The sequence below is a fragment of the Notolepis coatsorum genome (assembly GCF_963971535.1).
Source record: "Notolepis coatsorum genome assembly, chromosome: 1".
Taxonomy (NCBI): domain Eukaryota; kingdom Metazoa; phylum Chordata; class Actinopteri; order Aulopiformes; family Paralepididae; genus Notolepis; species Notolepis coatsorum.
In genome coordinates, this window is record NC_140165.1 from 221,887,416 (window position 1) to 222,031,594 (window position 144,179).

At 44.0% G+C, this 144,179-nt stretch overlaps 1 protein-coding gene across 1 annotated transcript; it reads left to right on the forward strand.

Moving 5' to 3' along the window:
• Positions 1-16,403: 16,403 nt before the first annotated feature.
• LOC311227007 (programmed cell death protein 10-A-like) lies at positions 16,404-82,965 on the forward strand. The gene is made up of 8 exons (XM_084312502.1): positions 16,404-16,689; positions 18,505-18,688; positions 66,744-66,797; positions 77,533-77,650; positions 79,145-79,271; positions 80,032-80,110; positions 80,241-80,323; positions 81,915-82,965. Exons 2-8 carry the CDS (start codon positions 18,599-18,601, stop codon positions 82,009-82,011), a joined length of 648 nt encoding a protein of 215 aa, XP_084168628.1. The 5' UTR covers positions 16,404-16,689; positions 18,505-18,598; the 3' UTR covers positions 82,012-82,965.
• The last annotated feature ends 61,214 nt before the right edge of the window (positions 82,966-144,179 follow it).

Genomic DNA, 144,179 nt, shown 5'->3' on the forward strand with positions numbered 1-144,179 from the left:
GGGGAGATGTAATGTCCAAAAATACTATCTAAGTGAGAACAAAAACAGAGTGGGAGATGAAATGTCCAAACTACTAACAAAGTGAGAACTAACGGAGGCAATACGCTGGGTGAGTGACATCACAATCAAAACTCACCCAGGCGTATGCGTAATGGTACAGGAACAGCAGCGGGAACGGGGGCAAGAGGCATTACGCTGGGTGAGTGACATCACAATCAAAACTCACCCAGGCGTATGCGTAATGGTACAGGAAACAGCAGCGGGAACGGGGGCAAGAGGCATTACGCTGGGTGAGTGACATCACAATCAAAACTCACCCAGGCGTATGCGTAATGGTACAGGAAACAGCAGCGGGAACGGGGGCAAGAGGCATTACGCTGGGTGAGTGACATCACAATCAAAACTCACCCAGGCGTATGCGTAATGGTACAGGAAACAGCAGCGGGAACGGGGGCAAGAGGCATTACGCTGGGTGAGTGACATCACAATCAAAACTCACCCAGGCGTATGCGTAATGGTACAGGGACAGCAGCGGGAACGGGGGCAAGAGGCATTACGCTGGGTGAGTGACATCACAATCAAAACTCACCCAGGCGTATGCGTAATGGTACAGGGACAGCAGCGGGGCGAGGGCATCGCCACCGGGTGGCTGGCTGTCCGAGCCGAGGAACAGAGTGCTGGAACAGTGGCGGTGGCGAGGGTGTCGTCCACCGGGTAGCCGACTGTCGGAGCCGAGGAACAGAGTGCTGGAACAGTGGCGGTGGCGAGGGTGTCGTCCACCGGGTAGCCGCTGTCGGAGCCGAGGAACAGAGTGCTGGAACAGTGGCGGTGGCGAGGGTGTCGTCCACCGGGTAGCCGCTGTCGGAGCCGAGGAACAGAGTGGCGCGCCACACCTTGGTGTGCGCGTCGGAACCGAGAGACGCATCGGGGTGCGTCTGCGAGGAGGAGTGTGCCAAGCACGAAGGTCTAGAAGATGCGCGTTGCGCGCTGGTCTGGAGAGCGTGCCAAGCTCGAAGGTCTAGGAGATGCGCGTCTGCGCGCTGGTCGGGAGAGCGTGCCAAGCTCGAAGGTCTAGGAGATGCGCGTCTGCGCGCTGGTCGGGAGAGCGTGCCAAGCTCGAAGGTCTAGGAGATACGCGTCTGCGCGCTGGTCGGGAGAGCGTGCCAAGCTCGAAGGTCTAGGAGATGCGCGTCTGCGCGCTGGTCGGGAGAGCGTGCCAAGCTCGAAGGTCTAGGAGATGCGCGTCTGCGCGCTGGTCGGGAGAGCGTGCCAAGCTCGAAGGTCTAGGAGATGCGCGTCTGCGCGCTGGTCGGGAGAGCGTGCCAAGCTCGAAGGTCTGAAGTGGAACACTGGAATACCTCCCGTAGAGGATTAGAGAGCGCAGTACAGTGTCTCCCTCCAGGCAAACGGCGACAGGTGGCGAAGGCTTGAGCGCATCTGGCGCGCTGGTCTGGAGTGGAACACTGGAATACCTCCCGTAGAGGATTAGAGAGCGCAGTACAATGTCTCCCTCCAGGCAAACGGCGACAGGTGGCCAAGGCTTGCACCTCGTCTCACGCCGGGCGCTGGTCTGGATGTGCGTCAGGACGACAGCTGCGCGGGGGGTCTGAAGTGGATGACTGGGATGCCTCCCGTGGAAGTCTAGGGAGCGCAGACCAGTCCCACTCTCAGGCAACGGCGACAGCAGGCGAAGGCTGGAGCATACATCTCTACGCCGGAGAATCAATACAGCATAGGCAGAACAGAGGACCTCCCGAAAGAGTCTAGATGTTTGAGAATATGATACGGCATGTTTACAACACGACCCCACGCCGAAACGAGGGGAAGAGCCCTGGTATTTAAAGCCCACAGGGGAACTAATTAGCCTGCCACCACAGGTGCGAGAGGTAATTGATAATAGTCCAGGTGTGGCCACTGAGAGTAAACGAGAGTAAAGAACGAGAGGGTGGGGGCTAGAGAGAGTGAGTGAGTAGGGAAACTAACAGTATAGGCTTAAAGAAACAGAGAAAAGGTGGTGAGCAGCGGGCAAAACCTCACAGTACCCCCCCCTCAACGGGAGCCACCCGGCGACCCAAAACAAATACAGACAGAGTGGCAGGGGGCAAAACAAGAGGTACTGGCCAAGCCAGCAGGGGAAGCCACCACAAGAGTGGGGCTAGCAAAAGAAACAGGGTCGCCGAGGGGTAACTAGGGTAGCAGAGGGGCAACTGGGGGAACTGGTCTAGAGGAACTGGGTCTAGAGAACTAGTCTAGCGAACTGGGCAAGAGAACTGGTCTAGATAACTGGTTTAGAGAACTGGTCTAGAGAACTGGTCTAGAGAACTGGTCTAGAGGAACTGGTCTAGAGGAACTGAGGGGCAAGCAGGGTAGCTAAGGGGTAACCATGGTAGCACCGGGAAAGGGCTAGCAGAGGGAAGGTTAGCTGCCAGGGCACTGATAGCTACAGGGCCTATGCTAGCTGTACTGCTACATCAACATAGAGGCTGCGCAAGCTGCCGAGCTAGGCTAGCAGAGGGAAAGGGTAGCTGCCAAGGCACTGATAGCTACAGGGCCTATGCTAGCTGTACTGCTACATCAACATAGAGGCTGCGCTAGCTGCCGAGCTAGGCTAGCAGGGGGAAAGGGTAGCTGCCAAGGCACTGATAGCTACAGGGCCTATGCCAGCTGTACTGCTACATTAACATAGAGGCTGCGCTAGCTGCCGGAGCTAGGCTGGCAGACAGGGCTGGACCAGCATGAGAGAACAAGCTAGCTGGAAGGACAGTCCTAGCTGTGTGAGAAAAACTGACCTTGCTAGCTGAAAGGGCAGTCCTAGCAGTGAGAATACTGACCTTGCCAGCTGAAAGGGCAGTCCTAGCAGTGGGATAAACTGACCTTGCTAGCTGAAAAGGCAGTCCTAGCAGTGGGAGCAAACTGACCATGCTAGCTGAAGGGGCAGTCCTAGCAGTGGGAGAGAAACTGACCTTGCTAGCTGAAAGGGCAGTCCTAGCAGTGGGAGATAAACTGACCTTGCTAGCTGAAAGGGCAGTCCTAGCAGTGGGGATAAACTGACCATGCTAGCTGAAAGGGCAGTCCTAGCAGTGGGAGAAAACTGACCCTGCTAGCTGAAGGGGCAGTCCTAGCAGTGTGAGATGCTACACAAAAAAGTGGAGGCCATGCAGAGGGACCGGGTTAGCTGCTTGGGCCTGGCTAGCTACAGGGCCCATGCCAGCAGCAAGGGCTGCATAAACATAGAGGCTGTGCTAGCAGCCGGGGCTAAGCTAGCAGACTGGGGCTCTGCTGAGGGACTGGGTTAGCTGCCAGGGCATGGCTAGCTACAGGGCCTATGCCAGCAGTAAGGGCTGCATTAACATAGAGGCTGTGCTAGCCGCCGAGGCAAAGCTAGCAGACAGGGCCATGCTGGTAGTAGAGGCCTAACAAGCTGCAGGGGGGTCAAACAGGGCTAAGAGGGGAGCTAAACAGGGCTAACAGGGAAGCAAATGGGGGAGTCAACAGGCTAACAGGGGAGCCAGAGGGAACAAGAAAAAAAAAGGCAAACTCAACATACACCGTCTGTGCTGGCTGGGGTCGTCGATTTGGTGGGGTCGTACTGTTATGGTTTGTAACCGACCCCAATCGCACAACACAAGACAGGTATGATGGTTTGCCAAGAAACAGATATTTATTGAGAACAGGGAAAAAGGGCACTGTCCCTTTAAGGGAGAACACAAATACAGGAATATAACAAGAGGGGAAAAACTAGGTGCCTTTAAGAGGCGGGCAGGAAAAGGGAACACTAAGGGAAGGTTAATGAACAGAGGAACTAGAGACTAGGAGAAGTCGGGACAAGGAGAGCTAGGGAACAGGAGAACTGGGGACTAGGAGAACTAGGGACAAGGAACTAGGTGGAACTAGAAGGGGAGAACTTGGGACCGAGGGGACTGAGGCCCGCGGAGGCGGGCTGGGGACAGGGAGGAACTGGGGACTGGTGGGAAAACATCTGGGCCGCTCTGCAGAACAGAGGAGAGGGTTAATATTCAAAAGGGAACAAACAGAGCAGATGCAGAACAGTCCAAATAAACAAAGAAAACAAAGTAATAATATCTTCGTGTGACAAACACACAGGGGGAGATGTAATGTCCAAAAATACTATCTAAGTGAGAACAAAAACAGAGTGGGAGATGAAATGTCCAAACTACTAACAAAGTGAGAACTAACAGAGGCAATACGCTGGGTGAGTGACATCACAATCAAAACTCACCCAGGCGTATGCGTAATGGTACAGGAACAGCAGCGGGAACGGGGGCAAGAGGCATTACGCTGGGTGAGTGACATCACAATCAAAACTCACCCAGGCGTATGCGTAATGGTACAGGAAACAGCAGCGGGAACGGGGGCAAGAGGCATTACGCTGGGTGAGTGACATCACAATCAAAACTCACCCAGGCGTATGCGTAATGGTACAGGAAACAGCAGCGGGAACGGGGGCAAGAGGCATTACGCTGGGTGAGTGACATCACAATCAAAACTCACCCAGGCGTATGCGTAATGGTACAGGAAACAGCAGCGGGAACGGGGGCAAGAGGCATTACGCTGGGTGAGTGACATCACAATCAAAACTCACCCAGGCGTATGCGTAATGGTACAGGGACAGCAGCGGGAACGGGGGCAAGAGGCATTACGCTGGGTGAGTGACATCACAATCAAAACTCACCCAGGCGTATGCGTAATGGTACAGGGACAGCAGCGGGGCGAGGGCATCGCCACCGGGTGGCTGGCTGTCCGAGCCGAGGAACAGAGTGCTGGAACAGTGGCGGTGGCGAGGGTGTCGTCCACCGGGTAGCCGACTGTCGGAGCCGAGGAACAGAGTGCTGGAACAGTGGCGGTGGCGAGGGTGTCGTCCACCGGGTAGCCGCTGTCGGAGCCGAGGAACAGAGTGCTGGAACAGTGGCGGTGGCGAGGGTGTCGTCCACCGGGTAGCCGCTGTCGGAGCCGAGGAACAGAGTGGCGCGCCACACCTTGGTGTGCGCGTCGGAACCGAGAGACGCATCGGGGTGCGTCTGCGAGGAGGAGTGTGCCAAGCACGAAGGTCTAGAAGATGCGCGTTGCGCGCTGGTCTGGAGAGCGTGCCAAGCTCGAAGGTCTAGGAGATGCGCGTCTGCGCGCTGGTCGGGAGAGCGTGCCAAGCTCGAAGGTCTAGGAGATGCGCGTCTGCGCGCTGGTCGGGAGAGCGTGCCAAGCTCGAAGGTCTAGGAGATGCGCGTCTGCGCGCTGGTCGGGAGAGCGTGCCAAGCTCGAAGGTCTAGGAGATGCGCGTCTGCGCGCTGGTCGGGAGAGCGTGCCAAGCTCGAAGGTCTAGGAGATGCGCGTCTGCGCGCTGGTCGGGAGAGCGTGCCAAGCTCGAAGGTCTAGGAGATGCGCGTCTGCGCGCTGGTCGGGAGAGCGTGCCAAGCTCGAAGGTCTGAAGTGGAACACTGGAATACCTCCCGTAGAGGATTAGAGAGCGCAGTACAGTGTCTCCCTCCAGGCAAACGGCGACAGGTGGCGAAGGCTTGAGCGCATCTGGCGCGCTGGTCTGGAGTGGAACACTGGAATACCTCCCGTAGAGGATTAGAGAGCGCAGTACAATGTCTCCCTCCAGGCAAACGGCGACAGGTGGCCAAGGCTTGCACCTCGTCTCACGCCGGGCGCTGGTCTGGATGTGCGTCAGGACGACAGCTGCGCGGGGGGTCTGAAGTGGATGACTGGGATGCCTCCCGTGGAAGTCTAGGGAGCGCAGACCAGTCCCACTCTCAGGCAACGGCGACAGCAGGCGAAGGCTGGAGCATACATCTCTACGCCGGAGAATCAATACAGCATAGGCAGAACAGAGGACCTCCCGAAAGAGTCTAGATGTTTGAGAATATGATACGGCATGTTTACAACACGACCCCACGCCGAAACGAGGGGAAGAGCCCTGGTATTTAAAGCCCACAGGGGAACTAATTAGCCTGCCACCACAGGTGCGAGAGGTAATTGATAATAGTCCAGGTGTGGCCACTGAGAGTAAACGAGAGTAAAGAACGAGAGGGTGGGGGCTAGAGAGAGTGAGTGAGTAGGGAAACTAACAGTATAGGCTTAAAGAAACAGAGAAAAGGTGGTGAGCAGCGGGCAAAACCTCACACAAACAGACATTTCTTTGGGAAAGAAATTTTTTGAGGTGCTCTGAACTAAACGTAAGCCTAGGAGATGAGTACTAAATAAACATGTTTGTAAACTAGTTACAAAGTGAAAGGGAGCATTGGTCAGGTAGCTTCCTGGCTTCAAACAGTGTTCCCGGGACATCTGGTTTACAGTTATGAAAATAGACCATAGAATGTTCTTCTCAAAACGACATGGTGTGCATTTAATTTCTTGTGTCTCATCATTATTATCTATTCACAATGTATGTTTTCCTCACTGTCTCTCTCTCTCTCTCTCTCTCTCTCTCTCTCTCTCTCTCTCTCTCTCTCTCTCTCTCTCTCTCTCTCTCTCTCTCTGTCTTTCTTGCTCTTTCTCTCTCCAACACACACACACACACACACACACACACACACACACACACACACACACACACACACACACACACACACACACATGCACACAACTCTTTCCACAGCGACTCATACTTCTTGCGTCACGCCCGGCCTCCTGCTCGGTCTCCCTAGGCTCCGCTCCTCGCCTAAACCAAGCAGAGTGAAGATGAGAACACTGCGGCCTGCTGCAGGTGTGAGAGAGCAGCTCCAGGTGGTGATCACACCGGATTCTCTGGCCGTTGTCCAGAGTTAATTTGTGAAAGATGCTTCAGAGACACAGGTCAGGAGTCAGGTCAGGACGTCAGAGAGGCTCTCTCTCTTTCTCTCTCGTTCTCCCTCCCTCCCTCCCTCCTATGCTCTCTCATCCTCCTGGCCCGGGATTAGATAATCCCCTGTGGATTCTCTACACAGCAGCTTGTACAGATGACAACAAACCTGCTGTCTTTCTCTCTGTGTATGTGTGTGTGTGTGGTTATGTTTTTGTGTGTGTGTGTGTGTGTGTGTGTGTGTGTGTGTGTGTGTGTGTGTGTGTGTGTGTGTGTGTGTGTGTGTGTGTGTGTGTGTGTGAGAGAGAGAGATTATGTTTCTGTGTGTGTGTATGTGCACATACGTATGCAAGACATTGGGTGTATTACTGTAGTATGTGCATCTGCATACTGAAGAAAGTTCTATGTTTTTCAATGTGTATAATGTATATATATCGGTGGGTGACAGCATTTACTCAGACGGATCTATAGATCTTAAAAGTAGCCGGCAGCCAGTTCTGTGTCTCCACGGTAGCAAGCAGGGTGTATGGCTCCGAGGTCGTTCGGCAGCTTGTTAACATAAACACTGATAAGGACTGAGAGCAGGCAGGATTGGTCAGAGAACTATGGAGAGTTTGACATCGATAGAACCATGCTAAAGGTGAAGATCAGTTGCCATGGCAGCGCGTCACATAGTAACGAGGAGAGGGGGCGGGCCTGTTGTTAGGGGGAAGAAGTTATGATGTGAGTTTCTTCCGGGTAAGGTTAGATCTAGACACGAAGCAGACGCGAGCAGACGTGGATCAGAGACTTTCATCCCTCCCCACCCTCGCTGGGTGGGGGAGGGGAAATAGTGACACATCATCATTAGCTTCGGCTAACAGGAAATGGTGGTTAACTACGACGAGAGAGAGAGAACCATTGGATTGAAGATAATTAAGACTGAACAATGACAATACAGAATGGGTTATATCGGGTACGAGGCTATGTTTATGAAAATAAACATGAGGATCTGAGGAAAGAGATCACGTTGCAGTGTCGTTACTTATGACTAACGGATGTACTAACAGGGGTTGATACAAACACAACGCAGAACAGAGAGAGTCACGAAGGAGATGATGAGATGAGATTGGCTGATTACCGAACATCTAACAATACTGTATGATTATGTTCATCTTTGTGTGTGTCTGTGTGTGTGTGTGTGTGTGTTTGTGTGTATGTGTGCGATGGAACCAGTCCCATCTCCAATCCTAACAACTAACCTGATTTACAGTAGCCTATATCTCACAGTCTATTTGAAAGTGTAATGAGTTCATATTCCAGATGTCATTCACACTGGCAGGAACTGCAGGCTCCCCAGTCTAGACGGTGATAGATGACTGTGTCAATCAAGCTACTTCACTAGACAAAGGATAGCATTTTCACGACAGGAGTCAAGAACCCAGGTGAAGGGGAGCTCCAGTAGCTCACCGCGTACCTCGAGCGCTATTTCGGCGCCGGGGACAACCGTGCTCGTCACGGATCTGGGGTTTAGCGAGTTCGATTCCCGGACTGCAGCCGTGCCTTTCTCAGAGTGTCTTCCCCCCATCTGTACCCCCATTCAACCTGTTTCTGTCTGTCGGTCATTCTTGACCAGAGAAAAATGCGATAAACGCAAAAAAGAGCCAGCGGAATGGCCAAAGTTTAAAAAAAAAGAACCCAGGTGAAAATGTAAATGAAAGGAAGAAATGATCTTTGAGATATTACAGTTGAGATAAAGTTTGAGATAAAGCTCCTGTCTTTCCATTCATTCCCTTCTCTGTGTGCATACTGCAGGACTCCAGCCAGTGAGAGTAAAGCAGAGTAGAGTAGGGGAGGGTGGGGTAGGGCAGGGTAGAGTAGAATAGGGTAGGGTAGGATCTGGTATGGTAGAGTAGGGTAGGGTGCGGTAGGGTAGGGTAGGGTACAGTAGTTGTATGGTAAAGTAGGGTAGGGTAGATTAGGGTAGAGTAGAGTAGAGTAGAGTAAAGTAGGGTAGGGTAGGGTAAAGTAGAGTAGGGTAGGGTAGAGTAGGGTAGGGTAGAGTAGGATAGAGTAAAGTAAAGTAGAGTAGGGTAAAGTAGAGTAGGGTAAAGTAGAGTAGGATAGAGTAGAGTCGAGTAAAGTAGAGTAGGGTAGGGTAGAGTAGGATAGAGTAGAGTAAAGTAGAGTAGGGTAAAGTAGAGTAGGATAGGGTAGAGTAGGATAGAGTAAAGTAGAGTAGGGTAAAGTAGAGTAGGATAGAGTAGAGTCGAGTAAAGTAGGGTAGGGTAGAGTAGAGTAAAGTAGAGTAGGGTAAAGTAGAGTAGGGTAAAGTAGAGTAGGATAAAGTAGAGTAAAGTAGAGGGTAGGGTAGAGCAGAGTAGGGTAGAGTAGAGTAAAGTAGAGTAGGGTAAAGTAGAGTAGGATAGAGTAGAGTCGAGTAAAGTAGGGTAGGGTAGAGTAGAGTAAAGTAGAGTAGGGTAAAGTAGAGTAGGGTAGGGTAGAGTAGGATAGAGTAAAGTAGAGTAGGGTAAAGTAGAGTAGGATAGAGTAGAGTCGAGTAAAGTAGGGTAGGGTAGAGTAGAGTAAAGTAGAGTAGGGTAAAGTAGAGTAGGGTAGGGTAGAGTAGGATAAAGTAGAGTAAAGTAGAGGGTAGGGTAGAGCAGAGTAGGGTAGAGTAGAGTAAAGTAGAGTAGGGTAAAGTAGAGTAGGGTAAAGTAGAGTAGGATAAAGTAGAGTAAAGTAGAGGGTATGGTAGAGCAGAGTAGGGTAGAGCAGAGTAGGGTAGAGTAGGGTAGGGTATGACTTATTTTCGTTGTACTGTACTTATTCTGTATAATGACAATACATTTTAATCTAATCCAGAGTAGAGTAGAGTAGAGTAGAGTAGAGTAGAGTAGAGTAGAGTAGAGTAGAGTATAGCGCTGCTGGCGGGACAAAACCTCCTAACTCCATATATATATATATTTTTTTATCAACTCAGTAGATCATCCTCCATGTGTGTGTGGTTTTACAAAGTCTACACAATGGCAAAGCATTAAACCAATCATCTTTCTAAACCTCGTAACTCTATTCTCCCTCAAATCTGTGTTCGTTTTTTTCATCTCAAGTTTCAAGTTTCAAGTTTCTTTAATAGTTGTCATACAGAAGTACAGAATACTTTTATACAAAATGCTTCTTACTGTTACTGAGTTATGAGGTTTTGTCCCGCCAGCAGCGATAGTATAGTAAAGTAAAGTAGAGTAGAGTAGAGTAGAGTAGAGTAGAGTAGAGTAGAGTAGAGTAGAGTAGAGTAGAGTAGGGTAGAGTAGAGTAAAGTAGAGTATGGTAGGGTAGAGCAGAGTAGAGTAGTTACTATTTTCGTTGTACTGTACTTATGCTGTATAATGACAATACATTTGAATCTAATCTAATTTAATCTAGAGTAGAGTAAAGTAAAGTAGAGTATGTTAGGGTAGAGTAAAGTAGAGTAGGGTAGGGTAGGGTAGAGTAGAGTAAAGTATGGTAGAGTAGAGTAGAGTATGGTAGGGTAGGGTATAGTATAGTAAGTAAAGTAGGGTTGAGTAGAGTAAAGTAGAGTACGGTAGAGTAGAGTAAAGTAGGGTAGAGCAGAGTAAGTAGAGTAGGGTAGGGTAGAGTAGAGTAGAGTGTAGTATAGTATAGTAAAGTAGGGTAGAGCAGAGTAAGTAGAGTAGGGTATAGTAGAGTAGAGTAGAGTAGAGTAGAGTAAAGTAGAGTAGGGTAGGGTAGAGTAGAGTAGGATAGGGTAGGGTAGAGTAGAGTAGAGTAGAGTAGAGTAGAGTAGAGTAAAGTAGAGTAGGGTAGGGTAGAGTAGGATAGGGTAGGGTAGAGCAGAGTAAGTAGAGTAGGGTAGGGTAGGGTAGAGCAGAGTAGAGTAGAGTAGAGTAGAGTAGGGTAGGGCAGAGTAGAGTAGAGTTGAGTATAGTATAGTAAAGTAGGGTAGAGCAGAGTAAGTAGAGTAGGGTAGGGTAGGGTAGGGTAGAGTAGAGTAGAGTAGAGTAGAGTAGAGTAAAGTAGAGTAGAGTAGAGTAAAGTAGAGTAGGGTAGGGTAGAGTAGAGTAAAGTAGAGTAGGGTAGGGTAGAGTAGAGTAAAGTAGAGTAGGGTAGGGTAGAGTAGAGCAGAGTAAGTAGAGTAGGGTAGGGTAGAGTAGAGTAAAGTAGAGTAGGGTAGGGTAGAGTAGAGCAGAGTAAGTAGAGTAGGGTAGGGTATGACTTCATTTCGTTGTACTGTATTTATGCTATACATTCTAATCTAATCTAATCTCATCTAGAATAGAGTAGAGTAGGGTTGAATGCTTTACTTGAATCCATAATTTAAATTATACATACTACACATACAGTACCTACATCTACACTTATATTAGTTATATTCATTAGAGAGCCAGAGGGAATTCAATAGATCACAAATTTCTTTTGGGTTATTATCACATGGAGTTAAACTTTCCATGTCATATTTTTCTCTGCAACCACATGGATAATTAATTCAAGACCTGCTTGCCTGGCGAATAGCAAAAATGTAGGATATAGAACACTTCTCATAAACTTATATCAGTTTGTTGCTTTCAATTATTGAGCCAAAACTATACTAAGTATGTTCCTAAATATTTATTTGCATATTGTTCATTATGAATAACTCCATAACAATAACAGACAATTGGACAATGCTGCAATAGCAGTTGGTAAAATGTTGGCGATTTATGGACCATTGTTATGTGTCCAATATCTGAAATAAAAATGAACTGAACTGAACTCCAAGATGTTCTCATTTAAATGTATTTGATACACTTGTTAAAATTGTCATCTACTCCCTATAACACCAGAGCTGCTCACCATATCTCTATAACACCAGAGCTGTGCTCACCATGTCTCTATAACACCAGAGCTGCTCACCATATCTCTATAACACCAGAGCTGCTCACCATATATCTCTATAACACCAGAGCTGCTCACCATATCTCTATAACACCAGAGCTGTGTTCACCATATCTCTATAACACCAGAGCTGCTCACCGTGTCTCTCTAACACCAGAGCTGCTCACACTGTGTCTCTCTAACACCAGAGCTGCTCACCATGTCTCTATAACACCAGAGCTGCTCACCATATCTCAATAACACCAGAGCTGCTCACCATGTCTCTATAACACCAGAGCTGCTCACCATATCTCAATAACACCAGAGCTGCTCACCATGTCTCTATAACACCAGAGCTGCTCACCATATCTCTATAACACCAGAGCTGCTCACCGTGTCTCTATAACACCAGAGCTGCTCACCATATCTCTCTAACACCAGAGCTGCTCACCATATCTCTATAACACCAGAGCTGCTCACCATGTCTCTATAACACCAGAGCTGCTCACCATATCTCTATAACACCAGAGCTGCTCACCGTGTCTCTCTAACACCAGAGCTGCTCACCATATCTCTCTAACACCAGAGCTGCTCACCATATCTCTATAACACCAGAGCTGCTCACCATATCTCTATAACACCAGAGCTGCTCACCATGTCTCTATAACACCAGAGCTGCTCACCTTTGGTCAACCCTCCTTCCAATTTGCTGCTCCCAGCAGTTAGAACGAGATGCAAAAGACCGAAAAATGGACAAATTGATCCCCCCTCACTACTTTTAAGGACTATCGCTCACAGAGTTGTTTACACACACCTGCAACTGTCACCCAGCCTTTTAACTGTAATTGGACTGTTCTGCTTCATGTATTACATACCTTGTCATTTAATTTGGTTGTTTGGTTGTTTAGTTGTTTGGTGTGTGTTTTAATTATTTCCCTTACCTCTGTGATGTACAGTATGTATCGTCTGTGTCCACTAGTCTTATCTGGATTATTCTTTTGGTTTATTTATTTATTTTTCTATTTTATTTTATTTTATTTATTTGTTGTCCCCTTTTCCCTGTTAACCTTCGAGGGGCCCTGTTGTCCTCTCGCCAGGTCCTGCCTTGTTAAAGAAAGAAAAAAGAAGAAGAAAAAATAAATAAAAGTGACAAGTCATTGTGAATAGGCCTACCAGAATATATCCCTGGTTTCTTTTTCACTTTATTGCATGCGTGCATGCCTTTGAAGTTTTATATTGCATTGTAACAATTTATGAGCAAATGTTATGATAGCATAGCATCCTATATAAATGGGTCACGTATGTCACTGTTCATCAACATTTTCTCTTATAGGCTCTTAGTAGGCTCTTTCTAATAAGCCAAGCCTACCTAACCGAAGGGTAGGCTCTTTCTAATAAGCCTACCATACTGTAAGCCTACCTAACCGAAGGGCTTGGTTCTTTCTCATTTTCATCTTCTTTATTAATACAGTGTGGTGGTTGAACTATGTTACTCTGCCTCTCTCTCTCTCTCTCTCTCTTTCTCTCTCACTCGCTCCCTGCTCCTAGATACACACACACACAGACACATGCACATGCACACACACACACACACACACACACGCGCACGCACGCACACACACACAGATACCTTATGGTTATGATTGTTAGATTTAATAAAGTATTTTTTTATCGTCTTCTGTGTCCCCCATTTTCCACAACCACACATTCAAAACACAGAACAGCACAGATGTTGTTCTTTCATCTCATATTGTAACTTAACACTGAAATGAAAATAAATATGTTTTAATTTACGTTCTTATTTTTTTTATGTCTTTCTTTATGTATTAACTTATTGATAATGTATCATTATTGCAGTGTTGTATTTTCTACATTATCTTGTGCACATAAATGCATGCACACAGTGTATCTTATTACAACATGATTTTGTTGTACCTAGTACTTGCGATTTCAACATGTTTTGTGACTATTTGGATCAAATTTAACTTTCACAACATGAAGCATGTGTTCCACCTGCTCCCTCTCATGCTCTGACATGTTGAATAGTATTATGATCGCAGGACGATATCCTTAAGTAAAATGTTGTAGATAAGTATATCACATAACAAAGTAATCCACTGGCCATTTCAAGTGTAAATTTGGATGGTGGGCATGATGGGAAAAACATCCCACTTTAGTGTCATGGAGTTGAAATTTGCATAAAATAACTCTTATTCCTGAAACTCTGATTTACCTGATGAACACAATTTTATCTGTTTTAAATCACATAATTTTTTTTACCCTAATACCCTTATTAAAAGTGCTGTAAGTGGTAGATGTTTGTTAAAATAATAGTTCTACATTCTGACAGTCATCACTGATATAGAGTGTTTGGTCAGTAACATGGGTCCCTCTGCTGTACAGAAAATAAAAGTTCCGTTCCCACTTCATCCAATCAGGAGAGATAACTCCACACTGCAGAAATGGTCTGACAAAAATAAGATTTTACATTTTTTTAAGCAAATAATGTGTTTGAAACAAGTACAATGATCTGCCAGTGCAGTAAGCTAATTGGCTTGGCCATATTTCTTGGAATAAGTAAAAAATATCTAGGGTTCTCTCTGCTGATTGGATAAAGTGGGAACGGGATTACGGGATACCAGAAAATGTATTTTCTGTTTACTGCAGAGTGGACGGACTGGGAGAACCATGTTACTGACCAAACACTATTAGTGATGGCTGTCAGAATGTAGAGCTATTTAAGAAAAAATACCACGTATAGCACCTTCAATATAGAGCTATACCCACATACATACATCAGAATAAAATATTCCAGAGGGTTCATCATGGTTTTAAGATATGATTTAAAACACACACACACACACACACACACACACACACACACACACACACACACACACACACACACACACACACACACACACACACACACACACACACACACACACACACACACATACACACACACACACACACACACACACACACACACACACACACACACACACACACAGTGATAGCAGTATTCAAAGTCAGTCCGCTCTCTGTCTCCCCACCGTCTGCGTTCCACATGGCTGATTAAAAAGGCATTTAATTATTGAAATGCAATTAATGCAGCGCTCAGTGGGAACAGAACACACACACACACGCACACATGTACACACGCACACATACGCACACATACACACACACACACACACACACACACACACACACACACACACACACACACACACACACACACACACACACACACACACACACACACACACACACACACACACACACACACACACACACACACACACACACACACACACACACACACACACACACACACACACACACACACACACACACACACACACACACACTTCTCAACCGGGAGAAGCACACAGCTATAATCAGATTAACCAATGATACTGATGCATTGCACATTAATACACTGAGATTAAGATTAACAGATTCTATTGTACAGAATAGTGTAGTGCCGCCTATATAGACATCACTTTAGCTTGATACAGAGACATCAAAATGTATATATGAGAGAGAGAGAGAGAGAGAGAGAGAGAGGGAGGGAGAGAGATGGAGATGGAGGCTAAGATTTTTTATTCATATTTGACATAATTTATAGTTGGAAAAATAACCAACAGGCCATATCACTCTCAGCTTTCCACAATGAAGTCTCTACATGTATCCTTTATTCATGTTGAACCTCTTGAACCTGTGATGGTCCCAACTGCGTGGTCCCTCTAGAAGCCACGCATACGCCCCACCACAGCCACACATTACCCTCCCGTGTGTGTGAGAGAATAACAAGTGTGCGTGTGTGTATGTGCGTGCATGTGTTGTGGGGGATAGTACTACAACCAGCCTATTCGTTTTCGTGATGCGTTTAAGTGCGTGTGCGCCTTTGCCTTTATTTCAAGGACAACAACTCCACCCTTAGATCGGTGTTTCCCGCCCCACGGGAAAGAAAAGCAAAAAAATAAAAGCTATGCGATCATAGGCTGTCGATTGAAATGGCCTTGGGTGGACACACACAGGACTGAGGCTATTATCAATATAGCCTTAGGGAAATAAAGATGACAGTGTAACCAAACCTATAGAGCGCAGGTATATCCTGAGCTAAATCCTTTCCAATACCTTTAATTTAATTACATCAAGCATTCTGTTATTTAGAAAAAAATAAAAATAAGAATATAATTCATAGCTTTAATAAATTCAATATTTAAATTAAAACACGGGTATACATAAACAGGGGGTTTGTAATTAAAACCGTGAACAGTTGTAAAATCAGACTATCAGCGTGCAATCATATTCGTCACATGGATGAGGTTGTTGAGTGTATGCTGTGTGTATATTGTAATAATAGATGTTAAAGGTCTTACTTACCGATTGAACGGTGGTTGCAGCAGGTATAGGGAGGATGCTGTGCGGTCTGCCTCGCTCGTTCTCTTCACCGCCGCAGCAGGTCGCTCGCGGATCATTTGCTGCAGATCCCGCCCTCTCCTCGTTGATTGGTTGTAAACAGTTTTTGAAGCAGAGTGACAGCGATATATATACGGCGTCTTGGGAATTGTAGTTCTTGCGACCACATCGACCGTGTAACAGCGATGGCCAGTCGCAACCGCAAAAACTACAACAGTTCTCTCGTGTGGTGTACCAGCTGATTGGTGTTTACGCTGGTAAACCTCGCCCCTCTCCGGCTCGGGTTTTGCCATTTGACTAGCCAGTGTGGTCATGCAGAAAACTTCCGTATTTGAATGAGACAGAAAACAAGACGAATAGAGATAGCTGAATAGCTTGCCAAAGCAGCTAGCTAACCACGGAAACCACCGTCCCGTGTGTATTTCTTTAGCCAACTAACGTTAGCTAACATACTATATTCGCAATATTACCTAACACGCACGTAGCTGATGTTATTGTTAATTAGAGGACGGAGTTGATCTGATCACACCTGCTCCTTAGAGATCAGCTAGCTTGCTCGGCTAGCTACAGTAGCAAGCTGGTTGACTTCATACCCCAGTCTTTCACAGGTAAGGTCCTTGTCTATAATAACGTACCGTTCTGACTTTCTCCTGTCAGTTGTCAGACCAGTTGGCACAGGCATAATGTATGATTCGAATATATGGAACTAAGCCTAACGTTGCCCTAGGTCCCTAGGACCATAGCCAGTATGTGCCTGGTCTGTCGATGTCACAACAGCTACACAGCTAACTACTTTATTATGAGGCCTAAAGCTAAGTTTATATTCACGACAAGAACATTTGTTGAGCTCACAAGTTCACATCGCAGCCAAATTAGGCTGCTGCATTTGGGATAATGGCGGGGACCACTGTGCTATATCCCTTGCCAACACATTAAATGGAGGCAGTGTTCAATCAAGCTTGTTGTCCTATACGCTACCTTTCCCAGTAATGGACGTGGGGGAATGGAACTGTCACCTTTTGTTAAAGTGTCAGGTAGTGACTCATTGCAACCTCGGTGAGGTCTCTCTCTCTCTCTCTCTCTCTCTCTCTCTCTCTCTCTCTCTCTCTCTCTCTCTCTCTCTCTCTCTCTCTCTCTCTCTCTCTCACAGACACACACACATTATGTCAGGGTATTCAAAGAGAAGCATTCAAAGTCTGTGTCCCTCCCAGTCATGTAATTGCATGCAGTATGCCAGTGTTATTGGCCTACTAGTGAGGTATTTTAGACAAGGGTGTGTAGCCTTGCTGGACAGAGTTACAGATAGTGGTGAGTGAGGAAGTTGACTTTATTAAGGCTGGAGTTCTCATTCACTCACCTCATAATATGGCCTGATATGATCAGAAATGTCAGTGTTAGAGATGCAACAGTTCTGGTGTCAGATATGTGGCTGATAACCAGGCTGCGTCTATACTTTCGACAACAAATGTTTGTTTCCGCGTTCGAGTTTTGCGCTCTGATTGGCCAGGTCATGTGACATGTGCGCCAATCGTGGGACGGCAAGTTCGGCGCCTATTTCCGGGTCTAACAGCCTGCAAACTACCTAACGCCTAGTTTATCACTAGTTAAGCTTAGGCGACTCTTTCGTAGGTTGGTTAAGGTTAGAGTTTGGAATCAGGGCAGGCGTTCTATCGCCATGCTCTAAGACAAACTCTAACCTTAACCAACTTCGGAAGAGCACCTAAGCTTAACCAGTGTAGAAACTTGCGGTCCCACCATTGGGCGTACATGTCACATGACCTGGCCAATCAGAGATGTGGAAACAAACATTTGTTGTCTAAAGTATTCAGGCAACCAGGCTAAACCACAGTATCAGTATCAGAGGCTTTCCCCTTACTAAAACTCTGATGGTCATCCGTAACATCAAAATCAAAGCTACTTGGTTTTCTGCCTTTTTGGCACATAGCCTAGTTGTTAGATATTTTTAAAAAAAATTTTAAGGAGAATCAAATAGACCCATCTTAATCATTCTTGTCCAATGATCCCAAACTAAAGGTCTACACTTTACTGCTAAGTAAAATGTTGGATTGGATCGGTACTCCGTATGGGCCGATAGGCCTAGACTGCTTAAAGATTAGGACTTGGTATTAGCAGTGAAAGTGTATTGTGGTCAGGGCATCCCTCGTTAATCCCAATATGTATAAACATTTAGCCCCTAGCCTAGCCTATACAGAGTCATACAGTATGAAGGCCTATTTCATCTGCATGGTTGCATTCATTTGGGTTCAAATTGATCTTTTCAAATCCAGTCAGTTCTTATATATCTTGTTATACTGTGTGTGTGTGTGTGTATGCGACTGCGCATATGTGCACACGTTTGTGTGGAGAAACTCATCTCAGTTTATCTCCTTCCCCCACGTCTCCTGCTCTGTTATCTCTCCTAGGTCTCCCTGGGTCCCCTTCTTTCACTCTCTGAGTGACTGAATGAGGTGAGACTGGTACAGTAGACACACACGCGGCTCCATTGGTTGATCAAGGATGACCATGGAAGACATGAAGAATGAAGCGGACACAACCTCCATGGTGTCTATGGCCCTCTATGCCGTCATGTATCCCGTCTTTAACCAGGTATGTTGAGCTTATGTGATAACTCGGTCTCAAACACAATTCTCCTTTCTGTTATTTCTTTCTTTTTTATAATATTTTATTTTCAGCTTTTATAGTTTCACAAACACACATCAAGACAAATCACAAACACAAAGAAAATAAAAAATAAATAAAAAGAACACAAACAGTATGTTGCCAGACACTGTCACATCAATGAACAAACATACACCATATTATGCTATACACTAAGGACGCAAGGGGCTGATTCTCTGACATATATACACATACATATATATATACATATATATATACACACATACATAGTAGTGTTGTCGAAAATATCGAAAAATCGACACATATCGATTCTGAATACCCAAAACTGTTTCAATACTCATTTCCCGAAATATCGACACCTAATCATTTATAAAAAAAGATAAAATAAAAAAAAAGGAAGTTGCATTGTTCACTTCAATACCCGCAATAGTACATCAGTCCACACACACACATGTGCATTCAGTTAAGTCGGAACATGACTGCAATACAAACAGTTCAGCCCGTCAGGCACATGCAACACAGACCAGTGTTTACATCTGTCTGCCTGAGAAAACACCATGCTCTGCAACAAAAAACGATTGAAGTGAGATGAACAGTTATTTCCAAATGTATGATCTAAAGATAAACAAAGGGTTTCAAAAGTGCCATATCTATCCTCTCCTACAGTACCAGAGAGAAGCTGAGGAGAACCAACCAGCAACAGAAGCAAAACCTATCAAAAAAAATTATAATTTAAGATTGAACCTTTTTCCCTGTGGTATCGAAAAAGGTATCGCATCGAAGCTCGAAATTCCACTATCCTGACAACACCAATACATAGTACAGAAAATCAGAGATCAGGTGTTTTGAAACTGGTGATCGGCTCATGAGATTATAAAACTGGTAATCAGCAGGACATGTCTCAAAGTCTGGGATATTACTGCGGACATAATTTCTAACCTACAGGTAACGAAAGAAGTGTGAGCTTGTAAGATTAAACTTAGACTTAAGTTCGTTAAATGAGGCAAAGTGACGATCAACATATAGATCTTTAATAGTGGCCAGTCCCTTTCCCTTCCATAATGAAAAAACAATATCAGATTGACCAGGGGGAAAATTATGGTTATCACATATTGGAGCATATGCCGAGGTTGAAGGTACTTTGAAAACCTTTTTGATTTGACTCAATATTCTCAGTGAGTTCCGAAGGATAAAATTGTTGAGAGCCATCTTATTAATCGTATCACACTTAGAAAATAACATTGCAGGAAGAGAGCTTTTTAGGTTCACATGTGCCTCCATGTCTAGCCACCTGGGGGCGTCCATGGCTACTGTAGCATCACCTATGAAGTAATCTTGCCAGAAGGTCATGGCCCTTGCATTAGCAGCCCAGTACAGTAGTAGTGCTGGAATACCGGCAGGGCCAGCCCCCCCATATGCTTTGGCTTCTGCAAGTGTGCTTTTGAAATACGATGTGCTTTATAGCCCCAGACAAATGGCAGAAGTATAGTGTCTATCTGTTTAAAGAAAGAGGCAGTCAAAAAAATAGGCACGCTCTGAAAAAGGTAAAGGAACCTGGGGAGAACCACCATTTTTATGACATTCACACGCCCCGCCAATCACTATGTTGGTAAAGCTGGCACTGCCACAGACTCGATACAGTTGGCGCTTCAACCCCTCTTTGCTCTCGGAGAAAGCATTTCGGGATCAAATGAGATCTCGACTCATTGAGTTTATGGAGACTAATGATACCGGTGATGTCTCCGACGCTACACTATGGGAGTCTCTTAAGGTGGTATTGAGAGGGCACATTATATCTTATGAAGCCTTTGGAAAGAGAGAAAGACGTAAGCGCCTGGCTGAGATTGAGGCACGGCTCCCCTCGCTGGAGCAGGTTTACAGACTATCACAATCCCAAATGGACTTAAATAACATTTTAAAATTGAAGTATGAATACAATTCTATTCTGGGCAAGCAGGTTAGTACCCTCCTCCTTAAACTCAGACAGAAGCACTTTGAACTAAGTGATAAACCAGTTGGCTAGGCAGCTGAGGGGTGTACAGGCCAGCCAGGCAATTCATAATATCAAATCTATATCGGGCAGCTTGCTGACTAACCCTAAAGACATAAATGACCGTTTTAAAGAATTTTATACTGGCCTTTATACCTCTAGATGCCATGCCCCAGACTCTGAGGTTGAGAGCTTCCTGGACAATATTGATATGCCAGTGCTTAGTGATAAGGCAAGGGATGAGCTAGATGTTGATTTCAGCCTGCAGGAAATAACAAGTGCAATAAAGTCTTTCCCTAGCGGGAAGGCCGCTGGCCCGGATGGGTATGGGGCGGAGTTTTATAAAGCTTACAGTGACATTTTGGCCCCTCTACTTCTTAGAATGATTCAACATTCTATCACTAATAATGTCTTCCCTGACTCCCTTTACGAAGCAAATGTGTGCCTTTTACTCAAGAAAGGTAGGGATGGGACTGATCCAGCAGGGTTCCGGCCTATAAGTTTGTAAAATTTTGACCAAAAGACAGTTGCCAAGGTGTTGGCCACTAGGTTGGCTCAGCATGTCGGATCTCTCGTCCACTCCAACCAAACGGGATTCATTCCTGGCAGGCTTGCTTTTTCTAATATTCGGAAATTACTAAACATATTGTACTCTAACCAAAGAAAGGACACTAAGCCGGCGATCATATCACTTGACGCTGAAAAGGCATTCGACCAGATCGAATGGAAATATATGTTCAGTGTCCTCCAGCGCTTTGGTTTCGGTGACAGGTTTCGTTCTCTTATTGGAATGTTGTATGCTCATCCCAGAGCTTCCATTCTTACCAATTCTGATAGATCTGACTCCTTCCCACTCCATCGCGGCACCCGACAAGGATGTTGTATTAGTCCCTTACTGTTCAATTTAGCCCTCGAACCCCTGGCTATCAGTATCAGGAGTCATCCCAACATCACAGGAATAAAGTTGGGAAAGTATGAGAGCCGTATTTCGCTATATGCGGATGATGTGGTCCTGTATCTTGCTGATCCTGCCTCCTCCGTCCCATGCCTCCTAGATTTAATCAGGCAGTTTGGTACTTTCTCTGGTTACTCCATTAACTGGGATAAAAGTGTGTTCATGCCCATCTCAGGGAGCCTAGACTCTTCCTTTACTGACAGCTTACCCTTTAAAATAGAATATGACCACTTCACCTATCTGGGAGTAGTTATACCAAAGGATCCCAAACTCCTATTTAAACTGAACTTTGGTGAAATGGTCTCAAAATTGAAGAAAAATATGGAGAGGTGGAGAATTTTGCCAGTGTCTTTGGTGGGGCGTGTGAATTGTTATTTCTTTCTTTGGGAATTAATAGGGGTGTCCCGATCAGGCCACGTGAGCGGATCGGCGTGGGCGAGAAATCCGCTCTTCGCTCTTTAAAGCTTGGTCCGCTCCGCTAATCGCTCATGTTGACCCCGCCCCCAAGTCGCTCTCCGCTCGCTCACCGCTCACCTTGAATCGAGCGCTCCCCGCGCCACATCGCTCGGCAGATTTTTTTTATTTTTATTTTTTGGAGCATGGTGTAAATTAGCTCAAACTAGTCTACACCCCCTGGGCCCCTTAACAATTGTTTGTATTGAGCCGCATTGTAATTGTACCCATTCTCAGGGCTGTACGCTAAGCTTTTTCACTAGGGGCACACTTGCCCCTAAATGAGAAATTTAGGGGCAAAAAATATTTTTTAGGGGCACATTTTTAAATAACAATTTTACCATTATTAAAAAAATATGTTCCTCCTGCCTCATTACTGTGGTCCTTTTATTTAACATTTAAGTGCGTTTGTTTTCAGGTTTGTATCTTTTATAATGAACCAACTGAGAAAGTGTGTAAATCACTAATAGAACAAAAACAACAAACAAACTGTGTGTGTGTGTGTGTGCGCGCGCTTGTGTAGTGCTCCTTGAATGAGATCACCACAACACACACACCATTGCATTAATCAGGAGGACAAGAAACTCTGCATACATTTGTTTCACAATGAAAAGTGCTTTAGAAATCAAATGAATTATTATTGTAAATAACCCCATGAAAGGTTTATTTGTATGGGTAATTACCTGCTTCATATTTGTGATGTTACTGGTTTCAGTGTGTGCCTAAAGTGATCAATGTGTTGGGCCGTTTATAGAGATCTATGCCAATTAATGTTTATGTATATCCGGGACTTTTTTTAATAAGAATTGAGAGGTATTTGTATATGTGACCTTTATTTTGAAAACCGTGTTGCGACGCAACCTTATTTACATTTGCGCTTTTGACAGTGAAATGTTCAGTCCAACTTAGCTGGAAGGAAAGACTATTAGGCCTAACAAAAATAATAGTTGGTTTCAGGTTGGTTGTCAGTTTGGCCATGGGTAGGTAGGGAATTTATTTTATTTTATTTTTTTATTTTATTCTTTCCCACGGCGACTATGGATAGGGAATTTCTTTATTTAATTAAAATGTTCACAACAACATGGATGCATGTACTCTGCCAGCATGTTTAATATCCATAATACTAAATGTTTGACTAAGATTTCTATGAAACTTTATTCTAAAAAAAAAAAAAAAATCGGATTTTTTTTTTTTTTTTTTTTAATATATAATTTTTTTTAAAAACTCATAAAATATATTGGGTCGCACCTAAATCGGCAGGGTCGGTCGGCAACCTGAAACCAACCATTATTTTTGTTAGGCCTAATCAAAAAGGTTTAATTGACCCGTATGAGGCTCTTACGGTAGGACTACTCACCTAATGCATAGCTGAACCTGAACGTTAGAAGTGTCCGTGTCCCCGTCAATCAATCATCACATCATCACGTCAATCATCATCATCTTAACATCTCTCCACATCGGACGTGGTTGTTTTAAGATGGACTGATATCCACTCCGTTGTTCTTTTTTGCGTCTTAAATGTATTGAAATGAGGTGCTTCTTTGGCGATGCAATAGCCCATATTGAAAGGAAGAGAGCCCACATTCAGTTTCGTTTTGCTAGGAATTATGGGATTTGGTGTTGGATGTATAGACTACGCAGATAGGGACATGGTCTTTAATCGCACGATAGACTACAAGTACCAGGTACTGTATATAGCGTGACCCAGATTCACTCCACACGCAAATCTTTTTTTTCACTCAGGCTATCGGTGATCGCAGTAAGTTCATTCATTGCCGACAGATTCTTTCATAGCACCACGACATTGTGTCGCACTGTACAGCCCTGGTTGTAGGCTAATGTTTTTAAAAAAATGTATCCAATTTGTATGGATTAATTTAGGAGTGAAATGCGAATGAAGGGTTGAAATCACAACTCGCAACGTTGCTCCCAAATAATATTTCCAACTCGCAACGGCCAAATTAAGGGGCAATTTGCGACGAGATCGTCGCACTGTACAGCCCTGATTCTGCAATGTTAAATAACGTTGTTTATCCATTCACTAGCTCTATTAAGCGATGATAGCTAGCCTGGCCACAATGCTATGGTCGCTGCCATTAACGTTAGCATGTAAGCTAACGACAACAACAATGGCGTCAAAACCTTTTCTAACAGGATGTGAGTGACAAAGCCTGAACAGGATATCACAGGTTCACCCTTCTCATTGGTTGAAAATGGCCTTCATGTTTGTACATCGCCATCTGTTGCTTTGGCATTGTACTACATGTATATTACATCAGTGTTAAACCACTGTGAGCGGCCTGGAGTGGATTGGAGCGGAGGAGAACTCTCGCTCCGGACGTCGCGCCGACCCATTTAAAAACCCACTCCTCGCTCACGTCAAAACCGCCCGCTCCGCTCCCCGCGCCGCTCACGTGCACTGGTCCCGATACCACTTTTCTTTCAGACCAAGCACAAGTAAAACAACATGACATTTTAAAGGTCCTGTGTCTTATAAATGGCCTTTTCCAGTGGTTAGCATTGTTTCCTAGCAATTGGGGTTTATATCAATGGGGTCTGTGTCTCTAATTCTCATTTTTGACTCATCAGTCTAGTCTCGAGTTCACGAGATCCTCCCTCCCTCAACTAAGCCATTCTGATTTGACTGTTTTGCTGACGTGAGTAAGGGACTGGTTGTAGTCACCGCCCACAATCAACAATTCGCTCAACAACAGAGTGAGTGGAATTACTTCCTCAAACGGGTTGACGTGCGCGGGTGCCGATGGAGGCAGCAGAGAACGAGAGACAGAGATAGAGATAGAGGGGGAGAGAGAGATAGATAGAGAGAGAGGGACACAAGCATTTACACACAACCTCCAGCCCCGCACGCGGGAGTGTGTGTGTAAATGTGTGTGCGTGCGGGGATGGAGCTTCTCCACTCAAAATATCGCCCGTATTCTAGTGATGCACGATATATCGGCCGCCGATATAATATCGGCCGATATGGCCGTTTTTTTACACATCGGTATCGGTCCGATATCAAGATAGGGCCTATAATTTTTTTTTAATTTTTTTAAAAGGATTTTTTTTTTTTTTTACATGTTTTGGCCTTAAATAGTTTCAAAATATCAGTCATTTCTGAAAATAAGTTACAAAAGTAAAAAAAATTATGCGTTTTGGAAAATAGCTCTTTATTTGATTATCATAAAGTGTTTTCTATACAGAGATATCGACATCGGTAAACAGCAATATTAATATCTTTATTGGTATCGGCCACAATTTTCACATCGGTGCATCACTACCGTATTCCGATCCGTGCAATAATATTCACAGGGGTAATTTGAAACAAGTTACCAATGCATTGTCCTGTGGGATTATGCCCCCCCCCCCCCGCGGCGAAATTAATTAGTATCCCCCTCCTCTATCTCTCTATAATCTCTTTCGGTCTGCCAGTGCAGACTGTGGGTGACTGTCACTCAAAGCGCTTATGGGCGTAGCCCAGCCCAAAACAGCTTGAAATCTTGAAGTGGAAAAATGCTGCTTTAGAGTACTTGATTAGAAATACAAAACAATGAATTTTTTTGAGAAAAACTTTACAGATGTGTTCCATAGACTCACAGGAATTGTGTAAAGTTGCCCAAATAGTGAAAGGAATAGCAATGCATGTCCCCTTTAAGTTAAAATAATATAAAATAATATACATTTTATAAAATTTTTAACATTAAATTTAGCCTTTTCCTGAACAAACATGGCACTGAGTAGTAGTAGTTTTACAAGTTTGAGTACATGAGCGCAGTATCTGTATAGGAATTAATACAGCGAGGATGCTAGAGAGTTTCTTGTTATTTCGTGTCGCTGAAGATAGTAGAGACTTCTCCGTTTGTCTTTATTCCAACAGAATAAATAGCTAATGCGACTACATGCACAACACTGCTTTTCAAGCTCATTCACCTTGAAGGACATTTGTAAAAGCAAATGAACATGAGGTGGTGGAGGTGTGGCTTTGTGTTCATTTGAAGTTGACAGAGCTCAAAGTCTTAATATATCCCTTTTCTAAACAGTGTCACCCACTCACTGTAAGTAGAGAACCAGAAATGACAAAGTGGCAGTGTCCTTGTTGCTTAGAAACATTGGTGAAGAGCGTGATCTGGGATGCGTGCTGAATACAGTTGTCCTTGTTGCTTAGAAACATTGGTGAAGAGCGTGATCTGGGATGCGTGCTGAATACAGTTGTCCTTGTTGCTTAGAAACATTGGTGAAGAGCGTGATCTGGGATGCGTGCTGAAGACAGTTGTCCTTGTTGCTTAGAAACATTGGTGAAGGCGGCTACGTGGCGCAGTGGGCAAGGCGCTCGCAACGAATGCTGGAGACTAGGCTCGAACAGGATGCCTCCTGTTCGAGCCCCGCTCTCCACATTGCTTTCAGTTTAGCTGGTCGTCCACAGTAATACACATTGGCCGTATTACGGGGAGGGAAACTGAAGGGTGGGGATCGGGCATTGTGGACAGCGACTCCTACAGGTCGGTTGGTGCGCCTGCACAGTAGAATCAAGAAGCGACTGGGGCGGGGCCCCTCCAAAGCCCAGACCCCCGACGCTGAATGATCGAGCCGTGCAGGTGAAAAGATGCGACGGCTGTTACCTCGAGTATCGGAGGGGACTCGTGCTATGTATGACTTAGTCCACATTGCAGCCGGCTTGTGGGAGGCAAGAAACAACGTTCGAAAGACAGGGGAGGGTTGAATTGGACGATATGAAAATTGGGATGGGAGAAAAATTGAAAATGGGAGAAAAAGTGGATCAAAACAAAAGAAAAGAAACATTGGTGAAGAGCGTGATCTGGGATGCATGCTGAATACAGTTGTCCTTGCTGCTTAGAAACAAAGGGAAGAGCGTGAACTGGGATGTGTTAGGGCTGGGCGATAAAACGATAGCGATAACTATCGCGATAAATTATTTCCTCGAAATAAACATGAAACGTGGTCGCAAAGTTTCGATATATCGATTATCCAAGCTTGGATATGAGCACACGCACTAACAACCAATCAGTGAAGGAGATGGCCGACAGCCATCTGCACCTCTGGGTAGAGAGGTAGGACTCCAGTAGTAAACAAGGCTGGCTAGGATAATTAGCTTGCACGCCGCTATTTTATAGTTTACGTGCCGAGTGGGTGTGTGGCGTGAATTCTGAGGCCACGGTTAGAGTAGTGTGGGGTATGCGGTGGACGTCGTTGCAATGTATTGGGGCGGAACAGACTATTTTAGGGTGATATTTAGTACATTGGAAACAAGGCTGGCTAGGATAATTAGCTTGCACGCCGCTATTTTATAGTTTACGTGCCGAGTGGGTGTGTGGCGTGAATTCTGAGGCCACGGTTAGAGTAGTGTGGGGTATGCGGTGGACATCGTTGCAATGTATTGGGGCTGAATGGAGTATTTTAGGGTGATAGTTAGTACATTGTCATGGGATACACCGCTTGCTCTAGCTAACTACTAACGTGCGCGGACTGATGACGACATCAACTCGAGACATTCGCAGCAGCAAAACAAGTCTATTAATAGCCCGTCCATCGGCGCCGGGCATAAGAACTTAATTAAACTTGACAGAAATTATATCGACGATAATTATCGATATCGAGTTATATGAAAATAATTTTATAATTTTATCGCGATAACGTTTTTGGCCATATCGCCCAGCCCTAGGATGTGTGCTGAATACAGTTGTCCTTGCTGCTTAGAAACATTGCTGAAGAGCATGAGCTGGGATGTGTGCTGAATACAGTTGGCCTTGTTGCTTAGAAACATTGCTGAAGAGCGTGATCTGGGATGTGTGCTGAATACAGTTGTCCCTACTAACAGACCTTGACTACGCGGACGACATCAGCCTGCTCTCTGACCAGGTGGAGCAGGCACAGGAACTCCTGTGCAGAGTGGAGACGGAGTGTGCCAAGGTTGGCCTTAGGCTAAATGCCAAGAAAACCGAGGTCATAATGTATAACATCCTCCCGGATCATCCACCTCTAAGGACAACAGGAGGCTCTGCTCTAAAGGAAGTCAGTGATTTCAAGTACCTGGGCTTGTGGGTCAACTCGTCCGAGCAAGACCTTAAAGTGAGGAAGGCGCTTGCGTGGAGGGCTCTGAACGGCATGACCAGTGTGTGGAAATCCAACCTCCCCCGTCAAATCAAGCTCAACTTCTTTCATGCAACAGTTGAGTCTGTCCTTTTGTATGGCAGTAAATGCTGGACCTTGAAGCCCACCCTGCAGAAGTCCTTGGATGGGTGCTACACCAGAATGATGCGTGTGGTGCTCAACATCAACAGGGATGAGCATGTCACTAATGCAATCTTGTATGGGGGGGTGCTAAAGGTGAGCGATAAAGTGGCAGTCAGGAGAATGAGGCTGGCAGGTCACTGCCAGAGACACCATGAGATGCCAACCAGCAAACTTGTGCTGTGGGAACCAACACACGGGCATCGATCACGAGGACGTCCCACATTAACCTACGTGGACGTACTCAGGAGAGATGCGGGAACAGAAAGCACCGGCGAGCTAGCCAGATGCATGGAGGATCGGGATGACTGGAAGCACCGATGGAGGGCCCGTCCGAGGACGACCTAGATAGATACTAGGCTTGAGCGGTATAATTTTTTTCACACAAATGTAGGGACTTGGCAACCCATCTTACCAAGTAAACAAATCACGTCGTTAGCTCTCAGAATGGTAGCCAGAAGCCTGCAGCATCTAGTGCTACTATCGACGTTAGCATGTAGCCTAGCCATGGCAGACTATTTGATTCCTTAAGGGCTCGCAATTTCCTGGGTTTTGGTCATATGCTCCCGAAATGCTCCCGCTGTTTGGCTACTTCTATGTGCAGTGAAAACTACTCTAATGCTTTATAACCTAGTCGTTGATTTAGTTCAGGGTAATCTAATATTAGCCGCGGAGCTAACGCTAGCTAATGCTAGCTAACACTAGCTAACGTGAGCTAACGCTAGTTAATCAAGCTCACAGAGAGAGATAAACAGCTGACAGCGGATAGTACAGGTACAAATACAATAACAAAGTGGTGGGGGCTGTTGTGTAAACCTTGTACTCTTTAGTTCACATATAATAAGAGACGGATTATTTGCTTGCTCCACCAGTGCACCACAACAACACACACCAACTCTCGTCACAACGCTTTACGGTATTTTCACAGCACTGTCGCAACATTACCGTAAAACGTGAACACCGTTGTGATACACTCGCTCCACTAGTGAGGACTGGTCTCGCCCTCTGCTGGCGTGTGTGTGCACTACACTCAAAACTCTGTTTCACTGTAATAGAAACTGAAGCGCATCTGTGATTTTTGACGCCGGTATTGATTTTCAATACCGTCGGCATTTCTAAATACCCTGGTATACCGTAATACCGTCATACCGCCCAAGCCTAGTCCCTACATTGCTTAGAAACGGAAGAGCGTGAGCTGGGATGTGTGCTCAAACTGCTCATACAGTTGTCCTTGTTGGTTAGAAACATGAAGTAAAGAGTGTGAGCTGCGATGCGTGCACATACAGTTGTCCTTGTTGCTTACAAATGTAAAGTGAAAAGCGAGAGCTGGGCTGCGTCTTTACGAGGTATGAGTGTTCTAAATTGATGATTTGCCCAAAGTTGTTCACCAGCGCACAGTTTCAAAAGACTTTCATTGAATTCCAGATTAGGCTAATTGTTTTGCCCCACACATGAACTACTTGTTCTATTAAGAACAGGCTACTAGGCTAGTATTGGTCGTAATTGAATTACTGATTCACTTCCTATGACACAGGGACGAGGTCAATTTAGGACCATCCCAATGTACCATGATTATTTGATTTGCTCCTGTAATTCATTTATTTTTTGATCTCCTAATATTTCCAATCCCTTATATAATTAGTTGTTTTATCAGTTAGATGCTGATATCAATCTAGTTTATTGACGCTGTCCATGACCCAGTTTTTCTTAAGAGAGCGAGAGAGAGAGAGACAGTTTCTTTCCATCTGTTGAAAACAGTTCAATATAATACAAATTGTGAACATTGGTAATTGTTTCAATATCAACTCCCTGCTTTTACAATCGAGAGAAGATACTAATAGAGCTCTTAGGTGGGATTTGTGTTGTTGACGAACTTGACGTCACTACATGGTAAATGGTGCATTTATATAGTGCTTTTATCCAAAGCGCTTAACAACTTATGCCTCACATTCACCCATTAACTCACACATTCACACACCGACGGCTAGGGATGGGAATCGAGAACCGGAACCGGTTGGGAACCGGTTCCTAATTGTCCGATTCCTGGAATAGCATGCCTCCGTGACAATCGATTCCTCTTATCAATGCCGAGTTCTTCTGACAGTTGCGCATTTTAAAACAATAACATTAGCGCTACGCATGCAGCCATAGCAGACTATTTGATTCCTTGACTAGGAAAACCTAAATGAAAACGAATGCTTTCACTGTATAAATATTCTCCCAATTCATCCATTTTAGATGATCACAATAGACTGAGGCCATGGTTAGACTAGTGTTTTTGTGGTCGTTTTTTGAATACGTTTGAATACGTTTGCTGTCCCTTTTACACAGAAATGCGTTTTTTGGCGGATTTTGGCGGATACGTTGTGGCCCTACTGAAAACGCTAAATTGTGTTTTCCGTTTTTGAGTAGCGCCAAAACTCGCCGACAACAGTCGTGTAATTTGCACGGAGCCGTGGTTGCGAAAACGCCCATGCGCAGTAGATACCATCTGCGTGCCCTCACCAATGTCCGTGCGCAGTAGAGTGTAACCTACAGCCCGCGCGCAGCACCGTGTGTATATCCCTCCTGTCAGTGCTGCTCCCCCGGCTCGAGACAGACAGACAGAGCACCGGCCGAGGAGCAGCCCGCACGCAGCACCGTGTATCTCTCCAGTCTGGGCTGTCTGTCTGTCTGTCTCGAGCAGTGGTGCAGTCGTAATATGGGCCAAGGCCAAACGCCACGTGCACGCGCGCGCACGCGCATACATGTATCTCTCCTCTTTCATGAGTCGGAGCGGACGAGACGGGCGGTCTTTTGTCACATAACACACGCCCAACACTCCACGCACGCACACACACACACACACAGTCTAGGTGATAAGTGCCGGCCGGTGGCACTTCACCTAGACTTTGCATAATAATAGGATGCGCGCAATTCTGCCTCAGTGACGAAGCCCAAACGTCGTTTGACCGCGTATGCCCAGCACTGCACCCCCCTGGTCTCCAGCAGCACCTAGCAGCAGAGCCCCCCATGCCCCGCGCGCCTCATCTCTCCTGCCTCGAGCAATGCCATAACGCGCATTCATAACGTTATTTCGCGGGACTGTACATTGTAACATTAACACAGCCCAGCTGTCAACTGTAGGCTACTTTGTAACTTTCGGGCGTTTTATTCATAACAAACATTGACGCGATTCCACCAACACATATGTAATATTAATAGGTTTTGCTCACAGAGAGATAGATAAATAAATAAACATAATCACGGTTATCTACCAACAACTGCATGTAGTCCATGTACTGTAGAAATGTATGTTTCAGTGCAGATAAAGATACTGTACAAAATAACCTCTAAAACACTGCTAGAATACACAAGCAGTTAGGGTGCGCTGTGTTAACGTTACAATGTACAATCGCACGAAATAATGTTATGAATGCCCGAAAACATTTGTGATGTCACAGTATGATGTCATAATCAAACATTCGTGTATCTATTCAACAATTCTCTCACAGCTGAGTGTGGACGACAGCGGGGACGAGGGAGAGTAACTACCTCCCCGCGCATGCTCAGTGCTGAATTCGAGACGAGATCCGTTGTGGTCTGACCAAGCCTTGTTCTGACAAAACGAAAGCGCTCAAGGTGCAAAACGAATGTCTAACTCGGCTGCGAAACTCGGCTGCGAAACTGAACCTGAAAAACGAAACGAAAAACAGCCTAGGTGTAACTCCAGCCTGAGGCTGCAGCTAGTGGTTCTCGCGCACCTCAGTAAAATCCTTTCACACTAGCTCAGCGGGGTAAACTGACTCAGGAAAAGGTGAACGAGTGTCACAGAGCAGTCACAAAATTTGTAAGGGCTCGAAATTGCGACCATTTTGGTGGGGGCTCAACAATAAATGACAATCAGAAATGTCAAGTTGCATGTTGTTATTCTAACCAGCTTAGTTCTGTTGCATTTCCAATTTATTTATTTAAATTATACATTTGTCAGGAATCGATAAAGAATCAGATCAATAAGCAGAATCTATAATGGAATTGTATCGATAAAATATTATCAATTCCCATCCCTACCGACGGCAGAGGCGACCATGCAAGGTGCCGACCTGCTCATCGGGAGCAGTTAGGGGTTAAGTGTCTTGCTTAAGGACGCTTCGACACGCTTCGACTACAACAGCTATAATACTTATTATGGTGTTATTATGGGGATAATTGCTGTGTCTTGCATGTTAAGGAATTTGTCAGCATTGTTGGATGGGAGTGGTGCATGTGTGTGTGTGTGTGTATTTGCATTTGTGCTTGTGTGTGTTGCGTGTATCTGCACGTGCATGCATAGATTTTTGGATGAGTGTGTAATGGTGACACAGGGTGGAGCTCTGTCTCCTGGGTTACACCCTGGCAGAACGGATATAACGCCAGCCTAATTACATACAACTACACTAACACATGAGAGAGGGAGAGGATGGGGAGGGCAACACACCCCAAAACATCTCCTGTGCCACTAGGCTACAGTTTCCTCTGTGGAGCACCGTAGGACTAGGGTCATATCTCGGCTGCCTGCTGAGCATGTGAAGGAGAATATGAACAGAGTAGTATGTGGAAGAAAAAGTTGTTGACTCTTACAGCTTCAGGTGAAGACTAGGTTTATTTCAAGCAATTGCAGGAAGCAGACGGATACGGAAAAGTCTACTGACCAGGGTTCGCACAAGGTCCTTGAAGTGCTTAAAGTGCTTGATCTTTTACAAAAAAAAGTCCAGGCCTGGAATTACTTGAAAATATCGAATTTTTTACAAGGTGCTTAAAAAGTCATTGAAATTCATACCAACCATTCACATTGAATGTTTTGTTCATCCATGATCAAATTGTTCAAGAAACAAAGATCAAGAAATAAAAAGAATTTGTTCTGTTTTAATAAAAATCTGACGAGTCTCTGTCTCGCTCCAACTGCTTTTCCTTATTTCTTCACATGTGATGCTCTCTAGCTGGTAAGCAGGTCAAGAAGATGCTTAAAAAAACGGCATTTAAAAGTGAATTGTATCCTTCGAGTGACATCCTTTAAAATGAAAAATAGTGATTGGAAAAGTACTTAAAAGTGCTTGAATTTCATTTAGCAATGTCTGTGGGAACCCTGACCGACTACTAGGGACTAGAGTGTGGATGGAATTATTACTGGTGACTGACAAACAATACGCATTAAGCGTCGGGGATATTGCTGTGCGTTGTTATGTCCGCAGAGCGAGACGTAATAAAATCGGTAGCGTAATAAAATCTTGTTATTGCTGCTGCCATGCGATTTAAGATGCGTTCTAAAAATAGATTTCCCTAAACAATAGCTCGAGCACTACTCTATTCATGTGAGGACTCGATCTGGGAAAACATTTCTCATGCCCATCCTTACTGACCACACAAAGAAAATGACTTGTTTGTAGTGAACTGTTGTCATTACATGAGCATTAGATCATTGCACTGGGTAATTCATTATTAGATCATTGTTTCGTTGCTGGTCAGCATTATGCAGTAATTCAAATGTTTGGTACCTTGTGGTAATAATAATAATTCATTTAATTTATATAGCGCTTCTCAGTAACCCGAAGTCGCTGACAGTAGTCGGGAGCAAGAGTACAAACAAAGAAACGAAAGCAAAGAAACAAAAACAAAAACAACAAACAAAAACAAAAGGAACATGAGACCATGGGGGGAACAGTAAGGGGGACAGCATGAAAGCACAAAAAAGACTGGAGACAGACATCAATCAGGTTGGAGGAGGGGTTAAGGGTGGGGGGGGGGTTGAAGGCAAGGGAGAACAGGTGGGTTTTGAGGCGAGCTTTGAAGGTGGAGAGTGTAGGGGAGTCTCTAATGGACTGGGGGAGGGAGTTCCAGAGTCGGGGTGCAGTACGAGAGAAGGCCCGATCTCCGAAGTTTTTAAGCTTGGATGTCGGGACAGTGAGGGAGGCAGTGGAGGAGGACCGGAGGGAACGGGTGGGGCGGTAGGGAAGAAGGAGATCAGTCGGGTAAGGGGGGGCCAGGCTGTGGAGGGCTTTGAAGGTGAGGAGTAGTGTTTTAAAGTTTATGCAGTGTTTGATCGGGAGCCAGTGGAGGGAGTGGAGGACAGGAGTGATGTGTTCGCGGGACCGGGTGTTAGTGAGGAGGCGGGCGGCTGAATTTTGGACCATTTGCAGTTTATGGAGGGAGCGGGAGGTGATACCAGTGAGGAGGGAGTTGCAGTAGTCCAGGCGGGAGGAGATGAAGGCGTGAATGAGGGATTCAGCAGCGGGGGGGGAGAGGCAGTGACGGATTTTTGCGATGTTGCGGAGGTGGAAGTAGGATATTTTTACGATGGAGCGGACGTGGGGGTCAAAAGAGAGGGTGGGGTCAAGGTGGACACCAAGGTTTCGGACTAGGGGGGAGGGGGTGATGGTGGAGTCGTTGATGGTGAGTGTGATGGGTCCGGATCTGGTGAGGGTGGTTTTGGTGCCAATGATGAGAAGTTCAGTCTTGTCACTGTTCAGTTTGAGGAAGTTGTGAGTCATCCAAGTTTGGAGTTCGGTGATGCAGGATTCGATGTGACTGAGGGGTGGGCTGTGGGGGGATTGTGTACTGATGTAGATTTGGGTGTCGTCAGCATAGCAGTGGAAGTTGAGGTGGTATTTACGGATGATGTGACCAAGGGGGAGAATGTAGCAGATGAAGAGCAGGGGGCCAAGGACTGAGCCTTGGGGGACCCCCTGTGTGACTGGGGAGGGGGAGGAGGTGTGGCCGGAGAGGGAGATGAATTGGTGTCTGTCTGTGAGGTAGGAGGAGAACCAGCCAAGTGCTGTGCCCTCAACACCCAGTTGGTGCAGCCTTTGGAGGAGGATGGAGTGACACACTGTGTCAAAGGCTGCACTGAGATCAAGTAGGATCAGGATGTTGAGGGCGCCGGAGTCAGCGGAGATGAGGAGGTCATTGATGACCTTAACCAGTGCAGTTTCGGTGCTGTGAGCGGGACGGAAGCCAGACTGAAGGGGTTCATAGAGGGTGTTGGACTGGAGATGGGAGTGGAGTTGGGACTGCGTTCCAGTGTTTTAGAGAAAAAAGGAAGATTGGATATGGGGCGGTAGTTGGAGAGGCTGGATGGGTCAAGAGTGGGTTTTTTGAGGACAGGGGTGACAGTGGCGAGTTTATAGGGGGAGGGGACGTGGCCTAGGGATAGTGACTGGTTGAAAAGGGCAGTGAGGTGGGGGATGAGAGCAGGGAGGCAGGCTTTGGTGAGAGTAGTGGGTAGGGGGTCAAGGGAGCAGGTAGTGGTCTTGGAGGTGGTCATGAGGTCCATGATGAAGGAGGAGTCGACTGGGGTACCTGTTGCCAAGAGCTGTTGTCCAGTAGAGGGCATGCCAACTGTGATGGAAAATGTGGAGACTGTAAGGATGTGAGTCGTGCAGAGAGTGAGTTTCTTGATCCTCCAATCACAACTGTTGTTAGACACGCAGCTTGTCAAAAGACTAACATGTTTTAGCAGCTGCATACTTCAAATGCCATTCACACACACACACACACACACACACACACACACACACACACACACACACACACACACACACACACACACACACACACACACACACACACACACACACACACAGCCCCTACGCCTAGATAATTAGTGGCATAGAGAAGTTACCAGACAGATGATGTTTATCTTATTGTTACCATGTGCACATGCATTTTTGTACAGAATGTTCTATGTCTATTGTTAGTCTATTTACATACTGCATACACCCATTATTGTTCCTGCGCTCTAATGAGAGTTATCCTCGACTGGATGTGTTGTTTCTCCCTATTGCTTATGCATGCAGTTTGATGGAGTTCATGTTTAATGATTTAATTTTACTTGTGTATTTCGCTGCGATAGTGCATATTAATAAGAGCTTACAAACCCTGGCTTCCCTCTCTCATCTCAGGACAGACGTTACCAAAGACAATTCAATAAACACGTCTCTCAAAAATGGAAATACGTCTGTGATCAAACCGGATTTATTCTGGGACGCTTAGCCGCAGATAATCTCAGAAGATTATTACATGTAATTGACAACAGTAAGGACAATATAACTCCGGCCACGGTTCTGTCTTTAGATGCCATGAAGGTCTGAATGAATGAATGAATTCTTTATTTAGAATGTTTACAAATAAATAAACAATAAACAAATAATCTTTCTACATGTTTACAAATAAACAAGCGAAAAGGATAGGCTTGAAGCCAAAAGGCTTATAGAACAACCTACCCCTAATTCAAAAACAAATTCAAAAAAGGTAAAGTTTGCAAAATAAAACAAAAAAAAATCAACAATCAACAAAAAACGTTCCTGAAAAGAACATTAAGCCGACATAGGAAAATCAATACTTAATCTGCAATACCCGAGTTGCATGGTAGAGAAAACAGATTCTAGGTTAAATTTGACTAAGATTCTAGAACCCTGTTTTTAAACATCTTTTTAAACTTAAAAATACTCCTGTTGTTTTTTTTATTTCATCTGGTAGATTGTTCCAGAGTTTCACTCCTTTAACTGACAAGGACAAAGTGTGGTTCGAGCTCTAGGCTGTTTGAAATTGAGTGCTCTTCTTAAATTATACCTCACCTCTCGTTCTTTAAACACAATTTGTAAGTTACTTGGCAGTTGATAACTTCTAGCTTTAAAAACTATCTCTGCTGTTTTAAGGTCTACTAAGTCAAGGAACTTTAATGCTCTTAGTTAAAAAAAAACTGTTTGTAGGATGGAGATAACTAACATTGTTCACAACCCTTATTGCCCTTTTCTGTAAGATAATAATAGTATTCAGATTAGTTTTGTATGTGTTTCCCCAAGTTTCCATACAGTAAGTTAGATATCGTAATAAAAGAGTACAATAAATTGTGTATAATGATCTCAAATTTAATGTGTCTGGTTTATCTTAACCTAACAGGGCTCTACGCTAACCTTTTTCCCAATGAAAAAAATTTGGAGCACACAAAGAAATTTAGGAGCACACAAATATTTAGGAGCACAGTCAAAATGTTTCAAGTAACAGACAATTTTTTTCTTAAAAAATAAATTTATATTTGTACTGTGCGTGCATGTGCAAACGGGAACGGGACACACATCTGTGCAATAGCACATACCACCAAAGTCACTGGCCCACTGTGTGTGTATCTGCGTGTGCAAACGGGAATGGGACACAGACATTTGAACTATTAAGTGATTAATGCCTACTGTGGCAAAGTTGTAGCCAATAAAATAATAAATGCCTAATGCCTAATGCCTAATAAAAAAGGCAGTGACATTGAACTACTGCAAAAGTAACAGTCACTTAACTTTAGCTGTTGCCCCTTTTATGCATACAATGCCTATGTTTTGGCTAGTGTTGCTCTTCTAGAAAAATAATCCTTTCAGGGTTGCCTATTGAAATACTGTACACCTCCAGTACAGAAACATTGTTTATGAGTTTGCGTGTGAGGTAGACCATTGATTGACAGTCGATTCTGACAATTACGTCACACCGCTTGCACCCATCTCTGCTGTTGATAACGCTAGCCAAGTTAGCACACACACATTACACACACGCACAGTGGGCCAGTGACTTTGGTGTAGGGGTGTAACAATGCATCGATCCTAAGGGGAAAATTCAATTGCATCGATTTGAAAATGTTAGAATCGATTATCGTAATTTTAATGTGTACACAGTGTTATGTTATTCTCATGTCCGTTACACCCAACACAACGACATACGCTACTGCATCAATGTTATGATTAACAAAACAAGGCATTCGTTTTGTTGCATTAACGTTATATTACTATTGCTATCGATAAATCTAGGTGTTCTAAAATCTATTGGTAAGACTAGAATAAGTTACATAAAACGTAATGTTACTGTCTCGGAAAAGCCTTGCATAGCGCAATGGTGGACTTTCCGGAAGTAAAAAGGCAAATGAGAGCTTCCGATTTGGTCATTTCCTTTATTTCCCTTGAAACCAGTCACGTCACTCTACTGTGATTGGACCGTTGGCTTGAGTGCAATGTGGGACTTGTAGTTTTTGAACGATTAGCAGCGGAGAGAAAAAAGCACGACTGAAGTTGTAATCTTCACTCGCACACTGTGCGAGTAATTGATTTTTCCGGTTCGCACACACATATTTCTAGGGGCAAATGTGAGTAATATTTTTCTTTACATAGTTAATATGAGTTTTCCAGCTGAGGTTTTGGTCTATCACGACACCCAAAAAAGTATATTAATTTACTCTTTCAAGATGAACATTATCTATGCATATCTCTACTCTAGTCTAAGGTCTTTGATAGACTAGAGTGGTCATATCTTTGGACGGTACTGGAGGCTATGGGACTTGGAAAGGAATTTATACATATGATTAAAGTGCTCTATGCCTCACCGTCAGCAATGATAATGACAGGCAAAATATGCTCCACACTCTTCCCGGTCTCTAGGTCTTCTGGGCAGGGCTGTCCTCTGAGCCCCGGACTATTTGCGCTTTCCCTCGAACCATTAGCCCAATTTATTAGGCAAATGGAAGAAATCGCCCCTATAATAATCAATGATACACCACACAAAATTGCTCTTTATTGTGGATAACTAAAAAAAATTATGAAGGACCTCTCTCATTCAGCCACAAAGTTACATAACCCTTTCTCTGCCACGCTTATGTACATCCTTATACCGTCCTCTGCCAGCTCTATTTGTCTATGGAGAAGTTCCCCTTCTTTGCAGGGCTATAACTTTTTAAATTGTATTGCTAAATTGACATTACTATGGCCCATTCAATGTCAATTATCTATCGTTTAGGATGTAGCAACGTTCTACTTTTTCATTCACATATTCATACTAAAATACGGTCTAAAGTATAAATATGTTTTTATCATTTTCTGCAGCATTCTGCAGAACGTGATTTATAGCCCTAAATTAGGGATGTCCGATATTATCGGCCGACCGATATTATATAAAATGTGATATCGGAAAATATCGGTATCGGTAAAAAAATAAAAATAAAACAATAACAATATTTGTTATATATATATCCAGTGAAATTATTAGTTACCTGAAATTATTCAGTTTTTTGGGGGGGGGGGGGGGGGGAAACCCTGCATATATCGGTATTGGTTGATATCGGTTGATATCGGTATCGGAAATTAAGAGTTGGACAATATCGGAATATCGGTATCGGTAAAAAAGCCAATATCGAGCATCCCTACCCTAAATACATATATTAGATCATCAAATGTAGTTTGATACCGATTGACGTCACAATAAAACTTTCAATTGCACAAGGTCCTAAATGTCTTGCCTCATCATCTGCTGGTGACCGGAGGGGGGGGGGGTTATAAGTCCGTGGCCGACGTGAATCATGTAGTATGGGTGATATATTGATCATAGCAGTTTGTATCGAAAATGGTAAACAAACAGGCTGAAACTCACCCCAGTCTCCTCGTAGCGTTGGGTGATGAGCGTGGAGCAAAAAGATTGCTATTATGGGATGTTGATATATGCGATCCATTTCCAGGTTGTATAATAGTATATACGTCCAAATCATGTTGTTTATCGAGTTATTGGCAACGGATCGCTATCCATTGTATCGAGCACGAGTCCCGCGAGCGATAGCGAGTATGGATGAGCACCACATCCTGCCGCTCATTTCCTGTTTGGGCGATCCGCCGATCGGCCACCAGATGGCGCTCTTGAACCGTTGGAGAGTTGAGAGGAGATCAACAGGGGATCTCAAGACTCCGTGGGTAAAATATGATTGCCATCACAGATTTTTGAAATATTGATCTCAAAGGCGCCTTACGGCGTCATTGGCAGATTACGCATGGCGGAGAATGACGTGGAAACTCGTCCTTGGCGAATAAAGGGTTAATATAATTGATGATTTTGGTAAATTATCAGTCTTCAAAATTAACTGGCCCAAATCAGCTTTTTTACCTCTTTAATGAGTTGGCCAAAGCGGCTGACATCCCGATAGTTGAACACTTTAGGCATAGTGTTTAGGCATAAAGATTAAATTAAAACTAAATAGACAACTAAATATAATTTCACAGGTACATATAATAAAATACACCAAGATCTAAATAGATGGTTGAGCCTTCCTAACTCATTACAGGCCCGAGCATCCATAATCAAAATGAACATACTACCTAGAATAAATTGTTAGTTCAATGCTCCCCCTGCCTCCTCCAATAGACCACTGGCACAAGACACAAACTATCTAAATTTATTTGGAATAACAAACGCCCAAGAATCAAAATAACTACCACTCAACGTAGGAAACAGGATGGGGGCTTGGCAATCCCCGATTTTAAGTTGTACTTCTGGTCTTTTTCGCCGAGACCCCTGATAAGCTGGTTTGACCCTGAAATTGCTTTATCTTGGCGCTCCTTAGAAGCAGCAGCGGTCTCACCACAAAGATTACAAGATGTAGTATACTCTAATATCCCTATATCAAAATGCCAATTACGATATGGACCGATCATATCCCACGTAATTCAAACATAGCGTAACGTACAGATGTCTTGTGCTGTCAAATGCCCATGGCACCTCGACTCTCCAATTTTTCATAACCAACATCTTAGGGGTGTAACGGTACACAAACCACGGTACGGTATGTACCTCGGTTTTGAAGTCACGGTTCGGTACGGATTTTCGGTACAGTGGGGGAAAGTTTGGCTTTCCATGTTCCACTCAGGGGTGATGTAGTGTGCAGTAACTAATTATACTTGTAGGGCTGTGTCAACGAATATTCTATATTGAAATTAATAATCGACTTATATTTAGGGCTGCAACTAACGATTATTTTGGTAGTCGACTAATCTGTCGATAGTTTTTTCGATTAGTCAACTAATCAACGATTATTTCTGTCACACCCTCCATCTCTGCTTCCTGTGGGCGCGGCTCATTTTCAGGGCGCCAGTGCATGTTTTACCTCACGTGCTCCTGTGAATGTCACCCTCCCTCTGCCTTAACATGATCCCATAGCAAATTTAAATAACGACTCATGAAACATTTGAATTTGGATCTTAATTAAGCTACTTGCCTAATCAAATAACAAATACAATAATCAATCATAATGAAAACAAATTAAATAATACAAATTAAAATGCAAGTTTAAATGTAAAGATAATGTGCAAATAATGTTTTAAAAGTAGCAGCCTCTGCCCCAGCACCGCGGTTCTGAAGGGTGATGTGGATCCACTCACTAGGCTCCACCATCTCCAACAGCTGTAGGGGGAGAGGAGAGGAGGACGAGTCAGAGCAGACAGACTTCTAGGTCTTTTGTTTGCTGTGTGTGAGTGAGAGGAGCTGTATGTGTGTGTCTTACTCTGATCTCCTGCAGAGGAACACACCATTTACAAATGACAGCGTCTATAAAGGAACCCGTGATTGCATTGCTCTAGCAAACATATAAATCATCAGATATAAGATAGCTAGCACTAACGTTCCCTGTCTCTGCAGTCTTAGCCCAAAAAGTTTCAACTGAGAAAAAAAAGCAGCCTAGTCTAGACCATGGCGCTATATAGACGGTGGACGTTAGCACTAGCTATCTTAACTTACCTAATTAATACTCCAGTCTGCAAAAATACGACACTTGGTGCTAATTCACGGAGCTGTAAACACCGGTAGCCTAGCCAAGCTCTAGTAGGCTGTAAGCTTGGCACTGTTTAGCAGCCTCAACAACATATTAACTGAAATAGCGTTCGCTTAGCAATAGGGCTGTCTTAAATACTTCGAAGCTTTGAAGCTTCGTTCGATGGGCATGGGATTCGAATATGAAAATAAAATTCGATATTTAATTTTTTTTGTGCAAAATCAACTCTGCCGCAAACTACAACAAGCAATGCTGTTTGTTATTTAAGATGAGGTCAGACTCGGCACTGACAGATTTGTGTTCATTGTGCTGCTTTTATAAAGCCTCAAATGACGGCTTACAATATTTCATGGAAGCAAAGTGTTTAGTATGTCTAAGATTTAAAAAGGTTTAAACTTTACAGCACTGACAAAGTTGAAAGTGCTGTACAAGTCCCACAACATAAAAAAAAATAAAAATAAAAGTATATTCATATAAGAATTCATTTTTATTTGACATTTTTCATTTCGAAGCTTCGAATTAAAATCGAATCTCGGCCCCGAAGCTTCGAATTCCAAAAAAAATCGAAGGTCAGCCCTACTTAGCAAGCATTATCCATGGGACATTCTGTTTTCCAACATGTAAGCTAAAACGTACCCATGATCCGAGTAGCTGTCATCACGGTACACTGCGACGAGATGATCGCAAATTGCCCCTTAATTTGGCCGTTGCGAGTGAAAAATAATATTTGGGAGCAACGTTGCGAGTAGTGATGTCAACCCTTCATTCGCATTTCACTCCTAAATTAATCCATACAAATTGGATAAATTTTTTAAAAAACATTAGCCTACAACCAAGGCTGTACAGTGCGACACAATGTCGTGGTGCTATGAAAGAATCTGTCAGCAATGAATGAACTTACTGCGATCGCCGATAGCCTGAGTGAAAAAAAGATTTGCGTGGAGTGAATCTGGGTCACGCTATATACTTGGTACTTGTAGTCTATCGTGCGATTAAAGACCATGTCCCTGTCTGCGTAGAGTCTATACATCCAACACCAAATCCCATAATTCCTAGCGAAACGAAACCGAATGTGGCCTCTTCCTTTCAATAATAATATGCGCTATTGCATCGCCAAAGAAGCACTTCGTTTCAATAAATTGAAGCCGCTAATTTTGCTCTGCAAGAACAACGGAGTGGATATCAGTCCATCTTATGACAACCACGTCCGATGTGGAGAGATGATAAGATGATGATGATTGACGTGATGATGTGATGATTGATTGACAGGGACACGGACACTTCTAACGTTCAGGTTCAGCCATGCATTAGGTGAGTAGTAGTACCCCACTATTAGGACGTGAAATACTGTCTACTTAAATTTCAACTTATCTATCTATCTAATAATGAGACAATATGCAAATAAGATAATACTAATAATTGTCACGTTCCCCGTATATGAAATGAAAGTGGCTTGCAACTTTACTGCTGGTAAAATCACTGTTTATTTCTCGTTTTGCATAGTATTACATTCCACTTCTATAAACAATCAAAGTCCTACCGTAAGAGCCTCATACGGGTCAATTAAACCTTTTTGATTAGTCTTTCCTTCGAGCTAAGTTGGACTGAACATTTCACTGTCAAAAGCGCAAATGTAAATAAGGTTGCGTCGCAACACGGTTTTCAAAATAAAGGTCACATATACAAATACCTCTCAATTCTTATTAAAAAAAAAAGTCCCGGATATACATAAACATTAATTGGCATAGATCTCTATAAACGGCCCAACACATTGATCACTTTAGGCACACACTGAAACCAGTAACATCACAAATATGAGGCAGGTAATTACCCATAAAAATAATAAACCTTTCATGGGGTTATTTACAATAATAATAATAATTCATTTGATTTCTAAAGCACTTTTCATTGTGAAACAAATGTATGCAGAGTTTCTTGTCCTCCTGATTAATGCAATGGTGTGTGTGTTGTGGTGATCTCATTCAAGGAGCACTACACAAGCGCGCGCGCACACACACAGGCCTGTACACTGCGATGATATGATCGCGAATTGCCCCTTTAATTGGCCGTTGCGATTGGTAAATATTATCTGGGGGCGGGCTTGCGAGTAGTGCTTTCAAGCCTTGCATTCGCATTTCACTCCTAAATTATCCAAGGCGTGTGATGACGCCACTCACGCGAGCTGTCAGTGCGACACAATGTCGTGGTGCTATGAAATAATCTGTCGGCAATGAATGAACTTACTGCGATCACCGATAGCCTGAGTGAAAAAAAAGATTTGCGCGGAGTGAATCTGGGTCACGCTATATACTTGGAACTTGTAGTCTATCGTGCGATTAAAGACCATGTCCCTATCTGCGTAGTCTATACATCCAACACCAAATCCCATAATTCCTAGCGAAATGAAACTGAAGGTGGCCGCTTCCTTTAAATAATAATATGGCTCTTGCTCCGCAAGAACAACGGAGTGGATAATGGATATCAGTCAATTTTATGACAACCACGTCCGATGTGGAGAGATGATAAGATGATGATGATTGACGTGATGATGTGATGATTGATTGACGGGGACACGGAAACTTCTAACGTTCAGGATCAGCCATGCATTACGTGAGTACCCCACTATTAGGACGTGAAATACTGTCTACTTAAATTGACACCGCGGATCAATAAAGTATCAACCTATCTATCTAATAATGAGACGATATGCAAATAATATAATACTAATAATAGTCGGTTCCCCATATATGAAATGAAATGACTGCTGGTAAAATCACTGTTTATTTCTCGTTTTGCATAGTATTACATTCCACTTCTATAAACAATCAAAGTCCTACCGTAAGAGCCTCATACGGGTCAATTAAACCTTTTTTATTAGTCTTTCCTTCGAGCTAAGTTGGACTGAACATTTCACTGTCAAAAGCGCAAATGTAAATAAGGTTGCGTTGCAACAGTTTTCAAAATAAAGGTCATATATACAAATACCTCTCAATTCTTATATAAAAAAAGTCCCGGATATACATAAACATTAATTGGCATAGATCTCTATAAACGGCCCAACACATTGATCACTTTAGGCACACACTGAAACCAGTAACATCACAAATATGAAGCAGGTAATTACCCATACAAATAATAAACCTTTCATGAGGTTATTTACAATAATAATAATTCATTTGATTTCTAAAGCACTTTTCATTGTGAAACAAATGTATGCAGAGTTTCTTCTCCTCCTGATTAATGGTGTGTGTGTGTTGTGATGATCTCATTCAAGGAGCACTACACAAGCGCGCGCGCACACACACACACAGTTTGTTGTTTTTGTTCTATTAGTGATTTACACACTCTCAGTTGGTTCATTATAAAAGATACAAACCTGAAAACAAACGCACTTAAATGTTAAATAAAAGGACCACAGTAATGAGGCAGGAGGAACATATTTTTTTTAATAATGGTAAAATTGTTATTAAAAAATTTGCCCCTAAAAAATTTTTTTTGCCCCTAAATTTCTCATTTAGGGGCAAGTGTGCCCCTAGTGAAAAAGCTTAGCGTACAGCCCTGACACACACACAGTTTGTTCTTTTTGTTCTATTAGTGATTTACACACTTTCTCAGTTGGTTCATTATAAAAGATACAAACCTGAAAACAAATGCACTTAAATGTTAAATAAAACGACCACAGTAATGAGGCAGGAGGAACATATTTTTTTAATAATGGTAGAATTTTTATAAAAAAATTTGCCCCTAAAAAATATTCTTTGCCCCTAAATTTCTCATTTAGGGGCAAGTGTGCCCCTAGTGAAAAAGCTTAGCGTACAGCCCTGATCACGGTCCCAGGGTGCTTGCTCGTGTATCACTGCTTTCTTCTTCTGTCGTTAGTACACAGAATGCAGTCATGGCAGACAAGGGAAATGATACTGCCCCCGCACTTCCTGTAGTGCATTTGCACAGTTTTGAATGAACGTTACCGGCTCTCTGTTTACTTTTTATACGACGCATCGACACAAATTCCGCCTCGATGAATTTTTATGTCGACTAATCCTGCAGCCCTACTTATATTTAGGGGTGTAACGGTACATGTATTCGTCCCGCGAATTTACGGTACGGCCGTCACGGTGCAGTACGTGCAGCCATACGAAGAATACGCCTCACAGCGCACACACACCAGTCGCGCATGCAGGCACTCGCGGGTTCCGTGTCCGTGTGAGAACAGCGCGCGGCACACCGAGTCCGACTTCAGAAGGCACATTTACATTGGAACTGCTGCAGGGTCATTACAATTTTACAGTTTTCTTTCGTTTTCTTGTTCGCCCAATAATGTCAACCAAATGAAGCCAATGGAAAGACACACACACGCGTCGCCAACACACACCAACATTCTCCCCCGCCGGACTCTCAGGCAGAGCTGATCAAATAAAAAAAAGAAACGTACATACTGAGCTCCTCTCCAGTTTAACTGCTACTGTGTTTAAATCCAAATAATCCTCTGCCATTGTTGTAACATGTCATCTCTTCTCTAGTATTCAGTCTTGTGAAGTAAAATTCTCTCTAGAAGTGAAACTGAAACTTAGCAAGGATAAGTTGTTAAAGGGACAGTAGGCAATTAATTTATTCAGTGGATGCCTGAACACAGAATGACACCAGTATCACTGACTACCACGGCAAGCCTATAGAAAATTATTATATTTAATAATAATAATAATAATAATAATAATAATAATTATCAAATATATAATAATAATTATAAATTATTATAAAAAAAATTATAATAATAAAAAAATTATATTATATTTCTTTCTGTTGTACCGAAATCGTACCGAACCGTGACCCCCAATACCGCGGTACGTACCGAACCGTGGCTTCTGTGTACCGTTACACCCCTACTTATATTAGATTGTGAAAAAAACAGCCCCCGGTGGGCGGTCGTTAGTGGTTAACTTACCGTTGTATTCGTTCTGTACACTACACAGCCGTTCGGTACGGTACGGTACACACTGAATCGGTTCGGTACGGATACGTGTACCTTTTACACCCCTACAACATCTACTTGTTGGGCACCAACCTGTTAATATTCCCCAATGGGAGAGGAGGGGATGTCATCATAAACGGCCTTCAAGCGTTTCAGGACCTACGAGATTTTTATGATCTCCCCACTCCCCGGTGTATCATTCTTCGTCTACTTGCAACTAAGGTCGGCGCTCAAGGTGCATGGGGTACCATGGGCCCAAGCATTACACCCACACCCTTTTATTAAACTTATCCGGCACAGAACAACCTCAAGAGGTTTGGTCTCAGAATTTGATGCACTCTTAATCAAATCTACATATAAAAAGATTTCTTTGGATACAGTCTGGCGAGGGGACATCCCAGAATTAGACTCTTGAGTTTGACTGGCATGATATCTGGGTGGGAGTGGGGGATGAAATGTCTAATGTATTTTGTGGTGTTTGTGATGATTTGTTTTCTTTTTTATGTTCTGTATTTTATAATTTTTTATTTGAGTTATTTTACTGTTATTCTATTGTCATTATTGTTATTATTATTGTCGGTGTTGTTCTGTTTATTATTATTATTATTATTATTATTATTATTATTATTATTATTATTATTATTATTATTATTATTATTATTATTATTATTATTATTATTATTATTATTATTATTATTATTATTATTCCTGTATTATGTGCTGTCATGTTTTGTTTTATATTCTATGTAAAAAAGAAAAAAAATACCATCCTTTATCAAAAGAAAAGAAGGAAATATGTAGAATCCAAAACAGTGTTACAAATGACACAGATGTTACATCAAATTCTACATCAAAACCGGCAAGACGGGGACAAAATAAAGTGGCAGATGCAGACATTGCAGGTCCTCATTTATCAATCAACAATGTCGCTTGCCACAAAACCACCTGAAGACCCCCCCCCCCCCCAACAAGGGGTTGGTAGATCTGAGGGTTAATGAGCATCACCTGTTGTTTTTGCCTACCAGTGTTGTCTGCGGTAATGTAATGGAATACTATGGACAATGACCCTATAATGACATCACACTGATATCACACTGACATCACACTGACCCTGGGCACATTTCGCCTTTCAGGTCTTAACACTGTTGTCAATGACCTTCTAACGATACCTTTTGTTCATTAACCCTTTCACTGGGTTGTGTGATAGTAAAGGGTTAACCTTCTGTCATGTGGCAGTGAAAAGGTTAACCGGCTGTCGTGTGGCAGTGAAAGGGTTAACCTTCTGTGTGTTGTCGCAGTGAAAGGGTTAACCGTTTGGTAGTGTGGCAGTGAAAGGGTTAAGCTCTTCTCCCTAGACCAAAGTGTCACCAAACCAAAAGACCAACGTAAACAGTAACGCACACATCATGACACCTAACGACAAGAGAATACATGACGCTCATGGACGGTGACTGTTGTCATAGTGATTAAATGATGATTATTTAGTGATGAATAGGAAAAAAGGAAACTAGAAAGGTGCGCTCACTGTCTCCTCCAGGTGGCAGCGTAGACCAATGAAAGCAGATCTTCCTGCATGAAGCAGGTGCTGGAGTAAATGGGAAGTAGCAGACATTGTTTTATTTAGAAAAACCCAGACCGGAAGTCTTAGGCCTTGTCCAGACGAAAACCATTTTGATCTTTTTCGTTTTCATTTCGTTTTCATTTAAAAAAAGGTTTCCATAAAAACAAAAATGTCTCAAGATAATAAGTGCGTGCCACAAATTTACAAAATAAATGTCTTTCCTGTTTTAGACATCGCTCTTTTATTTTGAAAACCCCCGACCGGAAGTGTTGTCGTTGTTTTCAATAACTTGAGCTAACTTAACGTTAGTTTTCCAAAGGAGTGGAGAGAGAGAGAGACCGCGGCTCAAACTACCTGTGTTGTATTAAAGTAATTGATTGATGTTTAACTTGTCCCTGTGTCATTTCGACTAGCAAAATGTTTGTTGTCTGTATTTAACGTTACCTCAGGATACCACTTTCTATTGTATTTAGTTGGTTAGCTATTTAGCTAATGTTGATAGCATTTGAATAGCATCAGTGCTAGCTGGCTGGTTACAGCTCAACACCAGCCATGGGGATACTATTTACTAAATTGCTTTTGAGCTGACACTAGTTTCCAACGGATAGGAGAGAGAGAGACTGCGGCGCAAAGGAGGAAGAGCTGCAGATCTTACTCGGCAGGAGAGAGAGAGAGCTCAAAGCCGTATATAATATAATAGCCCCGTGGTGAGGTCGGAGGCAGCTCAAACTACCTGTGTTGTATTAAATGAATTGATTGATGTTTAACTTGTCCCTGTGTGTGTCCAGTCCTTTCGACTAGCAAACGTTCCTGCCACCAACGGCACACAGCCACACATACACACACAGGGACAGCGTCGATCGGGGTAAAAATAAATATCAGATCAACGATCAAATTTATATATAGTGTTCTTACCTTGTATCTGATGTAATGCAAAAGAAATAATCCAATTATCTGATCGCCATTCCAAATACTGCTCGTGGAGGTCCGTACCACATTACCGACCGTTATGGGCGGGCGGGCGTGGTTACATGTCCATGCCATCGCACGACTCTGATCGTCCCAGAAAATAAACTATACCATTCCCAATGGGGTGCAATACCAGCTGGAAGGCGTAGGCGGCAGTATTTGCCCTTTTGCGAGCTCATACCCATTCCCAACGATAACATCAGGCTGGATGGATGAAAATGAATGGATATCGCTAATAAAATAAATGTATTATGTAACTGAGGGGTACAATTCCCTGACTGTATTGTTAGATGTGATATTTAATACCACTACCTCATGTACTTTAACTTCTGGCCACCCAGTACAAGATATAAGTATGATGAACACTTTCCCACCTGATGAAACGAATCCACACAAATGTACCAAATCGAAGGTTTAATACAGCAAAAGGTGTATACAACGATCACTTAATTACATTTATGATTTGAAATATGAAATATGCACTTTTATGGCAAATGAGTATTCGTAGGTAAATCAACATTGAATGTCCAATCTCTGGTTACGCAGAGAGTAAGTATACAACCTGGAATATTTAGGAAACGATAGCGATGGTACTTAAATGATTATAGCTGGATACACTAAGGGGGGGGGGGGGGGTCCCGCTGGTTGTAAGACAGTAGGAGGGGGGGGGTTAGAGAAGCCGCTGGCGGTATCCCATCTGGCCGACGGTGTCTTGGGAGAATCCAAAGTCTTGGACACGGTGCCCACAGAACCTCAGTCCGCAGACGAATACAGCTGGACCCTCTGTGGACGGTAGCTGCCGGTCCACAACGGAGAGACGTGAGGCGACCTCACTGGTGTCGAGCGCCGTCTCACCTGGAGTCCTCTCCGGGGGGTAGTTCCAACACGCCGCAGTGTTGGCCTTTATCCATGGAATAATCAAAGCACACAAAGCATAATCCAAGCCGTGGAAGGCTCGCCGTCGTCCGGGTAGAGTAATCCAATATACAGGTCCAGTCGCTCTTGGCCCGGAGCTCCTCGGATGCAATCACCACTAGGGGTCTGACCAGCCTGGTTAAGCGTCCAGATAACGTCAGGAACGATGGGGGTACTGATAACTTTAAAACTCTAACCGAACGATGCACCATACATAAATAGACTATTATTAGCTTAATAGAATACGTCCAACTCGACGGTATAGTGCCAAACTATGACTATTCAACTATTAATCTACACGATATCTCAATGCCTATTCTGGGCCAAGTAGGCCTTACTACACCGCACGTGCGTCGTGGGGAGGCTTTGCGTCTGTCACTCTGTTGGAGGGTAAAGAACTGGACTAAAAGAAAGTTCTACTTTACTTGCGCCATATATATATATGCGCTATGAACAAATAGTACCATTCGTATTTCGCCCGACATATTCCTGCGCGGAACCGGGGCTTGCCACGACATGTTAGGCGGCACGATTGAACTTGGACCTAGGGGTATGGCAACCTGGCGCCAGGTTCTCGTCCAATGGTAGAATGAAACTATTATGGGCTGTTTAGTAGACTAAAGGGATATTCAATGCATATTGTACAAGGAATATACAGGGGATATCAAACGATATACAAATACAATTAAATATATATATATAAATAAATATACATATTCGGTTTAATCTGATCCTTCACAACAGCCGCCCCCTAATTAGTCCCACCTAATTAGCTAAGCAGAGACAGATTAACCGCACTGTCTACCACTCAAGGTCCGCTGTAAGGGTCAGTCAACTCACAAAGTCATGGGGTCATGGTCATCATCGATAGTATCTGGGAGTCGGGGCAGTTCTATGAGCCTCGCCACGGGACGTGTGTAAGTGCGCCCTTGGACGAGTACTTCAGCTGCTCGGACCTTGCCATCGGCACCGGTGATCACTTTGCTTACGCGGCCAGCCGGCCACATAGCTCTGGGTAGTGACTGGTCAATAATCATGACGACTGTTCCTTCTGTCAAATTGTCTCTCTCTTTTACCCACTTCTGGCGGGTCTGTAGAGACGGTAGGTAGTGAAGTAGGAAGCTGCTCCAAAACTTGTCAGCTAGTACTTGGCTGTACCTCCACATTCTTCGGCCGTTCGCTTCTTCAGGCCTGTACATTGTCTGGGGTAGCGCGGGGTCCAGCCGCCCCATTAGGAGTGTGTTGGGGGTGACTGGGTCGACATCTGCTACATCACTGGAGACGTAACCGAGGGGCTTTGAGTTCAATACTCCCTCGATCTCCGTGAGGACTGTCATTAGGACTTCCTCCGCCACAGTCTGGGCTCCAAGTACGGCGTACAGGGCTGTCTTTATAGAACGTACTTCTCGTTCCCAGGTTCCACCGAAGTGGGGTGCGTTCGGGGGATTAAACTGGAAGTCAATCTGGGCTGGAGCGAGGTGGGTCTTAAGTTCTGGGCCCATAGCTTGGAAGCTCTCTCTCAGCTCTCTTTCTCCGCCTTTGAAGTTGGTCCCGTGATCAGACAACAATGTAGACGGTTTTCCTTTCCGTGATGTGAATCTCCGGAAGGCCATAAGGAATGAGTCTGTGCTCATGGTCGGAAGGAGCTCGATATGTATCGCTCTGGTGGTCATGCATTTGAATACAATACCCCACCGCTTCTCTGTGCCTCTTCCTCTCTTTATATACAACGGGCCAAAGCAGTCCATGCCTGTGGAGTGGAATGGCTTGTCGCCGATTCGGAGGCGACGGGGGTAAGTCAGCCATCCGTGGTATGCTGGGCTGCGCGCGCCACTTACGGCAGTCTAGACAGGTTCGCTGGAAGCGCCGTACTGCTTCTCTCCCTTGCAATATCCAATAACGACGTCTGATCTCCGCGAAGACTCTCTCTGCTCCTGCGTGGTGTACATCCTCGTCGTATTTCTTTATGATCAGCTCTGTGACCTTGTGTCGACTGTTCAAGACGATCGGGTACTTAATGTCATCTGGTAGATCGGGGGCTCTCCGCAGGCGACCACCCACTCTGATGAGATTATGGGCGTCACTCTCTGGTGCCAGGTGAATCAGTCTGCTGTCTGATGGGACGGGGTTTCCTCCCTGTAGACAGTCTAGCTCATCGGGGAACGAGTCTCTCTGGGCTCGTTGTAGTAGAAGAAGTTCTGCTTCTTCGTAGTCAGCTGCTGACATGTCAGTGGTGGACTGAATCTCTGGGTGGTGCCGCAGGAATGTTCTTTGTTGCGCACTCTCTAGGGTAATGCAGTCATCTATGTTGGGGTCTGTGGAGGCGACAGTGCTCAGTCCACAGAACATAGGTTTCTTGTTCTCAGCCTCCTCGTTACTTGCTTCCCTCTGGGTGGGCGTAGGCCAATCTCCTTCCGGGAGCTTGAGGAATGCTGGTCCGTCACTGTAGATGTTGCGACGGGTTAGGTCATCCAGAGACATTCCCCGGGTGATGACGTCAGCTGGGTTGTGTTTGGTGTCCACATACCGCCAGCTTGCTTCTTCTGTTAACTCTTGGATCTCGGTGACTCTGACTCCCACGAAGACTTTGTATCTGCATGAATCAGACTTGATCCATGTGAGTACTGTCGTGGAATCTGACCATAAGATTGTTCTATGCACCGGGATGGTGAGTTCACGTTGGATTAACGTGGCTAGATGCGCTCCTGCGAGGGCTGCGCAGAGCTCTAGACGTGGGATAGATTGTTGCTTACGTGGGGCTATTCTTGAGCGGGCCAGGATGAAAGCAGTGTGTATCTTTCCTCCCATCTCTTGGGCACGCAAGTAGGCCACCGATCCGTAGGCTACTTCGGAGGCGTCGCTGAAGACGTGTAGCTCAATCTCGCATGTCTCTGGCCTCACTGTGGATGGGAAGTAGCTGCGGCGTATATTGACACCTGGGAGTGAGCGGAGTTCCGTCTCCCACTCTCTCCATGTTGAGGCAAGGTGTGCGGGTATTGGGTCGTCCCAGCCCTGGTCCTTGTCCCATAGTGCTCGTACAATCATCTTTGCCCTGGTGGTGTAAGGTAGAATACATCCCAACGGGTCATATTGTCTGGCGAGTGTTCTGTACACACTCCGTCTGGTGGTCGGTATCGCCGCCGACCTTCCCTGCTCTGGAGCCAAGGGTTTGTGTCTATAGTGGAGCGAGTCTGTTTTGAAGCGCCAGACTAGTCCTAGTGTCATTTCTTGGGCTTCTCCTGGGATTGTCGCCATCCAGGTCTCGCTGCTGGCAGCCTTGTCCGCGGAGGAGAGGCTGCGCAATACGTGCGGGTCACTGCTGGCCCACTGCCTGAGATCAAAGCCGCCTTTGATCAGGGAGGCGCGTAACTTGATTAGGAGAGCCTCGGCTTCTTCTTGAGTCGAAACGCTTTGTAAACAGTTGTCCACGTAGAAACTGTTCTTCACACTGTGTTGGACCTCTTCATCTGCTGCTGGGTCCTCTTGGTCTCTCTGTGGGCTGGTACCGGCAGGGCACCATAGCCAGCTGGTCCAGGTGCTATTCCTCGGGGCTGGTCGTGCGTCGTGCTCACCCGTGAATAGAGTCGGGGGTCTGTAGCGCAGCGCCGCGGGGTTATAGCCTGGACTGTATGGGACCTCCTGGTCCGGTGGAGTACTGTGCTGTCGTCGGGCTTGGTTCTCCTCCTCTCCCTCTTCTTCCTCTATCAGATCTTCCAGATCCTGTAATCGTTTATCTTGCTTCTCCGCAGTGTATGCCGCTCCTTCCTTGTAGCTGGGTCTCGCTTGGACCGGTCTGGGAAGGGGGTCTGCGGGGGGTATAGGCTTTGTCTGTTGGTCAAGTTCAGGGTCGCTTGCTCGTTTAGGAGGCGCTGCTCTTGACTGTTGTCTCGACGAGTTCCTTGAACCCCTGGTGGAGGGAGAGGGTGTTGCCCTGGGGATCATCAGCCGCTTCCTTAGCTGCGCCATTAACTTGTCGCGCTCGGCTTGTAGTGTGTCGCGCTCGTCTTGGCGCTGGATGAGATCGATGTTGCGCTCTGCTTCTCTTTGGGCATAGTCAGCGGCGCGCTGGGCTTCGGCGGAGGCGCGCTCTGCTTCTCTTTGGGCATAGTCAGCGACGCGCTGGGCTTCGGCGGCGGCGCGCTCTGCTGCGGCGGCGGCGCGCTCTGCTGCTGCCCGGTCTCTTACCATATTAATTTCCGTCTGAAGGCGTCTCATCTCCCGGCGTCTCATCTCCCGGCGTATGCGCTCTTCTTCGCTCCGTCGCTGCGCTTGGAGGCGTTCTCTTTCAATAGTAAAATGTTCGTGCTCGCTAAGCGCCTGTGCTTGGAGACGGTCGCGTTCAGTAGAGGCTGTCAGGCGGACGAGGAACGCCTGTTGTAGCATCCTCGCCGCTTCTCTGGGGGAAGGCGGTTGTGGAGGTGAGCTGCTCCTGCGTGAGCCGCTCCTGGGGGTACTCGTTGGGGAGTCCTGGAGCTCTATTTCCTCGGCGCTCTCCTCCTCTTCTTCCGTGCAGAGTTCTCTCTCTGTAGGGTTGTCTTCCTCCCGGGGCTGGTCGGGGACTACTTCTTGGGTAGTGGCGGGGGGTAAAGGCATGTCAATTCCCTCCTGGTCCCCACCGTGAGCTTGGTCAGTTACATTAGGACCTACTATGGCCTCTGTGGTCGGGGAAACCTGGTCGTTAAGGTCAGACATAATTTTACTTTCTACTTTTACCGCGTTTACCGTTTGTCGAAGGCTAGGTAGTTGACTGACAGTGTAAGCCTCTAAGTACTGAGGTGTCTGTCGTCTGCGCCGCGGGCGTTCTAGGTTAGGAGGATCGTTTCGTGGAGTGTTCATAGGCCATTTCGATATTAATAACACTATATTAATATTACACTAGTTACCCTCCGGCTCGAAGGATCAATTGTAACTGAGGGGTACAATTCCCTGACTGTATTGTTAGATATGATATTTAATACCACTACCTCATGTACTTTAACTTCTGGCCACCCAGTACAAGATATAAGTATGATGAACACTTTCCCACCTGATGAAACGAATCCACACAAATGTACCAAATCGAAGGTTTAATACAGCAAAAGGTGTATACAACGATCACTTAATTACATTTATGATTTGAAATATGAAATATGCACTTTTATGGCAAATGAGTATTCGTAGGTAAATCAACATTGAATGTCCAATCTCTGGTTACGCAGGGAGTAAGTATACAACCTGGAATATTTAGGAAACGATAGCGATGGTACTTAAATGATTATAGCTGGATACACTAAGGGGGGGGGGGGTCCCGCTGGTTGTAAGACAGTAGGAGGGGGGGGTTAGAGAAGCCGCTGGCGGTATCCCATCTGGCCGACGGTGTCTTGGGAGAATCCAAAGTCTTGGACACGGTGCCCACAGAACCTCAGTCCGCAGACGAATACAGCTGGACCCTCTGTGGACGGTAGCTGCCGGTCCACAACGGAGAGACGTGAGGCGACCTCACTGGTGTCGAGCGCCGTCTCACCTGGAGTCCTCTCCGGGGGGTAGTTCCAACACTCCGCAGTGTTGGCCTTTATCCATGGAATAATCAAAGCACACAAAGCATAATCCAAGCCGTGGAAGGCTCGCCGTCGTCCGGGTAGAGTAATCCAATATACAGGTCCAGTCGCTCTTGGCCCGGAGCTCCTCGGATGCAATCACCACTAGGGGTCTGACCAGCCTGGTTAAGCGTCCAGATAACGTCAGGAACGATGGGGGTACTGATAACTTTAGAACTCTAACCGAACGATGCACCATACATAAATAGACTATTATTAGCTTAATAGAATACGTCCAACTCGACGGTATAGTGCCAAACTATGACTATTCAACTATTAATCTACAGATTAATCTAATCTCAATGCCTATTCTGGGCCAAGTAGGCCTTACTACACCGCACGTGCGTCGTGGGGAGGCTTTGCGTCTGTCACTCTGTTGGAGGGTAAAGAACTGGACTAAAAGAAAGTTCTACTTTACTTGCGCCATATATATATGCGCTATGAACAAATAGTACCATTCGTATTTCGCCCGACATATTCCTGCGCGGAACCGGGGCTTGCCACGACATGTTAGGCGGCACGATTGAACTTGGACCTAGGGGTATGGCAACCTGGCGCCAGGTTCTCGTCCAATGGTAGAATGAAACTATTATGGGCTAGGGCTGGGCGATATGACGATATTATATAAATATCGGGTACAGTTCATTAACGATACACTTTTTCAACGTATCGTGGATATCGTGATGTTTTGCCCAAGAGGATTGTGTCGCGTCAATCTGTCCACACGTTACTCGTTCATATCTCAGCCTGTGCTGAGATATGCCCATTCCGCGGTCTGTTAATAAAGTTTTCAATCAGACCGATGTATGGAAAGGCTTTTATTATAACATTCGTTGTAGTAAAATCATTATGCCTCATTTAGTCATCCTGTGAAGCACTGGTCTCCTACTCGACGGCCGCGGGGAGCTAACGTTATAGTAGCTTTGTTGACGTTGTTCAGCACACGGGACATTCAGGAAGTCAAAAAATAATAACGCTTGCCGATTGGTGCTAAGAACAGCAGGGCGGGTGCAAGCGGTGTGACGTCATTGGCAGACTCGACTGTCAATCAAAATGATTATGTTTCCGTCAGAATGAATGAATGAATGAATGAATGAATGAAAACTTTATTTAACAGATTGCAGAATGGGTACAATACAGTACGGCTCAATACATACAATTGTTAAGGGGATGCAGACCTGAGAAAGACGTTTGTCTTGTTTCCATCAGGGTCCCCCATTGAATGAATGAAAACTGTATTAAAAGTAGAGTTGTTCCGATACCGATACCAGTATCGGAAATGCCGCCGATACTGCCTAAAATGCTGGTATCGGTATCGGCGAGTACACGTAAATTCTAGCCTCCGATCCCATGATGTAATTTATCTCCTGCCGAGTCCTGCGGAGAGTGAGGATTATAAAATGAACATGTTTTAAAGTGTGATGCTGTGTCATTTTAACAGCAGATACACTTTCTTAAATTCCATTGTCCCCGACAGTGCGGTGTGACGGGGAGCTCGGACGGGAATCGGGATGTGTTTGGCTGGTGTTATGATAGCATTAGCTGGAAAGATAGCTAGTTGGAACAACATCAGCTTTAACGTTACATCAAATCAGATGATCGCCTGTCCTTTCTCCAGGACCTAACACTGTCCGTGACCGTCTATCAACAATAATGCACCCACGGTGAATTGTATTTAAGTTAAGTAGCTACGGACTAGCGTTAGCTGACTATTACTAACGTTATCAAATGTCAATGCGGGAAGACGAGCTAGGTCAGTTAGCTTAGCTTGATAACGTTACCGTGTCTAAAGTTGGTGCATAATCCAGCAATAATGGTTGCAGACCTGCAAGCAAAGTACAGCAAGTGCCAAAGGATAAGAGTCTGAGGCGGAGTTTCAAAAGAGAATGTTGAATATTTATTTTGCATCAAAAATCACAACATGAACGTTCTATCTGCCACTAGCTTACAGACTGAATAGGGTATATCTGCAGAGCCACTGAGTAGCGAGTGCAACACCGTTTAATGTCCGTGTGGATCATTGGAGTAGGGTATATCTGCAGTGCTGTAGCCCATACTCATTGATTAATGATACTAATACAAATCTATACAATCACCTGTTGTTGAATAAATACCATTACTTTCTAGTTATTACTAAAACACAGTATAACAGTATCCGAAAAAAAAAATATATATATAATTTATATAATATTTTTTATTTTTTATTTTTTTATGCACTGGTATCGGATAAATATCGGTATCGGCCGATACCCAAAGCTTAGGTATCGGAATCGGATCGGAAAGGGAAAAATGGTATCGGAACATCTCTAATTAAAAGGTTGCAGAATGGGTACAATACAGTACAGGAGGATGAAGACCAGAAAAAGACTTTCGGCTTTTTTACATAAGGGTCCTCCATTTTCAATTCATCAAAACATTTAGAGACATACATATATACAGTAGTTTCATAAAAATGCTAAAATGCTATTTATTTATTTATTTATTGATTGATTGATTTAAAACTTTAACATATTGCAGAATGGGTACAGTACAGTACAGCTCAATACATACAATTGTTAAGGGGATGCAGACCAGAGAAAGACTTTAGTCTTGTTTACATCAGGGTCCCCCATTTTCAATTCATCATATTTCATATCTAAATCATATAATATCTCATATGCAATATATAATCTAATAATCTAAATCTAATATAAAAATGCTAAATGCATGGGTATTTTATTTTGTCTTTAATGTTAGCTTGCAAACTCAAATACTGTTTTGGTAAGCCTCATAATGAATTGTTTGGGGTAAAAAAGAAAAACATCGTGATGTGTATCGTGTATCGCCGAAAGGTCAGAAAATATCGTGATATCATATTTAGGCCATATCGCCCAGCCCTATTATGGGCTGTTTAGTAGACTAAAGGGATATTCAATGCATATTGTACAAGGAATATACAGGGGATATCAAACGATATACAAATACAATTAAATATATATATATAAATAAATATACATATTCGGTTTAATCTGATCCTTCACAACATATTATAATGATTAAAACCCGACTATACTCGTGATTAGGGTTGCACGGTATACCGGTATTAGTATAGTACCGCGGTACTAGAGTGTTCAAAATGATACTATACTGCGTTTGGTAAAAAACTGTACTTTAAAAAAAATATATATATTTATTCATTTATGCATGCGAATGCCTTCCTATTGGGGAGCACAGCGCTGCTGTCAGTGGTGACGTTGCGCTAGTTTACCGGAAGCAACCTTCTGGAATGAAGAACAACAAACTCTAGTTGAGACGGGAGCTGGCATGGCTCGTCCGGCGAGTGTTTGCATCGGTGGCATGACTACAGTACTGATAGGAGCGCTACTGTAGCACATAACGTTAGTTATCATAACCATCGGCAGTCGCAGTGGGGATCTTTGTTGATTGGCGTTGGCTGGCTAGCGCATTTTGCGTGGAGTGGACTCTGCTAACGTTGGCTTGTATAGCTAGCGAGCTATGGTTCTGGTTGTGGTGGCTGACGTTGGTCGGTGGAGATCCTCGCTGCGATTGTCGATGGTTGTGGTGGCTGACGTTGGTCGGTGGAGATCCTCGCTGCGATTGCAGATGGTTGTGGTGGCTGACGTTGCGTGCTGCGGTGGCTCCCATCGGTGCTGTGGTCGTGTCGTTGGTGCCAACGTTCGTTGGGTGGGCTATGCTAGCTCTCGTGACTACAGTTCCTTATACGAGCATTAGAAAATGTCCACAATGCTATTCGCAAGAATAGAAAATAAATTGAAAAGCCTAATAATAAGCTATACACAGCCTAAACTGCCGTGCTGAAAGCTAGTAAACACAGCATCCCCTGTTTGTTGCCTACCCACAACAGAAATTAATTTATGCACACATGCATCTCATCTCTATGGCTTAGTCACAAACGTGATTTATACAGAGACATTTGACAATTGCCCATTAATGGTTCATACATACTGTATAAAGACAACGGAAATCTATTTTATTTTCATTAAACAGCCTACAATATGACATAACCTAGTTCTAGAATTATGATAAGGCTATAATCAGTCTCACTCATCAAAATGTTTTCTATGTAACTTATGGTATCTCAAATTAATTAGGCCCTCTGCTATGACAAATGTATAATAATACAACCATACTTTTTCTACCCCTTGAATTTTTTTTAACTACAGAAGTCTGCTGCATTTGGCTCACAGAGTGACTCCCCCACTCAGAAGCAACCTAACCTCCCAGCTTTTTTTTGCAGCATATTAAGTACACAAATGAGTCCAAAGATGATAAAAGGATCAACAGGGCAGTCGCAGAGTTCATCTGTGTGGACCAAGATCCAATATATATACAGTTGAGAAAGCTGGGTTCAGAAACCTTGTACAGCAACTGTTTTGAGTGCAAAAAAAGTTCTCCAGCATTTTGAATGCCATTGCTTTTAATTTAATTTAATTTAATTCTTGTCATTGTTGTGTTTTAAAATAAAGAACAATAATGACATCTGAGAGTTTTTCCCAGATTTTGAGGAAAAGTATCGAAAGTATCGCTCTCAGACAGCAGTGACTCACCAGCGGTGAACTGAAGTTGTTGCCTTTGTGCTTTAATACTTTCAGAGCCGGCCGTGTTTTCCTTTTTACCCCCTTGAATGCCCAGCAACCACTTCAATGTTAGCGTTAATATCGCCTAATCTATGTTTTAAATTATGGCTGTGTCTAATCTGCCCGTCGCTTATCAATGACTCATTTTCCAGTCAACATTGTCGAAGCGGATTGTTTTTTTATCGGTTAATTTCTGTTTTATAGCATTTTGAAAAGCCCTCGTTTTCACGGAAAATATAAATATTCTGTGATAATCGCCCTTTACTGGAATATTCTAGAACGTTGTCATTTTTCTGCCTATTTATTAATCGTTTTCAAATAAACGCTAGATTATCGATAGTATGTGTACGTATGCACGCTGGTGCCGCAAGCTGAAAATCTATTTTCTTAGTTCCTGATCGCTCGCACAGTCAAAAAGCCATATCACACATAGAGGAAAAGCTATCTCCGTGAAAACAGCTCTGATTATCCTAAGACTGGTAAAATAGATTCCTTACCTGAGATCAGATGGTATCCAAAAAGATTATTCCAATTCCTGATCGCCATTCCAAAAATCAATCCTTTTATTGATCCAATGCTACGTACTGTAAAGACATTACACGCTGTTCTGAGGGTCCACAATGTATCTGATCGGCTCCGGTTACATGCGTGAGAAGTAAAATCCATTTTCATTGAGTCCATTCCAAAAGGGTGCATTACCATCTGGGAGACGATAGGGGGCGCTTTTTTCACATCTGAGCGCCTGGTGGGGCTGGTTTACCAACGGTAGACTCGGTTGATGAAATATGAATTCAGATCGCTAATAAAAAAAATTTCACGCTAATTGGCGTGATGGGCATTCAGGGGGCGGACTGTTAACATGTAAAGTGTTAATGAAGTACTTTGAATTGTATTAAAGGGGCACTTCACCAAAAACAATGCTGATTTATTTAGCACATAATCTCACACACACATCCAAAAACTTGTTAATTTTGTTCGACAGTTAGTAAATGATACGGCCAGCAGTGATGTCATCATTGAATCCTTGTGTTCATTTAAATTATGTAGAAAAGATGACAATACCTTTACGAAATTGTATCCATAGTTTGAGAGAAGAGAATACTGTCTGTTGGGGTTCAAGTGAATTCATAAGGATTCAAGGAGAGTGGAGCGTAGATTAGAGAAGGGAGCGTGACGGACCAGCAAGGCAGAGACTCACACCAGAACCACATACCTATTTTAATCTAATTTAATTTATTACCCATAACACCGTCACAAATGCACAAGCTAGTACACTGGAATGAGGCCATAAGAATATAATGAAAACAGACAAACATTTTGGCCGAAATCATCACTTCATATTCAAATAAGCCATTGCCAATTATGACGGAACACATCAGAAATGTCTTTTTAAATCTATTCAAATAAACCAGTAATGGGCTTATCCACTTTCCTCCAAATCCTGACGAGCCTTTTAATAAATGACATTTCAGCTGCCAATTAGGCCGTACTGAGTCTTTAAACACATTTAGCCTAATCTCTTAAATAACGTCTTGCCCTGCATTTTGGCATCTGTGAATGTTTTGCACAGAAACCCTGATAAACGACTCCCAGTGCCAAGGGCAAATAGGGGGCAGCTCACAAGATGGAAACGGAGGACGCAAGCTGCATCTAATTCAGCACCAGCTCATAAATCTGACTGCTAATTAGCTAGGTTTCTAATACTCCGGCAAAGGAGCCATAATTATAATAAACCTAATTCAGATAGTGGGAAACAGATGTTGCAATGTGCTTCTGAGACGCGGTAGTGAAATATAATTTCAGAGACAAGAAAAAGATTCACAAAGTATAATCGCAATCAAAAGGTAGAGATGGCTTGAAAAAGAATGAATGAATGAATGAATGAATGAATGAATGAATGAATTTATTCACACACACACACGATACATTTACATGCGAGTATCCTCATGTGATATCAATGTCACAAATTGTGTGCATGTGCCAGGTCTCCCAAGAAGCTATTTAAAGCTTTTGGAGGAAGCCTGATCACAGATACAAACAGAATATAAACAACAAAACAATAACAAAAAACAAAACAATACAACGTGGGTAGGTTTACACACCTACCTACTAACTGACATATAACAGAGATACATATTACAGACAATTTTATTCCTAAGTTATAATTTTAATTAGAGATATGATTTTAGCAGTTCCTCTTTCAGTGATTTTTTAAAGGTTTTAAAGGTATTAGTCATTTTTAGATTTTCGTCAAGCTTGTTCCAGATCTGTGGACCCCTGCATGCTATGCTTAGGCTAGCACAATTGAGCCTTCTCCTCTTGCCAGATATAAGATGCTTATTTCTTGTGTTGTGGATGTGCAGTGGTTGGCAGACTGGGACAAGCTCAGACAGTCTGTGATTCATGTTGTTGACAACTTGATACATAATTGATGCGTTTTGATGAATGTTAAATTCAGCGAGCCTCAGGAGACCAAAGCGATGGAACAGAGGCTTTGAGGGCGCTCTATACCCGGACCATGACAGCACTCGTAGTACCCTCTTTTGTAGGCTTTCTAGTTTCTTGAGATGGCTGGGGTATGTGTTGCACCATATGACGTTACAGTAATTGATGAGGGGTTCAAACAGGGTTTTGTATAAAGTGAGAAGGGCAGGCAAGGGAAGAAAATGACGTATTTTGCAGAATAAGCCAACATATTTGGACAGTTTTGTTTGTAGATATTTTATGTGGCATTTGAAGTTGAGTGACTCATCGATGATGACCCCCAGGAATTTTGTGGACACCACTCTTGACAGCTCCTTTCCATTTATTTTTATGCACATGTGATGTGTGCGCATCCAATTTGAGTGGAAGACAATGAAATTTGTTTTGCTGAGATTTAGTGATAATTTGTTGCATTTGAACCAGGTGTCCACTTTTTGTAGTTCTGTATCGAGTAGATCTTGTAGCTCGAGTGGATTTTTATGTGACAGAAACAAATTAGTGTCATCAGAACTCAACCGAATCAAGAGAATAACCAGATGAACTGAAAGACTGTAAAAAGAAATTATAAAAATAAACCAGACAAAAAAACAAAAAAGGCCTGTAAACATATTGTTTAGTTTTAGTTTGAGAAAAGATTTAAAAGTTTTCAATCACTAAATGTTATTATTTATTTATTTATTTAATTAAAATTGTATTTCCCAAAAGCGAGTGCCTGTTCGGAACGGGCTCCCAGTATTGCTGCTTGCAGTGTTGTCGGGGGATGTGCCCATTTTCGAAGTGCGTTGTTGGAGACCTGTGGTACTGTATCGCTGCTCGCAGTGTTGTAGACTCAGACCTGTGGAATGGCTGCTCAGTGTTGTGGAGACCTGTGGCATGGCTGCTCGCAGTGTTGTGGAGACCTGTGGAATGGCTGCTTGCAGTGTTGTGGAGACCTGTGGAATGGCTGCTCGCAGTGTTGTGGAGACCTGTGGAATGGCTGCTTGCAGTGTTGTGGAGACCTGTGGTATGGCTGCTTGCAGCGTTGTAGAGACTTGTGGCATGGCTGCTTGCAGTGTTGTAGAGACCAGTGGTATGGCTGCTTGCAGCGTTGTAGAGACTTGTGGCATGGCTGCTTGCAGCGTTGTGGAGACCTGTGGTATGGCTGCTTGCAGCGTTGTAGAGACTTGTAGTATGGCTACTTGCAGCGTTGTGGAGACCTGTGGAATGCCTGCTTGCAGTGTTGTAGAGACTTGTAGTATGGCTGTTTGCAGTGTTGTGGAGACTTGTGGAATGGCTGCTTGCAGCGTTGTGGAGACCTGTGGTATGGCTGCTTGCAGCGTTGTAGAGACTTGTAGTATGGCTGCTTGCAGTGTTGTGGAGACCTGTGGTATGGCTGCTTGCAGTGTTGTGGAGACCTGTGGTATGGCTGCTTGCAGTGTTGTAGAGACTTGTGGAATGGCTACTTGCAGCGTTGTGGAGACCTGTGGAATGGCTGCTTGCAGTGTTGTAGAGACTTGTAGTATGGCTGTTTGCAGTGTTGTGGAGACTTGTGGAATGGCTGCTTGCAGCGTTGTGGAGACCTGTGGTATGGCTGCTTGCAGCGTTGTAGAGACTTGTAGTATGGCTGCTTGCAGTGTTGTGGAGACCTGTGGTATGGCTGCTTGCAGTGTTGTAGCGACTTGTAGTATGGCTGCTTGCAGTGTTGTGGAGACTTGTGGAATGGCTGCTTGCAGTGTTGTGGAGACCTGTGGTATGGCTGCTTGCTAGGGGTGGGAATAGCCAGAGACGATACGATACTATCGCGATACTTGTGGCACGATACGATGGTATCGCGATACTAAATATATCGCGATACACTGATTTTTCTTTAATAAAAAAAAAAAATTTGGATCAAATTTTATTTATTACCTTTTTTCAACTGCATAGTAAAACTTTGTCAACATGTTTTATCTAATAAAGTTCAGTCTGTTCAGTTCAGTTCATCTCACTTTAGGGCTGTCCCCGACTAAGGATTTGGATGGTCAACTAGGATTGGCCAAAATTTGCCGTTAGTCGACTATTTGTCGACTTAAAAAAAATTATAATAAAATAAAATAAAGTATAATCATTTAATTTTTATTTATTTTTTTATCGTTCCATTTGGGCTGTGGGGGGTGCTTAATGTCTGAAGGAGTCGACTGAAGGCTTCTTGTCCTCTGAAAAAGCATGCAATTGGTCCACTGATGGATACATCTTGATATTTGTCTAGTATAGTGTGTTCATTAGATGGGTGAAATCCTCTTTCTGTGCCTGGTTTCGTAAGCAGTTAGCCTCTGGTATGCGTGCCATTAGCGTTAGCCACGCTTTTTTTTATTTTTTTTTATTATTATATTCGACTAAGAGGTTGGCCAGTCGACTACGGCCCCTTTCGACCGATTAGTCGACTAATCGATTAATAGGGGTCAGCCCTATCTCACTTCAATACTTTTTATTGCAGAACATGGTATTTTCTCAAGCAGACAGATGTAAACACTGTAATCTGTGTTGCATGTACCTGACAAACTGAACTGTTTGTATTACAGTCATATTACAACTTAACTGAATGCACATGTGTTTGTGTGTGGACTACTGTACTATTACAGGTATTGAAATGAACAATGCAACTTCCTTATACAAAAAAAATTAAAAAATAAAAAAGTTTTATGAATAATTAAATATCGATACTTGGCGTCCCTGTATCGATACAGTATCGCCACGCAAAGTATCGCGATACTACTACGTATCGATTTTCCCCCCACCCCTACTGCTTGCAGCGCTGTAGAGATTTGTGGTATGGCTGCTTGCAGTGTTGTAGAGACCTGTGGAATGGCTGCTTGCAGCGTTGTGGAGACCTGTGGAATGGCTGCTTGCAGCGCTGTAGAGACCTGTGGAATGGCTGCTTGCAGCGTTGTGGAGACCTGTGGAATGGCTGCTTGCAGCGCTGTAGAGACCTGTGGAATGGCTGCTTGCAGCGCTGTGGAGACCTGTGGTATGGCTGCTTGCAGAGTTGTGGAGACCAGTGGTATGGCTGCTTGCAGCGTTGTGGAGACCTGTGGTATGGCCAGTGTTGCGTTCCTCATATCAACACCACTGGTTCCACGCACGCTAATGACGCCACGTGCACGCGCGCTCCCGGTCGCGTGTGCGCACTCCCGCGCATGCGCATAAATGTTACCTTGCATAATGACAGACTAAAGACAGTGCCTAATAGCCTCTATGAATGGAATGTAACACGTGACGACCGGCGCTATTGATATGCAAAGTAGCCAGGTGGGTCCTGCGAGTTGGCACATCAGTCGAGTGCAGCGCATTCCTGTGTGCACGCGCTTCTGCTCACACAACTTTGGTTGCATGGAGTGCAACCTCGTCCCATGAGCAACTCATCACTGGGTATGGCTGCTTGCAGTGTTGTGGAGACCTGTGGTATGACAGTCAGACAGAGCTCCTCCCTTTATAGTTAAGAGTTCTGCACACGTTCATCCGAGCAGTACAAGGAGAGCACTTGTCATCCTTTTAGTTTATATTCATTAATAACCATTCTTGTGCGGTTTAGAGAGGAGAATGGAAGCTTTTCCAATGTCTTTCAGCGCAATCATCTTCTCTTGTCACACCAAATAGGCTATGAATTGAATATATTGTCTGTGTAATAAAATGTCAGAATAGAACAGGAATCACAAGCTGTGTGCGTTTGCATGCCCTCACATTTGTGTTCTCGTTTTATTTACAGCTGGAGAAAGTGAACTTATCTGCAGCGCAGACCTTGAGAGCAGCTTTTATGAAGGTAAACTATAACTCTTTTTCATTATTTTATCTTTATTTATTCATTCCTTCTGCATCATTTGCAGAACGCTGCAGTTCTTTGGCTAACCTTCTCCATCACTGCTGATTCGAGCCAAACTAGATCCAGCAGTCTGTCGCCCACCGCTAAAGTTCAGTGGAGATGATTTCTATTAATCTTCAGATTAGCTACTTTTATTGCCACACAACTGAGCATGGTGGTAATTGGCTTCACTGCAGCATGGCTTACACGCACGCATGCATGCACGCACACGCACACACACACACACACACACACACACACACATGGACACACGGACACACAGGTCCTTCACCCTATGTATCAGTGTGTCATCTGGACTGGACTTGCAAAGACACAGTCACACAAAAGCATGTACACGCTAAGGCTGTCCCCGAACCCTGTTTTTAGGGTTCGAACGTTCGCCAGGGTTTATCGAACGAATGTTCGAACGTTTTTAATTTTTTTTTTATTTTTAATAAATTTTTTTTTTTATTGTATTATTATAGATCCTACGGAGGGCGGAATTGCATAGTCTATTGGTGAAAAACATGTTGTTTACAGTGGTGGCTGTTCATGTAAACATGTAATTAAACAAAGCACTCAGAAGAAAATAAACAAGCTACTGCATCAAAGTTACTACTTATGATAAACAATAGCCCTTGCACACCGCAGTCACGTAAGGGGCTAGTTAAACTAAGGCATTCGTTTTGTGGCATTAACGTTATATAGTTAGTGTTACACGTTCAATAACAGGTATTCACTCTTGGTCGACGGGAAGGGGAGAGAGGCGCGCGCCTCGGCTCCTCAACAGACCCGTCTACCTCGGAACGGGGGACGGCAGAGAGACACCGGCGGGGGCGTTGCCGGAAGTAAAAAACTAATAAACGCTTGCCAATTTGGTGGTAACAGCAGAGGCGGGTGCAAGCGGTGTGACGTGATTGGCAGAATCGCCTGTCAATCAAAATTGTTCTATTGCATTGGTTGAGAGCTCTGGTTGAGACAATAGTATCCAGCTACAGCCCGGCAGACCATACTGGTTGAGCCGAGCGCCGTGGGGGACGCCCCTCTTCACATCGCCTCAACCCCGTGTGCCTCCTTAATTTTTTTTTTTTAAATGTTCGAACCCATTAATTAAAGTCCAAATGTCAGCGTAACGTTCGGGCTCAGCCTTAGTACACGCACATACAAGCACACACACAAATCAGCTGGTGACTGGAGGATTGCTTGTATTTGATGATTGAAATTCTTTATTAGAAATAACCCCTTGAGATGTAGCATCTTGTTTTCCAGGGGCTCCTAGACACAATACAATGTATGCACAACATTTTCTGAAAAGAAAAATATATATATATTAAAACAACGAAACGGTATCTACAACAAGATCAACCAAGCAATAACAAATATAATACAAAACAAGTAAACCAACAGACGAGATGACAAAATACAAAGGACAAACAAAATGACCACAAGTCAAGCAGGATAGGAATGGAATGGATCGGAAACGCTAGCAGGTGAATCCGCAAAAATATTTTTTCGGATGTGCCTTTTGTTTATACGGCAACAGCGTTTTTACGGGGAGAATCCGCAAAAAAGTGAGACCACCTTCCTGGGTCAAATTCCTAGAAACGATAACCCTTTGCGCTATCATCTAAACTGTCAAACCGCATAAAACTATGACGAAAGGGTTGTCAAGGCTCTCGTCGCATACTGCTTACGTCACAGGCATGCGTCAGTAGCCGAGAAGCGTAAACAAAGCATGTCTGATTCTATCCATGGCGATCACCTGAAGGCTATGTTGACTTTTAAATACACAAGAATCAGTCCCGCGGCTATCAAACTATTAGTGACTGGAGCCACCGTCTGTGAGTGACTCTGCTTTGGTCCAATCACATTCCCCCACCCACAATCTGCGAATCAGAGGCAGAGTAGGGCGGGTCTTCACAGCACGGTCATGTGACATCTGCGCCAATCGTGTGACAGCGGGGCTCCGTCGTCTCGAGTCTTTACAGCCTCGTCTGCACGCAGAATTCCATCCCAAAACACTAGTCTAAGCGCAAAATTAAAAGTGAGACCGCAAGATGACTTCTGCGGTTTCTGCTGAGACTCTCTCCGTCTAAACATGGCCTTAGAGTCACTGTTAAATTAAACTGTTAAATTGAAGAAAATACAGAAATAGTTATTTATTAGTTAATCGTTAGTCATTATTTATAAATGATAAACTAAACATGTGTAACGGATGGTACCGCGAGGCGCAGTCATGATGGACTTCAGATGTTGTGAAGTGACTAGTAGCGGTGCTATGGGTTAAACTCACTCCCACCCTTAAAGGAAAACTCCAACATTTTGGGAAATTAGCTTATTTAACCCTGGAGTTAGACAAGAAGATACATACCTTTTTTGTCTCTGTGCGTGCATTTAGCTTTGGGAACAGTCGCTCCGTTAGCGTAGCTTAGCTTCATCACTGGAAGTGAGGGAGGACAGTAGCCTGACGTTCCCTACAGGTTTGTTGATATTCTCATTCCTTCAAAGGATCCTAACTGCTGCACGCTCGGAGCTAACCGGAGCTAACACAGAACAGGATGGTAAAGCAAATATAATGACTTCCTTTCTGGGGTTTTCAAAATAAAAGTGCGATGTTTATAGCAGCGGAAAATGTTTATTTTGTACATTATCTAACGTTAACACGAACCTAAACTAACTTTAGATTAGTTGTAACGTTAGTTTAGGTTCGTGTTAACGTTAGATAATGTACAAAATAAACGTTTTCCGCTGCTATAAACGTCACACTTTTATTTTGAAAACCCCAGAAAAGAAGTCATTATATTTGCTTTACCATCCTGTTCTGTGTTAGCTCCGGTTAGCTCAGAGCGTCCAGTAGTTAGTAGTATATTATCAATACCAGCCATTGGATTACTGTTTTCTAAATTGGAGAGGCTTTTAATCGTCAAGGTAAGAGGATTTTAAGTCATGGTATCCATAAACTTCAATCGGTTCGGATCTTTTGAAGGAATGAGAATATCAACAAACCTGTAGGGAACGTCAGGCTACTGTCCTCCCTCACTTCCAGTGATGAAGCTAAGCTATGCTAACGGAGCAACTGTTCCCAAAGCTAAATGCACGCACAGAGACAAAAAAGGTATGTATTTTCTTGTCTAACTCCAGGGAAGATGTTAAATAAGCTAATTTCCCAAAATGTTGGAGTTTTCCTTTAACACATCCAGCGCCAAAAACGCTGTCCAGCGTTATTGGCCGCCATGCGTTGACCGCCAGGATCGCTGTACAGCGTTTTTTAGATCAATATTACATTTTTTCGCCATGGCATTCATATACCCACCCCCGGTCCTGCAGCTGGACCTTAGATGTGACTGCAACGACGGCTCAATACCGCCGCCTGGTGTATGGTCGGGCGAGTTACACTCGCAGACAGGATGTGCCATCAGTGCATCGATGAAAACCATCCGGCAGTCACATCTCGTTACGGGACTCCCGACAGACACTATGTACATAATGGATCGCTTTCTAAACTTAATAATCGATATGATTTCGGCGTTTATTGCGCCATACAAACCGCAAATGGACCTAGGCGATCGCCGTCGTATAATTGGGATCTTTCACCGCCAGTCTCATTGGCCCACGGTAAGACGAATATAACGTTATTTTCAACCCGATTGTGCATTTCCTTGTTTGTAAACCATCTGATCAATATATCCACCCAACCTACATAAAGCATTAACTGATGATCGGGGAATTATAAACGCCCCCCCCCCCCCACACCCCCCCTTTCCTCCGCGCATGATGAGGCATAATGTATACCGATCATATACATTTGAGTTTTTTGGTGTAGCGTGTAGCGTGGAAACGGCAATCGATAATCTATATAATGCGTTTGGGCCTATAACTAGCGTTTTTGGAATTACAGCAGAAAATATTAAAAACTTACTTATATTCTAGAAGGTATTAACACAACAATGTATGAATGAAAAAGTATAACGTTCCCACATCCTGAACGATAGATAATCGATGTTGAATGGGCCATAGTAATGTCAATATAGCAATACAATTTAAAAAGTTATAGCCCTGTAAAGAAGGTAAACATCTCCATAGGCTTACAGCGCTGGCAGAGAGGGGCATGAGATGGGCATAACCCCCGGCAGGCAATGTGTTAAAAGACACATAAGACATGTTGTAAAGCAGTGAATTCACCTCTTGGTATAGTGGTCTGTGGTGCGGCAGACCACAGGTTCGAAACTCCCTCGGGGCATAGAAGTTTAAGGTGACGATATCACTACCGTTACATTGGTGCCGTGACCCGGATGCCTTGGGTGGAGTGAGTTTAAGGGGGTTGAGTGTAACGGATGGTGCGAGGCGCAGTCATGATGGACTTCAGATGTTGTGAAGTGATTGTGGCGAGTAGCGGTGCTATGGGTTAAACTCACTCTTACCCTTAACACTTTGATTACCACTGGTGAACATGGTAAAACGTGGTTAAATGCCACCACCCACTTCAATGATAGCGTTGTGAACGCATAATCTCTGTCTTAAATTATGGCTATGTGTCTAATCTGCCCGTCGTTTATCAATGACTTGTTTGCAGTCAACATTGTTGAAAACGGATTGTTTTTTAATCGGTTCATTTCCGTTTTATAGCATTTTGAAAAGCCCTTGTTTTTCAGGAAAATATATAGATTCCGTGATAAACGGCATTTACTGGAATATTCTGGCATACACAAACGTTGTAATTTTTCTGCCTATTTATGAATCGTTTTCAAATAAACGCTAGATTATCGATAGTATATGTGTACTTATGCACGCTATAGAAGCGGGCTGAAATATCGATTCTCTCATTTCCTGATCAGCGCGCACACACAGACACACACACATATGGGACACGTTGATATATCTGTGAAAAAAGCTCTGATTACCCCAAGACTGGTAAAATATATTCCTTACCTCAGATCAGATGTTATCCAAAAAGATTATTCCAATTCCTGATCGCCATTCCAAATATCGATCGCGTTTATTGATTCAGCGTTGGGCACTGTAAATATATATTCCGCATGTTTTCCGGGCCGGCGATCAACTTGGGTCTCTTCAGTTGGCTTGACGGAAAAGTAAAATGAGGAAAATGGCCCCCCCCCCCCTTCATCAGTCTAAACTAATGGGGTGCAGTTACACAGGGAGAGACGATAGGGGGCAGTATCTTCCCAATTGAGCTCAGAGAGACTCTGCAACACTAGCGTGAGGCTCGATTGATGAAATATGAATTCAAATCGCCAATAAAATAAAATACGACAAACGAACGCTATATGTCGTTGGCGGCACTCAACTGGCGGCATGAACTAACGACTTATAGCGTTGTTGGCATCCAAAGTGTTAAAAGACACATAGACACGTTGCAAAGCAGTGAATTCACCTCTTGGTATAGTGGTCTGTGCTGTCGACCCGTGGTGCGGCAGACCACAGGTTCGAGACTCCCTCGGGTCATCGAAGTTTAAGGTGACGATATCACGTACTCTCATAATAAGAAGACAAGTCAAGTCAAGAGTTTTATTTGTCACGGCATACAAGTATACAATGAAATGCGGGTGGTCTTGCCCGCAACGATGTGCAATACAGTGGACGGTGCACTTTTAAATACATTTAAAAGATGAAATGGAACGAGTATTTGCAGGTAGGTTATTCCAATCAGAAGGAGCTTTGAACAAAAAGGCTTTCTTGGCTGTTGCTTTTGAGTGTTGAAAGTGTAGGTACAGTAAAATAGAGTTAAATAATAATTGGAAGAATATGGAGCTCAGCCAACTATTGTTTTAGATATTGCGGATAATAAAAATTCATACATTTTAAAATAAATTGTAACCAGTGGTGCTGTCTTTTTACAGTGGGAGAGTTTCATACATTAGCGGTCACAGAGGCTCTTCACTTAGAAAAAGTGAAAGGCCTCTCCTCTGTCCTGATTGTCCTGGACCTGTCTGCAGCCTTCGACACAGTCAACCATCAGATCCTCCGCTGACATGGCTGACATCATACCTCAGCGACCGCTCCTACCAAGTGTCGGCCCCCTGCAGACGTGTGTTCCCCAGGGCTCGGTCCTTGGACCCCTTTCCCTCTACACCAAATCTCTGGGTAACATTATCACGTCTCTTGCCTTCTCGTATCATTGCTATGCCGATTATACTCAACTCTTCCTCTCCTTTCATCCCTCGGATATCCACGTCTCTGAGCGGATCTCGGCCTGTCCGACATCTCCGCCTGGATGACGTCCAACCACCTCCAACTGAACCTAAGAAAAACAGATTTGCTTCACCTGCCGGCCAAATCCTCCCCCCTGACCGACATTTCCATCACAGTGGAGAATGTAGCTGTGGCCGCATCCCCGACCGCCAAGAACCTTGGTGTTGTCCTTGACGACCAGCTGAACTTTTCCGCTCACATTGCAGCAACACCCAGAACCTGCAGATTCCTCCTGAGCAACGTCAGAAGGATCCACTCCTTCCTGACAAAAGAAGCCACCAAACTCCTCGTCCAATCAACAGTCATCTCCCGCCTCGACTACTGCAACGCACTGCTTGCTGGCCTCCCGGCCACTGCCACCAAGCCTCTTCAATTCATTCAGAATGCAGCCGCACGCCTGATCTCAAACCTACCGAAGTCTATTCATGTCACCCCACTTCTTAGAGACCTGCACTGGCTCCCCATTGCCGCACAAATACGCTTCAAGGCCCTCGACCTGGCATATCGTGCAGCAAAGGGAACAGCTCCCACCTACCTTCGGTCAATGGTCTCTAACTACACACCCTCAAGACTTCTACACTCTGCATCTTCTGGCCGCCTCAGACCCACCCCTATCCGAGCTCCGGGAGGGTCATCAAAGAGAAGCCGCCTTTTCACGGTCCTTGCCCCACAATGGTGGAACGAACTTCCCACCACAGTTAGGACAGCCGAATCCCAACCTATCTTTCGCCAGCGACTAAAGACACACTTCTTCAATCAATATCTGAAATGAGAAAAAATATATTAAAAAAAATAACCCTAACTAACCTTACTGTCATGCACTTATATGCACTTATGTCCTAATATACTAACCTACATTGTAGCACTCAACACTTTGATTTAAAAACTGGACTTTGAAGAAGTCTCAATTCATTGCACACATTGACAATGTCATCATGCAATGACACACGCATGCAATGGGCGGCACACACAGATACACACGCATGCAATTTTATCTTTTTGGGTCGCTGATGAAATGTTCCTCTCTGCGTCTGACCCATCCTGTCGTCCTTCCCCCCCCAAGGGCAGCCGGGAGCAGTCATGGACATCTTTTATCCGTCTTCATCAGGATAAAAGCGTCGGCTAAATTACTAAATGTAAATGTAGACAATGATGAGTTGTAAGGGCATCCAAGAACAAATCTGCATAGTTTGTTGTAAACTGTATTGAGAGGAATGAGATTAGTTTTGGATGCAACCTGATAAACAACATCTGCATAAACCATTATTGGTAAGATGAGTTGAAGTACAAGCTTCTTTCTAACAGAAAAAGTAAGACCTTTTCTGGAACGGTGGATAATACCCACTAAGATGCATTTTCCTCACAATAGTATTTAATCTACGGTGCCCTTCACCTCACACTGCACGCACATTTGTGTGTGTGTGTTTGTGTGTGTGCGTTCGTTCGTGCACACAATTCCAACTGCTTCATAATATCAGGTGCAGGACCAGCAAACCCAGATGAATAAATACGGCCCTGTTCTACTGAAATGCTCCAATAAGGTGTGAATGGAATGGTAAATGGACTGCATTTATATAGCACTTTTATCCAAAGTGTTTTACAACTTATGCATTCACCCCATTCACACACTGATGGCGGAGGCAATCATGCAAAGTGTCAACCTGCCCATCGGGAGCACTTAGGGGTCCAGTGTCTTGCTCAAGGACACGCTGGTCGGGAGGAGTCTGGATCAAACTGGGAACCATCAGATTATCATACGACGACTCTGCCTCCTGAGCCACTGCTAACCCTAACATTAACCCTTTCACTACCACACTACCAAATGGTTAACACTTTCATTGCAACAATACAGAAGGTTAAAGTCTTACAGTTAAAGTTAAACACATTATACAATATATATGTTAGAAAATAGTTGCTGAAAACATGTGAAAAGACTACTATGTAGTAAATAATGAATGTGGAGTTTAGACCATTAAACAGTTTTTTACACTTTGTGTTCAGGATTTTTTGGGCAGGGCTGAAATCATGGCTCGATGACACACTGGAGCAGTCCTTATAACCCCTAGCATAACCCCTCCCCTAACACTATATGGACTAGAGTGCATTAGCATAGTTCTCCCAGAGTTGATGAGTAGCTCAAAAGCGTAGAATAGCAAAGCTTTTTTTTGCCAAAACAATTGGCACCATACTCCAGGAGGTGTATGTAGTTAAATTAAAACACAGATTTGGGTGGCCTAACCTAGTTTAATAATTAGTCAATTAGTCAAGCTTTCTAACCAACTAAGGTCCATTTGATAGATTTGGTAGTTTATAGCAAAACGTTTAAACGAATACTAACCCGTTTCATGTATATGAATGAAAAATGCTAAAAAGATTAGCGCCATACTCCGGGATGTGTATAGTTAAATATGGGGTATCTGCGGGTTATGTAAGGGATAATGTATAGCTACGAGGTCATTGTCGCAAAATAATTGACCGACACAGAGTTTAGAACACCGAGGGGCGGCACCGAGGTGTTCTAAACGCAGTGAAGGTCAATTATTTTGCGACAATGATTGAGTATAGGCTATACATTATCCCGCTTATTACATGGCTAACTTACTAACAATATACCTAATTCATTTTACACCATCGACAAGACGAGATCAAATGCAGACGCAGTTGTTCTGTGGCTCCGCTGTCAGCCCAAATAAAGTTATTATTATTATCGCCGGCAGCCGGCAGGTCTGTGGTCTGATTGCACTGATGAGTGCAGCTGTGCATATGCTGAGCTTAGCTTTCGTGACTGCGATCTAAATGCTTGATTGTGATTGGTCAATAGCGCTAGTTACCCGTATCACCGGTGATTATTGCGGGTTGCCCATGGCAGCGGCCAGTTATCGAAAAATTATTCACCGCTGTCAGGGGCAACCGAGCACTATTGATCAATCACAATCGAGCATTTCGGCAAATGTTAAAACGCCATGTAATAATAAAAAGTATTCAATTCATAATTCCAAATTTAAGGACTTAAAAGGTATTAAAATTTGCACAGGTATTACATTATTTTGGGGCTAGCCCGGCTGTCAGGAGATGAAATAATATTATATATATGAAATGTTTTTTTATTCAAGTCGTTATTTTTTTTGCGGGCTACTGTGAGCTTGCGTCTGGCGAGAGCTTGTATGGAACACGCAAGAATTTAAATTGGTGCGTAAGTGCAGCCGCCAGTTCAGTGTCGCTATGTTTTGTTTTATGGGATGCAATTGGTATTACAATTCGCTTTAAGTGGTATTAAAAAGTCTTAAATTGAACCTGCAGATACCCTGAAATGAAAACACAGATTTGGGTGGTATAACCTAGTTTGCTAGTTAGTCGATTAGTCAAGCTTTCTAACCCAAGTAGGGTCCATTTGATAGATTAGATTGTTTATAGCCCGTTTCAGTGATTGAATGAAAAAATAAAATGGCACTTGAGCTGAAAGGGAGCCGTAAATCAAGCGTCATCTGACCACACCCCCACAATCCTGAGCAGCCAGATGAGCTGGTTTTGAGCTTGGTTTCATAATAGTTATTAACATTTTTAATCATTCAAATCTGGCTGGGTGGTTAATAACACATTTTTCTGTGGTGTGACGAACTCAGAAGAACACATTCATTGTTGCTTTACCACAATGTTAACCAGAGGTGCGTTCCTCATATCAACACTGATTGCACGCACACTAATGACGCCACGTGCACGCACGCTCCCGCGCGCGCATAAATGTTACCTCGCACACATGTATAATAATAAACTTTATTTGTATAGCCTTTCATACAGAAACTGCAGCTCAAAGTGCTTCACAACAGAAAAAAGACAGGCATAAAATGAGCACATAAAGTGCAGACATATAAAAACACAGTTTTTTACATTAGGATCTAACATCCCAACAGGCCACCTTGTTTATGGTTTGATTCAGTTTTAAATAGACAATAATAAAAAGCCACTGTGTAGTGTGGTAGACACAGCTCCCTGCCCCCCTGCCCCCTCCCCTCAGGTTTGGTGTGAACGATGGTCTGATTCAGGCAGAGCAGAGTCATAGAATATGGCTCTGAGGCAGAGCACCGTTTACACCTGTGAATGTGATTGCCATGAAATGGGTTGCATTCCATCCCTAGAGGCAATTAGTCTCATTGTCTCACAAAACAAACGGACGTAGTTGAAGACAGTAGTAGACACCGGCCTAACGAGCTGTTATTGTTATGATAATGCTAGGTAGCGCCGGCAGGCAGGTAAACACGACGCCGAGAGTCGAGTGCAGCGCGTTCTTGAGTGCACGCGCATGTGCGTGCATGCGATTCTGCTCAAATCTTTGGGTGCACGGAGTGCAATCCCGTCCCATGAAGAACGCATCCCTGATGTTAACCTTCAGATTACCAGACGACCGCTCTCTGCCCCCTGAACCGCTGCATTTATTTTCACCACAAGTTCAACATTGTGTGTCTCTGTGTGCGTGTGTGTTGACCAGGCGGAGAAGGAGAATCCAGGGCTGACCCAGGACATTGTCATAAAGATACTAGAAAAGAAGAACGTGGAGGTCAACTACACAGAGTCTCTACTACGTATGGCTGCAGACGATGGCGAAGGTAGGCGTGTGTGTGTGTGTGTGTGTTTTTAAAGGTGCAGTAAGTCTTTTTTTGTTTGTTAAAATAAGTGGTCTACATATAGCTCTACACTCTTGACAGCCATTACTGTTTCTGGTGTGTCTGGTCAGTAACATGGATCTCCCAGTCCCTCCACTCTGCAGTAAACAGAAAATACATGTTCTGGTGGTATCCTGTTTCCAATTTATCCAATCAGGAGAGGGAACTCTACACTGGAAAAATAATGGTCTGAAAAAAATATTAACTAGTTTTAAGAGAATATGTGCTTTAAACAAGTAAAATAATCTGCCAGTGCAGTAAGCAAATGGAATGGCAAACTTTCTTGAAATATGTAAAAATAAATAGCTTGGGTTCTGTCTTCTGATTGGATAAAGTGAGAAGGGTGTATTTTGAAATGTATTTTGTGTTTACTGCAGAGCGGACGGACTTGTGTTACTGACCAAACACTATACTATAATATATCATCAGTGATGGCTTTTGGAATGACAGACTCACAGAGAGAAAGAGAAAGAGAGAGAAAAATACGGAAGACGCTTAGTCGTTATGTCTTTTATTCTAGCCACCCATTCTTAAGCTCACTGGCCGCTCTGCCGTGGTACTGGTTCTGGAGAGAGAGGCAGAGAACTACTGGGGTTCTGAGTGTGTGTGTGTGGGAATTGGGGGAAATGAAGCGGACAGTCTTTGCTCTATCTCTATCTAAGGTCTATATCTGTATAAACCTATACAGATCATTACTCTCTGTATTGCAGAGTATTTAAAATATAGCACTCGGATTTAGTATCAGCAGTGAAAAGGTGCCTCTTTTGTCTCTCTAATATAATATAACCTACTGTACCAGTGCCGTCCATGCTACTTCATTACCCTTACAGTCCACTAGGTGGAGCTGTTTGTCCACTAATCAGCCTTCTTCTCCTGTTCTCAAACTCTCCTTCAGTTCCTTCTGTAATTGAATTCCCTCCCTCTCCCACACACTCTTGACTGATGGTGGTAATGAATTCACACTCATGCTCTCTCGCTCTCTCTCTCTCTCCCCCCCACCCCTCCCTCTCTCTCCCTCTCTCTCACACGCACACATTGCGGTGGGATGAATTTTAAATGCACCTCCTGCAGTCTGTCTAAGTTGTACCTTCCTCATGCAGCCTCTGACAAGCTAACTGCTGTCACAGTGACTTCTGTGTTTGTATCTATCTATTGTGTTTATGAGTGTTGTGTGTTTGTGTAAGTATGTGCTAAATGTGTATATGTGTTCGCCTGTGTGTGTTTAGGGCCTGGGGACACATTAGGACATGTCGTCTCATGTATATTAGAATTCCATCTGCAGGTTTTAACTTTATACATGCAGTAAACGGTATGAGAACACAATAGTGTCGTAGTCATTTTGCATAGAGATTATTGCATTTCATCTCGCTTGTCACCATGGAGACTGAGCTCTGAACCTGTGTATATATATGTTACTCTTCCTGTGGGTGTGTCCAGAGTTCCTGATTGACAGGCGAGAGGTGGAGTTTCAGGAGCTGAACAAGAGGGCCAAAGCTTTGAAACACATCCTCAGCACCATACCTGACGAGATCAACGACAGAGTCCGCTTCCTACAGACCATCAAGTAATGACCGCCAGCGTGTGTGTGTGTGTACTTTCAATTACAGTAACCTTCAAATTCAGTCAATTTAGGGAGTTGATTTTCTTCAAATCTCATATATTGAAAAATAGTTGACAGGAGAGGGTTGTCACATTCCACTATTGAAGAATGAATGTGTGATCAGTGCTGATCACAAGGGAAAATGTTCATCTTATCATAACCCTCTAAAGCAGGGATGGCCAACCAGTCAGAGACTAAGAGCCACAAAAATGACTGTGGTACCACAAAGAGCCACACGATATATACCAGCGTTTCTCAACCTTTTTTTCAGTTACGGCACCCTTCATTTGTTTATAGGTCCCACCCTCTGGCCTCTGAAGTTGCTAATGTCTTTTTTATTTGGGCCTCACAAAAAGTACCCTGTGAGACCCACAGTTGCAAAATTACAAAATCACTTTTAGCCATTTAAAAAAAAAAAAAAATCTGTAAATGTTAACCCTTTCACTGCCGCACTACCAAATGGTTAACCCTTTCACTGCGACAATACACAGAAGGTTAACAGTGATGTGTGATCACAAGGGAAACGATTTTATCTTATCTTAACAGTGGTGTGTGTGATCACAAGGGAAAATGTTTCTTATCTTATCTTAACAGTGATAAAACATTTAATTTAACAAAAGACTGCTTGTGGAGTGGTGTGTGTGTGTTATGTTATGGTTATTTCACAGGCAGTTTTTCTCTGTGCATTCACACGTGTGTGTGTGTGTGTGTGTGTGGTCAACAGAGACATCGCTAGTGCCATAAAGGAGCTGCTAGACACAGTGAACACTGTCTTCAGGAAATACCAATATCAAAACAAACGGGTGAGCACATACACATACACGCATACAAATACAATACACACATACAATACACACACACAAATACAATACACACATACACACAGAGTACCTTTGAAGAAGATGAACCTGAAAAGCTGTATTTATTTGCCAGGCGCTGGAGCAGCAGAAGAAGGAGTTTGTGAAATACTCCAAGAGCTTCAGCGACACTCTGAAAACATACTTTAGAGATGGAAAGTAAGAGCAACACTTCTGTTCTGTTTACTGTGTTAGGGTCTCTCTCTCCCTGTATATCTATCTCCCTATCTCTCTTTTTCTCTCTTTCTCTCTGCCAGTATCACTCACATACACTTTCTCTCCCCTCTCTCTCTCTCTCTCTCTCTATATATATATTTCCCTTTCTGCCAGTCTCACTTATTCTCGCTCTCGCTCTCGCTCTCTCTCTCTCTCTCTCTCTCTCTCTCTCTGTTTCTCCTCTCTGCATGTCTACTTCTCTGTTTCTCCTCTCTGCATGTCTACTTCTCCTCTGTTTCTCCTCTCTGCATGTCTACTTCTCTGTTTCTCCTCTTTCTCCTCTGCATGTCTGTATCTCCTCTGCATGTCTACTTCTGTGTTTCTCCTCTCAGCATGTCTGTTTCTCCTCTTTGCATGTCTGTTTCTCCTCTGTTTCTCCTCTGTTTCTCTTCTCTGCATGTCTGTTTCTCCTCTCTGCATGTCTACTTCTCTGTTTCTCCTGTTTCTCATCTCTGCATGTCTACTTCTCTCTGTTTCTCCTCTCTGCATGTCTGCTTCTCTCTGTTTCTCCTCTCTGCATGTCTGTTTCTCCTCTCTGTATGTCTGCTTCTCTCTGTTTCTCCTCTCTGCATGTCTGCTTCTCTTCGTTTCTCCTCTCTGCATGTCTGCTTCTCTCTGTTTCTCCTCTCTGCATGTCTGCTTCTCTCTGTTTCTCCTCTCTGCATGTCTGCTTCTCTCTGTTTCTCCTCTCTGCATGTCTACTTCTCTCTGTTTCTCCTCTCTGCATGTCTGCTTCTCTCTGTTTCTCCTCTCTGCATGACTGCTTCTCTCTGTTTCTCCTCTCTGCATGTCTGCTTCTCTCCGTTTCTTCTCTCTCTTCTGTTTCTCCTCTCGGTTTCTTCTGTTTCTTCTCTGTTTCTCCTTTGCCTCGCTGCATGATTCAGAGTCCATCCAAACTGATCAAATCATATGGTCAAACTCGCTGCAGGAGTTATCTCCACGGTTATGAATAAAAGGATGTCTCTCAGCTTATCAATCGTGACATTCTTGCGCCAGAAATGAGTGTGTTCCATAGAGCGTAAAATAAGTGTGTTTGTAATTGTGAAGTGCTTAGCGCTCTCTCGCTCTCGCTCTCGCTCTCTCTCTCTCTGGTGCCTGTCCAGAGGCAATTGCAACTATCCAAACCGATGAAAATAATTGTTTTCGGATTGTTTGCAATTATGAAAAGCCATGGGGCTAGTGTGTGTGTGTGTGTGTGTGGGGGGTGGTTATAATAGAGGATTCTGATCACATAAAAGTTCAAACTACTTTGAACAAATTCTCTTTTACTTTGGATTAGTTGGAACCTGATTCAGGGGAAAAAGTGACGGCCCTAGTTGCCGGTCGATCACAGACCCTCCACCATCAGATTGCTGAATGATTCCCTCAACCCATTATCTGTGAAATGGAGCATGCTTGCGTTATTACAAGTCCAACATCCCCCACTCCAGCCAAATCAAAGTGGTTCTGGATCAATCCTAATGTGGTTGCCGTGGTTTCCTCTGCCGTACGACTGACACGTGTGTCCTCATGTCTCTCTCGTGCTCGTTTCCAGGGCGATAAACGTGTTCGTCAGTGCCAACCGCCTCATCCACCAAACCAACATGATCTTGAAGACCTTCCAGACCAGCTCATCCACCAAACAAACATGATACTACAGACCTTCCAGACCACCCCTCCACCAAACCAACATGATACTGCAGACCTTCCAGACCACCCCTCCATCAAACCAACATGATACTACAGACCTTCCACACCACCCCCTCCACCAAACCAACATGATACTACAGACCTTCCAGACCACCCCTTTCACCAAACCAACATGATACTACAGACCTTTAGAGGTAGAATCTATATTGTCATCAAACGGCGCCCCCTAGAGACAAAAGAGTCCTACTTGGTATTGCACTTGGTTTACATGTTTAGGGATGGAGTGAGGGTACATGGGAGGGGTTGCTACTGCTGTCCACACCTCAGCCAAGAGAGGTCTGGAGAAATGCACCTAGCTCCAACCCACACATCAGACTCAAACAAAAAATTTAAACAAGTGTAATAACAAGAGGGGCTCTTTTGCCTAGAGGTCACTGTTTGATGACATTACAGATTCTACCTCTTAAGAGCTCTTCATGTACCAAACAAACATGATACTACAGACCTTTTAAGACTGCGGTGTAGGATGGAGCCCGAGAACCCACACACACACATTCTCTCACACATACACACACACATTCTCTCACACAGATGCACGCACAGACACATAAAGTATAAAGAATATTATTTTGGACTGTAATTTATAACTAGCTTCGAGGGGAGATCAGGGAGGGTGATGTTAAAAGCAGTTCAGTTTGACAATAGTTGGTGGGAAATTTTATCTTTCTTTTATGTATTTGTTTTATCATGTCTTTGCTGATGATGAGAATCTTTTAGTTGATGCTTCTCGATTCCTCTCTTGCTTTCCTCTTCCTTGCCCTCTCTCCTGCACTCTTCCATTCATCCATTCCAGTAAGTCAGTGGCTAGCCTTCTAGACATGAATGAAAGAAAAAAAAATAGATATAGATATATATATATAGATAGAAAGATGGACCTAATCAATATGGTGGATGAATTCCACCCAGCCTACTAGACTAGCTTTGTTCAAACAACCAATTTGATGTATATGAACACCTCTTTCTCTCTCTCTCCCCCTCCCCCTCTTTCTCTCTCCCCTCCCTCCTTCAAAAGGCTGTGTCCTGAAACACAGAGGGTATTCCTTCCAAAGAGTGTATATAAATGAGACCAGAGTGTTCTGTCACACTCTGACTTTGAACTAAAGAGACATGACGATGTGTGCTGAACTGGCCTCTCAGGTCACAGAACGTTCCATTAAAAAAAGAAAAAAAATCAACATTTTGAGTAAAACATTTAAAACAACAATTGTGTCTCTTTAATTTTGTCTCGTGTTGTAGTGGCTTCCTTTTCACTAGTTTCCTATATTCAGGGTATCTGCAGTGTATTCAAAAAGTATATAATTCTAAATTTAAGGCCTTAAAAGGTATTAAAAAGTCTGACTTTCATTTGCACAGGTATTACATTTTTGGTGGGGCAGCCGGCTGTCGAGATGAAATAATATTAAATCGATTAAATGTTTTGTATGCAAGTTTTTTTTTTTTGCGGGGCTACCGGTAGCTTGGTGCGTCTGGGGAGAGCGTGTATAGAGCGTGCGAGAATTGAAATCGCTGCGCAGCGCAAGTATTAAGTCTTGAGTTGGGCCCGGCCGCGTAGCACAGCGGACTAAGCGTCTGTCTACCACCAGTGGGATCGAATCCGGCTGTGGTGCCTCCGGCTTGGCCGACCGTCCATACTAACACAATTGGCAGTGTTAGCGGGTGGGAAGCCGGCGTGGGTGGGTCCTGGTCGTTGTAAACAGCGACTCTTACAGTTCGGTCGGGTGCCTACACAGCAAGGGAAGGATCTGGCAGAGGTAGTGTGACCTTACACTCTCCCAGTGAGAGTCCGCGCTGCCAGGTGAAAAGAAGCGGTGGGCTGGCTACACATGTGTCGGAGGAAGCATGTGATAGTCTCCGCCCTCCCAGGTCGACGGTAGGGGCTAGAGTGCGCAGCGACCAGGAAGGCGATTGGGAATTGGCATAACGACTAACATTGGGATCGGAGAAAAACGGAAAAAGAAAGGGAGAAAAAGATTATATATAAAAAAAAAAAAAAAAAAACGTCTTGAGTTTAACTTGTTGAAACCTGCAAATGCCCTGTGTAGTGTGTTCCCTCCCAAGTACTTAGATCCCAACCAATTTCCCAATTCTAGTGAATCCATTTTTCTCCCTATAGAAGATTTTCCATGGTGGATTTCTGGGAGGCTATTTTGGGTGCTGTATTCATTCCTCCTCGCTACTACAGTAATCCAATTGTCAAAGCCTCCTTTTCTTTTCTCTATTATTGAAATTGCTGAGACCTCATTTTCTGAATATGCGCTCCGGTGACAACGGCTGTAATCAGCTAATTCCAGTTATCCAGGCATGTTGAGAAATCGCTCTGCGTCACTGAAGAGGGTGCGAGAGTTGGAGAGCGAGAGAAATGGAGCCTTTGTTTTGTTCAAGTTGCATGTGTAGTTTTTTTTCTTTGTTGCCCGTGTCTGGTACAGTATGTCTATAGACACAGGCTCAGTTGCTAAAGTGTTCGTTCTACTTACTGGACCAATGATGTTGGTCAGTGGAGTCCGTTCTCAGCACAATCCATGCCGCTCCTTGTACTCCGGCTAGTTAGCCACAAACGAATGCAAAGTCAATGGGGTCAAGCTCCTGTGTGTACAGACTAACTGAGGACAACGTACATTTACATTACATTAAGTCATTTAGCTGACACTTTTATCCAAAGCGACTTACTGTACAGGTTCTGTACGACAAGTCAACAGGAAGGGTACAACTATTTCAGCTGAGTAACGAAAACTTGGGTGCTGCGGTGTTGAGTGCATAGAGTAAAGACATAATAGTAGGGAGAGTGCATGATCGAAGACCGTAAGAAGGTTCGTTTTTTCATTCCAGATATTGATTGAAGAAGTGTGTTTTTAGTCGACGGCGAAAGACGACGTAAATGTACATTGTGTTTACTGGAGTAGAGTTCAGTTGTCTTCAGTCAACTTGTACTGACCGGAGCTTCTGTCTTCAGTCAGCTTGTACTGACCGGAGGTACAGGTGTGGGCAGGGTAATAGTAGAAATACATAAATATAGGCAATACAATTCAATCTGAAGATGAAAATGTGAGAAAAATAAACAGTGTAGATGATGGTCTGTTACATGACTGGCCACTGGCCAGGTTCAGCTCCAACTCCATAGTGAAGTTTGCGGACGACACAGTGGTGGGGCGGCTGATCTCTAACAATGACGAGAAGGCATACCAGGAGGAGGTTTATGTACTGGCACGGTAGTGCCGGGATAACAACCTGCTCCTGAACATTGGTAAAACCAAAGAGCTGATCGTGGATTTTAGGAGAATACAGCAGGGGACACACAAGCCACTGTGGATCAATGGGGATATCGTAGACAGGGTGAGCAGCTTTAAGTACCTGGGAGTCCACATCACAGAGGACCACCTGACATGGACAATTCACATAGACACTGTGGTAAAAAAAAAGGAGAAACAGCGCCTCTACCACCTGAGACAATTAAGGAACAATCCACTCCTATTCTGCGGCTGTAGAGAGCATTCTGACTGGGAACATCACTGCCTTGTTTGGAAACAGCACGGCCCAGGATAGGAAGGCCTTACAGAGAGTGGTGCGCTTAGCAGAATGGACTACGGGTATTGCACTACCACACCTGCAGGACTTATACAATAGGAGGTGCAAATCCAGAGCCTGCAGAATAAGGAAGGACCCTCACCACCCCAACAACAGCCTGTTCAAGCTGCTGCGGTCAGGCAAGCGCCTCCGTATATACGCAGCAAGAACAGAGAGACTAGGCTCAGCTTCTTCCCTCAGGCCATCAGAACAATGAACACTGATCTCTCCACACACAATCACACACACAACAGTGGAGGTTTCTCTATGACAACACGTGAAACACAAATTCACTCAATTCATAATTATTATTAACACTTTGATCGCCATGGTTAAATTCATAATTTACCATCCCTAGCCAGCTCTATTTGTCTATGGAGAAGTTCCCCTTCTTTGCAGGGCTATAACTTTTTAAATTGTATTGCTAAATTGACATTATTATGGCCCATTCAATGTCCTATATCTATTGTTCAGGGTGTAGCAACGTTATACTTTTTCATTCACATATTCATACTAAAATACGGTCTAAAGTATAAGTATGTTTTTATCGTTTTCTGCAGAACTTGATTTATAGCCCTAAATGCATTATATTGATGATCAAATACAGTTTGATAGCGATCGGTGCCAGATAAAAAATTTCAACTGCACGTAGTTCTAGAAGTTACTACGTATGATCTGATGTTGGGCGGGGGGTCGTTTATAATTCCGTGGGCAACGTTATATCATTCATCTAGTGTGGGTGATATGATCATTAAAGCAGTTAGTATAGAGGACATTAGAAAATAACGCTGAAACTCACCGTAGCTTCCTCGCGCCGTTGGCAGATGAGCGTGGAACAGAATTTTTTCTATTATGGGATGGAGAAATACCCGATCCATTTCCAGGTTGTATAATAGTATATACGTCCAAATCATGTTGTTTATCGAGTTATTGGCAACGGATTGCTATGTATTGTGTCGAGCTCGAGTCCCGGGACCTATAGCGAGTGATCGGACCGAATTGAAATAAGCACCAGCTTCTACATCCTGTTTCTCCCCTGGGCGATCCCCCGATCGGCCACCAGATGGCGCTCTTGAACCGTTAGAGAGTTGAGTGGAGCTCAGCAGTATATCTCAGGTCCCCGGGGGAGAAATATGATTTCGATCACAGATTTTTTAAATATTGATATCAAAGACGTGTTACGGCGTTTTCGGCAGAATGAGCATGGCGGGGAAAGACGAGTTTCGGCGTCTCCGGCGATTAAAGTGTTAATTTACATATATATTTTTTTAATTATTATTATTATTTTTTTTGTTATTGGAAATGTTTTCCACTGTAAAAAAAATTCCAGTGAATTTTTTTTTCTTAAAAAATTGCCAGCTCTGAGCAGGCCTGCACTGCTATAATGACTGCAGTAAATATTCGTGCAGATGGCTGCACAGGTTGACCCAGGATTAAATAAATAATAAATAATAGCCAATCAAAATAGGCTATTAACGTCATCTAAGCACGGTCCGTGCATTTAAACTCTTGCCATTGAATGGGGGATTGAATGATTGACAGCCTTGACATCCAATCAGAGTTTCAAGTTTCTTTAATAGTTGTCATACAGAAGTACAGAATACTTTCATACAAAATGCTTCTTACTGTTACGCTCCAGAGACTGTGCTAGACAAGATAGTATCAAATAACATAGTATAGCATGTAATTTAGAAGAAGAAAATGAGGTCACAGTGTTCGGTATAGACATATGTACAATGTTCTGAGTTACCATATAATATACAATACTATGCAGTGTACTAATGTACAGTACTATATAGTGCAAAGCAGAAATGGGATGAGGTACAATTTAGGTACAATTTACAGTAAGGTGTACGAGTTGTAGTGCAATCCTTCATCAATAAATATAAAGTGTGGGGAGTGGGTGCTACAGTGTGTTTGTTTAAAGTGGGTGTGTGCTATAAAGTGTGTGGAGTGGGTGCTACAGTGTGTTTGTTTAAAGTGAGTGGATGTGTGTGCTATGTGCGTTTGGTGGTTGTTGTGTAGTGTTCATTGTTCGTTTAGCAGCCTGATGGCCTGGGGATAGAAGCTTCTGAGTCTTTCTGTGCTCGCCTTGAGACTCCGGTATCGCTTGCCTGACCGCAGCAGTTCAAAGAGGCAGTTGTTCGGGTGACTGGAGTCTAATGATTCTCTTAGCCTTGCCCCTTGTTGTAAATGTTCTGGAGGGTGGGGAGCCCCCCTCCAATTGTGCGTTCGGCTGAACGTGTCACTCTTTGTAGTCTGCTTCGGTCTTGTGCAGTGCTATTCCCAAACCAGGAGGTGATGTTGCCAGTCAAGATGCTCTCTATTGTACATGAGTAGAAGTTCTTAAGGATCTTCTGACTGACTTGGAACTTCCTTAGGCGCCTGAGGAAGTAGAGGCGTTGTCGTGCCTTCTTCACAACACTGTCAATGTGTGTGGTCCATGTCAAGTCCTCGGATATGTAGGCTCCGAGGTACTTAAAGCTGTTGACTCTCTCAACCGGTGCCCCGTCGATGCTGAGGGGGCTGTAGTCCTTGACCCCCGACCTCCTGAAGTCCACAATCATCTCCTTTGTTTTGCCGACGTTCAGGGAGAGGCTGTTTTCCTGGCACCATCCCGCCAGGACCTTGACCTCTTCCAGGTAGGCCCTCTCGTCGTTGGCAGAGATCAGGCCCACCACCACTGTGTCGTCAGCAAATTTGATGATTGTATTGCTACTCCGCTGAGCCACACAGTCGTGTGTGTACAGGGAGTAGAGGAGGGGACTCAGAACACAGCCCTGGGGGGCCCCTATGTTGAGGGTGATGGATGAGGAGGTGCAGTTGCCTGCTCTCACCACCTGGGGTCTGCCAGTCAGGAAGTCCAAGACCCACTGGCAGAGGTCATAGTTCAAGCCTAGGTCCCTGAGCTTGGCTATGAGTATGGAGGGGACTATGGTATTGAATGCCGAGCTGTAGTCGATGAATAGCATTCTCACATAGTTCCCCTGCCTCTTGTCCAGGTGTGATGCTGCTGTGTGCAGCACATGGGCTATGGCGTCCTCCGTGGACCTGTTGGGGCGGTATGCAAATTGCAGGGGGTCCATGTTGATGGGGAGGGAGGAGCAGATGTAGCCCTTTACTAGCTTCTCAAAGCACTTCATGGCTATGGAGGTGAGAGCTACAGGGCGGTAGTCGTTGAGGCAAGCAGGCTTGGATTTTTTGGGTACAGGGATAATAGTGGACTTCTTCAGGCAGGTGGGGATGACAGCCTGTTCTAAGGACAGGTTAAATATGTCAGTGAATACTGGGGCCAGTTGGTCGGCACAGACTTTTAGGACGCGGCCGGGGATGCCGTCCGGACCTGCTGCCTTCCTGATATTCACTTTTTTAAAGGTCCGCCTCACCTCATGCTCTGTTACCCTGAACACTGCGTCTCCATCAGCAGCCGACCCCCCCCCCCCATTGCCGTGGCTTGTGGGCTGGTGTTGTTATTACCAGCATCAAACCTCGCATAGAAGGTATTGAGGTCATTTGCTAAGGAGATGTCACTGTTCAGTTTGAGGGAGGCGCCTTTGTAGTCTGTCATCGTTTTGAGCCCCTGCCACATAGCTCTAGAGTCAGCCTGTTCAAACTGGAGTTCAATTTTATCCTTGTAGCGTCGTTTGGCCTCTGTCACTGTCCTCCTTACGTTGTATCGCGCCACCTTGTGGTCATTCATGTTGCCTGCCACTAGGCCGTCGTTGTATGCTTTGGTGCACGCTCTCAGAGCTTCACGGACGGATTTGTCTACCCAGGGTTTTTGATTTGGGTAAACTCTCATTTTGGTAGTGGGGATTGTTTCTTCCACCATAGTACGAACATAGTCCAGCACTGTCTCCGTGTAGACATGAATGTTATCTGTGTCGCGGAACACGCTCCAGTCTGTGCAGTCAAACGCAGCCTGTAGCGTCTCCTCTGACGTCAAATCCCATTTCTGCACCTCTCGCGAGACTACGGGAGTGCTTTTGATTCTTTGTTTGTACTTTGGTGAAAGGAAAATGGACGCGTGATCTGATTTACCAAAGCCACTAGCAGAATGAGCCTTGTATCCACCTTTGAATTGTGTGTAACAGTGATCTAGGATGTGGAATGTGGCATCTCTGCTGCTCTGCAGCTAGACGGAGGTTGAATGATTGGCAGCCTTGAGATCCAATCAGAGAATGGTTTCTCTTCTGCGGCTCTGCAGCTTTGTTTACGAAATCATTTTTATCTCAGTTTAAGAAGCTAACTTGTTGGAGCTAACGTAGCTAAAGGGCTACCACCGCAGCTACCAGGCCCAGGGTGGAGTGTTTTGTTATTGTTCATGAACTTATTGTGCATCGTTTGATGATATATATATATTTTTTTATCTCAGTTGTTGTAAAACGAAAGCCTGCAGTGCTTAGCCTGGAAGCTAACGTTAGCCAGCCGAAGTGTAGTAGTTCTAACTTCACTCGGGAGACAAAAGCCAAACATCAATTTGATGCAACAAGCTGGCTCGCGATGCACTATTGTTTACATTTTCCATGGGATTAATGCACGCGGCTCGAGTCGGACTCGTCACATGGAGAAGCTGCACTATTCGGGAGCATGTCTATGTTCCCCGGGTCCTATGTTCCCCGGGTTCTATGTTCCCCGCTTTGATTGATTAATTGATTGAACATTTTAGACCACCAGCCCTGATTCCAAACTCTAACCTTAACCAGTTCGAAAGAGGGCCTAAGCTTAACCGTTTGAAACAAGGCGGACATTAATAATTAATAAAATAATACAAATTAATACAATTTTCAATCTATTAATCAATCAAAGCGGGGAACATAGAACCCGGGGAACATAGGACCCGGGGAACATAGGGATGATCCCCACTATTCAACGATAGATGAGATCGATCGAGATACCGTCTTTATGGGTAAGTCGTGTCTTCTTGGCTTTAGAATGTCAGTTTGTGTAACGTTACTGTAACCGAATTGAAACCGCATCATAACTCCTACATCGACCATGTCACTTTTCAAAAGGCATGAATGAATGAAAACTTTATTTAACAGATTGCAGAATGGGTACAATATACAGTACGGCTCAATACACATAATTATTAAGGAGATGCAGACCAGATAAAGACTTTCGTCTTGTTTACATCAGGGTCCCCCATTTTCAATTCATAGTGAAATGTATCTTGTGTTATTAGGAGCCCTGCTACATTAACGTTAGCTAAAGTTGGTAGCTAACATTATATTGATAATGTTTCAATATTATCAGGTTGATATTAGGTTGATAATGGTTTCAGTAGCAAGGTGGAGATCTTTGTTAACTAGTAGAGCTTTGGTTGAGAGAGATTACAGTGCTGTCTCTTAAAACTCATAAACAAGTATTGAGCAAGACGAGTTAGTCTGTTGTGTTGTGCGTATTGTATGGGAGGGATATGATGACTGTGTAACTAGGAGGGATATGAGGACTGTGTGTAACTAGGAGGGATATGAGGACTGTGTGTAACTAGGTGTGAGGATTCGCCGTTTCCCTGGACCTTTAATTCCCTGTCTCCTCACCTCACCAGCCCCCACCCTTGCAATGTTTTGCTCTCCTCTGCTCTTCACCAGCCCCCACCCTTGGACTACCTTTCGCAGCTGTTCATAGTTTATGATTAGCGCCCCAGAGGGCTTTAAATACCTGGACCTCCAGTCCTGGTCGGGTCGTTCTGTATGCTGGTTCTGTGTTCTGGACTCTGTATCTTTATCTGTGTTCAGTGTTCATGGAGTCCTGGACGTTACCATCACCTGCCGCGTCTCCGGCGTGAGACGAGGTGCCAGCCTTCACCACCTGTCGCCGTTTGCCTGGAGTGGGACACCGTCTGCGCTCTCTAATCCTCTACGGGAGGTTTTCCAGTGTTCCCACTCCAGACGTCAAGCCGGTGCGCATCGCTTCCTATTCCACGGGAGGATGCGTCTCTTCGCCCCGGTCCCCTGGGACCCCGGTGTTCCGCGCTGCCCGTCTGCAGCATCCGAGGGGGGATCTCCGTGCCAGGCCTGGAGTGGTGTTCCCACTCCAGACGTCAAGCCGGCGCGCTCCCACTCCAGACGTCAAGCCGGTGCGCATCGCTTCCTATTCCACGGGAGGATGCGTCTCTTCGCCCCGGTCCCCTGGGACCCCGGTGTTCCGCGCTGCCCGTCTGCAGCATCCGAGGGGGGATCTCCGTGCCAGGCCTGGAGTGGTGTTCCCACTCCAGACGTCAAGCCGGCGCGCTCCCACTCCAGACGTCAAGCCGGCGCGCTCCCACTCCAGACGCCAAGCCGGCGCGCATCGCTTCCTAGTTCCACGGGAGGATGCGTCTCTTCGCCCCGGTCCTCTGGGACCCCGGTGTTCTGCGCTGCCCGTCGGCAGCTTCCGAGGAGGATCTCCGTGCCAGGCTTCCGCCGTCGGAACCCTGCCATCCCTGTAAGCAGCTCTGGCCCTCGCCCTGTCCAAGGCCTTAACCCTGTTCTCTGTCCCTGTATCCAGCCCGCCTCCCCGGGCCTCTGTCCCTGTTCCCCCTCTCCAGTGCCCCTGGTCCTGCCCTGACATTTTGCCCTGGCCCTGTCCCTTAGCCTTAGTCCCTTAGCCTGTTCGCCTCTTAAAGGCACAGTGCCGCATTTTCCCTATTTTCTTTGACTCCAGTGTTTTGTGTTTTCCCTTAAAGGGACAGTGCCGTTTTTTGTTATGTATTGAATAAATGCCCTGTTTTGGCTTACTCTCATACCTGTCTTGTGTTGTGTGATCGGGGTCGGTTACAAACCATAACACTAGGAGGGATATGAGGACTGTGTGTATGTGGCACTGAATTGATGTAAACCAGACGAAAGTCTTTCTCTGGTCTGCATCCCCTTAACAATTGTGTGTATTGAGCCGTACTGTATTGTACCCATTCTGCAATCTGTTAAATAAAGTTTTCATTCATCATTCATCATTCATTCATTCATTAATTAATTCATTCATTCATTCATTCATTCATTCATTCATTCATTCATTGTCCTTGTGTTACATAAAACCCATCTGTGGCCTCGTGCAGAGGAAGGTGGTAAATACATGTTAGATATTCCAATGTACAGTTTTGCATACCATTGACTCAGAATGGTCTGTTTTATTGAAATCGTCACAGCAGTATAGTTTGTTTATACTTCAGAAGTATGATATTTAAACATGGTCCCCAAAATGAATGGAAGCGAATGAGGAGCCTGACACCTGGGAGGAATGGGGGTGTTGCAGCATTGGGGATGTTTAAAAAATATAATTTAATATATAATATAATATAATAATTTGTGCTTCACCAAAAAATTTGGTCAGCAGCCTCCACTGACACACAACACAACATTCTGCACCCGCTCACACAAAAGCACCATAGGTCACTTTAAACACACAAGAAAAGGACACTTTAAGAAAATAACTTGTTGTGATTGTTGCATAGTATAGTTAGTAACAGCAAGTATAGCATAGGGACATAGAAGTAAAACTGCACATTGTATAGTAGTGCACATAGGATCCAGTGCCTTTAAGTGATTTATTAACATGTCTATTTATCATGTCTATTCTAGTTATCTTATTATTATTATTACTACTATTACTATTGTTTTATTGCACAATCGTAGCGGGCATGGCCAACTGCATTTCACTGAATGCCCTGGTATGTATGTGATGAATAAACTCTTGAATCAAGTTTCAAGTTTGTTTATTATTTGTCACAACAAAATACAGAATACTTTATGATGAAATGCTTGTTTCTGTATGAGCCCATGAGAGTGTACTACATACAGTAAAAAAAAGGTAAGTAAAGAAAAAAAGTAATTAACAACTCTATGTCCTGGACTTGGAGAACTACTTGGAACACACACAAACATAATACACAGAAAATGCTCACATCAGAATGTCTTTCTACCATAGATTTCACTTATCTTGCGCAAAAAAACTATACTTTCCATGGATATGATTTCAGAGTAGGTTTGATGAATTAGCAATAATCCACTTGATAATGTCAAATTGGATGCAACAGAATAATACCACAGCTTGAGTCGAGTGAAAGCGGATGACTAAAACGGACTTGGGTCTTCTTCTAATGGTCCACATAAGCAGATTGATGCATTTTATTCAATAAAAAACACAATGCAGGTGCAAGCGTTCGCTTGAAAAGTCGGGACATTTGCGCAAGGTGCAAATGTTGAATTGCTCCTAGGTTTACATTTCTTTTTTAATAATTGATGAGCACATTCAGGATGAGAATGCCAGGCAGGCCAGGTTTGGCCTTGAGTTTGACACGTGTTCTATGTGTACTAGGAGCGATTGACTGTTCTCATGTGTATACCGCCACCTAGAGCCCCTGATTTGTTCTGTAAATAGGTTACAGATACCAATGACTCCTTGGTAGTAATGTGAAAAATTCCAAAATAATTATGAAAATAAATTATAATAATAATAAATCCACAACTGTGAATCTCAAATAAGGAAGAAGCAGTGTTGCATGTGGAGTCTTGTGAATTTGCCTCTAATTTCCCAGCAGCAGTTGGAACACTGGCTGTACTGTGCAGACGGGGAGTTCTCACTCTGTGCATCTCTATGCCTGGAACACATACTCTATGGACTGGAGCCTGTCGGCATTAGTTGCTTTAGTAATGGAATTCAATACTACTTTCAAAGCAAATATCACACGTTTTACTATGCTACATCGAATTGTAACATCTACCGTAGTTAGTGTTTTGTACAGAAAACATGCAATCAATTATATATGGTATATAGTATATACAGTTGTTAAAGGGATAGTTAGGTTAGTTGTTAAAGGGATAGTTAGGTCGGTTGTTATAGGGATAGTTAGGACAGTTGTTAAAGGGATATTTAGGACGGTTGTTATAGGGATAGTTAGGACAGTTGTTAAAGGGATATTTAGGACGGTTGTTAAAGGGATAGTTAGGAAAGTTGTTAAAGGGATAGTTAGGACGGTTGTTAAAGGGATAGTTAGGATTTATTTCGCATGACGTGGTATGAAATGTGTCTCTGTTATTAGTTCATTCATTCATGATTTTAGGGACATTTTAAAGGGGGGGTGGGCAGCCCATTAGAGTTGACAATTGGCTTTGGTCTTCGCTAGCTTGTTATGATCATAATGCTTTTACAAACTTCAAAGCTGTGTTCATCACCTGAATTTGTCAATACGAGTTTCATATGGAAGGAGAATAATGAGTAGAGAGAGAGAAGGACAGAGAAAGAGAGAGACCAACACAGATACCAGGCGGTGGGTTCTCTCATTCAGCTCCTTCTCTCAGTGTAAAAGAGAAAACCTTTTCCTTGTGCTTCCTCCAGTGTCGTCCTCTTACCAAAGCCCGTCTCACTTTTGGAAGTTTGGAGACCAGGCAGACTGGTGAAAGATCTTGTAATGTGTATAAACCCCTGTCGCTGATCAATCATGTACTGTGAAACCACAGAGGTTCACGATTACGAGACAGAAAGTTGTGTTGTGTGAACAGTACAGCGATCTGATGAATGGGCTCTTAGCTGACTCACGGGTCCCTTGGTCGGAGTTCTGGCTGTGTTCTGAGTAAGCTGGGCAGCGTCAGACAGGCAGCACAAAGTAGGCAGTAATTACTACCGTGCGTAGTAATACACTGGCGTTCTTTAAAACCTCTTAACATGCAACGACCCACATGTGGGCCCTTTTTAGAACGATTTGACCACCGGCACTTTGGCGACCCCTAGTGGCTCGGTGTGCATATTTTGTAATACAATATATATATCGAATTGAAGGCTCATTTGTTGTCTGTCCATAGCCACAAAATCCGTTCAGCGGTTCTCGAGTTATATGCCGGTATTTGAGGCTTGTCCAAAGTACACGGTATTGTGCAAAATACCACTCCCGACTCTTGGGGCTCTAGTTCCGTCAATCTAGATCCGATCTCGTAAATGATTGTGGAGGGTTGTAGCCAATGAGTTGGCTTTCCAATGATACCCCAGCTCGGGATGTATGAATCAGGGATCTGGTGAAAAACTAACGAGCGAAAACAGGAAGAGAAAAACAGCTGAATGAATTGAAGTCTATGAGAAAACTCAGTTTTTCTTTTGTACACAGTTTACCAAAATCACTTCTTATGGATCTTTATGAAATTTGGACATGTACTACATAAGGCTTCAGGCGATGGGTCCATATGGATTTGTAAGCCATACCACCTTCTGGGGAAATACTACCTCTGGACTACTAACTACTACAGAAAAACTTGAGTAACACGTTTTTCTACAACTCAAGTTCAGACCTATGTTACTCTATTACGTTAGCACTCAAATTGTATTTTCTTTCTGGAATCAGAAACTTCAGAATGTCATCTTTCAAAAGAGACCAGGCTCATGCATGTGCTATAAGTATAACGTATGTTGTTGTTGTTTTTTTTTTAAAGTATGCAGTCCTCAAAAACGAAAACTAAAATGGCCAGGGAGACTCATTGCATGTTAAGAGATTTTTTAAGAAACAAAATAGCTCCAAGATATAGCATTGGTGCGAGAGTCGAGCATCAGACACACATGGAAGACGGCTCGCTGGGAACAAACAGAGCTCACAACACGGCTCGCTGGGAACAGACAGAGCTCACAACACGGCTCGCAGGGAACAGACAGAGCTCACAACACGACTCGCTGGGAACAGACAGAGCTCACAACACGGCTCGCAGGGAACAGACAGAGCTCACAACACGGCTCGCTGGGAACAGACAGAACTCACAACATGGCTTGCTGTGAACAGACAGAACTCACAACATGGCTCGCTGTGAACAGACAGAACTCACAACATGGCTCGCTGGGAACAGACAGAACTCCGACCACAGGACTCGGTAAGTCAGTTAATGACCATGCAATGGCTACTCTATTGGCAAGTGAATTGTATAACTTTCCAAACTATCCCTATAATGTATTAACTGTGAGGGCTGGTCCAGTACTGCGCGCTTCTCTGTGCCAATTACCATCACGCACCTGAGAGGAGTTTCCAATCAGCTCGGCGGGAGCACTCTTATAGTGGGTTTGCTGATCATTTCTGTGTCGTCGTTTTGTCACCACGTACTCTAGTGCTGTTCCCTCGCGTGTTCCTCCAGTGCGCCCTTGGAGGTTGTTGCTGTGTTCTCTCTCTGCCTCCGTGGACCCGTGCCTCGTTTTCCCACTTCGACCTTGCTTCTGGTGAGTCTTTTGGAAGACTATTTTTCTAGGAATTGATATCCTCGTTTTTGCCCTGGACTCACTGCCTTTGTCTGTTTTTTGTGTGTTTCCTCACTTGACGGTAACTTCGAGGACTGTGCCACGTTCATCATGCAGTGTGAGTTAGTTTTCATTCATCAACCCAGCAGATTCACGACGGAGGCAGCCCAGGTGGCTTATATGACTAACCTGCTCACAGGCCGAGCAGCACAGTGGGTTACTGCTTCCTGGTCCATGAGGGCTAACTTCTGTTTTTCCTACCCAGATTTTGTGGCAGAGCTCCGAAGGGTTTTCCACCACCCAGCTTGTGGCCAGGATCCTGGAGCCCGGTTTGGCACCTTCCAGCAGGGCAGTGGCAGTGTCACCGACTACGCGCTGGAGTTCAGACTGGCTGCAACCGAGAGTGGTTGGAACGACTGGGCGCTTCGTCTCACTTTTCTGAAGGGTCTCAACGAGGCTGTGAGAGACCAGCTCGCCACACGGGAGGAGCCCGATTCGCTCGATGCCCTAATCAGCCTCGCCATCCGCATCGACGGACGCCTCCGGGAGAGAAGGCGCGAGCGAGCCAGACTAGGACCCCCAACCGTTCCCCAGATCTCCCGCACTCGTGATTGGACTGCTGCTCGTCCTGCCTCCTCCACGACTGGTAGCCCCTTCACCTCCCGGCCTGTGACCAGGGAGGAACCCATGCAGCTGGGACGCACACACCTTAGCCCAGCTGAACGGGAGTCCCGGCTCAAGTCCGGCCTTTGCCTCCACTGCGGCCTTGTGGGACACCGTGTCTACAATTGTCCTACCCGGCCAAAAGACTAGGCTTGCTGGGACCCCGGGAGATCCTAGTGAGCCGTTTTTCCTGTTCCCACACCCCTGCACCACCTAACCATCTGACGAGCGTCACCCTGGCCTTGGCGGACCAGCGGGCGACGGTGGGTGCACTCGTTGACTCAGGGGCTGATGAGAGCTTCCTGGATTTTGAGTTTGCCACCCAGGCTAACATTCCGCTTGAGAACCTCGAGAGGCCCTTGGAGGTCTTCGCGTTGGATCAGCACCGCCTGGCCGACATCACTCAATGCACCTGTCCTGTCCTCCTCACCATTGCTGGTAATCACGTTGAGAGACTCCAGTTCTTTATTACCAGGTCCCCTTCAGTCCCAGTAGTTCTGGGTTGTCCCTGGCTCACGCTGCATGAGCCCCACATTGCCTGGTCCTCCGGCACCATCATGGGGTGGAGGTTCATCCGGAACTACAGCCAAGTGGCGGAGCCACTTACCAAGCTGACCTCTCCCTCCCTGCCGTTTGACTGGTCTCCAGCGGCCTGCGCTGCGTTCCGTTCCCTCAAGAACAGATTCACCACCGCCCCGGTCTTGCTCCACCCAGACCCCAAGAGGCAGTTCATTGTGGAGGTGGATGCCTCGGATACTGGACTAGGGGCTATCCTGTCTCAGCGGTCGGCGACGGACCAGGAGGTCCATCCATGCGCCTTCTTCTCTCGTCGTTTCCTTCCTGCTGAGATGAACTACGACATAGGGAATCAGGAGCTGTTGGCAGTGGTAGCTGCCTTGGAGGAATGGCGTCATTGGCTGGAGGGGGCCGAGGAACCGTTCACCATTTGGACTGACCATAAGAACTTGACGTACATCTGCACATCCAAGCGCCTCAACGGCCGACAAGCAAGGTGGGCCAGCTTCCTCAGTCGGTTTGACTTCTCTTTGACTTTTCGCCCTGGGTCCCGCAACACAAAGGCTGACTCTCTGTCCCGATTACACTCCAAGGGGGATCCAACTACTGAGGATCCGACTCCCATTCTCCCTGAGGTCAGGGTGGTGGGAGTGGTCACCTGGGGCATCGAGACCGTGGTCAAGCGTGCCTTACGTTTCCATCCCGCTCCGAGCAACGTACCTTTTCGTCGCCTCTTTGTCCCCGACTCTGTCCGGTCCAGAGTTCTCCAGTGGGGCCTTTTGTAAGGGATTGGGGGCCACTGTTAGCCTTTCATCTGGTTACCATCCACAGACTAACGGGCAGACGGAGACTAATGAACCAGAGCGTGGAATCTGCTCTCCGGTGTGTTGCCGCCAACAAGCCTGCATCTTGGAGCCGGTTCCTCCCCTGGGTCGAGTACGCCATCAACTCCCTGGTCAGCTCCGCCACCGGCCTCTCGCCGTTCGAGGCATCTCTGGGCTACCAACCCCCTCTTTTCTCTGCACAGGAGTCGGAAGTGGCAGTTCCCTCCGTGCAGGTTCATCTCGACCGGTGTCGTCGTGTCTGGGAGATCACCAGGACTGCGCTGCTCCGGGCATCGGGCGCGCCAGTCGGGGAGTTAACTGACGCCGAATCCCTGCGCCGACTTACCATCCAGGGCAGAGGGTATGGTTATCCTCCAAGGATCTCCCGCTTGGGTCCACCGCCAAGAAGCTGAACCCCCAGTTCGTCGGCCCTTTCAAGATCCGGAAGGTGCTCAGTCCCACAGCGGTGAGTCTCAAGCTTCCAGCATCCATGCGCATTCATCCTGTGTTTCATGTGTCCCGAGTAAAGCCTGTCTCTCTCAGTCCCCTGATGCCTCCTGCCCCAGATCCGCCTCCTCCCGAGATGGTGGATGGACACCCCCAGTGGAGGGTCCGCCGGCTCATGGACATCCGACGCCGAGGACGGGGATTTCAGTATCTGGTGGACTGGGAGGGATACGGTCCTGAGGAACGGAGCTGGGTCTCCCGCCAGCTCATCATGGACCCCGCCCTGATCACCGACTTCCATCGTTCCCATCCGGAGAGGCCGAGGCCGGGCAGGTCGCCGGGTGGCTCCCGTGGAGGGGGGGGGGGTACTGTGAGGGCTGGTCCAGTACTGCGCGCTTCTCTGTGCCAATTACCATCACGCACCTGAGAGGAGTTTCCAATCAGCTCGGCGGGAGCACTCTTATACTGGGTTTGCTGATCATTTCTGTGTCGGTCGTTTTGTCACCACGTACTCTACTGCTGTTCCCTCTCGTGTTCCTCCAGTGCGCCCTTGGAGGTTGTTGCTGTGTTCTCTCTCTGCCTCCGTGGACCCGTGCCTCATTTTCCCACTTCGACCTTGCTTCTGGTGAGTCTTTTGGAAGACTATTTTTCTATGAATTGATATCCTCGTTTTTGCTCTGGACTCACTGCCTTCGTCTGTTTTTTGTGTGTTTCCTCAAACACTGAAGATTTGTTGATTGTTTTGTTACTGGACTCTGCCTGTGTGTTTCCTCAAACACTGAAGAAATGTTGATTGTTTTGTTACTGGACTCTGCCTGTGTGTTTCCTCAAACACTGAAGAATTGTTGATTGTTTTGTTACTGGACTCTGCCCGTGTGTTTCCTCAAACACTGAAGAATTGTTGATTGTTTTGTTACTGGACTCTGCCTGTTATTTTCTACGTTTTGGAACTAATGACATTCTCCGTTTCTATTTTCCCCGCGAGTGGGAGAGCATAAAGCTGCAGAGCCGCAGAGTCAACTCTGCTTAAGGCAGTGCTGCAGAGCCGCAGAGCCCAACTTAGCTAAGGGACATTCCCCTCAAGAGGATTAACATTGTGGTTGCACATTTCTGTTTTGTGAAAATAAATACGCCCTTTGGTTTTGGCTAACTCTGAACTTCCTGTCTGTGTTGTGCTGTTGGGGTTGTTTACAAACCATAACATTAACGATGGAATGTTTCCTCCTACATAACTATGAGGACATGATGTTGAACAAGTACTTTTACTTTTAATACTTCAGTATATTTAATATCAAGTACTTACTTTTTTAATTGAGTACTTTGACGATAGTGCTATTCCATGAGTGTATACGTATCTACTTTTACATAAGTAAAGGATTTGGGTACTTCTTCCACTTCTAGCTGAAGTGGACGTTCTGAACTAGAGATGTTGTGGCACGTTCTGTTGAGCCTGTATCCAAACTGCTTGCCCACAGCCACATGCAGGGACACCAGTTGGCCCTCCTTGAACGCATCTGGAAAGATTTGAAATAGATTGATTGACAGCTTGCTGTAACCATGGGAATGAGGATGGGATGGGATGTTACTGGAAAGCAGGCAGAATGCAGACAGGCCAATGAGGCACTGTGTGTGCGTGCACGAGTGTGTGTTCATGTGCATTTGACAGTTGTCTTGTGAGGCTATAATCAAATATTGATAAATGATGATGTATATTGTACTTTTTTTTGATGACTGAAAAAAATAAACTACTACTACTACTACTACTAATTCTATATAGACACACAAGTCTAAAGGGACCAGGGCCCTCATTTATCAAGTTTTCTTAGAAAGTATTCTATTTTCGTTCTTAAGCACAGAATTTAGAATGTGTGCACGCACAAAAAAAACGGGATTTATCACACGTGCGTACACAGGTCCTACACACACCTGTCTTCATAAATATCACCTTGCTCCTAAGCTGGAGCTTGTGCACTGTTTTAAGTATTTGCATACCAGAACCGCCCCGATTAACCATATACGGTAATGGAACACCCCCATGAAATGTGGAAAAGTGGACTGACCCGAGGGAAGGGTGTTATGGAGAAATACGAGACAGGCTGACAGACATGTACATGTACGGTGATGTCGGATATGATATCTATTAACCATTGCTGCCTGGGCAACGCAAACACTAATAAAGACCGTGCTGGAATATGACTGCCTTTTCCCGCTTTGTTCGATTAATACCCAGGGATTAAAGTTCTCCTCAATTTTATTCCAAATCGCGACGGATTTTCCGTCTTTTTTCTACCTGCTGCATATGATTTCTAGAGGCATACAATCTATTTTGATGTCAGTATTGGGTAGCCTATATAAACAATAATACGAGAGCATATACAAGAACAATGAATCTCACTGCCATGTATGATGTAGCCTATACGCCATGTATAGCCTGCCTATGTGATCAATAAAAACGCGAACTTGAATCCCTAGTCCCTTTCGTGACTGTGATGCACGGAGTGAATCCACAGTCACTTGCTCCTCAATAGGAAACCAACCTAGATTTACCCTGAAGGACTGGTTCTAACCGAACCGTTCGTTATACAAGTATCACAGAGACATTTCAAAGGTACTCAGAGTTGCACGAGGGTTTCAAACAGAGATACAGGATGGTTTGAAAGCTCGGCGTTGCTAATAAACATTTAAATATTTTTTATAAACTGCTCAAAACGGCATTATTTTCGGCGTTGGCTGCCTGGTTGTGATCACAGCGCATGCGCATCATGCACCCAACGCCGGAAATAATGCAGTGTTGACCAGTTTATAAAAAATATTTAAAATGTTTATTAGCAACGCCGAGCTTTCAAACCATCCCGTATTTGTGTCCGAAACCCTTGTGCAACTGTGAGTACCTTTGAAACGTCTCTGTGATTCTTGTATAACGAACGGTTCGGCCAGAACCAGTCCTCCATGGTAAATCTAGGTTGGTTTCCCATTGAGGAGCAAGTGACTGTGGATTCACTCGGTGCATCACAGTCACGCAAGGGGCTATTGAATCCCATCATCATATTTACATAGTCTGTCCACTATGTTTATTACTTTGTTATTCCCCCCCCCCCCCCCCTATCTATGTAAAGCGACCTTGCATGGGTCTCTTGAAAGGCGCTATATAAAATGAAGCTATTATTATTATTATTATTATTATTATTATTATTATTATATTATCACGTCTGTGCGCGGAGCTCACAAAAAAAATCTTTTACTGTTAGTCTCAGTGAAGTTTCAACGGAGCGAGGTAATCTATTCTAACCAACAAATTGAAGTAGAAAGCATTTTGTTGTGGCCAATCTTATTTGGAAACATGACACAAAATAATAGTATGTCGCTTTTTATTTGAAACAATATTTTATCGCGTTTGGAGGTCGGTGTTCTGCGTCTGCCCCCGTGCCAAACAAGCAGCCAACCTCTTGTTCGCGCGTGAGCCCGTTATAATTACACTACTGTCGCTATTTCACAATGAACTATAATGAATTACGGTTCATACAGAACACGCGCCAGTGTCGGGAGTAATGTACGGAAGCTTATTTCCGCGTTGAAACTAATGCATGCAACGGATGAGAGCTATGCCGTCCGTCTGCAGTCCCCATATTCTACCACAGGGCGTCAGCTACGCATGCTCTGGGCTGTGCGTAGACATACGGACAAAGTCAAGTTCACGTTCAAATTGATAAATCCCACACTTTGCTTAGAAATGGTTGTACGCACGGGTTAAGCATGTATCTGTGCGTACGCCACGTTGATAAATGAGGGCCCAGGGCCCTCATGCATCAACGTGGACTTTGAACTTGACCTACTTCCACACGTAAGCACGGAATGTAGAACTAGCGTACGCACAGGGAAGTCGGCATTCATCACACGTGCGTACGCAGGCTCTATGGTCCTCCGTGTTGATGAATACCACTTTGTTCTACCGTCAATGCTCGTGCATGATTATCCATATATGGTCATGAAAATGAGGAAACACCCCCCATGGGATGTGAAATAATGGACCGACCCGAGCGGGACTCCGAGAAACTCCACGGAGAATTCACTGCTGTCGAACCAAGAAGACACTATCGCGTATTATGATTTATGGGATAAATAAAAGGCGGACTTGTAAACGGTGATGTCAGATATCAACGGCTCCCTAAAACCATTGCTGCAATTCTGCCTGGACAGCTCAAAATACTAATAAAGACCGTTCGTTGACCACTGTTTGGCGCTGGTTGTGTGTCATTATAACCGTGCTGTATGAATGCCTTTATTAGTTGTGTTCGATTGGCTATATGATTTTTAGAGGCATCTATTTTGTTGTCGGCTAATAAAGACCGCGCTGGAATATGACTGCCTTTTCCCGTGTTGTTTGATTAATACACACGGATTAAAGTTCTCCTCAATTCTATTCCAAATCGCGATGGATCTCCCGTCAATTTTCTACCTGCTGCATATGATTTCTAGAGGCATACTACAATCTATTTTGATGTCAGTATTGGGTAGCCTATATAAACAATATAATACGAGAGCATAGAACAATGAATCTCACTGCATGCATGATGTATCCTGCCTTTCAATACATGAACTTGAATTCCATCATATAGTCTGTCCACTATCTGCATGGTGTCATTGCAATGCGTTTTCTATTCTTTCTTGTACAGTAAAAAGGGGGAAGAACACTATATTCATATGACTTATTCTGCTTACAGCTTCGAAATTCCACTTGTTTCGTTTAACGTAAAGCCTTTTAAATATAATCAAAACGTTCCCGTGTTTCGGCGGTCTGTGCGCAAAATAATAACGAGTTGAGCTTTATGATTTATGATGAATTGAAAATGGGGGACCCTGATGTAAACAGGACGAAAGTTGGTCTGCATCCCCAATTAACAATTGTATGTACTGAGCTGTACTGTACTGTACCCATTCTGCAATCTGTTAATAAACTTTTCAATCAATCAATCAATCAAGCTACGCGGAGCGCAGTCAGTCAGTAGCCTACACCCCGTATATTCCGATAACGCTATATAAACCATGAATGAATGAATGAATGAGAACTTTATTAACAGATTGCAGAATGGGTACAGTACAGTACAGCTCAATACATACAATTGTTAAGGGGATGCAGACCAGAGAAAGACTTTCGTCTTGTTTACATCAGGGTCCTCCATTTTCAATTCATCGTAACATATATGACATGCTGCATTCATTCTGAGAGAAAGATCTATTATTCCAAATGCTATTTATAGGGTTTTGACCATAATTACACTACTGTTGCTATTTTACAATGAACTATAATGAACTACGGTTCATAGAACATCCAGTGTTATTATGCACAGAAGCTCATTTCCTTGTTGTAATAATATATTCTACCACTGGGCGCGAGGTACGCCAGGTCCGAAATGTGCGTAGATGTAAGCACGAAGTCAAGTTCAAGTTGAAGTTGATGAATCCCACTCTTTGCTTAGAAATGATCGTACGCACGGGTTACGCACAGATCTGTGCGTAGAACACGTTGATGCATGAGGGCCCAGGTCTCCATATAGAATTAGGAACACACACACACACACACACACACACACACACACACACACACACACACACACACACACACACACACGCACACCTACACACACACACACACACACACACACACACACACGCACGCACGCACACACACATACACTATGGCTATTTATCTTGATTAACTCAGTGTCTCTGTTAATTGTGTGATTGTGACTCTGATTGTCTTGAAAGTAAACTCAGTTTTGTGTGAGAAACGACCTACGATTGGCTCACTAGCTGAGGAACTAAAAGCTGTGAGAGGCCTGGAGGCCGGGATAGCTGACTGGCTAACTAGCTGGATAAGCTAACGTTGACAGCTGGATAAGCTAATGTTGACAGCTGGATAAGCTAACATTGAGAGCTGGATAAGCTAACATTCAAGTTTCAAGTTCAATTTCAAGTTTCTTTATTAGTTGTAAGGGCTGTCCCCGACTAAGGATTTGGATGGTCGACTATGATTGGCCAAAATTAGCCGTTAGTCGACTATTGGTTAAAAAAAAATAAAAAAGTATTATATTTTTAATATATATATATATTTTTATATATATATTTTTTTTTGTATCATTCCATTTGGGCTGTGGGGGGTGCTTAATGTCTGAAGGAGTCGACTGAAGGCTTCTCGTCCTCTGCAAAAGCATGCAATTGGTCCACTGATGGATACATCTTGATATTTGTCTAGTCTAGTGTGTTCATTAGATGGGTGAAATCCTCTTTCAGTGCCTCTGTGCCTGTTTTCGTAGGCAGTTAGCTTCTGGTATGCATGCCATTAGCATTAGCCACGCTTCTAGGCCTCTTTTCTTTTGGAAAGAATGATAAAAAATATATAATAATAATAATAATAATAATAATAATAATAATAATAATAATAATAATAATAATAATAATAATAATAATAATAATAATAATAATAATAATATTCTAATTTAAAACTGATAAAATAGTATAATATAAGTATAAAATAGAAAGTCAAGTACGTAAACAAGTGTAAACAAAACAAAAAAGTTCAATATACATATATACAGTATATGTACAGTCTATACTTCTGTACAGTCTATACCAGTGGTGCCCAACCAGTCGATCGCGATCGACAGGTAGATCGCGGGCTGATTTCAAGTAGATCTCGATTAATAAAATTAGATTATACATTTTATTTTTATTTATTTTTTGCAAAATCAACTCTGCCTCTCCTTGTTAACACTTTGATCGCCAGGGTTAAATTCATTATTTACCATCCCTCGCCAGCCCTATTTAACATGGAGAAGTTCCCCTTCTTTGCAGGGCTATAACTTTTTAAATTGTATTGCTAAATTGACATTACTATGGCCCATTCAACGTCCTATATCTATTGTTCAGGGTGTAGCAACGTTATACTTTTTCATTCACATATTCATACTAAAATACGGTCTAAAGTATAAGTATGTTTTTATCGTTTTCTGCAGCTTTCTCCAGAACTTGATTTATAGCCCCAAATGCATTATATTGATGATGAAATACAGTTTGATAGGAATCTGTGCGAGATAAAAAATGTCAACTGGACGTGCTTCTAGGAGTTACTAAGTATGATCTGATGTTGACCGGATGGGCGGGTCGTTTATAATTCCGTGGCCAACGTTATATCATTCATCTAGTGTGGGTGATATGATCATTAGAGCAGTTAGTATCGAACGCGCTGAAAAATAACGCTGGATCTTACCGTATCTTCCTCGTGCCGTTGGACGATGAGCGTGGAACTGAAATATTCCTATTATGGGATGTAGAAATATCCGATCCATTTCCAGGTTGTATAATAGTATATACGTCCAAATCATGTTGTTTATCGAGTTATTGGTAACGGATTGCTATCCGTTGTGATCAGCTCGAGTCCTGAGACTATTACCGAGTGATCGGACCGAATTGAAATGAGCACCAGCTTTCATTTCCTGTTTCCGCCCTGGCTATCCGTCGATCGGCCACCAGATGGCGCTCTTGAACCGTTGGAGAGTTGAGGGGGGCTCAACAGTACATATCATGTCTCCGGGGGAGAAATATGATTTCGATCACAGATTTTTGAAATATATCGGCAGAATAAGCATGGCGGAGAAAGACGCTGCCCAGCGTCTTCGGCGATTAAAGTGTTAACTACAACAAGCAATGCTGTTTGTTATTTAAGGTGAGGTCGGACTCAGCACTGACAGATTTGTGTTCATTATGCTGCTTTTATAAAGCCTCAAATGACGGCTTACAATATACAATTTTGGCTGGTAGCTCTCGGCTAGGTTGTAAATTAAAAAGTAGATCTTGGTTCAAAAAAGGTTGGGGACCCCTGGTCTATACAGTCAGCTTCTATACAGTACAGTGTAGAATGGTGAGGTATAGTTTAGCTTCTGGTGCCACCTTGTGGTGGTGTAGTGCAATGAGGTGCATGAGATTGATGCCAATAAATATAAAGTGTGTTAGTGTTTAAAATAGGGCTGTCAGTTTATTGCGTTAATTAGATTAATTAATTACACAGCAAATTATCGCGTTATGAAAATTAACTCAAAATTAATTACAAAAATATATATATTTCTTTTGAAATTTTTATTTTTTTTATAATTTTTTTTATCTCATTCATTCCATAAGAACATTGAATACACATTTACAGATTTTTTTTTAATATGGTCCATTTGCATGTTCTTGGTATCTGATTCTAGGGACATCGTCCCAGTGAGATGTAATAGAAAAATAGGCCAAAACTCAGGCATATATTCAGCAGCAGTACTATGGAATAGCCTACCAATGGAGTTGAAGTCCATAAGCCCCTTCTCCACTTTTAAATCAGTTATAAAGAGGTGGATCTTAAGTAGCAGAAGCTGGGAGTAGTGACCAAAGGGTTTCTAATATGTGTTATTCCTTTTTATTCTTTTATTGTCTATAAAATGGAATATTATTTTATGTATGCATGTATTATTGGTATTGCACAGTTGAACAATTGTATTGTAAGTTGTAGGCAATATATCGCCCCCCCCCCCCTACCCCCCTCCCTGTTTTCACCCATGCGTATCCACAGACTCTGACCATGGTTTGTTTTTCTTGTTTTTCTTCTTTCTTTTTTCTTTTTATACCACACATCCTAACACACAGACACTACAAACAGCCACGTCCACACACCAGTACATAAATCCACTGACACCAATGATGAAGGACCACAATGGAAACAAGCCTATGGCTTTATTGTGTTTATTTGAATCCTATTGGTAAATGGTGATATGTATAGTATACCTGTTCATCTTGTCTTCAAATGTATGTGTTATTCCATTCTAAATCAATAAACTATTCTATCTATCTATCTATCTATCTATCTATCTATCTATCTATCTATCTATCTATCTATCTATCTATCTATCTATCTATCTATCTATCTATCTATCTATCTATCTATCTATCTATCTATCTATCTATCTATGGATCTCAGGGAATGTATTCCCAGTGTCAGAAATACTGTGTCTGTTACTAGGCTTGAGTAAATTGTAATGAACCAAATGAGAATATCAATAATTTTTTTTAATCTTTGACTGTGAATAACACCATGCTCAAATTGACCAGACCTGAAAAATCGAAGCAAATTAATAGATGAAGATGATTAAACAGAAGGTTTTATAGATACAGTACTGAATTCTGCCATCCGGACACATGCAATTTGAACAGGATTATAGAATATAGAATATCAGGCATAAAATGGTTACGCGATTAAAATGCGATTAATTCGATTAATTAATTACAAATCCTGTAATTAATTAGATACATTTTTTTTATCGCCTTACAGCACTAGTTTAAAAGTGGGTAAAGTGGGTGCTACAGTGTGTTGTTTATTTAAAGTGAGTGTGTGGATGGTGTATTTGATGGTCTGTTATTGTTCATTGTTCATTGAGCGTCCTGATGGCCTGGGGGTAGAAGCTCCTTCTGAGTCTCTCTGTGCTTGCCATGAGACTCCGGTATCGCTTGCCTGACCACAGCAGTTCAAAGAGGCAGTTGTTTGGGTGGCTGGGGTCTTTGATTATTATCTTAGCCTTACCCATGCAGCGCTTGTTGTAAATGTCTTGGAGAGTGGGAAGCCCCCCTCCAATTGTGCGTTTGGCTGAACGGGCCACTCTCTGTAGTCTGCTACGGTCTTGTGCAGTGCAATTCCCAAACCAGGAGGTGGTATTGCCAGTCAGGATGCTCTCTATTGTGCATGAGTAGAAGTTCTTGAGGATCTTCTGGCTCACTTTGAACTTCCTTAGGCACCTAAGGAAGTAGAGGCGTTGCCGTGCCTTCTTGATAACACTGTCAATGTGTGTGGTCCATGTCAAGTCCTCGGATATGTGGACTCCGAGGTACTTAAAACTGTTCACTCTCTCAACCAGTGCCTCGTCGATGCTGAGGGGGCGGTAGTCCCTGACCCCCGACCTCCTAAAGTCCACAATCATCTCTTTTGTTTTGCTGACGTTCAGGGAGAGGCTGTTCTCTTGACACCATCCCGCTAGAACCTTTACCTCTTCCAGGTAGGCCCTTTCATCGTTTGCAGAGATCAGGCCCACCACTACTGTGTCGTCAGCAAATTTGATGATTGTGTTGTTGTTCCGCTGTGCCACACAGTCATGTGTGTACAGGGAGTAGAGGAGGGGACTCAGAACACAGCCCTGGGGGGCCCCTATGTTGAGAGTGATGGATGAGGAGGTGCAGTTGCCTGCTCTCACCACCTGGGGTCTGCCCGTCAGGAAGTCCAAGACCCACTGGCAGAGGTCATAGTTCAAGCCCAGGTCCCTGAGCTTGGCTATGAGTTTGGAGGGGACTATGGTATTGAATGCTGAGCTGTAGTCGATGAATAGCATTCTCACATAGTTGCCTCTTGTCCAGGTGTGATGCTGCTGTGTGCAGCACATGGGCTATGGCGTCCTCCGTGGACCTGTTGGGGCAGTATGCAAATTGCAGGGGGTCCAGGTTGATGGGGAGGGAGGAACAGATGTAGCCCTTCACTAGCTTCTCAAAGCACTTCATGGCTATGGAGGTGAGAGCTACAGGGCAGTAGTCGTTGAGGCAAGCAGGCTTGGATTTTTTGGGTACAGGGATAATGGTGGACTCCTTCAGACAGGTGGGGATGACAGCCTGTTCTAAGGACAGGTTAAATATGTCAGTGAATACCGGGGCCAGTTGGTCGGCATAGACTTTTAGGGCGCGGCCGGGGATACCGTCCGGTCCTGCTGCCTTCCTGATATTCACTTTCTTAAAGGTCCTCCTCACCTCATGTTCTGTTATCCTGAACACTGAGTCTCCATTGGCAGTGGCCCTCCCCTCCATTGCAGTGGTTTGTAGGCTGGTGTTGTTATTCACAGCCTCAAACCTTGCATAGAAGGTATTGAGATGATTTGCCAATTGGATGTCTCTGTTCAGCTTGAGGGAGGTGCCTTTGTAATCTGTCATCATTCTGAGGCCCTGCCACATACCTCTAGAGTCAGCCTGTTCATATTGAAGTTCAATTTTATCCCTGTAGCGCCGTTTTGCCTCTATTACGTTGACAGCTGGATAAGCTAACGTTGACAGCTGGATAAGCTAATGTTGACAGCTGCATAAGCTAACGTTGACAGCTGGATAAGCTAACATTGACAGCTGGATAAGCTAACGTTGAGAGCTGGATAAGCTAACGTTGACAGCTGGATAAGCTAACGTTGACAGCTGGATAAGCTAACATTGACAGCTGGATAAGCTAACATTGAGAGCTGGATAAGCTAACGTTGAGAGCTGGATAAGCTAACATTGACAGCTGGATAAGCTAACGTTGACAGCTGGATAAGCAAAAGTTGACAGCTGGATAAGCTAACGTTGACAGCTGGATAAGCTAACGTTGACAGCTGGATAAGCTAACGTTGAGAGCTGGCCGTGTTAAGTAAGGAGTTGGGACTGCGGGCTACATGGCTCCCAAGGTGGACTATAGCGAATTTAAAAGGTCTATCGATTCTCTGACAGACAAGGTTACTGATGTGAAGGAGCAGCAGAACACCCTCTCTGAACAGAACACCCTCTCTGAGCAGAACACCCTCTCTGAACAGAACACCCTCTCTGAACAGAACACCCTCTCTGAGCAGAACACCCTCTCTGAACAGAACACCCTCTCTGAACAGAACACCCTCTCTGAGCAGAACACCCTCTCTGAACAGAACACCCTCTCTGAGCAGAACACCCTCTCTGAACAGAACACTCTCTCTGAGGAACAGAACACTCTCTCTGAGGAACAGAACACTCTCTCTGAGCAGAACACTCTCTCTGAACAGAACACTCTCTCTGAACAGAACACTCTCTCTGAGCAGAACACCCTCTCTGAGCAGAACACCCTCTCTGAACAGAACACTCTCTCTGAACAGAACACTCTCTCTGAGCAGAACACTCTCTCTGAACAGAACACTCTCTCTGAACAGAACACTCTCTCTGAACAGAACACCCTCTCTGAGCAGAACACTCTCTGAACAGAACACTCTCTCTGAACAGAACACCCTCTCTGAGCAGAACACTCTCTGAACAGAACACTCTCTCTGAACAGAACACTCTCTCTGAGCAGAACACTCTCTGAACAGAACACCCCTCTGAGCAGAACACTCTCTCTGAACAGAACACTCTCTGAACAGAACACCCCTCTGAGCAGAACACTCTCTCTGAACAGAACACTCTCTGAGCAGAACACTCTCTCTGAACAGAACACTCTCTCTGAACAGAACACTCTCTCTGAACAGAACACCCTCTCTGAACAGAACACCCTCTCTGAGCAGAACACTCTCTGAACAGAACACTCTCTCTGAACAGAACACCCTCTCTGAGCAGAACACTCTCTGAACAGAACACCCCTCTGAGCAGAACACTCTCTCTGAACAGAACACTCTCTGAGCAGAACACTCTCTCTGAACAGAACACTCTCTGAGCAGAACACTCTCTCTGAACAGAACACTCTCTCTGAACAGAACACTCTCTCTGAGGAGCAGAACACTCTCTCTGAACAGAACACTCTCTCTGAGCAGAACACTCTCTCTGAACAGAACACTCTCTCTGAGCAGAACACTCTCTCTGAGGCACAAGCTGTGGCCTCTAACAACAGGGGGGAACCGGAGGAGGAGGGTGTTGTCTCCACAAGCTGTGGCCTCTAACAACAGGGGGGAACCGGAGGAGGAGGGTGTTGTCTCCACGAGCTGTGGCCTCTAACAACAGGTGGCTGTCTTCTTGCAGTCCAAGGATATTCACCTGGACTGCAATACCATCGAGGCATGTCACCCCCTGCCCAAGAGAAAAAACAATGACAACCCGGCCGTAATTCTGAGATTTGCAAACAGAAAGCACAAAATCACACTGCTTAAGCAATGGAAGAAGCTCAGGGGAACAGATGAACGACCATCTGACAGAGCGCAACACCGGCATAGCCAAAAAAGCACAGGAACTAAGAAGAGAGAAGAAAATACAACAGACCTGGACTCGTGACTGTAAAGTATTCATCAAACTCAACGGTAACACTCCAGAGGAAAGTGAAGTGTTGGTCATCAAGAACGTCGAGGATCTGGGCGAGTATGACGTGCGAACTGGACTGTAAGGTAAAAACGACCGAACTCATGAGTCATGACCATGACACACACTGACAATACTCAAGTTGATTAGTGAATATGACCATGTACAGTTAAAAACATCTGAATACACTGATCACAATCTGCAAGATATGGAACAGGATATAGACCCGGACAATAATTTCCTCCTCAATATATATTTTTTTAATTATGTTTTTGGTCGATTTTTATTGGTTTTTGTTACCGGGCAGTCCGGTAGAGAGAGAGAGCACGGTGATTGATTGAATGAAAATTGTATTAACAGATTGCAGAATGGGTACAATACAGTACGGCTCAATACACACAATTGTTAAGGGGATGCAGACCAGAGAAAGACTTTCATCTTGTTTAAATCAGGGTCCCCCATTTTCAATTCATAATGAATTTTAAGTAAGGGTGCCACTTGCTCCGTGCAAACCATTCTTTGTGGATCTAGCCCTTAGTCCGCTGCACTACCCGGCCGCACCTAATTACTTTGACTTTTAATTACAACATATTTAGAATCGGTTCCAGGCGCCCTGATGTCGAGAAGAAATAGGACTGTGAAGCTCTGTATCCCCCCCCTGTATCCCCCCCCCCGCTTAAAAGCACCACGTCACCTCTTGATTTAATTAACACTTTGGTTGCCTAAGGTTAAATTAATGATATACCATAGATTGCCAGCGCTATTTGTCTATGGAGAAAGTCCCCTTCTTTGCAGGGCTATAACTTTTTTAATTCTATTGCTACATTGCCATTATTAGGGCCCATTCAAAGTCCTATATGTATTGTTCATTGTGTAGCAACGTTAAACTTTTTCATTCACATATTCATAGTAAAGTATGGTCTAATGTATAAGTATGTTTTCATCTCTTTCTGCAGCTTTCTCCAGAACGTGATATATAGCCCCAAATGCATTATATTGATGATGAAATACAGTTTGATGGCAATCAGCGCGATATAAAAAATTCCAACTAGACGTACTTCTAAAAGTTACTACACGTCATCTGATGTTGACCGGATGGGCGAGGGGGCGTTTATAATTCCGTGGGCAGCGTTATACCAATCATCTAATGTGGGTCAAATGTTGATAATATCAGTTATTATCGAAGACGGTAACGTTACACGCTGAAACTCACCCCAGTCTCCGCGCGCCGTTGGGCGATCATCGTCGAGTAGAAATTTTATCATTATGGGATATATTATTACCCGGTCCATCTCCAGCTTGTATAATGGTATATACGTCCAAATCATGTTGTTTATCGAGTTATTGGCAATCGATCGCTATGTAGTGTGACGAGCTAGAGTCACGGGACATGTACCGAGTGGCCGGAAGCAATACGGACGTCTAGCAAAACCTCTACTGCGCTTCCTGTTAAGCGGTTGCGCCGATCGGCCACCAGATGGCGCTCCTGAACCGCCAGAGAGCTCAGTGGGTCCTGCTGGTGGATCTCAGGCCAGCGGAGGGACATTATGAATCCGATCGCAGATTTTTGAAATATTGATATAAGGACGCTGTACAGCGTCCCCCGGCAACTTTAGCATGGCCAGCAAAGACGTGAGAAGACGTGTCCCGGCACCCAAAGTGTTAAAGTAAGTAAATAAATTTGAAAGCCCAAGATTGAAGTTACAAAAAAGTTACTTTTCGCACAGCAGCGTTTAGCAGTAGGCCTACAGCTCTTAATGAATATGGAAATAGAGGAGGCCGGTGGATAAAGTGCTGTCTCGCCACTTCTAAACGAGGGGCGGAATGTCCTGGCGTCACCCCCCACCGCCTTCCAGATGGTCAGAGAGGATTTGGATGCCTGTGTCGAGACATTGACCACAGAGGCTCGGTCAAGTCAAGTCAAGTCAAGAGTTTTATTTGTCACGGCATACAAGGCATACAGTGAAATGCGGGTGGTCATGCCCGCAGCGATTGTGCAATAATACAAGTAATAAGAATAAGACATAACAGGTATAATGTACATAAAGTTTAAAAAATGCTACTTGTTGGGCACAAGCCGGTTAGTATTCCTCAATGGCAAAGGAGGGGAGTTCATACTCTGGAGGATATTTATGATAAGAACGGCCTTTGGGCGTTTCAGGACTTAAGAGAATTTTATGATCTTCCCGGCGAGTCCTTCTTTCTTTACCTTCAACTAAGGTCAGCGCTGAGGGCGCATGGCGTGCCGTGGGCTCAAGCTTTGCAACCACACCCCTTCCTCAGGCTCATAGTGGACAGGACGACCTCCAGAGGGTTTGTCTCAGACTTTTATACGCTCTTAATTCAATCCACGTATAAAAATTGTCATTGGATACAATCTGGCGTGGGGATATCCCGGAGTTGGACCCCGAGTTTGACTGGGATGATGTTTGGGCAAATGTGGCATTGTCTTCCCGCAACCCCAATCACCAGCAAATTAATTTTAATTATATTCATAGGACCTATCTTACACCTAGGAAGCTATTTGCTATGGGACTGGTAACCGACTCTCGGTGCACTTTGTGCTCTCAAAGGGCCGCTGGCACTTATATGCATATGTATTGGGATTGCCCACCAGTGGCCCGCTTCTGGAGGTCAATAACGGACAAACTTTCAGATTTGTGTGGCTTAACTATCCCATTCACAGCTGTTACGCTACTCCTGAACGATATAACGACACTACCCGCGTCCGTACAACTAAAAAGGGTTGTCCTAGCGGGCGTCACAGCAGCGAAGAAGCTAATAGCATTGAGATGGAAGGAGCCTGAGAAGCTCACAGTGATTAACTGGTCCCTAACACTGTTGGATGTGATTTATCTTGAGATATCCACGGCGCGGGTGATTGGGGTGGGGCAGGCTGGTATTGACCTGTGGTTTGCAGCAGCTGAGAAGGTCAGGACCGCCGTGTGCGGCTGAGCGGGGTTGAGGTGCTTGTTCGGGGAAGTCCGGCGGTCTCGTGGGAGGGGGAGGAGGAAATGTCTTGTCTGTCTTGTCTTTTGTCTTGTCCTTCTTAACTTTAACTGGGGGAATTTTATTGGGGGGGAGCTATTTTGCTATTTTGCTATTTCTTCACTGTTTGGGCACTTTTGCACGGTTCCTGTGAGTCTATGGAACACTGTAGGTTTTTGTTTTTCGAAAAGGTTCATTGTTTTGTATTTCTGGTCGGGTACTCAGGGGCAGCGTTTTTCTACCTCAGGATCTTAAGCCGTTTTGAGGCTGGGCTCCAACCACTGTGTGGCCTGGTGACAATTGCCACATTGTTATGCAGCTGGAAATCTCTGACATCACTGATATGCACGTTTTGAGATGACTCAGTTTGGTGAGGGGAATTGGAAGAGTGCGCCAATATGAGAATTAGAGACATAAGTCTTATTGATATAGAGCCACACGGCCGGGAAACGGTACTGAATACTGGGAAAGGCCAATTGTAAGATAGTACCCCTTTAAAATTTTAAATGTTGTACTCTGTTTTTATAAATTGTTATTTCTTTTATTATTATTGTTCTGTTATCTCCCTGTGAAGTTCTGTGTATTGTTATTATGGTTATTGTATTGTGTTGTCTTGTTTTCATGTTAAGTAATAATAAAAAAAAATTATCAAAAAAAAAAAGTTAAAAAAATGCATGGTAAAAGACATGCTGAGCGATAGTGCAATACAGTGTTAAGCTACGGATGAGGCACTGGGTCTTATGTACACTACTATACAATACTATACTATACAATATACAGTTATACTATATATCCTTATGCTATCTTGCTATATCCATCTATTACTATACAAGAACCACTCCCGTTTTTTTTTCTTTCTTAAAGTGACCTTTCCATTGTGTAAAGTGACCGTTGAGTGTGAGCGTGTGCAGCACGTGTGTGTGTGTGTGTGTGTGTGTGTGTGTGTGTGTGTGTGTATGTGTGCGTGCTAAAGTGACTGTTAGTGTGTGAGCGTATACAGTATGTGTGTTGTGTGTGTGCTCATGTGTGCTTGTGTGTGGAGAGTTCAGTGTTCAAGACTCTGATGGCCTGGGGGAAGAAGCTGAGCCGAAGTCTCTCTGTCCTAGTTGCTGGTGTGCGCAGGCGTTTGCCTGACCGCAGCAGCTTGAGCAGGCTGTTTGCTCTGTACCTGTATTCCAATGTGGATTCGTCCATACATGGCAAATAAAATCTTTGACTTGACTTGACTTGTTGGGGTGGTGGGGGTCTTTCATTATTCTGCAGGCTCTGGATTTGCACCTCTTGTTATATAAGTCCTGCAGGGGTGGTAGTGCAATACCTGTAGTACGCTCAGCTGAGTGCACCACTCTCTGTAGGGCCTTCTTGTCCTTGCTGTTTCCATACCAGGCAGTCATGTTTCCAGTCAAGATGCTCTCTACCGCTCCGGAGTAGAAGGACTGGAGTATCTTCTCCGATACTCTGAACTTCCTTAACTGTCTCAGGTGGTCTATGTGTGTTGTCCATGTCAGGTCCTCTGAGATGTGGACCCCCAGGTACTTAAAGCTGCTCACCCTGTCCATGGTAGCCCCGTTTATCCACAGTGGCGTGTGTGTCCCCTGCTGTGTTCTCCTAAAATCCACGATCAGCTCCTTGGTTTTACCAATGTTCAGGAGCAGGCTGTTGTCCTGACACCAGCGTGCCAGTACATCAACTTCCTCCCGGTAGGCCTTCTCGTTGTTGTCAGAGATCAGCCCCACTACCACTGTGTCATCCGCAAACTTCACTATGGAGTTGAAGCTGAACCTGGCCACACAGTCATGTGTGTACAGTGAATACAGCAGGGGGCTGAGAACACAGCCCTGGGGGGACCCGATACTCAGGGTGATGGTGTTGGAGGTCTGACCCCCCACCCTGACCGCCTGAGGCCTTTCACTCAGAAAGTCCATTATCCAGGCGCTCAGAGCGGAGCTCAGACCCAGCTCAATCAGCTTGTCCACCAGTCTGGTGGGGACTATGGTGTTGAACGCTGAGCTATAGTCAATGGACAACAGTCTCACATAGCCCACCTTCTGGCTGTCTAGGTGAGAAAGGGTGTTGTGTAGTACCTGAGAGACCGCATCGTCAGTTTAACAGGTTAACCCTTTCGCTACCACACTACAGAAGGTTAACCTATCACTACCACACTACAGACAGTTAACAAACGGTAATAGACGGTTACAGACGGTAGTGAAAGGGTTAAATATCCACGGTGACCCATAGCTCTGATTCTTCTAGGCCAGGGGTCGGAAACCATGGCTCTTCTGGTGACAGCATATGGCTCCCAGAATTTTTTGAGTAAAAAAAAATGTTTTTTTTTTTTTTTTTTTTAATACTTGTGATATTTCTTAATAATACTGTGTCATTTAGTAAACAGAAATTAGTTTTGAAGATACAGCTAATAGTATCTATAGCTGAAGATATAGCGAGCAGAGCTGGCGAGGTAACACAAGTGGACAGAAATTAAAAATCTTCAACCTGAAGACCAGCTGATTCTTAAAACTTGGAACGAGCTTCCTGTGACATACCACACAATGCAGCGTGAGTATTGCCGTATTGACCATGTTTGGCTCTACATATGCATGTGGGCAGTCATTCTCGCATATGAGGAACATTAAGACCAACCTACGCTCATGTTTAACTGATGGAAGCCTCAACGCCTGCATGAAGCTCAACCTCACCATGTATGAACCAGATTACAAGGCCATCAGCAAAACCATGCAGCACCAGAAGTCGCATTAAAAGTAAGACATATTTAATTTATTATACGTTTGATTGATTGATTGAAAAGTTTATTAACAGATTGCAGAATGGGTACAGTACAGTACAGCTCAATACATACAATTGTTAAGGGGATGCAGACCAGAGAAAGACTTTCGTCTTGTTTACATCAGGGTCCCCCATTTTCAATTCATCATAACATATATGACATACATGACATACAGATAGACAGTACTGCTACATCTATACATTTATGACATATCAGATTTGCAAATACAGTACTGTTTGTGATACAAAAGTGTCCAGAAAAGGAGTGTATATACATTTGGCATAGAAACTGTACATTGGAGGAGGTTGGTTGGGTGGGGTGGGGTTGGGTGGGTTGGGTGAGGGCTGTACATTGGAGGTGGGGGGGGGGGGGGGGGGGTTGGGAAGGGGACACACACACATTTTACACTGTACATTGGAATATTGACAAAGCCTTACTTGGTCATTTACTGTACAACTAGGTTAGGACATTTGTAGGGGCCAGTTTCGAATTGCAGTCTCACGTAGGTGTTTTTTGAGAGTGTTTTTGAAGGTGGGTAGTGATTCACATTCCTTTACAGCTTTAGGTAGGGCGTTCCACATTGATGTGGCATAATTGCGAAACGTGTTTAGTCCCTTGTTTGAGCCGAATCTGGGTTTTACATGATTTGTGGAGCTCCCTCTGGTGTTGTGATCGTGGTATTCACTGACCTTTGGGAAGTATTTTGACATGTACATGGGTACCTTGGTCGCGTAGTGTATCTTGTAGACCAGGCCCATTGCAAGTTGCTGTACTCTGTCGTCTACTCTAAGCCATCCTAGGTTGTCAAAGTGGGCAGGGGTGAGGTGGGTTCTAGGAGTCAGATCAAGTAGTAGTCTGACTAGCTTGTTTTGAGATGTTTGTAATTTGTTTTTTAGTGCCTTTGAGGTGCTTTGGTACCATGAGGTGCAAGCATAGTCGTAGTACCCTTGAATGAGTGCTCCTGCTAGAGTCTTCAGGGTATTCTTGTTTACCAGAGAGGAGATCCGGTACAAGAATCGCGTTCGTTGGTTGACTTTTTTTATTACATTGGATGCCATTTTGTCACAGGAAAGATTAGCCTCTAGGATGGAACCCAGGTAGGTAATTTCATCTTTCCTTGTGATAATATTGTCACCCACTGTAACCGAGAAGCCGTCGGTCTTGCTGAGTTTGTTATTTGAACCGAAGAGAATGGACTCTGTTTTGCCCATGTGTAATGATAGTTTGTTGTCGGCGAGCCATATGCAGATTTTGCCTAGTTCCGAGCTGAGGGCTTTTTCAACCTGTAACTTGTTCTTGTCAGAGACCAGCAGGGCTGAGTCGTCCGCAAACAGGAACAAGTTGCAGTCACAAGCTGACGACATGTCATTTGCATAAATTAGGAATAGTAGCGGTCCTAGTATGCTTCCTTGTGGAACACCACAGCTCACTGTGAGGGGGGGGGATAGGGTACCGTTTACTTCCACCATCTGTTCCCTCCCCTCCAGGTAGGATTGTATCCAGCTCACTGATAAACTATCAAAACCAATTGCTTTTAGCTTGTCAATCAGAATGGTGTGATTGACAGTGTCGAAGGCCTTTTGTAGGTCCAGCATGACCATGCCGCAGTATTTGCCCGCGTCCACCTCTTGTTTGATGTGGTCGTTCAAGTAGAGAAGGCATGTGTCAGTGGAGTGGGATGTTCTGAAGCCAGATTGGAATTCGTAGATTAGATTTCTTTCCGCGAGGTACTTTTCGATCTGTTCGTATACTATTTTTTCCATGACTTTCGAGATGGATGTAAGGATAGAAACAGGGCGGTAGTTACCCGGGTCTAATTTGCTGCCCTTTTTGTGCAGGGGTGTTACTCTCGCAATTTTGAAGTCCTTGGGGACGTGTCCCTGTTTTATGGAGAGGTTTATTATGTGTGTGATGACTGGGGTGATGGCTGCTGCTGAGTCTCTGAGGAATTTGGAGGGGATGTTGTCATGGCCAGTGGCCTTGTTTGGTTGGAGGGCGCTCAGTTTTTTGAGTACCTCATCTGTAGTTACTATTTCCAGTTTGAAGTCGTCTTTGTGGACGCCTAGGTTCATGTAGTATGCTACTATGTGTTCTACCCCATACTGCCCTGAGTGGGAGGGTAGTTTGTTTACCAGTGTTGTGGCTATGTTTGTGAAGAAAGTGTTTAAGTAATTGGCTACATCCAGCTTGTCTGTGATGAGCGTGTTGTCCGTCTTTATGTTTATGTTTGAGAACCTGGTTTTGAGTTTTTTGATAAATTTTAGACGTATATATTTTTTATATTTTAACTTTTTTAACTTTTTAGACGTATATAAACATATATATACGTTTTTAGACGTATATAAAAGTTAAAAATACTATATGGCTCTCAATGAAATATATTTAGAAATATTTGGCTTTTATGGCTCTGCCAGTCAAAAAGGTTCCTGACCCCTGTTCTAGGCCCATATGTTTCACAAAGCTTCCCACAGTAGAAGTGCTGATCTTGTCTTCACAACCTTATTCAAGCTAACTAACTGAAGCTGACTCTAGGTCACTACTCCCGCTTTGTTATATAATTTTTTTTAACATGCTGTAAATTGTATTTGTTTTGTTCAAATATGTGTTCTACAGTACATGTTAAAATAATAGCTCTACATTCTGTCAGCCATCACTGATATATAGAGTGTTTGGTCAGTAACATGGGTTTCCCAGTCCCTCCGCTCTGCAGTAAACACAAAATTAATTGTCTAGTACCCCCAACTAAGACATGGATGGTGCTGGTTCACAGTGATGCACTCAGGTATACGTCAATGAGTCTATCGATTATTAATCTGTGCTTTTATTTTGAAGGGTCCCTGCTGCACAAGGTAAACAAACAAACACTTTATTTTCAAAGTTGTTCAAATGATTGATCAGTGGTTTCAGTTGGGGAGGTCACGTTCATGGTGCTGTTCATGGTGATGATGAATTACTGTGGTTTGCCTTTGTAGGACAGCACTGATATAGCAATATTACATACACATGTAGGGGTGTACAGATCTAGTGATATATTCATATAGAAGGGGTATAGTGGTATACAAACACATGTAGGGGTGTACAGATATAGTGATATATTCATATAGAAGGGGTATAGTGGTATACAAACACATGTATGGGTGTACAGATATAGTGATATATTCATATAGAATGAGTATAGTGATATACAAACACATGTATGGGTGTACAGATATAGTGGTACAGTATATACAGGTAGAGGGGTTTAGTGGTATACAAACACATGTAGGGGTGTACAGATATAGTGGTATATACACGTAGAGGGGTTTAGTGGTACAGTATACATACACATGTAGATAGCTACTCTGCTCTAAAAACAGTAGTAACGGAACTAGAGTTTAAAAACTCTTGAACACACACACACCTCTCAAAAAAACTATTGAACACACACACACAAGACACCTTAAGATGCACATATACTTTTACGCAAGACTCTTTCTGTAAAAAAAATAAATTTTATTTTATCTTACCTCATTTTGATATTTTATTTTATTTATCATACTACTACTACTACTTATTGTTATTGAACAGACACACACACACAAACACACACACACCCTGCACTGCACCTTATCATGCACATACACTACACGCAAGACACTTTCTGTAAATAATTTACTCATTTTATTTGATGTTAGTACTACTACCTTGTTACCATTCTTGTATTCATTGATGTTTCTTAATAGTTGCCCCCTGTATTGTTGTGTATTTGACAAATAAAGAACTTGAACTTACTGCTTTTTGCCTTTGTAGGGCAGAATAGATCAATCAACCCATTAATTACTGATCTGTGATCAGTTTGGAGAGACACAGACATGGTCCTGCTGCACAAGCTAAACAAAACACTTGTAAACAGGCATATTAAGCTGTCAATCAAATGACAAATCAATGGTTTTATTGTAAATGGGGAGATCAAAAGCACAAGGCCCAATATAAACAAGGCAAACAAATAGCAATCTAGTAATTGTTTAATTAGAAGAAGATCATAGATAGCTGCTGCACGACACATACAAAACAAACACTTTCACGGTTATAAGTAATTCAGTCAATCCAATAAACAATTGTCTTTGCCGTAAGAGCAGCTCCTCTCCGACACACCTGCAAAAGAAACACACTGGATGTGCGAGTTCTTCTTCAACTGATAGAGATTCAGGGAGCAAGGCAGGTAGCGTTATGCTAACTCAGTAGGAATGTCAGACGAGGTGAGCGGAGACCTTGTTGCTTTCCCCTCCGTAACCTCTCTTTCTTACACGCTTCCTCCGGTCCATTTTGAACAGACAAGGGAGAACAGCTGGTGTTTGTGATGAGTTTTCATTCTGAATGTTTGCCTCTCTGTGTCTACCAGAGAGAGGTCTGGGTAAACTCACTTCTCTACCCTTCACTCAGAGACAAATCTGTACTCTCATCTCCATCTCACTCTTTCTTCTCTACCCTTCACTCAGAGACAAATCTGTACTCTCATCTCCATCTCACTCTTTCTTCTCTACCCTTCACTTTAGAGACTAATCTGTACTCTCATCTCTGTCTCACTCTTTCTTCTCTACCCTTCACTCAGAGACTAATCTGTACTACTCTCATCTCCGTCTCACTCTTTTCTTCTCTACCCTTCACTCAGAGACTAATCTGTACTACTCTCATCTCCGTCTCACTCTTTTCTTCTCTACCCTTCACTCAGAGACTAATCTGTACTCTCATCTCCGTCTCACTCTTTTCTTCTCTACCCTTCACTCAGAGACTAATCTGTACTCTCATCTCCGTCTCACTCTTTCTTCTCTACCCTTCACTCAGAGACTAATCTGTACTCTCATCTCTGTCTCACTCTTTTCTTCTCTACCCTTCACTCAGAGACTAATCTGTACTCTCATCTCCATCTCACTCTTTTCTTCTCTACCCTTCACTCAGAGACTAATCTGTACTCTCATCTCTGTCTCACTCTTTCGCCCGAGGTTGAGTGTTGTCTCCTCCGCGCCATGATTTCTTACGTGACCCCCAATGAACTTTTTCAGCCTAGAACACAGATGTTGCTGGGGGCCACTTTGATGAATGTAGTTCTCTGTTCACGTGGGAAGCAGCTAGAAACTGACCCGTTTAAAAATGTGAATTTGATCCATAGGCACTTCTGCGTACAGGATATCCTCATTTAAATTCAAGGTCCCGTGTGCACACGGTAGTTCAAGCTGTGCTTGTTGCATCAGGATCCAACGCCTTGCCCAGGGATACTGGTTTTCACAGGATTATGTCCTCTCAGCGCATCCTGGTAGCTCAACGGGCTGTGGTGTGTGACATGTGTGACATGTGCCTTGTGACATCACAGGGCTCGTGACCCTGTGTTATGTTTGATGAGTTTGTAATGAGGACCGTGTAGACAGAACCACATACAAATTAAGTCCAGTAAAGAAAGCAATTACATTTTGCCGGGCCAGACAAAGTGAGGACCATTTAGACTCAACCGTTACATTACGTTCTAGTTGAACATAATCCCTTTAAGCCTCTCTGATTGGTTAGAAGGCGGAGACACGCTCTGAAACTGTCTGCACTGCTGCTACACTGGTCAATGAGACTCACTCACACTAGACTGTGAGTCGGTGTGTCCACGTTAACATACTGTTTTGGGGCAAAGTTCTAGGAAATACACGACCTCCCCTTTGTTTTGTTTTGTTATTGTTTCATTTATTTGTTTGTTTTTGTACTTGTCTGTACTGGTTGGTGCATTTGTGTGTGTTAAATGTATTAGATTAGATTAGATTCAAATTTATTGTCATTATAGGGAGGTGTACATCAGGGGGACCCTGATGTAAACAGGGGGACCCTGATGTAAACAAGACTAAAGTCTTTCTCTGGTCTGCATCCCCTTAACAATTGTATGTATTGAGCTGTACTGTACTGTAGGCCTACCCATTCTGCAATCTGTTATTAAACTTTTCAATCAATCAATCAATCAATCAATCAATCAATAGTGGTTACGTCATTGTTGTTTCCGGCCGGTCCACCTCGCTTGAAATTGTATTTCCAATGGACACATTTGTAAATCGTCTCGTTTAAAACAAATAAAGCATGAACATTGGCATGGTGTACCTTTCTGTGTGTATTCATCCACAATCTATAGCTCAACATGAAACAATCAGCAATTAATCGTAAAATAATTACGTTGAATTTTATTTCAACCAAAAATGCTTAAACAATAATGTTAGTGATAGAAGGGAACTCATTTTGTGCAAAAATGGAAAGCTTGCCAATGTTCATGAGGCAGAATTATTACAATGATAAATCCCTAAACGGGTGGACCGCGCCGGCGGTCCAAAGTGACATCAGACTACACCTTCTTATACAGCACAAGTACAGTACAACGGAAATAAGTCGACAACCAGAGTGCAAATGTAGCAGTAAAATGCAACAGCAATATACAATATATATATATGATGTTGTACTGCATATTGGGAAGTGCAAAACCGTGACACTCTCCGTGAGGCAGATGTGTCTTCCCCCCTATGTTTCTAGTAAGGGAAGTAATATAGCCTTCCCCTTTGAGACAGTGTGGTCTAATGGCCTGTTTTGTGATTGTCTGCGTGTCAGAAAGTTCAATAAAAATATTGACCAGAAAAAAATCTAACAAAAAAGAAAATCTAAAATACTGCTTGACTGTGAATAGGCGGTCGCTCTGTCTGTGGGGGTTCCAAACCAAAATGATTGGGACACAACCGTGCCTCTGCATCTATAAAATGGTTATAAACTAAACTGTTGTCCTTGCTTGTTGTCTTCTCTTCTCCAGGGACTCAGGAATGGTGGTGTTGACAGCGGACGACAGGGACAGCAGCGGTCGCTAGCTTACTTGCAAATGACTTTTGATAAGAGACAAGACTGCTGATTTTTAACAAGTTCTACTAAAGTGAAATATCCCTTTGAAGTGCAATGTTATACCCCCCCACCCTCGCAAACACACACACACACACACACACACACACACACACAAACAAACACATGCACACATGCACACACACGAACACATACGCACGCACGCACGCACACACACACACACACACACACACACACACACACACACACACACACACACACACACACACACACACACACACACACACACACACACACACACACACACACACACACACACACACACACACACACACACACACACACACACACACACACACACACACACACACACACACACACACACACACACACACACACACACACACACACACACACACACACACACACACGCACACCCAGAGTTGATTGACCTGCGTGTCAGGCAGTTCTGTTCCTCAAACTCCAGTGACTTGGATCACCCCAGGCTCCTGTAGTCACACAGCTATCAATTAATATGCAAATGAAGGAGGCTGGTGTAAAGTGCCGACCACGGTGGAGAAAGTGATGTCTCACCACTTCCGTCTCAAATGGGGTCAGAATGTCACAATGTCACGCCCGCTGGCTTCCAATGGGCAAAGGGCGTTGGAATGCTGTTGATCAAATGAGACGCTCACACTTTCACACAGGGCAGACTAGCAGACACCACCAATGCGTACAGACACATTGATCTGTGGTGGGAAGTACAGACACATTGATCTGTGGTGGGAAGTACAGACACATTGATCTGTGGTGGGAAGGACACTTCTGAGGTACTCTCACACTTTACTTTTATTAGTAGAGTATGTTCAATTTAGGGAGCTTTGTACCTTTACTCTGCTACATTTAATATGTGTGTTTGTTTATTTGTTTATTTGTTTATTTATGGATCCCCATTAGTCTACACCCATGGGTGAAAGACTATTCGTCCTGGTGTCCTAATAACACACAACCTACAACATTACAGTACATTACAGTAACAAAAAAACAATAAAAAAAACACATAAGAAACACCTTAGCATAAGCCCATTTTCAACATCTTCAAAATCTCACACAAAAAAAACACACAAAGGCTCCAACCACAAATACATTACTAACTAAACTAACTAACTAAACTAACAATACTAACTAAATAAATCAGTAACTCGAATGTATTTCACCATTCATAACAGCATCTTCACAGGTATACAATTCCAGTATGCAGCAGCTCTATACACGGGGGCGACAGTGGCTCGGGAGTTAGAGCAGTCGTCTGGCAATCCGGAGGTTCCCTGTTCGATTCCCGCTCCTCCCGGGCAGCGTGTTGATCTGTCCTTGAGCAAGACACTTAACCCCTAACTGCTCCAGATGAACAGGTTAGCACCTTGCATGGTTGCCTCCGCCGTCGGTGTGTGAATGTGTGAGTGAATGGGTAAAAGCCAAGACAGATCGGCATGCATTCCCCAAACACTGCTCCTCACAGAGCAGCGGAGGGCGAGACGTGCCGCTCTGTTCTGAGCAAGCTGAAGTTTCTCCAGATGCCGCTTTGAAGCGCTCAACCAAATTGTTGGGCAGTAGTCCAAGTGGGATAGGACTAAAGCTTTTTTTTTTTTTTGATCAAATTTTTTTATTATTAATTACATGAAACAGGACAACACAATAACCACAGTAACAAAAAACATAACTTTCACAGGAGAATAACAAACAATAATAATACAGAATAATAAATTATAAAGACAAAAAGAAAAAGAAACAGCGTCCAACCTATCAAATATAGATGGCTACTTCAATAACAAAAAGGGTCTTCAAAACATGGCAACCTTTCCCCACCTTTACAAAGTGGAGTGACTTAAAAGATTGTTTATGAGAGTGTTGCCGCAGATTTACTGTAGATAGCCTAGGTCCCTTACACATGTTCAAGACTGCCAAACTTGCAGAAGGTAAAGTGTAAGAAGAAAGAAATTCTTCCTCCAAGTTGGTTGACAGGTCAATCAGTCTGTCAATATTAGTCTCTTGGGGAGATGGCATGTGAGTTGACATATAGCGCAGAATAGCTAAATACCAACCCCCCCTAAAATCCCCCCAGTCAAAGTTAAGAAGGACAAGACAAAAACCAAGACAGACAAGACATTTCCTCCTCCCCCTCCCCAGAGACCGCCGGACCCCCCCGATCAAGCGCCCCAACCCCGCTCAGCCGCACACTGCGGTCTTTACCTTCTCAGCTGCTGCGAACCACAGGTCAATTCCAGCCTGCCCTACCCCGATCACCCGGGCCGTGGATATCTCAAGATAAATCACATCCAATAGAGTTAGGGACCAGTTAATCATTGTAAGCTTCTCAGGCTCCTTCCATCTCATTGCTATTAGCTTCTTCGCTGCTGTGACGCCCGCTAGGACAACCCTTTTCAGTTGTACGGACGCGGGTAGTGTCGTTATATCGTTCAGGAGTAGCGTAACAGCTGTGAATGGGATAGTTAAGCCACACAGATCTGAAAGTTTGTCCGTTATTGACCTCCAGAAGCGGGCCACTGGTGGGCAATCCCAATACATATGCATATAAGTGCCAGTGGCCTTTTGAGAGCACAAAGTGCACCGAGAGTCGGTTATCAGTCCCATAGCAAATAGCTTCCTAGGTGTAAGATAGGTCCTATGAATATAATTAAAATTAATTTGCTGGTGATTGGGGTTGCGGGAAGATAATGCCACATTTGCCCAAACATCATCCCAGTCAAACTCGGGGTCCAACTCCGGTATATCCACACGCCAGATTGTATCCAATGATAAATTTTTATACGTGGATTGAATTAAGAGCGTATAAAAGTCGGAGACAAACCCTCTGGATGTCGTCCTGTCCACTATGAGCCTGAGGAAGGGGTGTGGGTGCAAGGCTTGAGCCCACGGTACGCCATGCGCCCTCAGTGCTGACCTTAGTTGAAGGTAAAGAAAGAAGGACTCGCCGGGTAGATCATAAAATTCTCTTAAGTCCTGAAACGCACGGAGGCCGTTCTTATCATAAATATCCTCCAGAGTATGCACTCCCCTCCTTTGCCATTGAGGAATATTAACCGGCTTGTGTCCAACAAGTAATTGCTGGTTATTAAAAATTGGAGAGTCCAGGTGCCAAGGGCATTTAACCCCACACGACCTCTGTACATTACGCCACGTTTGGATCACGTGAGTTATGATCGGTCCATACCTCAGCCGGCATTTCGCAATAGAGACAGTGGAGTACACTACATCCTGTAATCTTAGCGGAGACACCGCCGCCGCTTCTAAGGAGCGCCACGATACAGCCTCTACAGGGTCTAGCCAGCACATCAAAGGTCTCAGTGAAAAGGACCAGAAATACAGTTTAAAATCAGGGATTGCGAGGCCCCCATCTTGTTTCCTACGTTGAGTAGTAGCCCTTTTGATTCTCGGGCGTTTGTTATTCCAGACAAACTTAGATACCATCGATTGTACCTTGCGCCAGTGGTCTATTGGAGGGGGCAGGGGGAGCATTGAGCTAATAAAATTTATCCTAGGCAGGATGTTCATTTTGATTATGGAAGCCCGGGCTTGTAAGGAGTTAGGAAGGGACGACCACCTGTCTAGATCCTGGCGTATTTTATCATAAGTACCCGTGAAGTTGTACTTAGTAGTTTGGTTCAGCGTGGGGAATATCTCTATGCCCAGGTATTTGAAATGTTCTACTATGGGGATATCAGCTGGTAGTCGTACCGCCTTGGCCAGTTCATTAAGAGGTAGGCAGGCTGATTTGTTCCAGTTAATCTTAAAACCTGACAATTTACCAAAGTCGTCGATTATCCTCAATAATTTTGTGGCCGACCGGGAGGGGTCGTCCATGAAAATCAGCAGGTCATCCGCATAGAGAGCAATTTTGTGTGGAGTATTGTTGACCATTATGGGGACGATGTCCTCCGATTGCCTAATAAATTGGGCCAAAGGTTCGAGGGAAAGCGCGAACAGTCCCGGGCTCAGAGGGCAACCCTGTCTAGAAGATCTGGAGACTGGAAAGAGTGTGGAACAGTTTTTGCCTGTCAGTATCATCGCAGACGGCGAGGCATACAGGACTTTAATCATATGAATAAAACTCTTTCCAAGACCCATGACCTCAAGTACCTTCCACAGATATGACCACTCAAGTCTGTCAAACGCCTTCATGGCATCCAAAGACAGAACTGTGGATGGAGTTGTATTGTCTTTACTGTTATCGATTACATGCAACAGCCTCCTAAGATTATCTGCAGCCAGACGCCCCGGGATAAAACCAGTTTGATCGCAGTGTACCAATACAGACATAAATCTCTGCAGGCGACGGGCCAGCACCTTGGCAAACACCTTTAAATCGGCCCCGAGAAGACTCAAGGGTCTATAGCTACCACAATCATTGGGATCTTTGTCCTTTTTGAGAAGTAAAGAAATCAACGCCATATTGACATCTCTTGAGAACTCCCCTTGTTCGATAGCGTAATTGATCATATCGAGCATCAATGGACCCAGTTGGTCCCAGAAAGCTAAATACACTTCGGGTGGAATACCATCCCAGCCTGGCGCCTTACCCCTCTGCATTTCAACAATAGTCTCCCTCAATTCTACGAGAGTAATCGGTCTCCCCAGTTCCTTGGCCTCTTCCTCAGAAATGTGGGGTATCTCAAGCCCGCCAATGAACGATTCAAATCTAGAGTCATCCAGATTACCCTCTGAGCTATATAACTGTGAGTAAAACTCTTTAAAAGTGTCATTGATCTTTTTCGAATCAGTAGTGACTGCACCCTGGCTCGTCCTAATCGAGGGGATATCTGAGAAATGATCATTTGATCGTATTTTCATTGCCAATAGATGGCTAGGTCTGGAGCCGTGAAAATAGTAATTTTGTCTTGTCCTATGTATCAAAAACTCAGACTGTTGTTTAAGTATGGAGTTTATTTCTTTTTTGACTATCTTACGTTGTGTGTTTAGTCGTTCATTATAGTCAGTTTGCAAGGATGCGTATAGGTCCGCATATAATGATTCCAGTCCTTCTAGCTTTTTTGACCGGGATTTTCGCAAATTGGAGGCAAATAGTGTGACATGACCCCTGATGAATCCTTTCAATGCGTTCCACAGGACCCTAGGGTCTTCTACTGTGCCAACGTTGATCTGCAAAAATTCAGCTAGTTTACTCCTGAACTCAGAACAGAAGTCATCGTTCTTTAGCAAGGTCGAATTAAAATGCCATCTGGGAGCTCTTGCGGAGAGCCTGCCAAAGGTTGCCGTAAGGAAAATCCCCTTGTGGTCTGAGAGAGCCAAGGGAACCAATGAGACATCGAAACTATCAAACATATTAGGGGACGCGAATGCATAGTCAATTCGAGAGAAGCTTTTGTGTCTGGCTGACAGGTGAGAGTAATCTCTGAGGGTGGGGTTGCATAAGCGCCAGAGGTCTGAGAGCCCCGTGTCTTTGGCCCACATCCTGAGGGCCTTAGAGGCCCGTTTCTGGTCGCTCGTTTCAGAGGGCCCAGACCTATCCATCTCCGCATCCCAGCACGCATTAAAATCGCCACCCACAATGAGAGCGTATCCATTAAGTTCCAACATATTCTTCGTGATTGTATTATAGAACGCTGAATCAAATGTGTTAGGAGCATACAATGCTATTATAGCCATCTTCCTATGCAAGAATTCAACTTTTGCTATAGTAATCCTTCCCTCCGTGTCCGACCATACATCCAAGATTTTGATATCAAGGTTACGTCTTGTAACTATGACTACTCCTTTCGTCTTATCATCGGCTGAGGATGCGGAGATAACGTGATATTGCCGATTTGCCAGTCTTGACACGTCACCTACCATTAAATGCGTCTCACTAAGGAGAGCAAGGTCAATATTTCTCCTCTTCAATAGCCAAAGGACACTGGCACGCTTGTGTGGGGCGTTAAGCCCTCCTGCGTTCCAAATTAAAATATTCAATTTAGCCATGGTCGAGCTTGTATAAGTGCGTAGAGAACATACCCGTGCAGCCAGGCTGAGTACAGAGGTGCCGATCCCGGCGGGCCCGGACGGTCAATCCCAGGAGTTCAGAGGAGGAACACTTACACATATATAAGACAACAGTACATAGAACACATAAAAATACCACCCCAGCTACAACCCCCCCTCCTTCTACTCTAAACCCTAACCCACCCGTCCTACTATAAGTTCCTCTATACCCACTCTCCAATCCCCACCCTATGCCCCACCCACTGAGGATGGTCATCTTCCTATCACTTCCCACTAGAGACATGGATCAATAAGACGCTTCCCACTCCCACCCCCCTCTAGATAAACCCCTGAGTAAACCCCCACTAGTCCAATAAACACAAATAATAATAAAATAAAATTCAATAAAGATATCGGTCGAAAACCACCTGAGCCCTGGCCCCAACATGAGAAAACCATAATGGTAAAAATAGCCATTATTAAATAATAACTCCGCATCAACCTGCAGCCCTCTATTTCGGAATCTGCGCTTCAACATCACATTGTTATAGCCCAAAAAGGTATAGGAAAATTCAATACAAAATTAAATTAAAGCATCCCAGCCGATAGTCTAAGGCAGGTTCGGGTCACAGGTTAATTGTGCAAAATTGTGTGAACAGTGTCAATTAAACAATGACAAAAAAAAGGAGGAAGGGAAAAAAAAGGTTATGGTCAAAGTGCACCCCTTTAGCCGTCCCTCTGATCAGGCACAACGGCTGAAATGACCCAACCTATGTAAGATTAGAATTAAACACAATCATTCATTAATCAATCCGGGGATGGTAATAGGCAACACCTGACACCACCTGTCATCATACATTGTTTCAATAAAGATATCGGTCGGAGCAGTTAGTCCAAGGTAGGATCGAATCACATTTAAATTGCTCATTCAAATGCCATTAAAACATATAGGAAAATTCAATACAAAATTAAATTAAAGCATCCCAGCCGATAGTCCAAGGCAGGTTCGGGTCACAGGTTAATTGCTCATTCAATTGCCCTTAAAACAGCGACACTAATTATTATATAATTACTCAGCATCAACCTGTAACCATCTACCCTGGAGTCTGCATATTAATGTATCAACGTTATAGCATAAGTGCCTCACGGAAAATTCAAAACAAAATTAAGGCTTGTCAGTAGTTAGTCCAAGGTAGAACCGGATCACATTTAAATCGCGCATATAGATGACATAAAAACAGCGACAGTAGGAAAGAAAAAAGAAAGGAAGAGAGGGTAATGGCTAGAGTGCAAGCCATATAACCATATAGCCATTAAGTGCAAGCCATACCCGACCCAACCTGTTATCAAATATTGTTTATGCATATTCAACCGACCTTGGCATCTACTTTGGATCACCAAAGCTCAAAACAACCTGGATATAAAAATAAAAAGCATACCAGAAGTTAGTTAGGGACTCGGTCACTCTTGAACTGTGCAAACCAATGTCCCTTTGAACAGCAACAGCAACCAAAATACGTAACCATTAACGAATGTCTCAGCGCAGACCATAGTCGAAGCCCGCTGGCTAGCCCGAGGCTAGCGCGTAAGCTAGTGACGAATCCGGATAGCACGTTAGCCTACTATGTACATTGTTCAGCTAGCTCGTTAGCTTCCAAAGAGGCGATACACAAGTACGACCATGAGGTCAGCTTTAGCAAGTAACAGAAGTCATTGGGAAGCCCCGCTAGTTGGATGGGCAGAGGACAGTTAGCATGTCTGGGCATGACAGCAAGTGTTTGTGAATAGTCGACCTAATCAATGTATATAGGCCCAAACCGCCAAGTCACTCACCCTCCATAGATATCAAGCAACAGACTCGGGTGTCTTCGCGAGATATTCCTTCGCTTTAGCCAACGACCAAAACAAACGCTGACCACCGACCTTCTCCAACACAGATAGTTTCGCGGGAGCGAATAACGTGGGCCTCAGGCCTAGTCTCCATAGCTTAGTCAGGACCACCTTGTACTCGGCTCTCTGAGCTTGAACCTCCGGTGTAAAGTCCTCGAAAATGGCCACTTTGTGATCGCCAAACCTCAGAGTACCCCTTCTGGTACGAGCCGACCGCATGATGATTTCTCTCTGTTGGAGTCTGTTCAGCTTGACTATGATGGGCCTCGGTTCTTTGTTCACGCCGGGAGAAAACCTGCCCGCTCTGTAAGCCGACTCACAGATAGGAGGCGAGGGGAGGACGTCCGTCCCTAGTATCTTCTGCAGCAGTTCGGGCATGGTCTCAGAGAGACGGCCTTCACCGCTGGTCTCCGGTACTCCAACAATCCTGACGTTGTGGCGTCTATCCCGGGACTGCATCTCCTCCATCGCCGACTGTAGTTTGTTGACTTCAGCCTGCCTAGCCAGCAGGGCGGATTCAAGACCCGCCATCTTCTCACACTGTGATGATACCTCCGTCGTTAGCATGGCTAGTTCGTTAGCATTAGCCGATGAGGCAGCGTGAATCGTCTCCATCTTGTCTGTCAGCGGGACTACCGCCAGCCGTATTTCTTCTGATATCTCACGACGGAGGCTGATACAGAAATCCGCCAGCACTTGCTTCTGTGCTTCAGCGATGCGTGCCTCAGAGTCTGCGTGTACTTTCTTCTGTGCTTCAGCGATGCGTGTCTCAGAGTCTGCGTGTAGCTTGGTCATGACCAAGAGCACAGCTTCGCTTAACTCCCCGACAGCGGGAGACGGTACGGCCATGCTCGGCGGTGTCGGTGTCGTGCCTAACTCTTTCATGGCTCTGGTTTCCACCCCCGCCATCGTAGAAAGTCGAAAAAAGTTGATGAATGTATACTAAACACGACGACCTAGCAAACAGATAAAAAACAAATAAAAATAAAATAAAGACTAATGGGGAGAAACGTATATTCAGCACGGTAGAAGGGAGCTCATGTGAAAACACGTCTACTCCATGATCGCTCAGCTCCGCCCCCCCCGGACTAAAGCTTTTAACATTAGTTTAACTGTCTTCTCACTCAATAGATGAGCACACCTTCTGATCATTGAAATACTCCTACTCATTTTAGCCACTATGTTATTAATGTGCCTTGACCAAGCAAGCTTTTCATCAATAATCACACTCAACAACTTGGCCTCTCTAACCTGCTCAATAGCAGCACCATTCAACACAATATTTAGTTCCTGATCCGTTCTTAATTTATTTCTAGAGGCCAGCATGATAGTCTTTGTTTTTTAAACATTTAACTTTAACTTGTTTTCAGTAACCCAATTAGAAACCAGCATTAACACTTTTTGGAGCAACATATTAACCAAGTTATCTTTCTCTGCAGAGACATACATTGTCGTGTCATCCGCATACATTTCCATGCATGCATTATTCAATACATAAGTTAAATCATTAACAAAAATTGAATAGAGCAAAGGACCAAGGCAACTTCCTTGGGGGACGCCACATTGAAGGGTTTCCATATCTGAAAGTGTCCCATTAAACAGTACCATTTGTTGTCTGTTAACCAAGTAACTATTCATTCATTTAATAGAACATTAATTGAAATTATATGCTAATAGCTTCCCGAGTAGGAGCTCATGATCAATGATATCAAATGCTGCACTAAAATCCCACAATTGACTTTCTGTCTATGTGTTTCAACCTTATCAATAAGCGATGTTAGTGCTGTGGCTGTGGAGTAGCCGACTTTATATGATGATGATGATGATGATGATGATGATGATGAATAGTTTATTTTCGGTCTTTGATTACAGATCAATCAAAAACACACTTGTGTGGACAAAAAAATAATAATAATAATAATAAATAATCACAAATGTACATATTCAAAGTAAGCTCACACACAAAATCCAAACTCAATGACCAAAAAAAGAAATAGGCTGAAGCACATGATTATTTTTGCCTATCCTTTACAATTCTTAAAAACTAAATATACTTTAATATAAGAAAGAAAAACTTAAAATATGCTGCAAGATATACATTTCTTCTTTTTTTTCTTTTTTGAAAAAACAAACAAACAAATGTTTGATGTTTTACTCAAAACTATACTCCTGAATTATTTGGTCCTTTAGGGCCTTTTTAAATTGCATATATGCATGCTGGTATTCTGAGTTAATGGTATTTTCCTCCAAATATCCCTGAATTTGCTTACATACGGTAACATTTTCTCAAACATTTTACTTAATACAGGCAAGATACTCACAGGTCTACTATTTGGCCCATTGAAGGACTCCTTACTGTTTTTCGGCAGTGGAGTGACTTTTGAATTTTTTCCATAACTGTGGATATACCCATTTCTCAAAACATAAATTAAAGATGTGACAAATAGGCACCGCTATTTGGCATGTTGCTAGCTGCAGTAATTTGCCGTCCAGATTGTCAACACCACAGGGTTTATCACCTTTAACCTCTTCCACCAGACCGGTCCCAAAATGGCATCATGTCATAAATCATATATCTCCACATTGTTCTACAAAAGTATCGTTTTTATTTTCAAATGTATTCAAGTATAAACATCATAACCATGTCAGAACAGCATTTAGAATGTATATTATCATCAATATGTTAGTTTAGGAATAGGTTAAAGTGCTATTAGATAGATTTTCATTCTCGAAATGTCAATGTTATTTCATGAGAGGCGACCATTTTGTAAAACCTTGAATCATGGGAATTGTATTTTTCTTGCAGCCATTTTGTAGCGGAGATCCATACCTATGGCTTTGCGTTGGAATTTTTGAAAACTACACTTCCCCTAAAGTTCTATGGGGTTCAGGGTTCAGAGTTCTGTATGAATTATTTCAATGTTATTATTCGGGATAATTCTACTACAAAAGGTAACGTTTTTGACAAGTTTCTCTTCCCTATTGTTAGCATGTAGCAACAATTAGATCTGAAATTAGTTTCAAAACGGTTGCACTGTGGTCAAAATAAAAAAGTACAGTAGATTACAGTAGATTTCATTATCTGTTCTTATGCACGCCTGGGGATACTAAATCCAAATTGAACTCATTTGAAAGATAATATATGTATATATATATATATGTCCAAATTGGCTATAATAAGTAAATTTATAAGCCTGTTATTCTATATTCGATAATAATATTTCAAATTCCATTGGTCCGGATGGGAGAATTCAGTACTGTATCTACAGAATTTTCTGTTTAATCATCTTCCCTTTATTAATTTCCTTAGATTTTGTGTACACATGATCTCAAGAAGGTACTGAACGAGATCAGTGGCAGTTCTTAATGTTAGCATTCACTGTCAAAAAAGCAAAGAACAATCATAAATCATATTCTCCTTTGTTTCATCACAATTAAGCAAGCCTAGTAATAGACACAATATTTCGGACACTGGGAATACATTCACTGAGGTCCATAGATGTCCCTACTAGATACCAAGAATATGCAAATGGCCCTTGTAGAAGTGGAGCAATATTCCATTTACTTAGGTATGTATTCTTAGGCGGATTTTCAGAAAATAGGCTCATTAAATAAGAGATTTTCCACATCCTTTGCATCAACCCTCCTGAACTCAAAATTGCACACCTTGTCCTGCATAATCTTATTTTTTATGATCGACTCTGAACTTTTTCCATTCACAGTCATCATCTGATTGATTGTGATCATTGTGTGTATGTGCATATGTGAGTGTGTGTGCGTATGTGTGTATGTGTGTGTATATGCATTTGTGTTTCTCTGTGTGTTTGTGTGTATATGTGCTTGTGAGTGTGTGTGCGTGCATGTGTTTGTACGTGTGTGTGTGTGTGTGTGTGTATGTGTGTGTGTGTCTGTCTGTATGTGTGTGTCTTTGTGTGTCTGTGTGTGTGTCTGTCTGTCTGTCTGTCTGTCTGTCTGTCTGTCTGTCTGTCTGTCTGTCTGTCTGTCTGTCTGTCTGTCTGTCTGTCTGTCTGTCTGTCTGTCTGTCTGTCTGTCTGTCTGTCTGTCTGTCTGTGTGTGTGTGTGTGTGTGTGTGTGTGTGTGTGTGTGTGTTTTTGATTGATTGAAAACTTTATTAACAGATTGCAGAATGGGTACAATACAGTACAGCTCAATACACACAATTGTTAAGGGGATGCAGACCAGAGAAAGACTTTCGTCTTGTTTACATCAGGGTCCCCCATTTTCAATTCATCAGGACATATATGACATACATGACATACAGATAGTCAGTACTGCTACATCTATACATTTATGACATACCAGATTTGCAAATACAGTACTGTTTGTGATACAGAAGGAGTGTAACGGTGACGACCTGAGCATTGACCATGAGACCTGAGTGTTCTTCATGTCATTGTGTGAGCCGTAACCATGGTGATAGACTGAGTCTGCACTGACAAGGTCTGTCAAGGCACGGTGTGTGTTGTGTAAATGGCTGCTTTTTTATATAGCGCTTTTATCCAAAGCGCTTTACAATTTGTTACTCATATTTTTTTACCCATTCACTCACACATTCACTCACACATTCACACACCGACGGCGGAGGCAACCATGCAAGGTGCCAACCTGCTCATCGGGAGCAATTAGGGGTTAAGTGTCTTTCTCAAGGACACATGGACACACTGCCCGGGAGGAGTGGGAATCGAACCGGGAACCTCCGGATTGCCAGACTTTACCTCCCGACTCCCGAGCCACTGTGTTGTGTGTTGTGGTTCCGTTTGCGTCTCTGTGAACGCGTGTGTCAGACTCAAGACCAGCAACCCAACAGACAGTTTGTGTTCAGTATGTCTGCATGTCAGACACACACACAGACACACAGACACACACACACACACACACACACACACACACACACACACACACACACACACACACACACACACACACACACACACACACACACACACACACACACACACACACACACACACACACACACACACACACACACACACACACACACACACACACACACACACACACACACACACACACACACACATACATACTCACACACACACACACACACACAGACACACACACACACAGACACACACACACACCTACACACACACACACACACACACACACACACACACACACACACACACACACACACACACACACACACACACACACACACACACACACACACACACACACACACACACACACGCACACACACGCACACACACACACCTGCTGTCCGCACCCTGTTTGAAGTGAAGGGAGAGTTGGGTGGTAGTTGCATCATTCAGAATGACACTGTGTTCACGCTGAAGGGGCCGCCGTCACACTGGGGACAGTGAGAACAAAGTCCTCCGTAAACAAGCACAGCAAATGAAAAAACAACAGAAAAACAAGAAAATTACAACAGAGGAGAAGCTGGAGCAACATTAAAGACTGACTAATTGAAACATCTTCAGGCACTGTGTGTGTGTGTGTGTGTGTGTGTGTGTGTGTGTGTGTGTGTGTGTGTGTGTGTGTGTGTGTGTGTGTGTCTATGTGTGTGCGCCACTGTGTGTGTGCACAGGGGTGTGTGAGAGTGCATCTTCGCTCTCATCTGTCTCTGTGTGTTTTCTTTCTTCTCTTTCCTATGTGTGTGTGAAAGATGGAGAAACCAGAGTGGTTTGGCCTTACCAACGATGTCTTTGCTAACATACCAAATACACCGGACATTGTTTTTGTTGACACCAGCCACAGGGAGGTGCTGGTCATAGAAGTGGGCTGTACCTTTGATCTGTACATGGACCAGGCCTTCCGGGACAAGTATATCAAATACCAACCACTGCTCAGTGTGATGGCTGACCTTGGGTACAGGTGTAGATATAGTGTACTTGTGTTCGGAAGTCTTGGCCATGTATACAAATGCACCATGACCGGTCTGAGAATTGCTGCAATGTCTAAAAGAAAAGCCAAACAAATTGCCAAATATTGCTCTGTCTCAGCTATTATTGGCAGTTTAGCCACGTAGAGAAGGAGGTGCTATGTGTACCCTTAAGTGTTCAGTGCTGCTTGGCCCCGATACATTTGATTCCCCGTTTATGTAATATAATTTGTGGAACCAAATAAAGTATTAAAAAGTGTGTGTGTGTGTGCGTGCGTGTGTGTGTGTGTGTGTGTGTGTGTGTGTGCGTGCGTGCATGCGTGCATGTGTGTGTGTGTGTGTGTGTGTGTGTGTGTGTGTGTGTGTGTGTGTCTGTTTGCGAGGAGGGTGGGGGGGGTAAGTGCTTTTGAAGTTCGATCCTGCAGTGTGAGTGGGATGTTTACCATTAGATATGGCTGGTTACTCGAACCTACAGTCAGAGCGAGAGAGAGAGAGAGAGAGAGAGAGAGAGAGAGAGAGAGAGAGAGAGAGAAAGATTGAGAAGGAGAGAGTGTGTGAGAGAGAAAGATAGAGAGAGGGAGAAGGAGGGAGAGAGGAGAGAGATGGAAGAGGAAAACAAAGAGGAAATTGGGGAAATGACAGGAAAAGTTAAAAATAAGAGTGAGAAACAGAGAGAAAGAGAGAGAGAGAGCAAGTGAGAAACAGAGAGAGAGAGAGTCACTTTAAAATGCAGTGCATTCAACAGACAAACTATCTTTACTATGTAATGCCATTTCAACATGTCAAAGCCAACAGAGTAATCATTAGTAGTGTATTACATTTAGATGATTCTGACACATAGCTTCTCTCTCTGCTCATGCTACCTGATGTGGCGGCTGACCAATTGGTCCAAAGTGGAACTGTAATCAGGGATTACGTTTAGTTTTACACTTTCTTATGGCATTATTTATTTTTAACATTTTGGGCTTGGCGGAGAGTCTCAAGTCATGAGGCTCAAGTTCGAGTGAAGTCACGAGTCGTTGGTGTTAACGTCAAAACCGAGTTCACTCACTCCACCACTGAGTTGTGATCTAAGACACTCCAGGTCAACCAAGTCGTATTGATTGATTGAAAATGTTATTAACAGATTGCAGAAGGGGTACAATACAGTACGGCTCAATACACACATAAGACACAAAAGTACTCTAATTGCTCTAATAATTTTAGAATATCTCTGGAACGTGAGAGACAAACTCACGACTCCGTTCGAATTTCGAAAATACATTCCGAGAGACAAAACAACACTGCGCTTTGATCGGGAGGTCAATTAGGAATGTGATCAAACACGACGTTGTCCTTCCTTTGCACCGGCTCCTTGACGCCAGGACGTTAGACGTAACTTGCACCTTATCTGCCCAAACCCAAAGACAGCTTAGCAGGCTCCTAGTTTGGATTAGTAGCGTCCAATTTGGACATTCTCAGTCAAAGTGCTAATTGAGATAGATAGTGATGCGAGAGCTGCTCCAGCCTGGGACTTATTGGAATGCCAGGGAGTGAACTTCCACAAACTTCTGCAGACCTAATTACCGTAATGACCTGCTCACAGCTCCAGGCGTGATGGGCTGACAACCCACTACACTATACGATGTATGTGGAATACTCCCTTTTTTAATGCATTCACCGCTGCCCCGCTTCCCGAGAGGGCTTTGTATAATTACAATCTTGTTCTCTTTCCAATACCCTGGAAGTTGCAAGTAACTTACTGATCTGGCAATTTTTTTTATCGAGAGACCAAAACTTTTTGTGTAACGATATGAGTTATTCAGTTCTGAACATTTGAGGAACAGTTACAGAAGAACTGTAGTACTAATGCAGGATACAGTATATGCAAGAAGGGGGCTTATGCGCTGAATACCACTGCATTATTGGTATGCATGGAATGACTGAGTGGATTCATGATTTATAGATACCCCGTCGGAATCAAGCCTGGCGTAAGGTTTTAAGGATCTCTGCAATGCCAGGAAATACTGTCCCATTCCTCATTTCCATAGCCTATAGACAATAATATATTGTATAGCTGACAAAAACACCTCTCCCAGAGTTTTAAGCTAGGCTAGTGGTCCGTATCCGCTTCCGTTCATTTGTGCTAAGCTAGGCTAGCTTGCAGCCAGATAGCTTTCTACTGAACTCACAGTGAGGAAATAGGTATCTTCTTGTCTGACTCTGGAGAAGACAGTCACCGTATTTCCCAAAATTATGGCGTGTTCCATTAATGTGTGTAGTAGTATTTGGTAACCATAGATAGACATATGTTGCCTGAAACTGGAGGTCAAATTAAAATCCTGTGTAACCTGATATGCCCAGAGTGACAAGCTTAGAGTGTGTGTGCTTGCAGAGACGTGGGTTCACACCAGGAGGTCATTTGCATACAACTGCTGGCAGCTGCAGACAATAGATCAAGGGTCTGTTAAACTGGTCCTGTGGCTGATTATAGCACAGGAAGCCGGTATCTCATGCCCCAGGTCTAAACCGGCAGGCCAGGTCATCTGGTCGGATTACAACATGCTGCAGCTGCCAGGGGAGGAGCAAGCGTCTCCATTCACAGTAACACTAAGTACATTTTCAAATGACTATTGGTATACTTGGATTAATTTAATATGAACTACAGAAAATCCTGTTATATTGTGGACATAATCTTGAATCTAATGATATAAAATATGCCAGGTTTATGGCTGGGAATCACAGAGTTTGAAATTAGGCCACGTCTGAATCTACATTGGAAAATACTTAAATGTGTTGAATACTAACTGTATAAAAGGGATATTGATGTAAGGTAAAAGAAGGATTAGAAAACTAGAAGAAGTGGGCTTAAGTGGAAACTTATTGTGATTATCAGTTAGCTTCACAAGAAACTGGTCAAATATGATATCTCTGTGTTTATGTAATCAAGCTCAATTCGAATATATATATCTTAAGTTCAACAACCAAGTATTATGTTAGTTAGACGGTGTTTGTTCTTTGATTGAAAAACAAAGGAAATAAGATGGTGGGCCCTCCTCCGTTTTCAAATACTCGGTGCAGGCCTGGGATTGGAGGAACACATCTGCTGATGTCACTCTGGTGACATCACGCAGAGACTCCAGGCTTTTGATATAAGGAGGGTGTTGTGACGGTGGGAAGGACACTCTGAAACGGAACCACCAAGACAACACACCTACCTTTTCACACAGCGGACGACGCGGCAGAGGAGATCACCAGACAAAGAACTTTTGGAGGGAGAACAGACTTTTCTTTGTTCATCAGCCAGAGAACAAAGACCATCAACAACTTATCAACTATCATTCTTTAATATACTTTAACATTAGTCTGATATAAGGGATCGGTGGCATAGTACTTGAGTACCCTTATATCATTGCAGAATCCATTTTTCATTGTAATTACACTCTTAACTTTGAATTAAAACAGATGCTGTTATACACCTTCTCCTCTCCATTTCTCCTGCTGCTCAGCTGGTCGTCGAACAAGACCATTTGGTCTTTATTGAAAGTACCACAGGGCTTTAAAGGGTTTCACACAACGCAGAGCAGTTTATTAGGTTCTGATTATATCAGAACAAAGAATAGCCCAGTTGATGACTTCAATTTGGTGCCGTTGACCACCCGGGAACCAGCAGCGACCTTCAATCAAATTTTTTTCCGACAACAACACTGGATGATTTCAGAAAAGCTGCCGAAGGACTTCGACAGCATCAGAACCTGAAAAATAGGTGAGTGTGATGGCGGAATATGTGGTCGCTCAGTTCGAACCAGGGGTTGACAAAGAATATTTCCTCATATAGTATTAGATATTTGAGGCGTTGGGGGGGCATAACTACTGTAATCATAGTGCGGATTGAAGCATCGGACTACATTGAGATGAAAGGCCTATTGAATCGTGGGCTCGGTATATCTGGTGTTGGCAAGATTCGACAGGGCGCATTTTGGGGAATGGAAATGGACCTAATCATTTAACCCAGAACCGGACGCAGCGGAGGTGGTAATTTTTTTACGTGTCGGGACGATGGGTGAATTGTGTGTCTATGCTGGCGGGATGGAGCGGAGTCCGGCCTGGAGCCGTAACTCAAACGGCAAACGGCGGGGGGCTGATCCATCGGCGGGACATAGGGTCGTTAATACACTACTTCAACATTGTTTGGATCATGTAAATCAGAAGATGTGAATACGAAAAGCGATCGATATGGTACAGGGGGCTTGTTATGGATCACGGGGCATAAGCGAGTCAAGTAATATGAGGGAGGCCTAGCTGGAAGTATACGTAGGTTGTAACATGTTAAAACAGAGGCAGCCGTGGCTGTTTCAATTCGACGAAACGTGCTCTCTGCATTAATATCGACCGAACTAAATGAAGATTATGCCCGCATTAGGGTGTAATTCAAATAGATCAAGATGACGAGGGGGTTGTCTACAAATTGAGTTTGTGGATTACAGAAACCCCAAAGTCGCGGAATATCCCTTTTAGTACGTGATACTCCGGAACATATTATGAGGCACGTCCGCCGTGATGACCGGCGAACAATAGTACTTGAGAACGATGCGGTTCAAAATACTGGTTGTAATCTTAAACATTCAGTACAGTTAAAGTGAACGATTGCACTTGATCTCGTTTTTAATAGTCGCGCGGAAGTTATTGAAAAAAGTAAAATGAAATGTGAATTTTTTTTAAATGGCCACGCGGACGTTCTGGTAACAATAGCAAGAGATCAAAATCTGAATGGATGTTTGTGTTTTTATTTGTGGTTAGGTGTGACAATATTATGTATGTTTGAATGATGGCTAGGGTTAGGAATGATTGACGAAACGTAAGAGCTTATTGTTGTATTATTATGAAATTTTAATGACCAACAGCCGTGGGGAAATGTAATAGTTGAATGCCGGTTTTTCGAGGGCCGTTGGAACACAGCAGCAGTTAGCTGCTACATTAGCCTAGGGGGCGACCGGGGGATACTAGTGACGAGGCGGCGTAGTTTCGAGTGTATGTGGTCGATCGGTAGTATCGTGGGACTACGGGGATGTGTAAGGCACTTTAAAATTTTCAAATTCGACGCGGATAAAATAATTGTTTAATGTATTAAGAGATCGAATGGAATGAAAGTTTGACCCGGAAGTCGTCCTGGGCACTGCGGAAACGAAGGCGGTGGGGTCAAGCTAGTGTTTTGAGAGGGCCTGTGTGATGTAATGTTTTTATTTTTTGATTAAATCTGTACACTGGCATTTTGAGAGGATTAGAGTTCTGTTGTAGGGTGGAGCGGTGTTGCGTTAACATTGCGAGGTGTCGGGCCGCGCGGCGAAGCGGGACAATGGGCCGTTGGGGTACGTTATTATGGTGTCGTGGGTGAAGCTAAGCTAATGCTAACTAGCCGTGCTAAAGGAGCTAATTTTGCTAAGCGGTCGCCGGTTGTGACGTCATAGGGGTGCG

Bases quoted from the DNA above. Each gene is read 5' to 3' on its own strand.
- LOC311227007 (XM_084312502.1), top strand. From the start codon at position 18,599: ATGACCATGGAAGACATGAAGAATGAAGCGGACACAACCTCCATGGTG. The intron at 77,651-79,144 runs GTAGGCGTGTGT...GGGTGTGTCCAG, and splicing joins GGCTGCAGACGATGGCGAAG to AGTTCCTGATTGACAGGCGA. The intron at 80,324-81,914 runs GTAAGAGCAACA...GCTCGTTTCCAG, and splicing joins ACATACTTTAGAGATGGAAA to GGCGATAAACGTGTTCGTCA.